Raw genomic sequence first — 140,258 nt, 5'->3', positions numbered from 1 at the left:
GGCTCAGATGGAAAACCCCGGCCACAGCAGGAAAAATAAAACACAAACAATAAATAAATCCAGCAGCGACAACAGCCAAGGACAGGGCAAAGAAGGAAACGGAGCAGGCCAGACCCGAAGGTGGACTTTGTGGGTGTCTCTGAGGCTGCACCCATACGAGCGGAGGGGGCGGTGGGCAGCTGGGGCAGGACCTTCTCCTCCATGCCAGATACCCTGGGGCAATGCCCAAGCCCTGCTCCTCCTGCTGACACCTCCCATCACCTTATTACTGGCAACAACAGCCTGCTGATGAGAAGGGATTTCAGCTGAAGCACACTGATACAAGAGGGAATTTCCGCCTGCATTCCTCCGAGCTGAGTTTTGGCCCTAGGACTCATCAGTAAACACATCTAAAGTGTCTCTGCCGGCTCGCTCGAGCGAGGGCTCGCCGCTATTGTTCTGCGGCCCTGGCCGCTGTGCCTGTAAGCCCAGGGTGTTCCCAGCTCCCCGAGGGGCGGTGAGTCAGCCGCCCACCCTCAGCAGCCCTGAGGATTTGCTTGAAAAGCAGCAGTTACGATTGCATGAGATGGGCAAGGAGTCATGTACTTCTGGGGCTGCATGTATTTGCCCTCGGTTTGCTAAATTGAGTTGCACTTCATGGTTTCACCACCATGAGGAAAACAGTTCTTTGAGGTTTTTTTGTTTTTTATAAATGCCAAGATCCTCTTGCAATAACATGATCTGAAGATCTGGGGCTCTTCAATCCCGCTTCCCCAAAAGAGATGGGATAGCTGTCAGCAGCAGATCCAGTGAGTAGCTGACTGTGGATGATTAGTTTGCAAGTACAGTTTGCACAGCTCACCTTTATTGCCTCTATTTAAGATCATTTGCGGTTTATGGCAAAGATTTGTCCGCTGCAAGCATTCAGCTGGTGCAAACCTCCAGCGCCAGAAGGAAGCCGCAGGGCAGCAGTATCTGCTGAGGCCGAGGACACCCTCATGACGCAGGCCAGCGCTGCTTTCCACGGGCGTCCAGGTGGTCAGCCTGTGCTCCACGTCCTCTGTGAGGGATCCCGGCACACGGGCTAGCAGATGGCATGGGGTGGGCTATTGCACGGGCCAAGGCCTGATGCTCTCACCGACGGCAGCTGGCAGGGAGCTTTCCACCTTCCCTTCCGCCCTGCTCCGTCTACCTGTGCTGGGCTGTGGCTGGTAGGTTTGATTTATGTGCAAGGATTATATTTTTGATTGACAGAAACAAGAGAAACCTCACCTGAACAAAGTGATAATCAAATCCTAAAGGGATGTGTCTACACATTCTTAACTTCTCTTAAGTTCTCTTTTCAACACTTAAGGATGGGTGTGAGTATGTTTGAATGCGACAGCCTGACAGCCCCTGAGAAGTGTTTAACCAGCAGTTCAAACCCGTGAGAAGTGTTTAACCAGCAGTTCAAGCAAAGGACTGGGGACCAACATTTTCCTCTTCTCTTGGTGCTGGCCCTGAGTTTCTTCTGCATCCTGGAGTACATCTCTCAACCCTCCTGCACGTCTGCAAGTGTTCATGTGACTAGATCACTGCTTGGGCATGGTCACAGAAAAGCAAAACTCTCTTTTCCAGATGTTCTTGTAAACAGACTTACTGAACCAAGCTGGGCAGGTGATTGTATACTAGCAGTGTCAGTGTGTGATAAGGTCCTGTCTGGTCAGGGTTTTGCTTCCTCCTGGTCCTTCTCTAGAAAGCTTCATGTCCCAACCAACAAGTTAGGTAAAGGCAGCATTGTCCCATGTGAGGGACTGTGGTCAGTGAGGGTCCAAAGGACAACGCACTGGTTTCACCAGCAAGGTTGTCTTGCAGTTCTCTGCCCCTCACCCCTGGCCATCTCATGGCTAAAAAAAAAAAAAAACCCTATACAGTGTCATTATTTCAGGGTCCTTATTTGATCAGGCAAATGTATTTGGAAAATAACCAAGAACATTCTGTGGTACTTTGGGATCCAGAGTGAACAGTTGGTTGAAACCTCTCTTCCTCCTTTCCCCCACCACTTTAGACAAATACTATCACATTTTATCAGGTCCATAGCTTCATCCATTAGTAATTCTGGTATTTTTCCTGTTTAACACACAGAGGCTTTCTGTCCTCCTTTGCATTTATTTCCAGGTGTTTAAGAACTGTCCTTTAGATTTTCTCCTGGCTACACACAGCAGTGTTTGTGCTCAGTCTCACATTATAAAGATAATCAAGGTTTGCCATGCTGTTCATTGGAGCCCACGCTGAAATGTCTGTGATCTTTGGAAATCTTCCCCCTCAGCCTCTGATTTCTTCTGTTCCTCCTGCCTGTCTGGGGGTTTCCCTCAGTTTCCCCCAGCCAGTGCTGCTGCCAGTGCAGCCCTGTCGCTTAAGGGCTGAACTGGTTTAACGGCAACATGCTCTGCTTGGCTTTTCAGGACTGAACTCTTGGCTGGACGAGACTGAAGCTGGTATGAGGAAGCTAAGCCAAACTGGTGAAGTGCAAGGATGTATTTCTAATATGTGTTATCCTTTCCTTCTGCAGCCAAGCGTAGCCTCCAGCAGTGGTTACAAGGTGTCATCGCAGTTGTTGTGTTTCTAGTCCTGGTGGCCATCGCTTTCGTGGTCCATAGGTTCTGGTGTAAGGAGAAAGAGTAAGTACTGGGAGTCCCAGGCACCCAGGGGTTACTTTGGGTTTGGCTTAGCTCTTGCTGCCCCAACATCTCTGCACAGGTCACTTCTAATCGCCCCTTAGATCTGTGCCAGTGCTGGGAACACAGCGATCGTTGCACAAAGTGAGCCAAAAACAGAGAGAAAAGACTCCCCGTCCTGTTCTCCGATTGCAGTTACTTCTTGCCCTGGCAGTGCTCTGGCACCGTGCAGCCCCTTGCAGGGACATTGCACACGCTGGTATTTAAGAGAGGGCTGCATGGGGAGGTGCAGGCTGGTATTTAAGAGAGGGCTGCATGGGGAGGTGCAGGCTGGTATTTAAGAGAGGGCTGCATGGGGAGGTGCAGGCTGGTATTTAAGAGAGGGCTGCATGGGGAGGTGCAGATGGGGTGGCGCTGGCCATGCCTAGGCTGTGCCCATGCTGGGCGCAAGGGGCTGCGCAGCACTGAGCTGTACCAGAAGGACAAGGTTAGCTCAGGTGCAGCTCATCTGTCCCACAAGGACGTGGCTTCAGGACAGAAGATGCTGCTGAGCAGACCTGTGCCACAAGGATGAATGCGGAGGGAAGCCCCGGAGGTGCTCGGGTCTCGGAGGAGAGCAGAGGCACCCTGGGACAGGGTTCACCTTATTACTGGTGACATGCAGGCCCTCCAGGCCATGGAATCCAGCTGTGTTAACCCCACTTCAGAAGAGCCCAGTTGTTTTCTTGACCAAGTTTCAAGTCTGAACTTGAAAGGCTGCAAGTTTGACTTGTACTCAAGACCCTTCTGGGCTCTAATGCGGGGAAAAGGGAACTGAGGGATGATTAGCAGAAAGAAGTGTTTGCCTGAGCCTGGTTTCCTAAATATTTGGGGCTGGTGGTCTGAGTCTTGGACAGAATTATGGTATGGCTGCAGCATGAGCTGATTCCCTACAAGACATCAGAGGAGAGTAAAACCCTTCCTGAGAAGTGGGTATTCTCATGGCTTATTGATGACAGCTCCCTTGGACTTGTTCCCTGTGCCCTATGCATCTGCCGTGGGTTTCTTGGTGTCTAAGCTGAATTCATGCAGTGAACCAAAGGGGGAATCTATCAGGGTGTGGTTCCTAGGTGCCTCATGTTCATAGGAAAACAAGCCAAAAATAGCAGGAATTGCAAAGCAGACAAAGTCTGCAGAAGTGCATGAAAGGAAGTGGGAGAAGAGCATGGCAGCAGAGCTGGGGCAGCTCTCTGTGTGAAGCCTGGGGCGCAGGCAAGCTAAGCAGACTGAGCTGAGCCCGCAGGAGGAGGCTGGGCAAGGCCAGTTACCCTTCGTTCTCTGCAGGCTAAATGAGCACACAGACCGCTACTCCTCTCAGCTGACCCATGGTAACTTGCTAAGCTGCAGTAACTTGATCTTGAATCTAAGCCCAAAGTCAAGGGAGAGACACAAGATGGACTATAGCCTTGTTCCCTGTCACTCTGTTCCAGCACTGGCACTTTGGGCTTTGCACCAGCTAGAGGTTTCTTATATCTGTGCAGCTCTGTGACCTCTCCAGACATAAGGAGAGGGGTCTAGTGGGAACTAGGTGTATCTCTGTGCTCACCAGGTCAGCTTTCAGCCCAGACACATTTAAAGGGAGGCATTCAGCTCCAGTGAAAACAAATATATATGTATGTGTGTGTGTGTGTGTGTATATGTGTGTGTGTGTATATATATATATATATATATATATATATGTGTGTGTGTGTGTGTGTGTGTGTGTATATGTATATATCTATTTGTGTGTATGCATATATATGTGTGTGTCATGGTTTGCAACTGTTTTTAGTGTCCGTGAAGGCATTCTGCAAAGTCTGGACTGAGCTAAAATGCAGTCTTTGCTTGCCAAAGAGGGACCATTGTCCTTAAACCGAGTTAAAGGAGACCTTGACCCATGGAGCAGGAATTAGAGATGGTGTCTCCCACCTCTGCCCTTGCTTGCCCACACTGGGCTGCCTCTTCCCAGGAGCGCAGAGGTGTCCCTGGCTCCAGCATCAGGACTGGGCTCTGCCAAGGAGGCCAGTGAGGAGGCCTGGCGGGGATGGCAGCTTGTTTTAATTAATCTGGCCTCTCTTCAGAAGAGGCGCCTGCAAAGCTCAGCAGCCTGGCACACTGCCAGCTCTGCACTGTCACTTTGACAGCAGTTATCAGCTTAAGTCACTGCCTGTTTATGCCATTCTGTTCCTTGAAAAAGTCTCAGAAATTGCCCTTTAGCGAGCACTAAAGGAGGCAGTGATGTGCGCACACGATGGACCTGCCTCCACCCACCACAGCTAAACTCCTCTGCACCTCTGGGGCCATTTGGTTCATGGGCTCCTTCCAGTCTGAGCTTCTCGGCTCCAGCTGAGGTTGAGTATCCAGTTCCTGTCTTGTAGTTCCTTCTAAAAGGGATTCGGCCTTAGGTCCCAATGGAAACTCTTCAGTTTTGCCTGCATGGATATACACACGCACACAGACACACCCCTTCCGTACCTGCCAGGGTAGAGTCTCTGCGTTGCTGTGTGTGTCAGTTTGGACTGTAGGTGACTGTTTTGTAACAGACCACATAGAAGAAAGCTGGAAAAACCAGTTAGCAGCAGAAAACAATCCCAAGTATTGACAAATGAGTCTTACTGAGTGCCGCAATACTGTCCTCAGTCCAGGCTGGTGCTGGGAGTGCCAGCTGCAGTCACACAACTGGGTTACGATGGAACCGGGGCACATGGTTGAGCTCCCTGGGGAGTCCTCCTTTCATCCTGTGGCAAAAGCATCCCCAGGACTTTCTGCCTGGACGAGCAGCAGCTCTTGGCACTCAGAGTATGGGAGCAGCGGCTGCAAAACTCACTGTGTAACTCAGCAGCGAGGGGGTCTTTCCTCTCCCACGTCCTGGTGGGAAGGCGTTGGAGACTGTTGCTGCCCCAGGCAGTGAGTCCAGGATCGCAAGTTTGGCTGAAGATCCCTATGAGCCCTGGTGTCTAAGAAGCCCTCCCTCCCCAGTGTCTCCAGGAGCACCAGCCACTCTTTCCTTGCCCATGTCGGCAAGGCTCTCTTTCCCGTTGCTCTGTCTGAATTCCTACCAAAGGGCTCTTTTTTCTCCCCCTCCAGGGAAAGTGTTGAGGCGGCGGTGAGCATTGGAGGCAAGCAGGAAGCTGTCCTGTCCAACGGCCACGAAGGGAGATACCTAACAGCGGCAGCTGACTTCAGGTGAAAGCCTTGCTCAAGACTTTCTCCCTGAGGCTCCTGGCTCTGCTCTGGCCCTCTGGCAGGCAGAGCCATGGCTTCCCTCCCACTCTGGGTCTCAGAGACCCAAGGTTGTTGTGGCCTGGGGGCCACAGGGACAAATGAAAATGTGGTGAGGAAGCATCCAGTCCTCCCTTGTCTCTCCCCTTCCCTACAGCACAGCCCCATGGTCCACCCACCACCTTGTAACCTGCTACACCATGTTTTTTTATGCTGCATCACACCTTTGAACAGGGGAGATCAGAGCCACCAAATCATGGCCCTAGGTTGCCATCCAGATGCTGAGTGTCAAAACAGTCCTCTCTATAAATTAATCTCCACTATGTGCTCCTGAACTTAGCTGTGCCCATTAGAGAGGGATCTCTACCTCTGTTCCAGCCTTCTCCCTTTACATATTTAATAGCTTGGGAAGGAGAAGCCTTTAAGATCCTGTGGTGCTCTCCACGCTTGCCTAACTTCTTACACTAGGACTGCTGCAAGCACAAGGTCAATCGGTATGCGGCCAGCACGTGCAAGGTCAGGGCCCCAGCAATGGCTTTGAAGAAGCTGTTCTTGTTGCCAGAGTCCAGCTTAACCCTTGAATGAGTTAACTGCCTGTACTTTTCTCTCCCGATTCAGGTCCAAAGAGAGCCAGCATGCCTATGACAACACCTGGGAGCCCGAGGAGAAGGTGGTCATCACCGCAATGTAGCATGTGCCCTGGCGATCAGCCCCTCATTCTCCCTCTCCACCCCTCACTTTGCTTCCCTCTGTCATAATGGGCATTTTCACAGGGACCCTCTGCACTGAGTTCCCCCATACATGACTGCTGCCTCGACCTCTCCACGTCACTGTCATTTTCCGAACTTCTCCCTTTCCATGTCCCATATGCAGGATGGCTTATGTTGTTCTGCCTCTTAGCAAGGCTCCTCAGAGGCTGCTATCCATGTGGGGATCTGTCTTCGGGAGAGTGAGACCTCTCCGGCCGTGGGATCACCAGACCCCATAGCTCAGGCCAATCTTTCCTGATCCCTGGGGATCCACGGGGATGCTGACCTGCTCCAAACATGACCGTGGGCCCGGAGCCGATCATGGCAGTCTCATGTTGGTTGTGTGGGACTGTGCTGGTCCTGGAGGCATTTCGGGGTTCCCATCCTTGCTTAGCCTGGGAGAGGGAAGGGGAGTGGATGTCCAAGAGAGCAGCCAAAGCCCTGGGACCGACACAGAGGGCAGGAGAAACCCACCCTCCTCTCCACCCCTCCAGGCACAGGAGAGCCTGGTCCTGAGTCGCAGCCGCCCCTACCCGATTGCATCCCCAGCAGCCCCAGGGCTGGTTGTCCCTTCACTGACACGTTGCCGCTGTCACCTCTCATTACTAGCTCTGCCAGGGACCTGGCCGCTCTGGATACAAGGCCAAACAGGGCAGGGGGCTCCCTCTGCCCCCGCCTGCCCCCAGCCACCCTCCCGGGAGCTGCCGATTGAAATCTGCTCTCTTCTCTGTGTTTCACTCTCCTTTGCAAAACCAAAGCTGCTGAACCAAGCATCTTAATTTCAGGACAAATTTATTCCTCTGTATATATCGTCCCTGTGAGCAATAAAGAGAATTGTCCTTCAATACAACAGCAGTGTGACCACAAAGAGGATCATTTTATTAATCACCCAAAAGACTCGTAGCATTCAGCAGTGCTCCCAGCCAGCAGGCATCTCTGGGCAGGGTGGGCTGGTGGGGCCGTGCCTGGAGGAGGGCAGCATTGGGATGGGAAGGGTGCTCAGAGGACAGGAGCGGCCCAGCCCTGTGGTCCACGGGTCCGAGCACTGCTCCTCTCCTGTCCCCATGGTCCCTGCTTGCTGAGATCCATCTCTTTATTTCCTAGCCCAGACTAGCCCAGAGTGCTTTCATGCATGTCTGTGTGCTGGCAGGGGAGAGGAAGAGGAGAAAGGTTTTTTTTGCTTTGGACCTTGTTGCTTTGCTACGGTAAGGGGTCAGCTCCTCCTTCCCTGGGGGTGGATGGGTAGACCAAATGCCTCCTCCAGCCCATTTTCCATAGTTTTAACCCAAAGGAGAAAGAGAAAATAGGCACTATGCAATGTCCCGTTGGTCACCTGCAAGGAAGATGACGGGGAAGCACTGGAAGGGGCAGCGCCCCAGGCTACCTCACAGCCCGCAGGCTCTGGTCTTGACTGAGGGGGCAAAGCTCACTGCACATCACGCCTCGCTGCCAAGACCAGCAGTTCAGCTGGGCCGGGTGGCACAGGGGAGGTCAGAGGCAGGGGGGACGAGCAGTGCCTGATCCCACCAGCAGCCTGCCCCGGCTTTGCTCATAGCCTGGAAGGGCCTTCGGGTGGAGGTGAACCTCAGCCCTCTTCATTCGCCAGCTGGGGAAACTGAGGCACAGCACTAATCCAGTGCTTCTCTAAGGCGGTTCTGCTAGCAGTGCCCTGCATCATGCGGGCTACCGAGCACAGGTCCAGAGCAAACTGGGCATCATTTCCAGGGCTGGAGGCCACTTAAAAGGCAACTGCTTCCCCGATGTTGCTAGGAAGTGGTGCTGGCTCCGCTCCAGGCGGTGCCTCCGGCTCCCGGGCGGCCAGCTGCCAGCGTAAGCCGTTCCTGCTGGGCTGTTCATTAACCAGCAGCCCTCCTGCAGGAGCGTCTTGTTTCGCTGAAGCAGGGATCGCGTTTGGGAACGGATCAGGGCACCTTGCAGCAGCCACGGTGGTGGCACGGCGTCACAGGAGCTCCTGCCGCCTGTCGCGCCTGTCTGTGCCCCCAGGACAGCTTCCCTGGGAGCAGCGAGTGCTTCCAAGCCGTGGCATTTAGGGACTGAAACTACAGAGCTGTAAAACCTGGCCCTTCATGAAGCCAGCCCAGCTCTTCCCACACACTGCAGGACTGCATTCCCTCAGAAATGAGTTGCTCAAGCAACATATTGGATCCTTGCATGGCTCAGTGGGGAAAGGGTTAACTGTCTTTGCACTCACAGGCTGGCCACCAGGCCTGAGAGGGGACGCAGGTGGAGCTGAGCTGGGAGCAGTGAGATGAGGTGGGCTAGAAGAGCGGCATTTTTAACCCCAGCTTTGGGAGGAGTGGAGTGGACTTGGGGTGCTGGCTCCCACCCAGGGCTCTGCTGGGCAAATGCAAGATGCAGACAGGGCCCAGAGGGAGGTGGCAGGGAGGATGCTGAGTCCCTGAGGCATCTCCCTTTCTGTCTTCCCTGTCCACTGCTGAGCATCGTCTTGAAGGCAAGGGGAGGTGTTTGACCTGCTGTGAAATGCCAGCTTGGGTGGGCTGGGATCTGCAGGGTCTGAAGGTGTGGGGAACCCTGGCCTTGCTTCAGAAAGTGCTTTGAAGGCCAGTTTTGTAGACACATACACCAGAAACAAGCAGCCGAGGTGCTGGGGGAACAGAGGGGGATATTGGAGATACTGCTTTGCTTCTCACTAGCACAGCTCCTGCTCTGAGACATCTCTGCTCTGCACATTTCAACCCTGAATGGGCTTTTCTGCTCTTAGGGCTTTCCCCCTACATTTGCTGGTAACCTTAAAAGCCCTGACCATCTCCTAGAGAAGGTGTTTCCGCAGCACAGGCAGATGCAGCAGGCCTCCTCCCAGATGAACGCTTGCAAAACACCCTGGAGTCTTCTGATACTGAAACGTGCCGGGCATTCCCCCAAGGCTCCAGCTAAGCTGTGACAGTCCTGATGGGGAGCCCAGCCAAAAAGGGCCACTCTCCGCTGCTGAGAGCCCTCTGGCAACAGAGCGGGAGAGGGGAGCAGGAGCTGGCTGAAAGGTGCTGTGCGAGCTGGGAATGGCAGCCGTGGGCTGGACTCTGGTGCCCCGAAACGCTGTGAGCCGCTGTCTCCTTGCCCTCGATAGCCCTATGGCTAGTGGGTGGGGATGAGAAAATTCAGGTATGCAGGACATAAGTATTTTGGCAATAGGCCCTCCCTGAAAGGTATTTCTCTGAAGAACCTAATGCGGGCAAATGTTTAAAATGTGCACTTGAGCCTCAACATTGAGAAATTGCCATTCCAGCTGAGAAATCCCCTGGGGCAAATGGTCAAGAGGTTTGGAGGGGTCAAACCCTCCTGTGTGGAGGCTCGAGTCAGCGTCTGACTGTTGGGGCTCGGGAGGGAACATGTCCTCAGCACCGCTCTGTGGCAGAGCTGTTTCCTTTTGCCATTATTCCTTTGGCAGCTAGGGGCTGATCCAGCCTGAGACTATATCCTGTGATTTTGGGGTCTGCCAGCTTCTCTGCTTTCATTTCCCCAGTGCTAGTGAAGGCTCTTGGCATTGCTGTGAGCCAAATGAGTGTTGCCTTTCTCCGACAGATAAATCCGTCACTACCCCGAGATCAGGTGACTTGCCTGAGGGTACAGAAACAAGTCTGTGGCGGAGGTGGGAAGAGAGACCTTCCCACTCATCCTCCCTAATGGATGCCTCTCCCCTGATTTGCTCTTTTGGGTGCCAAACAGCATGTGAATTTGGAAAACAAGATCCCCAGAGTTCATTGGTAATGATTTGCTCAGCAGAATTTAACGAGGATTAGCCATTTAGCATTCCCACTATGTCAGCACTCCAGCTCCTGGCTGGGGGGTGTGGTGAGAGGATGGGAACCTATTAATTTTTACCTCTTGGTTGCAAAATAAGTTATAAACAACACCCTTCTAATGAGTAACAGTGTCAGTTTATTCCCTGTCATGTGCACAGCCTGAACATGAGGCAAACGTGCAGCTTTTTTGTGGGAGCAGGAGGGGAGCCGAGCTGTTGCTCTGGAGGGGTTTGGGCACCGGGGCTGAAATGGGTGTCACACCTGGGTGTTCAGCTGATTTCATAGCTGTTCGGCTGGGAGCAAATCTGAAGTGCAAAAGGTCCCTTTCCCTGGCAGAAGGTGGGGAGCAAAGGGGCCCTGCTGCGCTGGGGAAATCGGGCTGCGACAAGCCCTCCCGTAGCTGTGAGTCCAGGGAGGCAGAGGGAAGGGACTTGCTTGCTGCGTGTTCTGGAATAACCACAGAAACATTGGTGCTTGGTCTTGGTCAGGGTCCAGCCACTGCTCGAGTCTCTTTAGAGTTCACTTTCTCAGGAAAATGTCTTTTGCAAGAGCCATTTCGTGTGGTTCGTATCATCTCCCAGTGCGGCGGCTGCAGTCTCTCCTCCACGCTGTCCCTCACTCCGTCCTGCCTCAGTTTCCCCTGCCTGTCGAGCAAGACCAGGAGGCTTCCTGCACGGAAGCAGGCTGCTTGCACTCACGCTGTGAGCTGCGCAGCCCGCGTGGGCCGCGATCTCAGCTGAGGAGCGCAGGGAAGCACGCGAATAGCTGAGCAGCCGGCTCACGGATGTTTCTTGGTGTGATCCTAAAAAGAACAAAAGAGAGCAAGTATAAATGAAATTTATTGTTGGAAAATCTTAATTAGATTTTAAGCCCCAAAGGGAGAAAAGTGAAGTATTATCTGACACAGCTAATGAGTGTTAAGGGTCCATTGTTATATTTCTTGTTTACCTTTCTGTGCTGGCTGATACGGCCTGGATTCTCGCCTGTATTGCCATAATTAGGATATCTCATCTCTCGCTGATAGGGTCGGGGATGCTGTTTAAAGCACAATGCTGTTTCATCCCTCCCTGACAAGAAGAGCGTGATTGGGAAGACAACTTCTCCTGGCTTCCCAGCACTCATGCCAGCCGCGTTGACCTTGCGAGCTGGGGACACCTTTGAGAGATGCTAGCTGGTACCTGATAACATCCAGGTGATGGACATCTCTGACAGTCTGAATGACCTCTCTGATGGGCCCTCATCCATTACAAGGTAATTAAATGGTAGTTAGTGGGGTAAGCACAGGGTCAGGGGTATTTCTTTGGACATCATAGGGCAAAGTTGGCCATTTTGGAAAGACTAATGCTGAGCAGCCACACCAAGAGGAACTGTCTGCAGACTCAGCCAGACCATTGACCTTGAGATGCTCTTGAAGGAAATGTCCTGTCCAGTAAAACATGACTCGACAGTTTCAGCAAGCAGATCTTTCTTCCCCTCGCCTCCCTCTCTAAGGAGTGGTCCAGTTCAGGCAGTGAATATTTCCTGAACTGCCAGGACTACTCCAGCTCTGCTTTCCCAGAGCGGGCACAAAAGTGTGTGTTGGCCACATGCACCAACTGTCTCTCCTGCCCCCAGCCAAGAGATGAATATAAAGTGCCATGGAGCCATAAGCCCGTTGCTGCTTCCCAAGGGCTGAATCCTTCCCAGGGTGAAGAGTGCATGTCCTCCAAGCGGCATCCTATGCACACTTTTAGGGAGGCAAAGCATCCCTGGGTACCCCAATCCTACATCATGCTCCATAATGTTGTCCTCTGCTCCCTGCTTGGGTTTCAGCAAGACATTCAGAGTTGGGACCTATGGGCTGGATACTCTCCTTTTTGAGCAGAAGGTACTCAGGGCACATGCTCTTTCTGTATTACCATAACACTGTATTACAAGGTGCCTGGCACCTCAGTGCCATTAGCTTTTATCTGTTTGGGTCATTCTTTATGGGGACAACATCTTTCTGTTGTGTTGCAGGAGGATACAACTTGGCCCTTAGGCCCCTGGACAGCAGGGCACCTTGTTGAAAGATGCCGTCACCTTGGCACTTCTCTGATCTCCTGATTTTTCAGTGCCAGATCACACATGCAATGAGGTGTGAGAGCCCCTTGTGATCAAGTACAACTCAGTCTAGCATCCAGTCGCATCTTTTGCATGGGCAGAAGGAGATGTTCAGAATGGGTTCCCAAGCAGTGGTTTTAGGCTAGCATGTGATCGTTTCCAAGGGGCTGGCGAAAGGCATAGAGGAAACAGTTAAGGACTCTTTCCCTCTGAGCATTGGGTGCCTTCATGCGTGCTGTGCACTGGAGACCATGCACCTCTGCATGACCATCACATCCCCCCACTCCACCAGTGGAGATCATCTCCTCCTTCAGTCCCATTCAGAAGCCATCTGTTGCAGTGTTGCACCCAGACATGACCCACATGAAAACTGCGCGCGAAGATCTGAGGTGGAGCAAGCAGGGAAGATGTTAACAAGGCTCTTCAGCTGCGGAGACTTAAGATGTTTCTGCTCCAGCTGTGGCCACAACCCTGGAGCACTTGGGCAAAGCCTACCCCTTTCCTTGGATGCCCAGGCACACTCCGATGCTGACAGCTGCATTAAGGCACAAGCAAAGGTGGTTAGCACTGCCTAGCCCTGAGGAGATGTGAATTATTCCGAAGTAGTTTCATTAAAGACTTGCTGTAAGCAACTACTCCAGCCTTGGAGCAGCCAAAGCTCCAAGCCAAAGCTTTCCTTGTGGTAGGCTGCAGGAAGCACCTGCAGGGACAGCATGTGGACCCTAGGAAGCAAGAAGGGAGCCAGGCACAGTGCACTGGGGCCAGGGCTCCTCTCTGCTTCCCCACGGGCAGGTAGGGAATTGCAGAGGGGGAAGAGCAGGCAGGAGGTGAGGGCTGTGCAGGGTCAAAGCCCATGGTGGGGGTGATGCCGGTGGCAGGCCATGAGCGCCTGGAGGGACCGCTGGCTCTCCTCCAGGAAGGGGGAAGGAGCCTGGCCGCAGCAGAGCAGCCAGCCCAGGTGGGAGCGCGTGTGGGTAGATGTGTGCGGGCAAGGTGGCTGGGAAGTTTTTGGTCTTGATTCAAGCCACTTAAAGCCAGGAGTAAAATACCATCCATTGTTGGTTTATACACCCGTAGTAGCCAAACAAACATCCCCGGAGCCTGTCCTTATCACTTTATTACACCTGCTAGAATGAATAGATTAAAGAGGACAAGGGAGGGGGGAGAAAGCAGAAGAATCCAGCAGAAAAACTGGGTTTTGGGATTGTTAATTATTCTCTGGGGTCTCTAATCTTTAACTGGCAAGCAGCATCACTAACTGTCTTAAAGCCCCTCCTGGAACATCCTGATAATAAGCCATCTGCATGAAGGCACCCCGTTATCTGCCCTCCTCCAGCCGCCTGTGACATGGCTGGAGTGGGAGATAATGAATGTGTGGCGTGTAATAACGACACGTCATTCATGATTATCGGGCTGATACCTAACCTTTTAGCTTCATTGTTTGTGCTTCAAAAAAAAAAAGAGAGAGAAAAAAAGAAAAAAAAAGGAAAAAGGAGGAGGAGGGAAAGAAAGAAAAAAAGAAAGAAAAAGAAAGAAAGAGAAAGAGAGAGAGAAAAAGAAAGAGAAAGAGAGAGAGAAAGAAAGAAAGGGAAAGAGAGAGAGAGGGAGAGAAAGAAAGAAAGAAAGAGGAATTTTTGGTGCTACAAGCCCAGCCTGGTGTCCCTGAAGTGTCTCCCTGCCAAAGGGCTGGCTCTCGTGACATCTCTGAGGTGGTTTGGTGGTACCCTGTAAGAAATTGCCTGTTGATTGGCAGCTGCTGTAGCCATGGTGATGAAGGGAGAGAGCTGAGAAAGTGCCAAAATGTCATCGCGTGGCAGGGGCACATTTGGGGCAAACGTTTGGGCGATTAGATCTCTGTTGTCATGCCCTGCCCAGCTCCTCATGCTGTTTTTGCTTCTCTTGAAGCCGTTTAATGTTGGCTTCACAGAGGAGGGTTATCTCATGTCACTTTAACACACTGCCATCCAGAAACTCCCAGCATTTAAAGGCAGGAGGGATGTTTAGGTTGCCTGGTTTCACCTGGATAAGCTGAAATGGGGAAGAATTTTCTTCCTGTTGCTACTGTGCTGGGCCCACTTTTACGCCTGAAGGTTAGTGACACTTTGGCAGTGGCAGATCTTTCACCAAAATCCTTGGATCTCATGCAGAGAGATTTCAAACCTGGGTTATGCGTAATTCTGCCCAGGTGGGAATGGACTTTTTAAAGTGTTTGGTTCAGGTTGCTTCAATTATTGTCAGAACTGCCTGAAAATATGATCTATTTTTTGATCAAAAATGGAACTAGGTTTACTTGTATTTCCTGAGCAGATTTCCCTCAGTGATTTCTCCAGAAAAGGCCTCAGATCAAAATCATCAGTGTCCAGTCACTCACAAAAATCAGAAAGACTGCTGAAAACCAAACGAGCAGCCTTGTTCGCAGTAATTAATGGAGCGATCCTAATAAGCCGCTCCTTGCAGCTGAAGATCTCAAAGCACTTTGCAAGGCTGGACTGGGAGGGAGAGCAGGGCACGAGATAACCCGGAGGTGAGAGGCAGAGATCAGAGATCCTGTCTCCCTCTGCCCCCTCTGCCGGACGGCAGAGCCCTTCCACCTTGACTGCTTCCTTCTGGCCTGTGCCTGGGCTCAAAGATCTGGGGTGATCAGTTTTTAGCCTCATTTCTCTCTCCTCTGTGTTCTTGGCCCTCTCTCAGCCAGGTTTCCCCTTTCCCTGCTGAGAGCCTGTTCGGGTCAGCTGCCAACAGCCGAGCAGAGGGTGGCATGAGCCCTCAGTGCAGGCACCGCCTGGGTTTGCAAGTTGGGCTGGGCCAGGTCTTTCCAGCCAAATGTTCCCCAGGCTCGCTGACTGGCCTACAAGCTGGATGGTCAGTCATCAGAGTTGCAAGATATCTTTTTTGTTCCTTGACTGGTGACTGAAACATCTGATACGTGGCGAAGACTGAAGAGCAGAAATAAATCTCATCATTCCCATGAAAACAACACATGCCCTGCAAATAACACACCAGCTCCAACAATCAGACCCGCAAGGGTAGTGGATTTCTCCTTTCAAAGCAGCTACATGGTAATACATCTTATAAGGGCTACCCTAATGACCTGGGATGATTTAACCCTTCAAAAACCTCTCTTTTCTCTTCCAGTCAATCCCATGCCCTGCCAGTGCAAGCTGAGCTTCCTGCTACCTTGTGGTCAGTGGGACAGGTATGACCATGCTGGAGGAGAGCTCAGCACAGCTGACTCGCATGGCAACCTGCTCTCCAGTCATGTTGGCAGCTGTGTCTTGAACAAAATGGAGCCAGTAATGAAAAGCTGCATAAAAATGCTGCCTTCCAAAGCTTTGCCATGATGAAGCTGGGGATGGGAAGAGAGAGTCTGGCACCGGTTTGAGTTTGTGGATGGTGGAAGGAATGCTGCACTGACACCTACACAGCCTATGCCCAGTTTCTTTCCTGGGATGAAAAAGGGAGGGAGTTGGAAGGAGACGAGGAGTTCTGTCTCCAGCTGCTTTGCAAAATTAATTGCAACCCAAACGTTACGTATTTATTTACAGCATCCCTATCCCTTTAGATACTGAGATAGTCTGAATCAAGAGAGGCCAACCACAGGTCCAGACGAGACCCTTGAGGCAGTTCTGTTTCTTAAACTGAGGATGCAGCAGGTGGGGTGGGCAGAGAGAAAGGGCAGACCCCTGGGGGCTGGCAAGGTCTAATCAGATGTGGTGCCACTCAGACTTGGCTGTCCTGGTCTGGCCACAAGCAGAGAGGAGTTGCCCAGCCTCCTCTGAGAGAGACAGACATGGCGTGGAGTCAGGACCTTCTGCTTGGTCATATCCAACATCAGGCATTCAAATGTCAAGTGAGAATCAGCTGTGCTTGTGCAAGGTGGCTTTGAGCAAGCTGTGTCTCCTCCCTGTGCCTCAGTTTCTCCTTCTTGCTGTGAAGATACATCAACCTTCCTATTGAAGTTAATGAAGACAAGGCAGTGCCTGGCAGGGCTTTGCCTGTGTGAGTCTCTCTAGTAATGCTGAGAGAAGTTATTGCCAGAGGTGGGGGCTAGGCAAATAGCCTCCTATCCTTATTCTCCCACTGTGGCATTATACGTATGTGTGCAGACCTCAGTGCCTCGATTTCCTCAGATTTATGCTGAATACCCTGGTACCTGCAGTGGCAAGTGCTCCCTAGACTGATGCTTCAGCCTTTGCGGTGGGTAGTGGACACCATAATGTTGGGGACTGACAGCAGCTGAGTCTGCTCTGCTTCCCCACACGACTGAGGATGGAGATGGGCCAGGAGGGCCCGGGCAGCCCCGCTGGGACACAGCTCATAGCTGCCCTGCTCCTCTGCCAAGCAATGCTACAGCACACAAGCAGGTGGAAATGAGGCATGGGGAGAGCGAATGTGCCCTCCAACAGAACTGGGATGGGAGCGGGACGTGTGCTCGGAGCCAGGAAGTCAGAACAGCTCCAGCGCCCCAAACACAGGCACAGCTTGAGCCTCTGCAGTGCGTAAAAGGCAGTCCAGGAGGGTACAAACCCTTCTGTGTCATGGTACCCTCTGGCCAGCCTGGGCCACCATGCGCAGAGAGAGCATTGATCATCGACAGAGATGCAAGCTTGTGTTGAAAGGTGCCTGTCACTGGGGAGTGCCGAGTCCTGACTGGAGCTCACATAGGACCAGATAACATATAATTTGCTATTTACAAGAATTTCCTCTTTTTCCTTTATAAAATCAAGCCCACCTTTGCTGGAGCGGTGTCCTGCCGTGTTTCTAGCCCTGGCGTTTGGTTTCTTTCTTCCCTTGGTGTAGCAGTAGTGATAATGGGCTTCTCCGAACACAGCTCAGGGAGGATGGAAGAGCTCTGGGTTTTTCTGAATCTCTCACTGCCACCTAGTGATCTGTTTTCGATCGATCTCTGGGAGACTTTTGGCACACCTTACCCTCCAGCCTTTCCGCACTGCGTGGCCGCAGGGCTGGGGGGCCTGGCAGGGGGTGCTTGTACCAGGACCAGCCCTCCCCAGGCCCAACATCCCCCCACGCAGGCGGAGCTCCCACCTTTGCTTCTCTGGCGACTTCAGCTGTGAAACCCCTTGCCCGCCTTCCTGCCTCTGGGTTTTGTTGACAAATCTAGAAGGAACATAAATAACCTTTATCTCTCTGTAATTGTAGTCTCTTCATGTACAGCAGCGCCTTTCTCTGACACAAGACCTGCTTTTTGCCTTTCACTCCTGTACTGAGCAGTCAGTTCTCAGCCTATGCAGAAAAGGGTTTGAGAAGAACCCTTGCTCCCACTTGGGGTGCTTTTTGTGAGCTGATTTTGTTGTTGCCACTGCCATTTGGGAGTGATTTTTGTTTTGCTTTGTTTTAACCCAGAGTGTCTCAGTAATGTGCGTTATCACACAAACTCACAGAGGGAGCAGAACTGCAGGCTTAGCAAGCCATGACACAGGAGGGGTGGAATCGGGCTCATCGGGGTAAAGGAGAGCAGGAACATCTTAAACAGTATTTGCAGCTTGAGAAAATACTCACAGAACTGCACCCTCACAATCCTGACTGCTTTGTTTCTTTCCCACCTCCTTTGCTAGGCTTTGGACCAGCAACAGAGCAAAGAGGACACGGCCTTATCTTGGGGCTGCCAGGCCTCATCCTGTACAACCTGCCCCACAAATGCAAAGGAAACCATGCTCCGAGAACACTACATTTATTCTCATTTCAGGCAGAAGAGGAGGATAAGACTGATTACACTCACTGTTGAAAATGGTAAGGGCTTTGTTTTTCCAGGCTTTCTAGCAACATGTCTCTGAGCTGGTCCCTGAGCACCCTCAACTCAAGGAAGTTCAGCATTGTGTCAGAAACAGCCACTGGCTTTCATTCCCGTAACGCCAGGTACAAAACCAGTCCAGAACTGTTTAATGGGGAAAATTTCTCCCAGCATTTAATTTGGTGGATATCTGTGGATGTGATGTGATTTCAGGGAGAAGTTCTCCATGCAAAGCAGATCCAGACCTAGATCGGAGACATGCCAGGCAGGTCTGTTGGCTGTCCCCCTCCCAGGACTGGGAGATCAAGAAGGCTACAGGCTGTCACCATCAGAGTGCAGGGCAGTGTGGCTGAGCTAGGAGAGGGAGATGCTTTAACATCTAGATGAAGGATGGTCCCTGGGAAACCACTAGCCCCCATGCTACCCCAGGTCAGCGAATCTTCTTTAAATGCAGGTAGATTCCATTAGTAGACTTGAGGACAAGCAGTGCTACCGGTATGGGAGGCCTGGATGGGTCAGGTGAGAGTTTGAAGCGAAGCAGGGTCAAGGCAAGAGCCACTTTCAGCTCATTCATGGCAAACTGCTGCCCAATACAGTTCCTGGGGAGAGGATGGCCACAACTCAGACTGCAGCCTTTATCCCTGACCCCCCCCAAGCTCAACACAGCCCCTGCACTAGCCAACACCAGCTTCTTGAGGCAAGGCCTTTGTACTGCTGCGGGATCTCCAGCTGCTGCTAGAAAGCAGGTAACAGTGACACAGTTTATCTAGGAATCTCTTTACGCCACATCGAATGTCACCTGGCTCTGCGGTGCTGTACTGCTGTTGCTTGTTAGAAAGCACCAAAAAAAGATATGAAGTTTAGAGAACTGTGCTTTCTTCACCAGAAAGTGCTGTAGGGGTCCAGCCCAAAATACAGTCACCTCAAAAAAGTCATTTTTGGCTCTGTTGGCTCTGTGCAAGTTACTGAGACACCAGTATCCTGCATCTATCAGATGAGACAGCATGGGAACCAAAGAGTCTCAGAGACCTGGGTTTTCTCTGAGGTGCACTGGGTATTTACCTCTAAACAAGGGAGCGTATGTTCCCAATACCAGCCGCAGACAATGTATCTGTCTTCACAGATCATGCAAGTGAAAGTGTGCCAAGCCCTACAATGACCCCAGAGCCTCAGGTGTGCGAAAATCTCCTGTGGAGAATGGTGGAGACCCCCTGTCGTGGAAACTCTGCTTGAATTGGTCAAGCCAGCTTGACTCATTGGTGCTGAGGGGGATTAGCCTCAGAAGCACGGCTCTGAGTTAACTCTCCCATGTGAGGCAACCTGTGATGGGGGAGACAGCGAATGAAAGATCTCCCACCTGGATCCAGCAGAGAAAGGCAGGAAAGCGTGCGAGTGCCTCCGTGCGGAGTTCTCCGGAGAAAACCTCATTGGGTCAAATATCTGTGGGAAGAGCAAAGGCTGTTTGTTCAGTGATGGCTCCAACACGAGCAGCACCAAGTTCTCCTGTGGTCCCAGAGCAGGGCTGGACATGACCTCTGCTGCTCATGGGGAGCTGCAGCTGACATTCATCACTCTGCAAAGCCACCAGTTGAATGAGAAGAGGGAACTGGTGGCTGCTGTTGGGGGATTTATCTCTGGATGAGGTCAGGGATGCGGCAGGTGGTTGTGGACCATCCCCATTAATCTGTTCACTCTCTCTTGTGCCCTCTGCACCATCATTATCCAGGGCTGCTGGAGGCAGTCTGAATGCTTCTACATCATCATGCACAAAGATAGACTATTAAACACCCTTTTCCAGCACTTTGTCATATTCAAATCCTTTGGGGTGTTTGGTAGCTCTATTGAACTTTGCATTTAGACATGGACTGTTGGAATAAGAGGCAAAAAACCCCAAATCCACTGCAGAGAGGCCAAGACTGTCTTGCTCAAAGGGAGTAGATATCTGGGCTAAGAGTTCATCTCCCCCTTCTTTTGTAAAGGTAAAATACCTCAGGGTCTTCCCACACATCCCGGCCCCTGTGAACAGCAAATATGTTCACTATAACTTGGCAGCCTGGAAAAGAAGAGTAAGAAAAGAGCTCATGACATTTCAGAGTAAAGACACAGGAGAAACATTTGTGAGATGCTCGCTGTCCCTGGGCTCTGCAAGGGATTTCAGAGGAGAACTGACAGGGGCATTTCCCAGCTTGTCTAGGCAGGTCACCTCCTCATGTGGAAGAAACAATGGCCTCAAAGTGAGGACCCATTTTGGTACCGGTGGGTGAACTTTTACATTTGGCCAGGATCAGTACTCTGCAAGTGCTCTTTGAGCTCTGCGAATGGCAAATAGATTGGGCCGAGTAGTAAAGCATGAACAACTGAGGGAAAAAGAAAGAAGCAACTAGAGAATTTGATCAAGTTAGTACATTGACATGCACAGCAGCACAGAAGAAGGAAGAGGGAGGCCTGGCACAGTAACGCAGGCTGTTCATGCATGTCATCCTGGTCTTGCTTCCGGGGATCTCTGTTCTCTCTCTGTCTCATAGGACATAGGAGTATTTCTGCTGGGTTCACAGGAGTTTGAGTAGGCTCTGTCTGGCTCTCCCCATCACATTTGCTGTGGCTATAGAGACAGCAGGACCAAGACTTGGTTCCCGTTGTCCTGCAGTACCCAATACACTGTAGTGCTCTGGAGAGGGTCCTTGGACCCTCTCTGGCCACACTTCCAGGCTTGCTTTGAACCATGAGCTGTGATGGCCCTATACAGCCCTTCAGAGACAGAAGAGAGGCTGCAAGCACCACCAGCCCTTCAACACAGTAACTCTAGTGAGGGTGCCCCGTTTGTGACAGACAGCAGCATAATAGATGAACAAACTGAACAGACCTGCTGGTAAGCTGCGCCCATCAGAAAATGTGATGGGTTTGGCGAGCTGTCGGGACACACCAGGAACTGGTGGGAACAGGCGCAGGCTCTCTTTGATGCACGTCGTGGTGTATGTCATCTTCCCAAGGTCCTCCCTGAAAGCAAGCCAGAGGCTAAGGCTGTGTTTGAGTGGCAGCAATGGGGACAGCTGCAGGCACAGCCTGTGCTGCACGCTGGGTGGGCTGGACCCCACTGAAGCCATGGGTGGCTGCTGCTTCTTGGAGGGCAACTGCACTGCAGGGTGGGCAAGGCAGAGGCTTGCTCCTAAGGCATGTATCCCATTTCTCCTTGTCCTACTCCTCCCTTTGCTGTCCAGAATTGCTATGTGAAAAGCAGAATGCCCTAGTGCAGATACAGTGTGAAGTGAATGCATTTTCCTTCTCAAAATGAATAAGAAGAGTTCAAAGTAAAGGACGAAAAAGTTGTAGCTCACCACTCAATGGTATCTCGGTCTCCCAAGATCTCCTAGATCTCTTCCCGGCACTGTGCCTGGTGGTCTGGGTGTAATGACATACAGTAAAAGAGCCAGGAGATCCCACTGGCCGTGGTATCGTGGCCCTCAAACATGAATGTGTCCACCTCAGCACGGAGACCCTCATCGGACAGTCCAACCTCGTTCTCATCCTAATAAAGAGGAGAATATATCATCTGCAATTGTACGTGAATTGGACTTGCTCCTTCATGTATAAAAATCACCCTGGATGCTGGTGAAAAGGAGCCTGATTTGACCTCTCTTGTATCTCCACATAAATGAGGAACTAAGCCAGTAGAAGACATATCCAACGTAAGTGAAATCAGTCAGGCCCACTGACTGCTGACTCTGCAGTCAACAGAGCTACAGAGTTGGGCTTTGGCGGCAGATCAGATCCCAGCCCTTCAGAGGGACACCCTGTTTATTCTCCTACCAAAGGTTCCTGTTATGTTTTCCACTATTTTGGCTTGGATGACTTTTGTTTCAGACTGAGACAAGAAAGAAGGCAGTAGCTCTGGGAAAGCTCACGTGAGCACAGAGTGTATCTCTCTCTTGAACACCAAATGACTACTGCCTCCGGAGTACCTGAAGATGTCTTGGAAGGTAAAGCTACAGAAGGCAAGAAATAAATCTCTTGAGATCACTACAGCAAAGACGGCCTCTTTGTAATCTTTCCAAAGATTTCATTCTCCTCTGGTTTCTAACAGCTCACTGCTTTTAATCTATTTTTGTACACAATGAAAATGAACAAGATGAAATTCCATTTATGTTCAATCTCACATCTCACATCTCACATCTCACATGTTTGTATTTCAACCCACCTTTCCCCAACCTAGGAAACGTGAAGTAGGGAAGCTGTTGTCATTAATGCTGGCCAGGGATTGTGAGCTCCCTGCTGACACATCCTCAGTGGCACACAGGTATGTTCCTTGGCATTTGATCTGATTATTTCAAACACTCACCTTAGCACAAAGTAGAATGTCCAGAAAATCCAGGTGTCTCTTTTTCTGGATCTTCTCACGTTCCTTCTCATTGCAGAGCAACGACTTTCTTTCTTTTATTACTTAATCTGCGTAGAAGAATGACCAGTCTGTTAGATGCACCTAGCCCTTGCAGAGAGGTCGTGTTCTTGACCACTTGGTCAGCAGCGCAATCTCTGTTTAGTGTGTAATCCTTTGGTGAGTGCATGCTGCAGACCCCCGCAGAGCTTCTCCAGATGTGAGTGGGTGAGAGGTTCAGCTAATAAACACGGCGAGGGAGAGAAAGGGAGAGAAAGAGAGAGAAATACCTGTGTGGATATGCACCAGCTTGCAGGCCTCCTGAAACTGGCGGCCTTTGCGAGTCATGCCATAGAAGACATCACTAAACGAGAGTGTCCGGACTCTCTGAACCACAAGATAGTTCAGGTCATAAACAGCTTTGATATAAAAGTCTGAGTTGCTGAAAGGAAATCAAGGTGGAAATCAGTGTTAGCAATGTGAGTGGGGGAACAGGAGCACTTGTTTTCGCAGAATTTAAAAGTTTAGCTACTGACCTCTCAGTCTGACAGTTGGTATCATAACTGAAGGCACATTTCATGATGGTGTCTAGTGTCATTAAGCTGATGTCTTGAAAGAGCTCCACCGTCTTGCTCTGTGTGTTCCTCTTTTCCCATTTATCCTAGTGGTGGAGACAAGAGTAAGGAGGGACAGACTGCCAGAATGGACTTAGCCACAGTATAATCAGGTCACACTTTAGTGTACCTGCCCCCTCCCAGATCCACACTCCTAATTACTTTCTCTTCTGTAAGTGAAGGCTCTAGCTCACTATATATTCTGTGAATCTAATCAAAGAAGTCTATGCATTTCTTTTTCCATGTTTACCACTGCTGAGCTAGGAGAAGATACTCTAGCAGTGATTGATTTTACTGGAAAGCAGATGAAAAAGAGAATGAATGGAATGGCCAAAGGAAGTTGGAGGGAACAATATCAGAACTTTGAAAGGATCTGAGAAGTTCAGAATCGGGAGAGAAATTCTAGGAACCATCTAATTTCACTCTCTTTCCATCATTCAGTCCCAGGCCTAATTATTTTGACTGGTGCATGACTAAAAGTTAAAAGTAGCAGGGATGATTCTTACCAACATCACTTTGACTGAGTTTGACATCAGGGTCACGTAAGGTTTCAGCACATCATAGTGAAATGCTGGTGTGAGCAGCTTCCGATGTTGAAACCATTTTGTTCCATTCAAGATCAACAGCCCCTCTCCTAGAGACAGGAATAGCAAAGACATGATCAGCTATTTCAGAGTCTGATCAATCACCTTGGCTCTGACAAAGTTACTGCTGCTTTTGGCCAAGCGGCTATCTCCTAGCTAATACACAGGACCCAGGGGGACGAGGAGCTGGTGGTGGAGCGATACATCGTAGATTCAAAACTGTTTATTCAAAATATTGCACAACAGTGTGGCTTTCTCAAGCACAAAGGGAATGAAACAGTCAGAGCTGGTTCGGCTCACTGCCCCTGTCCTCCTGTAGACAACACCTGCCCCAGAAGCCTTTACTTCAGCCTCTCTGCTGAAGAGACACAGCAGTGCCCTTCAGATGGAGGAGAGGCAGGTCCAGTGATCCTCCACTGCAGCTGGCTGTGCGCTTCCAATTTACCCATAAACCAGCTCACTGACAGAGCCACGATGACAGAAGCACAGAACTTACCCTCTCAAATGGCTTTTTCTGCCCTAACCGAAATCCTTGGATGCAGTTTGCAGCACAAGCTGAGCTATGAGACAGTTGTTAGCAGGACCACGGAGGGCTACCGCAAAGTTGTGTGCAAGCCGCGAACCTGACTGTCCTCTGATGCCTCGGTATCTCCCACCCCAGTTGTAGGTATCTGCATTCAGTCCCTGAGCAGACTTGCCCCATTGCTTTGCAAAGGCCAGGGTATGTGATTCAAGGCAAAGCCAGTTGATGTGCTCCACAATTATGTGGGCAACTGTAGTATTAATGCTTACACCTAAATGAACCTTCCCATAGCAAAGGCAACTTTCCCCTCTGGTTTTAGAATGGATGAAAGCAAAATAAATGAAGACATTGGGAAGCAGATGAAATGTGTAGCATAGCCAAAAGGGATAATGAAAGAAAATTATTTACCTGTCCAGGGAATTAAGAACTTGTAGGTTACTGGGGATTTGGGATCTGGGAAAAAAAAAAAAAAAAAAAAAAAAAGATACCATAAGAGTACAAATGCATAATGAACATCAACATAACTGAAAAAAAAAATCAGGATAAACTGATATTAGAAACCCTCCTCTTAATCACAATGTAGAATTAGTCATCTCAATATGTAAACTACTCTGTAACATTAGAGGTAGAGTTTAAATGTGATCTTCTACAGCTGTGCCCTCAGTGGACTTGAGAAAACCAGAGAAAGCTGTGATGAAAGATATGTATGTAGAAAAGGAATGGCCATCGCACATCTCAAAGCTGAGGATTATGGATGAGAATTACTGGAGATACCCATGTATGCATCAATCACAGACATTGTGCTTCACACACTGGAGCAGAGGGGAAGACTTGCAGTGTCTTCTTAGGGCCATTACTGTGCTAGCTCACCCAGCTTACTGGATTTTCGTGGGAAACACAGTTATTGAAGTGGCAGATGCTCCAGAATACAGTAAACCCAACAATAATAGAGACAGTGGACTGGGAGGGTCACTGGCTCCTATCTTGCATGAGAATGTAAGCTGCTCCATGAAACCTGTCTGGGAGTTTGAGAAGGGGACCAAAGGAGGGACTGTGAAAGAAGCAGGCAAAATCTTCGCATTCACTTCTAGGTTTAGATTCTGTGGTCGGCAGCCAGTACATTTCCACATAAGATGGGACAAGAATGCTGACATTCGGACACCTGCTTCCACGGGCATAAAAGCCATTGGGCATGTCATGGTGGCTAAAAGTCTGCTCTTATCATGCTTGTCTGGGGGCCTGCTAAAGTTTCAGCTGGAGAGTGGGTCTGTTCATTGCTACTGCATACTGCTAGTAGAAGACTGCTCCAGAAACACACTTTTATGGTAAAAGGCATCCCTTTTTATTGTCTATTCTCAGTCTGTTCCAGAGCTGCAAATACCCTTTTGCTATTCTTCCAGAATTGTCTACAACACCAAGTTTCTTTGGCATTTCCCTAGAAATAGTGAATGCAAAGACCCTCAGCTGGAGTAAGGCGACCCAGCACAAAGGAAATGGTTGGATGTGCAACCTTTAAATGTGAAGAGTCCTTGAAAATTCCCTCTCACCTGCAGGTCTGGACTTACTTGGAGTCATGTCCTTGCTGAACTGGTGGGCTTTTCACCCAGCTGTCATTTTGCTTGTAAACAAAATGGCAGCCATAAAAGTGAATTCTTGAGACAAATGTATTGCATTTGTGTTGAAGTTCAAGGGCAATAAGAATTGCTCTAAAAGTGCAGGCTGACAATAAATAACAAGGAACACAGACACAGAGAAGCCAGATTTTCTGTCAGGCCTGTTTGGAATGGACAAGACAGACAACAGAGGTTTGGGGTGAGCTGCTGTGGGGCAGGAAATCTTGAGATGATCAGTAACCAGCACGTGCTGTATGAGGAAAATTAGACATATGTCAGGATAGGTGCTAGGGGCAAACGTTCCAGCATCTAACCCCTTAACCTGAGACCAGGGATCAGCAGTGTCCCCATGCTGTAAGTCAGCTCAAGCCATATGATGAGGGACTTTGCTTGCATCAGGTGGAATGATGTGGACAGCCAATGTCCCATGTCCTGCTTCTACAATAAGTGTTGGCTGGTCACTACAAGTGCCATCCACATGACACTTGACTGTCTACACAACAACTGTTTGTATGGCACTGTGCTCTTGTTAGCATGGCAAAGCATTGTATTCGAAAGAGACATGAGAACAGCTGCAAATCTCTTACACCTCCCCATACTCGGATGCTGTGGCTCCTTGAGTGTTGTCCTAGCACATTTCTTCAGCTCCCGTTTGATTGTCCCCTGAGCTGGACCCCTGTAGCAAGGTTCAAGATGGTGCCTCTGGTTCTTTAGTCTGAGAGGAAGAGGAAGGAGGAGTGATACCCTCTGACTGGCATCTGTCATCTCCACAGCGTCATTCTGCTTTCTCCACCACATCACTGTTGACACACTACATCGTTTGGCTCACAGCCTGATAAGTTGTTAGAACCACACCAGTCAACAATGAATTTTGAAGAGTGCACCAATGCTCCTAGGAAAGCAAAGCCAGGGTTTAAGATGTTGCCTAGGAGAACTCCCCTGGCAGGCACTGAACGGAGTTAGCTTTTTCACCCACTTGGCCGGTTTCATGACACTAAGTGTACATTGTTATGCCAAACCTGCTGGACCTATGCTAAAGCTCAGGACAGATTTAAAACTTGTTCTTCTGGAGTCAGAAGACTGCAGTCTGTCAGCTTAGTCATTTATTAGGGAAGGATTTAGCTTCAGTCAGAACAAGAGTGATCCAATCTCTGTCATGACAAGCTGGCATTCCTGAGCAGGAGCACCCACCTCCAGGGACCACATGGCCCTGGAAGAGCTATTAGCTACATCTCCTTTCCTCTCTTGCACACTACTTCTAGCTCTGCCTAAGCAGCACTGTGATTACCTGGCTTCCCATTAGGAGAGGAGGCAGTACAGGCTGTTTGCCTGGCTGGCCACTTGGCCAACTGGCCGGTTGGCAAGCTAGCTGGGAGGTGTGTGGGTTGTGTTTGCTCACGTGGCTCCTGCCAATGCTTCATGGCTGCCCTGAGGATGTGGAGAAGGAGGAACAAGCATCACAAGGGGCATTTTTTGGGCTGCCTGTACCAAATCAATGGCTCTGCGGGCTGCCTTCAGGATATGGGGCTGGCCTAGATGGACCAGGAAGGCAAAGGGTGTGAGGAGAGCAATGCTATTGTAGTATCCTGGGGACTTCTGCAAAGAGGACAGAGCACACACCCTTGATGTCCAGCATCCCTTTGGTCAGCACTGATGGAGCTGTTTTAGGCTGTCCCATGGTGCCTATCCAATTACCAGGCTGTCCAATCCAGACCCAGCTGGCATCTTTCAGCAATCAGCTGCAAAACGACTCAGAAATCCCCCCGAGATGGATGGAGAGGCTGGGCCAGTGGAGCTGCTGGAACTACATCAGATTAAACCTTTATAATGAGATGAAAATTCTCACTGCTGACAAAGTCCCTGCATGATGAGTTTGACCATGTGTTACTGAGTGGGGTGGATTTTTGCCCATCTGGCTCCCTGCTGGTTATTTAATAACGAGCAATAACTACAGAACATGGAGTTAAGGATGTATGAGTTGTATTGAAGGTCAAGGGAGATATAGGTTGGTGCTGAAAGGGAGGAAAGGTAGAGCCTGGGCAACATTTCAGGTGATTTCTCTCACCTCTGTACAGGAGGACAGGGAGGAAAGAGAGAAATTAGGATCCTTGTGTCTGTCCTGGCATGACCTGACGTCTGAGGTCTCCTTTGAGGGAAGCCCGGGGAGCTGTGCCAGGGGACACTGATGGGTCAGGACTGGTTGTCATCCAGGTCCACACAGCACTGGCATTGTAGCTCTCTCTTCTTTTAAAGTAAAAAGTTATTGGCGCTGTCAAATCCACTTCTATGGGTGTTTGGAACAACAGGCAACACTGCATAAATCTGGCACCAGTCTAGGCTCTGGCCTGTATGTTTTCTGTTTCACCCATGGAGAAAAGTGAAATGCCTTTCTTGCATACTTCAGAGGTTTCATGGCAAGAGGGCCTGCTTTGAACATTTGGTCTGACATTTTAAAAACAGCCCATGGATGAAAACTCAGAGATTTTTGCAGGGGAAGGAACTGTGGAAGTTCAAAGGGGAAAGTGAAGTGGCTATAGACCTGCAAGTGAAAACAAATGAAGGGGAACAGCACTGATTTGATCATCACAGGAAGGGACTGAAGCGAGGCCAGAAACAGTCTATTTAATACCAGAAGAATCTACAGCCCTGTTGCTCCCACACATCCTGACTAAAGTAAAAAGCTGCAGAAAGAAAACATCAGCCTGAAAAAGCAATTTAAAAATTCTCCTGACAGCTACAGAAGTCTTAGGAAGTTGGAATGGTGGAGATGCTTGGCTTGAGCTCCTGGACATCAGAGGCTGGTGAAACTACAATTGGACATTAAAGGACACTTGGAAGGTTGTCAAATGTTTGCAAAGAACCTCTATACTGTTGGCTTGATGCTACGTATGCCCACATGATAGCAGTGTATGTCATGATAGGTCATGCTATAAACTTCAAAACAGAAGAAGACCGCTGAACTAAAGAATTACCATCCTGTACCACAGCCACCAAAACACTGGGCTGCGAAAGTTGCTCCATCATTGCTTTCAAAGCCCTGGGAGTCTCTCCACTCAATTAGAGACATAAGCTGAAGAAGGAGAGGATCTTTCTCACTGACCTAATGCATATTGTTGGCATTTGTTGCAGAAGCACTGGTTCACTGAGCACATGTAATTTAGGTGGTGAATCGGCACTTTGCCCTGGAGTATGACCTTGCAGCAGCTGCTTTCCTGGGTATGTGTGTGTTTATTTGGATAGGAAGAGAGCCTGGGCCCATCTGTCCCTGTGTGTTCCTGCACTGCTTAGTGTTGAGAGATGAAATATGGCTGTAATGCCAACAAAAATAATAATGTTTCAGACTTCCAAACACATTACATACGAGGAAATCACAGAAAGGGCCCAGCAAGTGTTGCAGAGTAATGTGAGCTGCCTGGATCCCATCTGACTGCACATGTCTTGAGGATGAATTTATATCTGGAAGCATTTAATACAGCTGTCTTACAAATATGTTACAACAGTTATTCAATTTACAGGCTGCTTCCGGGCCTGTAAAATCCCAATGGAGTTTGGATGGAAATTGTTGGTAGCATCTGATAATGAGTCGACATGTCAACCTGGCCCTGACCGCAGCGCGGTCCTGTGCAGTGGCTGCATCCCCCAGCAGCGCCAACAAGCTGCTGTCACCACTGGTGCTGCATCCTCCGCAGTACTGGCAGTGTGCAGGGAGGTGCCACCACGTGTGGTGCTCCCTCGTGTGACCAGGATGTGGCTGTATGGCTACTATAGTGATCTCTGCGGGTAAAGGAATAACTATGTGAGTAGACAGCATTTTTGCTCTGTTGTCATTGAAAGGCCAGGACTTTTGCTATTTAGCTGTAACAGTAAAAGCAAGATCTTTTTAATTGAAATGAATGCTTATCCTGTTATATCCAGCATAGGCCCTCTCATGAACAGTTGTTAAATTAGTTAAAAGGGCCAAACCAGGCAGTCCAAGGTCAGCCCATCATCTCTGCAATGATTTCAGCAGAAAGTAGGGAACAATTAAAGAATGAGGTAACCTCTCTGCACGTAGTCCTTGACTGTCTTTATTGCTCCAGGTTATACATCCCATGTGAACAGGTCTTTTTATTACTGCTATGCCTTTAATATCTGGTGGGGCGAGGGGGCAGAGAAGCTATCTATCTGGGAGGGAGAAGTTCTTGAAATTATATTCTGGAAAGATCTGGCTTGCTGTGGCTCTGAGAAAAGACTTGCCCCAGAAACCCTGTTGCAGCCTCAGCACAGCTGTCTGGTGGACAGAGCTGCTGCAGAGCAACTGTGGGAGGTGCAGGACATGGGACATGCGATGCAGGATGCAGGACGTGGGACGCATCCTGCATCCTGCAACCTGCACCCCATGTCTCGCATCCTGTGTCCTGCATCCTGCATCCCTGCCTTCCTTTTCTGTCTGAAGTACAGAGGGACAGATTTTACTGAGTCCTAAAAATCCTCAGTGGGCCGGTGGCTGAGCAGGGTGAGGGCAGGTCCGGCCTGGCTGTTCAGTGCCACTATCACGAGCACGCACGTGTTGGTATATGCGACCTGGGCTCAGCAGCAGAGGAGCAGTGACTGGCTGACCTTGGGGACAGCCCTGCAGAGAGCTGGGAGGCCACTCAGAGCACCGGGGCCTTCTGCCTGAAGACTGCAGTCGGAGGAGCAAAAGCAGATCTTCATGAGCGACCTCGAACCCACTGAAGTCAGTTACATTCCCACCTTCCCAGCCTGGAGCACCGTGCTCATGTGGCAGGCAAAGCAGAAGCGATTTACCCCTTTGCTGCCATCTCCTGTTGGCACTTGGCTTGCAGTCTGTGGAGCAAACAATGCAAAATTAGGACTGCACAATGTCTGGCAAACTCATGTTGTCTGTGCTTCTGCCACAAGGCAGCATCAAATTACCCCAAATCTCTGAAAACGGGAATTCCCCAGGCAATCTATTCTGGTGCCTAACTAATTTTGGCAAGCACTTTGTGATATGTAATCTAAATCTGCCTAACTGCAATTTAAGCCATTGTCTTATTCACAATAAATATGGGCACAGAGAACAGGTTTCCCTTTGTCTTTGCAGCAGCCACTCACATGAGGGCTGTTACAGCAACTCCCCCAGTCTGATCCCCTTTTACTTACCCCCGTTCAGTTGGCAGACTGCGATTTCTGTGTTGTGCCCTAGCTAATCAGGTCTTCTTGCTTCAATCTTTCATGTTTGCCTGCTAAGGTTTATCTGCTCCATGAATTTTTAGGCAGTATTTTTTCAAATCTTATTTTAAAAGAAAATTGAACGCAATGTAGAGACATATGTCATATGTTTCTAATGACTTCAGCTATTTTGATTAAATTTTTTCCCATTTTACAATTTAGAATATGTAGGCAAGCTATATTTTAGAGTAAATGTAATTGCTTTTATACTTCACATCTCAAAACAGGGTTGAAGGACACTATCTCATTTTATCTAGTGGAAGGAAATGCAAGTGAAAATTTTTGAGAAATATTTGTGTTTATATATCCTGCTATGATGTTTGCTTTTACTACAACAGCAGGATATTATTGATTCACATTACATTTGTGATCCTCTATATCTACAAAATATCTTTTCTGGAAGATTATTGCCTAGTTGGTCATTTCCCTTCGTGGTTTTGTGCAATGATTATGTCTGCTCTTGTGCTTTGTATGTGTCCTTACAGAGTTGCATCCTATTCACTTGAGCATTTCTGCAATTTATCAAGGTAGTTTTGAATTCTAATATTGCCCTCCAAAGTGCTTTCAGCTTCTTATGGTTATACAGCATGTCAAATTTTAATAAGTGTACTCGCTATTCCATCATCCCAGTCATTAAAGAACACAGTGGATCAAGGACCTTCACTGAACCCCAAGGGATACGTCTTCTCCATTTGAAAGTGAACCATTAATGAACTCACTGAGCTGGAAAATGAACTCTATACATCTACCTAATAGAAGATAGATCTAAGCCAAGTATTTGTGCCTTGTTCATGACCACAGGCCTAACACCTTACCTGAGCACAGGTCTCAACACGAATCTTGGGTCTACTGACCTCAGAGAGAAAAAACACAGGCTTTTGTTGATGAGTTTCTTCTGAAAGCACTTCTGGACACACTCCCATCACTCAACATGCTGCTCCTCATCTGCTGCTCACACTTAGCAACAAGTGGGTCTCTTCACTTTGCATAAAAAACAAAAAATAATAGAATTCAGAGCTTGTTTGCATTGCAGAGATATTTCAGATTATAACTTGAGAATTGCACCTTGCATCTGAAGAGAAGACTTATAGCTTGAACGTGGAGTTTCAGGCTTTTGCATTCAGACCGGGCTGCACTGGAGCTGCAGCTATGGCAGAAGTGAACACTGCGTGTTGGCAGCTGGCACAAGCGGCCTGTGTAAATGGAGCTTCGCGTCATGGGGTGGACATTGCTGCTTCTCTGAGAGGAGCAGACTCGCACATGAATGAATTGGATTAACTCTGAAGTGAATCTCCGTTATCTGTGATTCATTTTTCCTGGCAGAGGCAGGAAGCCAACATTTCCGTAGTGCAAGAAATAGAGACAGAAATGCTCGTAAAAAGTCACATTTACCAAGAGATCTTACTTGGATATTACATTCCAAATTTTGATCTTTACATATAAAAATGGGTGCAATGGCTAAGACTACCTGCTGATTGCCCTTCAATTGAGAATGATTGCTTCCTACAAAGAAGCTTAAAAAATTTTTTTTTAAATATCTTTTTTCACTGTAAGTTCAGATATCTTCTTTTTGTGGAATTCATTATAAAGGAAAGGTGAAGTATAATCATTCAGATCATAATGTGAGGTCTAGCAAGCTTCTTATGTTTTCTTGAAAAAATCATTGTCTTCCTGGGAGACATTACCTCTGAGAAGTCCTGTTTTTCAAATGGAATAAGAGAAGTTCGTGAACAGAAGTGACATTTTGAATTTCTTTTGGTTTTGGGACTGAACAAGAATAACTGGGATTAAGCTGAAGTCTGGCCTGACACTTGTTTTTTTCTATATATATTTTTTTGCCAGATAGTATGGTAAATAAAATAATCTATCATATTCCAAGATCCCTGATTACACATCTACCAAGGAAAGCATTGTAGACCCGATGGCTCAGGTTGGCCCTGAACTGCCCGTTTTTCTGAGCTCTGTTCATATTCTTCTGGTTGCTATATTTGGTCTTTTTAAAGTATCCACTAAAAGCCGCAAGTTTACAATTCCTTGGGATAGGAAATAGCAGGTCTTCCCGTAACTCATTCTCTAGCACACTTAGTACCCTCAATAAGCAGAAAAGGCTCATACAGGTCTGTGCCACCATGCAAGAGGGACAAGGCTGAGGGATGCTTTTAGCACTGCTGATGGGCCCCAGCACTGAGGTGCATGAGCCCCGGTGGGACGAAGCCTGTGACGGTCTTGGGCACAGAGCTAATTTCTGCTCGCACGGACGTGCAGGGCCAGGGGTAATGGCACCTGCTGCTGGCTCTGCCGTGGCACGCGGGTGCTTTAGGCGTGCCTGGCTGGCAGTGATTCACCCCGTCTTCAGGGAAACTTCCCATGGATGCTCTTCCTGCTGCTCGTGCAAGGCGATAACAGCGTAACATTGTCCTCTCACCTGGTCGGCATGTGCTCTTCATGGTCCCAGACATCATTTTCTCCATAGCTCAACCTCTGGGTGTTGCCACTGCCTAGGCATGGAGATGCTAAAGGCCAGCTGGACCACGGCCAGGGTAGGCCACCTTCTGTCCAGTCCCCAAAAGGTGTGGGTTTGACATCTTCGTATCACACAGTCTGTGGCAACCTCAGGAGCTGACTCCAGATATCTGGTGCCACTAAGCCCTTCTTTAGCTTTAAATCTTTAGTCCTTTACAAATTCTTGCTGTGAATTTCAGATTGCACTTGTGACTTTCCCCTGTTCCTACTGGCAGGATGTCTGTGTATTTCCAGTGTCCTGCAAAACAGTTCCCGAGGCTACATTTTTCACAGGCAAGTGCCCAGGGTCAGCTCCATCCGTAGCCGCCATCATTCGTTCAGCCTCTCAGCTGGGTTGGGCTGCTCACACCGACTGGTTCAGGCTTAGGCAGGAGAGGAGGGAGGAAAGGGGTTTGGTTGCCCCTTCATCTTTCCTGCAGGGTCTGTGCTGTCTCAGCTCACTGGGTAGCAATTTACAGCTCAGATGTCACTTGAAATGATAAACCAGAGTTACAATCCGTTGAAGGGGCCACAGAAACTCCAGGCTATAGTCTTTGCCTTGTAATAACATCTCTTGGAAAAATGAAAGCAGCCTATGGAGTCTATCAGGCTACCAGATCCCCTCTGACTAACGTCCTTCCTTCTTCCTCTCCTTCCTCTTGTCTGCCTTCCCTCTTCACTTACAGACCCCAGGGGTAGTTCTGGATCTGAGCTGGGATATCTAGGATGTCCTTGCTATACAGACAACTGATATTTCTGGATTTCAGGCCATGGACAGATAAGGAGGATAAGAGGACCAGGTAAGGGCTTAGTGGCAGGGAAGGACTTCGGACTGGAAAACCTCAAAGGTTTTTCCATGGCAATGTAGCAAAACCCCACAGACAGACGTCCAATGAAAAAGGATCACTTGCCAGTGTCCTATGCCATATATGCTATGACGCTGCCATTTCTCTGTCCACAGCGAAGGACCAGCTTACCTCTCCTACTTTCTCTCCTTTTGTGCTGTCTCTACAAAAGCAACCTCTTGACTGGTGATGAAAGACTGGTTTGAAGGCAGATCTTTGACACCATTTACGAGTCAGCAATTATTATGGCATTATCCCTTTGCCCCAGAATCAAACTTACTTCACTCTCCACGAACCATGGCTCAGTTTGCAGTCCATTGTTTTGGTTCCCTAGATGTGGATGTTGTTGGGGCTCTTGCCCAGTTTCCTGCCGAGGCAGCAGGGAGAGGGATGGTACATGCCATGTGATGCAACCTTGCTCCCTCCTCCTGCCATGAGAGCAGGGGTCTGCTGGTGAGCCATCTGCACAGGGCCTTACTGGCATGCAGGCCTTCTGCCTTGGTGGAAACAACACTTCCCTCAGCACTCACATTTTATTGCTGTCACTCATGTTCTTTATTGTCAGTATACTCCATTTTTACCACCTCCGTTCTATATTATTCCTTCTAGTGTTTTCCTACGCAGCAATCTCCATTCACGCTCCATGCACAGCAGTCCTGGTCTTTCTGTGACAGATCTCTGCTTGGCTCTACTGTGCTGGGCTCTATCACATGGGGGATGTTCAACATACAAGAGTGGCTATGTTTTTGCATAGGAATATTTGCATCGCCCCAGATATATGGTCATCAGCTGCTGTAGATGGGACAACCACAGTGGAATGACTGAATTGGGTTTTCAGCTTTTACCCAGTGATACAGAAATCTCATTCAGTGTTTCTGAAGAAACTGGCTGTTTATCAGCTTGTTGCTTCCCTTCTCACTAAAGACTGTAACTGAGAAACTTTGAGCCAGGTACCTTTACGATATGACTTGCAGTTCCAGTTTCCTCCTAAAAAGCACAGGGAACAACACAGGAGAGAGAAGCCTGTGCTAGCAGCTATTGGAAAAAGCCTTTTGCTGAGTCTGCAAGCACTGCTCATGACTGGGAGCTCCAGCCCCTGCAAGTTTCAATCTTCTGCCTTTTATTAACACATCTCATCAACTGCACCCCAGCCTGTGCCCTGCTCTTCTCCAAGCCTGGAGCTGCAAGGAGTGAGAGGGTCCTGCTGTCATTAATTCTGTACTGCCTTAGCAAGAAAAGAAACCAATGAAGAAAACTTGGAAGTGCGAGAGGAACAAGGATAAAATCAGGTGGTGAAAAGTTTGGAAGGACTGGTTTGACAGAAGGATGTATTTCCACATCCCTCAGTTCTTCATAGAATTTGGAAAGGTGTGGGAAAGGCACCTTCTGTATTAACTACATCACGGGAGTGATGGCCCCATCTGGGTACCCATGTGAGCCCTGTTTTGCGGCTGGCATCTCGTCACTGAAATCTGCCTGAGTCAGCAGGGGTAACTGCAGCTCCTGCTCCCCCGGGGGAGACAGGGGAAGGCAGAGTGAAGACTGTGCCACGATGCAAGCTAAGCCTCGCATTTATTTCTAACTTCTGAGCTCAGCACTTCCAGTACATTTCATTTCCATCCCTTGGTTGTGATCCTACCTCTGCTGGGAGGCAGAGATTGAATTGCATCCTGTAGTGTTTCTGCAGGTCCTTCCTTCAAGACTCACACAGCCAATGTGTTACACGAATTGAATGGCAGTGAGACACATACTGATCCATGGAATTAGGAAGTCATTAACGACATGAGACTTGGGATCTGTGGAGTTGAATGTAGGAGAGAAATATATGATTAAAGTGATCTGGAAATATGACTATGGTGCTAGTCAGGTTGGACAAGACTACCAGACTAGGCTATAGATTAATTATGTCATGATTAAAGATGTGCCTGGGACTTAGTAAGGCAAAGACTGACTTTCTACGTTTTTTATAGCAAAACTTACTTTGACACAGACAGCCTCTGGAAAGGAATAATTATAACTGTATGTTTGGTTCGAATTTGTGAGTGGTGTATAAAGGCTCATAAATGATTAAAAGATGTAAAATTTGTTACCACATTACTACTATCTGGCAGCCAGGGGCTATAGAGATTTAGAAAAGCTGCTCGGTGCAGTCAGAAGTGCTCAGCTGGTTTGCTGGAGAGCAGTATGATGGTGTCACCATCTGTTTCTTTCTAACGGGAGCCTGAGTACGAAGCACAGCTGGAACGCCTGCCAGAAACGTGGTCTCTTAACACTTCCGCCAGTGTCTTCACGTGGTCTAGATCCTGTTCTTCCCACACATACAATTTCTCCCTGCTTTTTTCATATTGCAGCTGCATGTGGTCTTGATAGAAAGGACAGATTATCATCCTTCACTTGCAAGCTGCAACATGCTTACCTCCTCCACTTTAGACAGTCTTGGCATATTCAGGGTGGTTGATGCACAGGAATACCAAGACATTTCCCATCCACCCAGGATGACAACATGGATATTTCTCTGCCTAAGGCGTGATAGTGTTGAGTTCTTCTTCTTGTTGAAGCTGTGTGGGTAATAAAGGCAGATATATCCAAAATCAATATTTATTACTGCTACAAGTGGTTTGATGGAAATAGGTCAAAGCCCTACTCGAGCTCTTTTCTTCATGGTATATATATATATATATATATATATGTATATATATATATGCAATTGTAGTTTGATTTAGATGATGCTTTGGATGGATGGATGGATGGATGCTCTGAGATATCCCACTGGGTGCCTAGCTACATCTCTGGATACCTAAATATCTTTGCAAAACAGGCTTTAAGTCAGTTTAAGTCAAAAGTTTAAATAAGATGCTCTGGTTTTGGTTTATTTGTTTCCAAATCATGTGCCTTGCAGGAGTTGGAACTGGCTTAAACGACACCAGGTTTGCTATGCAGCCTTTAAAATCTGACCATTAATTCAAGTACTTCAATATGGATAGAGTGAGAATTTGTAGAAAGCACAGATGACCCACAGTGCATAGCTTCCCTACGAGGGCAGCAGTAGTCAAGCTGCTGGTTACACATTTGAACATTTCCTTTAAGCACTGAGGTTTCATATTAATACTGTGGGGGAGATTTAAATATACAAGTTAGAAGCTCCACAAAGCGCACAGTGGGATGGGGAAATGCGGAGGCTGTTTTCAGCAGTCCATGATCTCTGGGCATCATTTTGGCTGTCTCCTAAAATATTTCCTGTTTCTGTGTTCTCTACAGAAAACCTGCAGCCTCTCCAGGAGCGCAGGCCAGGCATGCTCACTGCCATGACCTCACGGCAGAGGCCTGCACATTTATCACCTCTCCATTTCGACAGGGCTGTAGAGCGAGTCCTGGGAAAGCCCCGTGGCGCTAAGTAATGCCTGTCTGTGCCGGTACAGCTGGATTGCTATGAGGACCACGAAGACAAGAAGCAGAACTGCCACCGGCTGAGAAACATGGGAGATGTCACCAGCTGGCCAGACTGTAGCCAAATCCATTGCATTTGCCAGCCTCAGCACGATGTTCTCGCAACGCTGTTAGGCAGCGAGTGCCTGGGAGAGCTTCTGCAATACTCTGTGCTCCTCTCTGGATACAAGGTCAATAAATCCTGTTGTGCTCATTGCAGGGTTGCGTGAGTCAGGCTGTGTTGCAGGTGGTTTCCCAGCACTCCCCTATTTCAACAGCGAAGAACCAGCTCTCAGAGCCAACAACAGCCCATGGCTGACTCTGCTCTCAAAACAAGGCTCGTTGTTAGAGGAAACTCTGCATTGTAACACAGAGGAAAAGAAGGGCAACTGGATCCCTGTCACAAAACAGAAGTGAACTATTTACAACTGGAAGAAAAATGGCAGCCCACATCCATGCACACCCACCTTCTCAGAGCTTGCTACATGCTCAGCACGTCAGTGATGCTGTAGTGACTCCAGTTATTTCCTCACAAGCTGCAGACAGAAATCCATGTCAGAGTGGGAATCCTATGATGTTTTTTGTTAGCTCGGGATTAAGAAAATTCTAACCGAATTCAAGACGAAGATGAATGGCACATTGTTATTCATGCACATAGTGACTTTATTTCTTTTAGCATTTCTGCTGTTTAAATTAGCTGTAATGGGGTATTACTGAATCATAGCAGTCACTGTAGGGCAAACTGGAGGTTTTGCTGACAGAAGGGATTAATTCATGGTTTCGGTGCCTAGAGCACCATGACATATAGAGTTGCTCTGAGGCCACCTTCATTGTGACATTTGTCGTGGGCTAGTAATATGTTCAGAGTGAGAGAAGAATGACACAGCTTACCTGTATTATGCTTACGTACATTACGGGAATCCTTCATGCATTTAAAATTAAAATTGCACAAAATCTGATGTTTGATATAACCCTCTGTGGTCCCTTAGGAACAGATATTAAACATATTATTGCAGCAGAAAGAAGGAAGAGAAAGAGGGTTTCCGGAGCTTCTCCTAAGAAATATCACAGTGACCTACTCGTTGGATTAACCTCCTCTCCTACAGCTGGCTTGTGCATCTCCCCTTGGACCATTCGGCACAAATTTCCTTTTCTCACTAGATGAATTCTGCCATGCAGCCAATGCTTAGACCTATGCCTGAGATAAGCTGGCCTGGTGAATTAATTTTTGCTGGTCTGCCCACCAGCATGGCAGTTCCTACCGCACTACAGACTGAGTGAAACCCTGCACTGGTGGATTGCGGGTGCTTGGGAGAGCCTGGCCGTTCCCCATGCTGACCCACGACGCAGCTTTGAAGGTGTACCTTCCTGCTCTCCATGACCAAAACGTTGTGTGCTCAAAACAGCAGCCATTAACAGTGCGCGTGGTGACATGGTTGGTGTGAGGACAAGTGGTGAGAGCTGTGGTTGTGAGAGCTGGGTTGTTCCTATCCCTTGCTCTTAGCTCCTGCAAGCGAGTTGTGTGGCTTCATGGTTAAAGCACTTGCGGGGGGGTCAAACAGTGATCAGTCCCAGATCTGCTACTAAGATGCTCTATATCCTACAGAAAGGAACTTCTACCCCCCCCCCCCCGCCCCGCCCCAGCCCTGTATCTGCTCTATCTCTATAAATTCTAGTTTTATGAAGACAGGCACTGACTTAGCACATGTTTTATAGCAGCCTGCACAAGAAGCTTGAATTGAGGCCCTGTCAGTGCCACCGTAATGCTAATAGCAACAGTAGCATTTGGGGTTTAGCAGTTTTACACTTTCTACCCCAGTAATGCTTTCTGCAAAGGCAGAGGATAGCTCACTGGTGTACCTGAGTGCATCTCCAGGGTACAACTCGTATAACTTCATCATCTTAAAAAAAAAAAAAAGAGGAGGAAAAAAACAGGTTCTAGCCATCATCATTCTTCCTGTGCAGCTCCTAAATGAAGGTTGCACATTGGACTCTTGTTCATTCAGCTAACTAAAATGTGGGGCAGGCAGGGCAAAGCAGACAAACACAGGGGCAGGTCCCTGTGCCCTTTGGCTGCAAAAGAGGGGGCAATTAAAGAGAAGATTAAGCAGAGGCAGCTGAGCATAAACCCTGTCCTTGCACGTCCCACATGTGAGCAGGTCTTTCTAATGCTGCATCAGCCTGAACAGCGGCTTTTTCAACACCAGGAAACATCCTCTTCTTGCCACTTTGAAGGCCAGTGCTGGTTTATTCTTTGATGGTCCCCATCAAAGCAGATGCTCGGGGGGCCTAGTCGGCCAATGCAGGGGATCTGGGGGGACCCAAGGGATTGGTTGTAGGGTCTGAGAAGAGATGGCGTGGTGCTGGTGCTGGGGGCCTTCCCAGCAAGGAGGGCTGCGGGGCTAGGCCTTGGGGGGGGGGGGGGGGGTCCACGTGCAGATGCTGGAGCAAGCGTGGCCTTTGCAGTAATTTCTCTTATACAATCAGCCAGGTTCTGGGCTACACTAAATCAGCGCAGGCTGAAATTAGCAATGCAGTATGATTCACACTGCTGGGAAACATGGTCTTGTCTCTTCAAGTTCGTGTGTTTTCTTCTTGTCTCTCATTTCTAAAGGATATTTGTGATCAAGCTGGTAGGCATCAACAGTATAAACCAATGCAGCTGCTGTTACAGGCATAATTATTGGTTTATTAAAACAAAATGACAAAAATGACACAATATTTTGTAATCTGATCAGAAGTTAAGAGCCCAAACTATAATCAGTGCTTTTAACAAAACAGAGATACATTGGATACAAGAAAGAGGTCTGACATGAACTGTTCTTGTAAGGCCTCATAGAAGCACGATGCAAGTAGAAGAAGGCTCAAGCCTAGGCACTGAGGGAAACGTAGAGATCAGAGGACAGCTGGGAAAGGGTAATGGGGAAGGACTCAGAGAAGACACGAGAGTGAAAACAGAATTTAGTGAGGAAAAGACTGGCAGAACCTGCAGTTAATCCCATGCCTGTCTATCAAACTGAAAGTGTGTGACACGCTGCCGGGCCAGAAAGGACTCTTCAGCCGGTGGAAGAAGCACAGAAATCAGGAATCCTGATCCCTGAATCCTGCCTTGCATCTTTGCCCTGATGAAATATTGTCTCGTTATCTGGATGGTCCCTCCCCCCGGTGAAGTCAGCCCTTTCTCCAGCATCAGCGGATTTTCTTTAAATACAGGTGAATCCCATTCTTGGAGCGAAGAATGATCTGAGGTGTTTTATAGGGAGGATTGGAGAGATCAGGTGAGAGTTCGAAGCGGAGCAGGGTCAGTGCAAGAGCCACCTTCATCTCATTCATGGCAAACTGCTGCCCAATGCAGTTCCTGGGAGGAGAGAGAAATTCAGGGAATTCAGGAAACTGGGTTTGCACCAACCAAAGGCATGACAAAGGGCCCGACTTCCCTACAGCTCAGCCTCTCTCCAAGCTCAGCAATCCACGGGGAAATCTATTATTTATGCTTTTTGCCAAATATGATTGCTTATCAAGTTATCAAGTGGGCTGATGAGGGAGACTTCAGCGGTAGGCATTATGGTGGCATCTCCAGGAGATAGCAAGCCTTTTGTCAGGATGACTCAAACACTCCTCTACACTAGCACATCAGGGCCCAAAGTTTGCTTTCTGCTGGGTCTCGGAGTGCTTCCCAATAGAAATTAAAACAGCAGCACATGCTCTATCAGACTAAATAGTTTTCAGGGAAGGCTCAATTCCTCTGCCCATAACTCTTCTGAAGTTTGATGTATTTTACCTGAATCCAGCAGAAAAAGGCAAAAAGGCATGAGAATGTCTGCCAGATGCATTCTCGGGAGAAAACCGCAAAGGATCAAACACCTGGAAATGAAGTATGCACAGGAAGAAAAAGCAATTATTTAAGGGGGAAAGGAATTGACTGGTATCTTCAGAACTGCTGGATCCCACCCCATAATTTCTGAGCAATCCCATTGGAGAGAGGGGAAAATTTGCAGGGCTGTAAACCAAAGCTGGACAAATACAGACTAGAAATAATATTTATTTTGTGCTAAGTGGAATGAGCCATGGTAACAACTGACCGGGGGAACACGACCAGCTCTTCATCACTTGAAATATTTTAAATCAAGAGAGGAGATTTTTTAAAAAGTGCTCTATATAGAGTTAGAAAAGCTACAAGCTTGCACTTGGAAGGTCTATCTAGATAAGTCTAATGGTCCTTTCTAGTCTTTAAAGCTTCCAAGGTAGATTTGGGGAAGGTAGGAAGACGGGTATCTCAGAGAGGGCACTCAAAGGCACCACAGAAAGTCCAGCATATTTTTTGGACTGACACCCACCTTTGAGCCTCCACACCCATGACAACTTCCAAGCACATGGGGCTGCAGCCCTGGTATGCTGTCTACCAGGAATGGTTGTGGAGTTTACCTCAGAGGGACAAAAATATGCTTACACCCCAAATTTGGGCCTTTTTCTGGAGTGCTGTTTTCATTGGTCTCATTAAGGATCTTTTCTCTAAATGAATGCAGAATAGCAAGGAGCAGCTGTGATTTCCGTGTATAATAAGATGCTTTTGGATGACTGCAGTGCACACAGTGATGCCCTCAGAGCCTGCCTGGGTAAAGCACACTCTGGCACCTCGTCCGAGGCACAGACATACAACACAGACATACAGGGACCTAGCCCACTCCCAGGAGCACAGGCCAAGGAGAGGGGTCTCCAGTTCCATGCAACATGGGCATCACTTGTAGTATTTATTGCTCCCAGATAAGAGGCTATGGATATACAGATACAGATTTCTTTGCTATCTAGGAGGCAACATGTGGATTTCTGACCCCTTTGTTGCTCTCTCCTAGCTGACTTTTACAACACTAGGAAGGGACTTCAGTTCAAGATGGACTGGAACTCATAAAACAAACTCCCTTGGTTTCCACTGAGCCTTGCAATGGTGTTGCCAAGACAACTCAGACATAGCTAGGACTAAAACAAAGGAACTGGGATGCATCCGTATGATCCAATTCTCCACCCGTAAGCTGAGCAGAATAATCTTTTTGTCTGTTAGAGAGAAAGTTTTTTGGAGCCCTCTATCTTACCAGGTACCTAACAGAAAGGCCATGCTGCAGTCCTAATGCTGCTGTCTGAACATACTTTTCAACAAACCTCAGAGACTAAAACAAGGCAATCATTTGTCAGTATGCATAAAATTCTTGGGGGCTGTGATTCCTGTGGGCAAAGATGCTCAGTACCGAAAGGGCTCTGCTACCCTAATAACATATGCAGAAGAAATTTTAGAGGAGACAGCATAAAGCAGAAAAACTATTAGAAGGGTAAAAGAAAACTTACCAAAGGATCTTTCCATACACGGGGGTTTCTGTGAATGAGATAAATGCTTATTGCAACGACTGTGCCTGTAAAGCAACCAGAGAGTAGAAAAGAGCTCAGTGACAAAGACACTAAAGTGAAATTCTGCAGCTTGCTTACACAAAGGTCTGTCTAAATCATCACTGTCTTCTTGATCCACTTGAAGCCAATGAGAGTTTTGTCACTGACTTCAATGGAGTGGGTATTTCATCCTACAAATTTTCCTTTTGTTTACTTGTCGGATTCTGTAGGCAGCCAGAAGGTGGAAATTAGCAAGGTACTTGCATCGTAGGTACATCGTCTCCCCCACCGAGATTGCCTTCTTCTATGCCTATTAAAACAAGGAAAACCGCAGCACAGGCTAATTCTCACTCTGCAAGCCAGAACAGGATTATTTCCTGGCAACTTGCTGCAGTTCACCTGCAGCTTTGCCAGACTTGGTGAACAGCTGCCTCTTTCTTGGCCAGGATAACAAGGGGCTTTTGACAAAGGCGTAGCTGGTGGCAGGACAGATGAAATGGAGATGCCACAGCACAGCACAACTATGGTGGGATGCTGCACAACGCAGACCGCAGGCTATTGATGGTATATGAAGGTACCCAGTCTCCTCTCTAAATGTTTGTGCCTGTGATAAACAGGTCACTTAGGGCTATTGCCTTTGCTCTGTTGCAGGCATAAGAATATGCCTGATGTCTCAGAGGAGAATTTATCACTGAGATGTAAAGAGGAACTGGGATTTGCAGACCTTCTGGCAACGTGCGTCCATCATGGAAGGTGATGGGTTTGCTGAGCTGCCGGGACACACCGGGTACTGGAGGGTAAAGGCGAAGGCTCTCCTTGATGCACATGGTGGTGTAAGTCATCTTCCCCAGGTCCTCCCTGAGGGGACGCAAAGGCGGAGGCAGGAGGTGAGTCACATGCTCCCTCTCTGCAAGTACAAATCTTGCACCCACGGCCACATTGGACTTGGGACCATGCAGGCCACAGAAGCCAGCCCCTTGCTTTTGTGGACCACCTTGCAATAGATGGTTAGTACAGAGAGGCCAACAGCACACCTCTGAACAACCTCAAGAAAACTTACCACCGAAGTGTCTCCCGGTCTCCCAGAATCCCCTGGATCTCCTCCCTGCACCGTGCCTGGTGCTCTGGGTGTGATGCCATGCAGTACAAGATCCAGGAGATCCCGCTGGCTGTGGTGTCATGACCCCCAAACATGAACGTGTCCACCTCGGCACGCAGGTCCTCATCGGACAGTCCAGCTCCATTCTCATCCTAACAGCCCAGAGACACCTTCAGTGGCCTGGATTAACCCAGGAGGGGACATTATATCCTTTCAGCTATTGCAAAGCAGGATCATGATTCCCCTGGGATACATATTAACCAAAATAAATTTCTGCTTAGACTGACTCAGGGCCCCTTTTCCTTTGCTTTTAAACACCTTTGTCACCCTTTTCCCTGCATATTTAAACCAGCAAGACTCTAAAATCCCTCTCCTTGTTATATTCCCCAACAGACACTACCAACATTTCAGAGACATGGAGGGGAAAATTGGACCATCTTGCCTCCTTCTCAGCTGAGTATGGCTGGGGACTCTGTTTTAGGCTGACTAAAAGTGGATCTGTTTTAATGGCTCTTGTAGTCCCTAAGGACTCTGGTGTTTTGTGCCAGACCCTGCAAAGACTGGATCTTGCATCCTAGTGCCCTGCCTGGTAGATCATGTCTTCTCATGGCCATGCTGAACTGTACACCCACTCCCCACCACTCACTTTAGCACAGAGAAGAAGGTCCAGGAAGTCCAAATGTCTTTTCTTCTGGATCTTTTCAAATTCCTGCTTATCCTTAAGAGACTCCTTTCTCTCTTGGATCACCTTCTCTGAGTAAGAAAGAGTTAAAGGTTCAGTAGCAGCAGGAGTTGCAGAGCCCATGCCTCAAAGGCAGAGCTCACCCAAGGCGAGGAGGGAATCACCATTCAGTTTAGATGCAGTTCCTCACATCTCACACTTGTTTTTCTGCACCCTAGGCAGTTTTGTGTTTTCAGTGGCATGGCAACAAATCCTGTGCACATTGTGACCAGTTGCAATAGTGGATCCTTTTCTGTAAACTTCTTCTTGGTCTACCACAGAGTCCTTGGCCTATTTTACCCACCCTACCTGCATTTAAATCATGCATGGCCTGGAAAGGAAATCATTCCTTCCACTGGTATTGTCTGCAGCACTGATGCCTCCATCTCACCACTCACTGGTGTTTTAGAAGGAGTATTCCCAGAGGGGAATTCCTCTGCCTCCTCCATTAGTCCCGTTTAATAAATCCCAGGAATTGTAAGACCCCTGTAAAGCTTCATGCCCATCATGAGTCATTGCTGGAAGTTGATTCTCTAAGACTATATCAGCACTACAGGGTGAACAACAGGTCTGAGACTCAGTATAAGGACTTGGAATCCCCTGAGCCTGCTATGCACATACTGGATTTACTGGTACCATATCCAGGCAACCCAGGTCACACAGACTCCCCTTGAGAAGCTGGTTTCTCCCGGTTGCTGCCATCCAGCAAGCTGTGCTCAAGCTGGCATCCAGCACCGCTGGGAGGGTGCAGAAGGCCAGTGAGTAATTCTGTTGAGGAAAGCAGGCATCCACCTGAGCTGAACCAGCATCCAAATGTGCCCTTCAGGCAACGCAGTGCCAGATCTGTGGATCACAGCAAGCTGTTCCCTGCTTCAGCACACCGCAGCACTGCATGGAGACTCCAGATCCTTGCTCTGAGCCTCTGGGCAGTATAATTGCATTGGCAAGGAGGTGAATAGATAAACTGCTTCTAGTTGCCACACAGGCTCTCATAAAGTTTAAATACTTCCCAGCTCTTAATGTATTTCTTTAGGATGGATGCAGGAGCAGTGTCAGGAGATGCAATAGATGCAGTGCTTGGACCGTGCTTGCTCTTTAGAAGGCTCTTTCAGCCTTCACCTGCCTTGCAGGAAAGCTTTGGGAAAGGATAAAGAAAAAGGAATACCTGTGTGCTGGTGAGCGAGCTGGCAGGCCTTCCTGAACCGGTAGCCCTGGGGGCTGAGCCAGTAAATGAGATCGTTGTGATAGGGGAAGATGCGAAGTCGCTGGTGCACCAGGTAACAGAGTTCGTACACAGCCTGGATGTAGCTGTTTTGCCTGGGAAGGGAGCAACAGGATTTACACTGCTGCATGTGATGGGATGTGCAATATATACCAGCCTGCAGTCCCTGGTCCTCATCCCCTCAGGGTCCATGAGAGGTGACAATCAAAGCAAGCTATCCACACCATACTGAAGCCCCCCCCAGAGAACCCCCCAGGGAAAAGCTGTTAAGGACCTGTTCATGCAAAAGAGTTGTTTGTTATCTGCCTCTATCCTTCTACACACTGGACACCATTGCTGGTCCACCACAACCAAGTATAGAGCAGAACTGCTGTTTCGAAAGCAACAGCCATCTCTGACATACAGTGAGTGACAGTCCCATCCTCTGACATGGGGAGCGGAGGAATGGTCATTTAACAGCCAAGAGAGGAGGGACAGGCCTGCATGTACTCAATACTTGCATCTGAGGAAGGGCTGAGATAGTATTGCTACTGTTAGAATTTGAGGTAAAATGACATCAGGAGGACTTCCTCAAGACTAGAAGGCTTCTGCGCATCTATTTAGCAAGTACTTGCCCTAGGGAGCCTGGAGCCTGAATGCACAAAGTTTGTAAAATTATCCACCTCTTACATAGGGGAAACTGAGGCACAATGCATTAACTGACTTGCTAAGGTTGCTCAGAAGGCTGTGGCAAAGCTGGAAAACTCTTAAATCCAAGTTTGGTGAGTTTCCCCCAAACTAGCCCAGTCTTTGCTCTTAAGATTGGAAGGAATTGGACACATTTAAAGGTAATAGTGTCCTCAGTGCTGCCTGGACACATGGGAGCAGTGCTTGAGACACAGCCACATCTGCAGATGTGTGTGTGCACGGGCTGTTGAAAGTGAATACAGAGATACACACACACACACACACACACACATACACGTGCTTCTACATTAATATGGGATAGGGAAGAAGCACTTTCAGGCTGCCAGGAAAAGGGGATTTCTGTACTCTCTTGTCACTGAACTGTCCTGCTATTATGAGCTAGAGAATCCTTTAAATGAAGATGAGATTATCACGACAAGCAATTTGCACACTGCCCTCATGAGCTGCAAACTTTCCACCGGGACTTGGAGCATCCAGCACTGACCTGTTGGTCTGGCAGTTGCTATGACAACTGAAGGCACATTTCATGATGCTATCAAGAGTCATCAAGCTGACGTGCTCAAAGAGCTCCACGGGTCTCCCATCTGTGATCAGCTTTTCCCACTTATCCTAGTGCCCAAAGGAGATGGAGATGAGAAAGCAAAAAATTGCTCTGCAAGATCTGCCTTTACCCTCCAGCTAAATGAGCGCTCAGCTAGTGATACATCCCAGACAAATGGAAAAAAGGAAGAGGGTCTCTTAGTTGCTGCTGAAATCCCAGAGAGGGGAAGCCAGAACCCAGTCTGAGCCTCTGACTTGCTTGGGATCAGTCACTTTGGTGACTAGTCAAAACATGGTTGGGTACAAATAGCCTTTTCTTAGCTAGTCACGGAGGCTGGTGGGCTGCTCTTCGCAAAGGAGTGAATTTCCCCCCTGTTCCCTGCGGATGGGGTGTCCAGGTAACGACACAAGTGAGGCATTACTGCTCTGTGAGGCTTCATTGCTGGGGAGGTCTGGGGTCTGTGCGCAGCTTTCCAGTGTCAGCCAGGTAAGACTGAAAAGACGATGCCTGGCCTCCCAGAAGGCCCAGGTAGTCTGCTCTGGACCAGCTCTGGCTTACCTGCAAGCTCTTGGTGACTGACAGGGGCCAAGAGTGAGGTGCTTGATATCAGATTTGTCTCAGACACTCTTGAATACTGGTTAGGCAGTGGTGGTGAACCCCAGCACACCCTGCCCTGGGTCAAAGGCACCCCGGGAGATGCATACAGTTTATGCGGGCATGGGGTTCATCGAGCCTGCTTTTTATGGATCTGTCTCTCAAGCATGTATGACTTTGGTGCGTAAGATGCAAGCTTCTGATTAAGACTTCTCCGGCATCCTACTGTCTCTCCCCACAGTACTTCTCCAGCATATAATATATGAGCTCCAGCATTTAATATACAAGCTCTTTTCATGGAAGATCCCTAGAAAAACTATCAATGGTGTCTCTCTCTGTTGTACGAGAGAAAGGAAACTATTCTGACTCCTCTGTCCCTTGGTTGCTGTAAGGAACTGGTGGATTCAAAAGCTGAGAAAGGGCAAATACAAAAAGGAGCACAGATGCACCTGAGCTCACACTGCACAAAACCAGGCTGAAAAACAGGGGTGTGTATGCACAGACTTATGTCTTTAGCATATATAATGGTTGCCACCTGGTGGCATGTGCTAACCCAATAGGCACTTTTTGCACTGTCTGCAAGCAATTATAAATTGCCAGGCACGGTAATGCATTGCAGAAGCTTTCCCGGCTCTCTTCCTAGCCCCCCAACCCATGTCTGCCACCTTGGACTGCGCAGTTACTGGTCACTGGGGACAAACATCATGGGAGTTTGGTATTTTTAAATGATTCAGGGTGGAAATACAGCTCAGGGCCCCCCTTATCACTGCTCTCTGTCCTAGTGGTTTGAACCCCAGAGGCATCCCACCAAGACCACCGGTGACAGCAGGAGCACAGCTCCTGAACTCTGCCAGACCGGTGTGTGGGGGCCATGCTGCAGGGACAGGGTTTGCCACGAAAGAGGCACCCACAGCAGGCAGCCGGGGCAGGAGGTGCAGTGCAGGGCAGCACAAGGGCATGGCACGGGGTTTTGGGGAGCAGAGGACTGAGGGAGGCAAAGGAGAGGGAATGGATCTTGCACCCGGATTCCTGCTGGTCCAGAGACAGGTATGCACAAAGCCTCGTGCCCCAGACTTTGTGATTGAATGGGCTTCCAGCCTGCCCAGCATCGATGGATGACCGGCGGTGCAGTTCCACTGTGTATTAGGCAAGACAGGGATTGCAATGCAGACTTGGGTACAATGACATCAAATGGCATCTTCTAATCTTAGATCACAGTGCAGCTATCCTCTAACCTTTATGTTTTAGGGATTTATTATTAACCTTTAATTACTTTGGCTTTTCATTCATATAAATGCCTTATAAGGAGTTGCGGTTGGGGCTGGGATTACACACAGTTTGGAGATGATGCTAATATTAATCCTGAAATCTTAGATATACTGCCCAAAGCAATAACAGAGACACAGTCACTCTCAGAGAAGCTCAACCTGCTAATTCCTTTCAGCTCACAGCTAGTGACTTGCAGCAATTCAGAAGGCTAAATCACCAAGCCAAAGCTTGTCCTTACAATTATCAGCCATTGCAAGAAAACTGATCCAGCAATTTACTACTAACCAGCCAGGATCAAGGAAAAGAAAATAGGACAGAAGAGAGGCGCAGGGATCATTCCTACCAGCATCACGTTAGTAGACTCTACCATCAGGGCCACATAAGGTTTCAAGACGTCATAATGAAAGCCCGGAGTCAGAAGTTTTCGATGCTGGTGCCATTTCGGCCCATGTAAGACCAGTAATCCATTCCCTGGGGAAACACAGGCAATGGAGTTTGCATCACTTCAGGTTTTGATAGCCTCAAGCAGACAGCTTCCATGTGCCTACAGACATAGCATTAGTCTGTAAGAAGCAGAACTAAATCTCCTGTCTGAGCTGCTATGAGAGACTATTTCCAAATGTTGTTTCCATCTCTAAGTTTCACCATGGCTGATCAGAGCCGTGCTCCACGTAGTGACAGACAAGCTGGCGGGTGACCCAGAGCAAAGTGAAACAAGAACCTCATTGAACCTTAACCACAACTTGAAAGGGCATTTTCTGGAAACCAAGAAAAGTTTTCTGTTTTGGCTATCTACCATTTCCTGCACCTCTCAAGCAAAACCAGATGTGACTGCTTAGAAGCACTAGTCAAACGTTGTGCTCCCGTGGCTCTCAGCAGGACCAAAGCTACACAGGGCTACCACCAAAAAGGAAACAGCAATGTTCCTAGAGCCAAGAAGTTCAGGTAAACAGATTAATTTGGCATTGCTCTTCTAAATGGTGCTGCTGAATCTGAGTTTCTCCCATGGACTAAGGGCATATAAGTGGTTAAGTGGTTCTCATTTGTACATATGTCTGGTGTCTGAACTTTCTTTCCAAGAAGCATAGAAAAATAGCATTATTTAGCATCTTTTTCAATAAACATGATAATTTCAGGAAGCTTTTAGCTATAACTGTATCAAGGAACAAGCGCAATGCTGTTTATTTATAGTATGTTCTCGACTAACTTCAGAATCATTCCTGGTAGCCGAAACCCTGGGAATACATACCAATCCATGGAATAAGGTGTTTGTAACTCATGTTATCCTTAGGATCTGTAAAAAAATCCATCAAGAAAGAAAAAAGAAAACAGTAAATATTTCACTAGTATCAATCCACTCATTTGCTCCTTAAAGCTTACTCTGGGATACAGCTTTTGGTAGGGTATGAAACAGAATTGGCAGCATCCCTAAAGAATTAGTCAGTGTTTCACAACAAACGCTGTTTGGCCCACACGGGATACCTGTGTATAAGAGCAGATACAAGGACTGGAATAACAACAACATTGGTAGTTTGAGGTCAAATGAATATGCTGTATAATAAATGATTAACCCTCCCAAACTGCACTGTTTATCACCTTTCTCTTAGGTTGCACTAAACATACTGCTCCATAGTATGAGGCAAGGCCATGAGCCAACTTTCACTGTAGCTGACAAAAAAGCTCCCAGCGGTTCTCTCTTTCTTGGGATCGGGCACCAAGAAGATACACTTTTTATGGAGCTTGAGGAATTCTGATTTGCTAGCAAGAGTGAATGCTGTTTGAGCAAACAGGCTTGGTCAAAACCTGGCAGTCCCTGCTAGCGAAACAGCAGGGCAGAGCTGCAGAAGGGACTGTCTCTAGATGCCGCAGCCCACAGAGGGTCACACGGCTGTGTGCATGAAGCACCCAAGGTTCAGGCACAAAGGACTGGGACCCAGATGAATAAATGATAAAGTTGGATGCCTTTAGATGATTTCTGCAAGACATCCTATCTGTGAATCCCCCTTTGCTGTGAACTGCTCTCTTGGCATAGGTAATTTGCAGCTCTGCTACTGTTGCTCCACAGTTGAACACATCATCTCTTACCTGCTCTGGCAAACAGAGCCCTGGCATAGTCGGGATCGGTGACAACCAGGAATGCCGTGAAACTCCCAAACCAGAAAGGGTGAGCGTGTGAGTACTTTTGTGCCCAGATCTCTGCCTTCTCCAGAATCTCTTCTTCTTTCAAAAACTGTAATTGTGGAAAAGTAAAAAGAGAAAGAATACTGAGACTGAGCAAAAAAAGAAAACAGAAACGAAAACAACACATTGTCTTAAAAAGCTGAAGGACTTCCTGCATCACAAGAACAGGTAATCGCAAACAACGTGTGATCCCTCTGGATCTGCATAACACAAGAAGTAGAGATGCTTGTTATTTTTAAACATCATATAAAATAATTCTTCCATCTGATTCCAACCATGGGGAATACCTCTATGGACAATGGCATACCTTGCCTATCAATGCATGTATATTATGTGCTCTTTTTGCACAGACCCTCCAGAGAGGAATCAGATTTACCCCAGACAACATCTGAATTTGTGACACAAAAGTATGTTCTCACTCACATATTGCTGAGCAATTAGCACCCTCCACTCATGATAAAATACAGCAGCACTTTATGGCAGCCAATTGCATTGCTGTTTTGCCTGCTGTGGTACAACCATGCCTTCTGACCAGGAAACCTGCTCCACAGTTTCCTCTAGCCATTTACATGGAGAAGGCCAGATAAAATTCAATAGAATGAGTCTAAAGTCACCATTGGAGTGTACAGAGCAAGGGATATTGGTTAATAACCTCAGATTAATATTTCTTGGATTTCCAGAAATTGAATTTAATATGCAGCGGAGAGCCATCCTGCTCCCAGAAAGATTCATCTCTGGTCCCTGAAGGTTTCATTTTGAGAAATATGATCTCATCAGAATTGTTCAAATCAGCAGCACTGGCTGGTTCGTCCTTGGAAAGTAATCCTTGTTTCATAGCTTTTATAGCCAGTGTTGTTGTATACTAAAGAGGCGGTAGCCAAAGAATTAGTCAGAAGTCTCGGTGGAAAGGTCCAAAGTCACAGGCAGAGAAAAGAAGATCAACCTTTTCCCTGAACAAAAACTTAGTCTGCCAAAGTTGGCAATCTGTCCAGAGATCTAATCTAGCTGTGACAAAGCACAGAGGGAAGGATTTTGGAAAGCTAGTGCTGAAACGGCTGCTGCTGCTTTGATTTTAAGCTTGAAGTTTAATTACATTCACCATGTGATGAATTTGATAATTAATGCTGGTGTAGAAATTAGCTAGAACAACCCCTACTTACAGAGTTCAGTGAATGCTTGCTCAATTACTTTATTGATGAGTTATCTCAGTTCAACCTTTAGTTTGGCTAGGTTTGTACTCAGATAATCAGTGATGTCAGGCTTCTCTCAGATAGGAAGATCAGGAGGCGACTGACCCAGGGGAGAGGCGGCAGGCTGTCTTCCAGGGGACTAAGCAAAATACACAGACGGCACATCTATGCTCACTCTCCAGTCCAAGCCCACCAACCATCTACCCTGCAGGGACATGTGGCCTTGCTCAGGCGCTGAGCTCTCTTGACCGTAGCCAGCAAAACCCATACACCAGCCATCCTTGAAAAACTGTCCATACGGCCTGAGGGACTGCCTGGCCTGAGCTCCCTTCCTACCGCAGACTCACCGTGGATGCCTACGGCACAGCCAGTGCCTGTCCTGCATCTGGCAGAGTGCCTTTGCAGAGACAGCCCCATGTCCGATGGGCTACATGAAGTTTTCATTTATTCAACTTCTTTTGTCCAAGTTCAAGACTTTGGACTCGCTAAGGAGAAACATAAATTTCTCTGGTTACAGCTTCCAAACTGACCAAATTTTCCTTGAAAAGAAGGCACCTCTCCTTAGTACCCATCTGCTAGCTTATACCCTTGGCCATGTCAGCAGAAAGTGGACTTGGCATTGTGCTTTTAGTGTAGTGACACTACAAAAGCACTAAAATTCCCTTTGAGATGGCTGCTTGTATTTCCGCTTTTCATGAAATAATAGGAAGCGTAAACATGGTGGAAGCAATTGGGAGATGCTGAATGAACCTCATTGTGCCTGGATTTCTAGGGGTGGCAGAAGTCCGAGGAAGAGAAATCCTTGCAAGCTGCCTTGTTCTTGGGGCACCAGCATCCAATTTGATCTGTGCTAGAGGTAATCATCCTCTTGCTGGCACAGAGTGGAATGGCTTCATCTGAAAGGAGAGACGACGTCAGGGTGAATAACTTCTACCTGTTGTGCAGAGCACGTGCAGGGAGCAGAGGGTTTAAAGTCCTGCAGGTTGAGGATGAAACTGAATTGAATGCTCCTACTTTTCAAACCAATGCTCCAGATATGAGGATGTGGATAAAAAGCGATCACTTTTACTTTTTCTTCCCTTGGGTGATTTAAAAGATAAGTATAACCCTTGCTTGGTTCTAAGGAAGAAAGTTAATAGCCTGATCTCATGCTGAAATGAAAGTCTTGGAATGGATCCCACATTAAAAGGATCCAGAAAGAAGCCCCTAAAGGTATTTTTTAATGACTACGCACTCCAAGCAAATGAAACTGAGAAAACAGAGGAGCTGAAATCTGACCACTGTGCTTAGTCAAAAATAGGCTTGCTTTCCTCTACCAGGTGCTAAAACAGGATAGGTACACACCAGAGGCTGCCAGCCTTCCTGGACCCATGGGCATCTTGCCTTCTCTCTTATGATTCCCAGGAATTGTTACCACAGGGAAACCTGGTTGGCCAACTCAGGATTCTGGGTTTTAACTAAGTCGCATTATCCGCTTCTTCTCCAAACAGACCTGAAGGAGATAGAATAGCTTTACATAACCTCTCCTGATATTTGAAACTAGTTTCTTTCATACTGGGTGACTTGGGTAAGTACAGACTCATACTTAATAGTGCCTTAAAACAAGCAATAATGTATTCCCAGGAGAAATAGCTGAAGCATGTTACATATATTTGAGGTACAAAATTGATCTGATAAAAACAGGGTTTGAGCTGAATTAAAACTGGTAATGAATTATTCTAAAACAATGGACTAGAATAGGAAATATCAATGTTCTCCCTAAATATACCTGTTAGGCCCTTCCATGAGATCTTCCTAACTGTTATAAAGGTGTATGTAAATTTTGTATTAGCATGTCACTAGAACATTTACAACTTCTACATGGGATTAATGAACTGTTGGTCCCAAGTGAGTTTAGCAGCATTTAATCAGTAAGACTAACAGGAATTCTCCTTCAGCAAATACTGTCCAATGTAAAAGTTGAACTGTGAACAACTTAGCAATGATGTGAGTGAGTGAGTGATCAGCAAAAAGGTTAAATCCCATTCCTGTATTAATTGTCACAACTGACAAAATGGCAAATGTACTCTGTTCAACTGCAGTTGGCAATAACTGGCATCTTCTTCTTATAAAATACCTGTAAATCTGATATGTGATTTTACGTAGCCTTTAGCATGTACTAAAAAGACTTTCACTTCAGCCAATAAATAAAAGCAGCTCATTTACATCCTATGGAGCTGCAATAAGTTGTGCAAATATGTTTGCAAAGGCAGCAATGCTGATTTGTGCAGGCCAGTGCACATCTCAGTGAAAAGTCATCCATGCCATGAATGCCAAAACAAGTCTTTCTTCTTTATATAGGCTTAGTTAGTCATGGGTTTAATTCAACCTTAAATGAATGTGATCCGTGTCTCCCATGCTGGACTCTATTTCTGGGTTGTGTCTCGCAGCTTAAATGAGACTCAAAATGATCAATAGTCTGTCTGTCTCGTTTGGCTGCGGAAGCGATGCAAACCTGAAACAGGGACAAGGCGTCTGGGAACGCTGGCACGGATGGGAACGCTGTGTGTCTGCACGGGAATCACAAGGAGAATCGCAATGGCCGTGCTCGGATTTCCACAGCAACAGAGATGTGAAACCAGAGCCTGCCCTGAGGTGGGGTAACCCGGCTCCACTGGCTCCAGCGGAGCGATGCTGGTTTACACCCCTGGACGACCTTGTCAACGCCGCGTTATATCATTGTCTTCTTTACTTGCTAGCTGGTTATTACCTCTTTACACCTCTCATTTTTCAGTAACCTGTGTATGCTGCTTTTCCATCACCCTTGCATACAGAGAAAGCAGTTTATCTGGCATAGCAGAAAAAGGATACCCAGCTTTCCATTAGCCCTGGGATTAGGAGAAGGAATTCTCCCAGGTGACAGGGACAATTCCCATCAATTATATTTCCCCCCACTTGGGGCAACTATTTTACTGGCTTTGGTGCACCTAGGTCATTTCCACAGCTCCCTCCATCCCACATTGGAAATGCAAATCCAGCTCTTTTCCTACCTCATGAATGTGTCCAAAGAGCCAGTGGGTCGGGTGGCCTGGGAACTCGACAAACGCTTTGAGCAGCTCCTTTCTCCTGTGGTACAGCTGGATGGCTTTCAGGAGCACACATGTCAGGCAGAAGACGGCGGCCAAGTGCAAAACCCGGGAGACATCCACACCGAGCCAGGATGGCTTCATCATTCTCTCGAACTCAGCGATCATCTCCGCGCTGCTGCGGGTGCCTCAGGCGGACACTGAATTCGTTGTTCTGGCAGCCTGCTCTGACTCTGCCTGTGCGCTGCACGTTCAGCCAATGTTATGCAAAGGGGCAGGTTCAGAGTCCAAGCAGCTACCGAATCACGACAGCCCTTGTTGGGAGGAAAGCATCCAAGCGGAGCATCAGAAATCGCACCATCCACCGGCAAAAGCGCTCAAAGCTGCCGCTTGCAGCAAGCACAGATTTTACACCTTGTCTGGTTCGAGACCACAGGGCAGGATGTCCGCAGGCACTATGAGGGGTCTGAGCTGAAGAGCAAGAAAGAAGACATCGCCACGTGCTGCTGGGGAGCTGAGGGTGCTGCGACCCGCAGAGCGAGGGCACCGAGCTGCTGGACATCGCAGGCGGAGCAGGGTGGTGCAACCTGCCACGTGCTTCCCTGCAGCCCAGCCCGCTCCTCACGCACGGTCTGGGGCACCTCTCTGGCCCACTGCCCTGAACATCGGGTAGACTTGCTCTGCTGACACCATGCCCTATCAGCCGGCTGCTTCTTCTGCGTGGGAAGGCAGTGCAGGAGGCAAGGCACCGCACCGCGCTGCGCCTGGGGGACACCGTGTCCCAAGGGACCTCACCAGCCAGCGAGCTTCCCTGCCACAGCCTTAACAGTCTGCCTGCAGTCAGCTTAAACTCCCACTTTGGGCTCTCTGCAGCATCTGAAATCATTTGGGCATGTGATTCACCGGGCTCATTTGTCACGCTAAGGGGATAGTGCTGAGGAACAGCATCGTCCTGCTCTACCACGTAGCCCAGCCCCGGCCCACTTACACTGTCCCTTCTCCCTCGGCATGGGCTTACGGTTGTGCTCAAGCACTGAGCTGAACGGGGCTTTGACCTGGTATGGCTCTGGGCTTATCCTCACCCTACTGATCACCCGTGCTGTTCCCTTGTGCACTGACGCATGGAAAACTTGCAAGGATTGAGTGTGATCGGGGCCTTCTGGGGGAATAAGGGAGCCCTGCTGAGGGACAGCACCTAACAGATGGTCTCACAATGCTAACAGGTATGGAAAGCCATCCTTGGGGAATATTGTTCCTTTATACGCCGTTCTTGAGGCTCTTAGTACAGTAAACCTGAAGGAGAAAATAGACATACCTTGGCCTTCCTCCACCCAAAGTCTTCATCACAAGTTCCCTGCCCCCCAGGGCTTCCCCTCGTCTCCAAGCTCTTCTCCTCTCTCCCCTGTCTTTCAGTCACGAGCTCTGTGCTTTGCCTCCCACCAGCAGCAGGAGCACCGAGAGCACAGGACAGATGCTCCAGATGTGGCCCAGGCTCGAGGCTGTTACAGAGAAGGAAATTGAATATGTTCCTAATTGTCCAAACACAGTCAATTTTCCACTGGGGAAACCCAGGCTACATGTCTGGCAAAGATACCAGCTCTGTGTGGAGCTCCAAGGTCTCACTCCACCGTTTCTTAAACTTCTTGAAAGAGGCCCTTTTCGGTCCACACAGCTGTGTGCAACGTTGCAGCCATCAGCAGTTTCTTTCTTCCAGTGGAGGAGTGAGAACTGGATGTCCCCACTGGCTGCCCGAGGAAGAACTGAGCTTTGGAGGACAGAAGTGGTGGCTGTGATCCCAGGCTGTGAGCAGATCCCTGGTCTGCAAACTCCTGCAGTGAGTAACTCTACCTTGCTGTTGCTCGTATATGAAGTGAGCTATCATTTTAAGCTGTACCTTAAAAATGGCTGGGGCAAATTTCGAAGACACATCCACCTCAGTGAGTGTGGTGAATCACATGCCAGACTGGTTTTCTGATGCTGCGGAAAGCAGAGAGCCCAAAGATACAACAAGGCAGTCTGAGCACAGCTTTGCTGTAGGCAGGACAGAAAGTGGCACCGACAATGCAGGCTGCCAGAAACCATTGTTTCGCTACGATGATTTTTTCTTAAATGCTTATAACGTTCCCAACCTGTAATCCGTGGGTTGAGTTTGTCTTTGGTGGGTGTCTGGAAAAATGCCAGGATCTGTAAGTGAACCATTTCCAGAATGAATTTAAATGGCAAACAGGCTGTTTTCCCTAGATTTACATGGGAAATTAGGGTTTAGGGCAGAGAGAGCACCGACCGGGCTGCTGCAGCACACGGCGGCCTCCCCGCGGGTCTGGGACCCCGCGCGGCTCCTTTGCTCTCGGCCTGCGGACATGCGGAGCGGCCGCACCTGTGCTTGCGACCGACTTTTCGGGTGTGTGCCGAGAGAGAGGGGATTCCGCTGGTAATCGAGATAAAATAACGCGGGAAAACCGACGGGCGGCAGCGCTCCGGCAGCGCTTGTGCCCGCTCCCCGCACCGCTCCGTCCGTCCGCCCTGCCGGAGGCGGGACGCGAACCCGCGGCTCTCGGCTCTCGGCTCTCCCCTCTCCCCCTCCGCCCGCCGAGCGCTTCCCGCCCCGCCCCGCGCCGCGCCCACTCCGGGGGGCGCCTGGCCCTTTAAAGCGCCGGCGGGGCGGGGCGGCCGCCGGCCAATGGGAGCGCCGCTTGCTGGCAGGCGGGAGGCGGGGCGGGCGGCGGTGGGAGCAGCCATGGCGCGGGCGGGGCGGCGGCGGCGGCGCCGGGCGTGTCGCCGCCGGGGAGGCAGCGGCGGCGGCGGCCGCGCTGAGCGCCCGTAGCCGCGGCGGGGCCCGCGCAGCCGGCGAGCGGCGGCCGCACGCTGGCGAGCCGGGGCGCGGCGGCGGCGGCAGCGGCGGCGGGGGGGGGAGCCGGGAGCCAGCCGCCGGCCGCGCCGCCGCCCACGCCGCACAAGAGGATGAAGAAGCGCAAGGAGCTGAACGCCCTCATCGGCCTCGCCGCCGACGGCCGCAGGAAGAAGCCCGCCAAAAAGGGCTCGGGCCACCGGCTGCTGCGCACCGAGCCGCCCGCCTCCGACTCCGAGTCGAGCTCCGAGGAGGACGAGTTCGCGGCGCCCGGCGCGCGCGGCCGCTTCGCCCGGTGAGCGCCGCCGCCGGCTCGGAGGGGCTGCGCGGCGCCGGCGGCCGGGCGCGCCGAGCGGGGCCGCCTCGGGGCCGCGCGACTGCTGCTGCCCGCGGTGAACTCCCCGGTTAGGTAGCAGCGGCGGTAACCGGCCTCCGGGAGGGACTGGAGGGGGGCGCGGTGCGGAGAAAGTTAGGGTTTCGCAGTTTGGGGTGATCTGAGGGGGCTTGTCATAACGTTGTGATGGTATCCTGCCTTCCAGCCTGCCTTCCGAGCTGTCAGGCAGAAGTTCCCAGCATGGATTTCTGACAGCAGAGCAGGGAATCTTAGTAGGAGAAACCTGACAGCTGCTCTTAAATATGCTAGGCGTGCCTCCTGCGGACAGGCTGTGCAGAGAGCGATAGTCCTGTTTTCACGGTATAGACTTGTTTATTCTTGGCAAAACTCTTCATTAGACTTTGTTAGCCAGACTCTGTTTGCTCTTCCATTGCTATTCCTTAATTAGGCTGACCAGCATGTAGAACAAAACTTTTGCAGGTACTATCGAATAGTCACAACCTGTTTTTTTTGTTTTACCCAGGGGAGAATATCTACGATGCTGCAAGTTGTGCTACCCATTATGTGCTTTTGTCATTCTTGCTGCTTGTGTGGTCGCTTGTGTTGGCTTAGTTTGGATGCAGGTAGCTCTCAAGGAAGATCTGGATGCAATAAAGGAAAAGTTTCGAACTAGTAAGTATGAATGTAACTATAGCATTTCTGATTTGCCTTGAGTGTTGTGAAGTGCTTTAGTTGTCTATGTGCTTATTCAGATCCTGAAAATACTAAGCAGGCAAAGTACCCTTGACTTGAGGAGTTCCCTGAGACAAAATTACTTGGAGGCTGGGAGAATCTAAGGCAAGTATCATATATGCTTGCCTGCCTGTACTTCCTGAGGAGGGGTAAAAACACTGGGCTAGGTGGACCAGTGATTGCTTGTATATACTCTTCTAAAATTCCTGACTCTGGGCTTCGGAGTGGTCTCTTCCCGAGGAAGCCACTACTTGAAAAAGTACTGGTCATTCATGTAAAAGCAGTCTACAGAATTTTGCTGCTTTACTGTAAAGTTAATGGAAAATATGCTCCTGTCTTGAGCTGTTTGGAAAACTTCTAATGCTTGCCTGCAGATAGCTGTAACTTAAATGCTGCTTCAGTATTACATTTTTTTCTATTTGTCTTTCTAATGTGTCTAATCTTACTTGCATTGACCCGTTGTTATTTAACTGGTCTAATGTGTTGCGTATGATATGAAGTGTAGAATTTACATGAAGCGTTCTGCTTGTTGGTCTCAGGTTTTCTCTGTGCATGTTAGATTTCGATACTGTAACTGCCACTGTAGTGCTGAAGTATAACAAACTAAAATTTGCATGCAACGTGCACTTGGTTCTCTATGCTTCACCTCTGGAAAGATGGTATGTTTTGGTGTGCCTTATTTTAGTAGTATTTAAAATCCTATATATTGAAAAATGCAAGGGTAAGCTGAAGAGGTGTGTGAATGGAGCAAAAAGTAGTGAGGCTTAGGCATTCACTCTCTAGCTGCTTCAAGAAAGTTAACTGGTTATGTTTTTCTCAAGGAGCATCATTGTTGACTGCAGCTTTTGTGTCCTGTAAATTCATCTTAAAATTTTTGTGCTCTGGACTTGGGGGAAAAAAAAAATTAAAAACAAGACCAGAGCCCTTGAAATTGATTTTAAGAACATGAGGCAGCTAGGGCTGAAGCTGAGGAGAAGACTTGATTTGCTTGTGATAGAATGTGATGTCGAGGAAGTACATTTGATGTTCTTTGCTATTGGTGTCTAGGGCATCCTGTTAAGGTACATGGTGTTGCTGAGAGGCGATGAGTAACTGATCTGTCTGCCAAGGTAGAATCTTCTGGCTGGTTAGAAGTGAGAGAAAGCATTGCTGGTAGATGTGCTTTTACATTCAGTGATACAAAACTCCTGAAGAGGTAGTCCTGTCTGGAGTCCCAGTTCTGGAAGATACTTCCAGTTACAGGCACTGCATTGTGTGTCTGACCACACTGAACAGCTCTGCTCTACAGTAGCAGTTTCTGCCCTGTTCTGGATAAGCTAGCTGTTGGTCTTCACGGACCAGTCTCCTTAAAGCAATAGTATGTACTGGCAGTAAGAGTTTTGCATGATGACCACATTACTTGGCTTTGGTGTAGTTAAATTGCATCATTCCTGTTGTACGTAGACCTCTTTGTTAAAGCAATTGTTCACTTTGAGCTTACTGTCCCACAGTTACAAATGTGCGTGTCTTCTCCTTAAGAGCACTGATAGAAAAACAGTGCATTTAATCCTTCAGATAGTGATGAAATAGTCCCATATTTCCTTGTCACTGTAATAGCAGTGCCTGGAAGCCAAGTTGGAACCATGTTGAGACATACCATTAAACAAAACAAGAAAAAAACAAACCAACCCATACAGCAAGAATAACCTTATTCCAAAATGCACCCTCCTACTTCAGGGGAGTGGATGGGTGGAGGGAGAAATTAAGGCACCCAGATCAGTCTGTCCTAGGGCAGGTATGGAAAAAATCTTCCTCTTAACCTTCATCTGAAGTCTTTCTTCATAAGAGCAGTTTACCTTGGCAGTATTTCTTTGTGTTCTGCTATGCTTAGAACAAATCGAGTATGGTGTGAGAGCTTTTCTAAGTAAGACTTCTTTGCATCTCTAGTACAATTAGAGGGGGGAAATTATTGTAGTGTTTCCATTCAGTTTTTAGTAGTGTTGCTTAGAAAGTCTCATAATGAACCTTCCAAGTACGGTAGGAAACTCTTAAGTAGGTTACTGAAACACACAATGCTGAACACAGTGAGAGTGGCCTAATGGGAGATGTTTTGTGTGCAAGGCTCTGAAATCTGAGGAGAAGCCATCAGATTCAGGTGAACTGCTTGTGTAGAAGGTACACAGATACAAAATTAGCTCTCAGTCTGTTTCGGCTAAAATGCACCTTGTTAATAGTCTTTTCAAGGTTGTCTTTGTTGACGTGTTATTTGGATTTTGAGCTATCAATACCTAGAAATGCCTTGCAGAACTTGCTTAATTAAAGAAAAAGTGAAATGTGGTTTTGAAGATACACATGCCTAGTTATGTGTTCATGGGCATCCACTCCACAGGCCTAAAGCACTCCTAAAGGCATTCCCTTTTGACCCTATGGGTTGCACATAAAAGCTTGTTCAGGGAGCTGCCAGATGTGTATCACGTAGGTCCTGCTGCTTCTGGTGGTCTGGGGTCTGAAGACTGGCAGTGTGTTCTGGAGCATTCCAGGGCTGTGCTGTAGGGTGGAGCTGCAGGTTTTGGAGCACCCTTTCATCTCCATCTCGGAACCTTTGCTGACTGGTTTCCTCCCAGACCCTGGGGTTTAGGATTGCCTAATAGCATTTGCAACTAAACAGCTTTGCTGCTGACCTGGAAGAGCTGCATTGCTGAGGCTTGCTTGAATTGTTTTGAGCTACATATTTACCACTTCCGTAGTATTAACTGATTTTATTGCCAAGGAGCTTGTTTATTGATTTGTTTTACCAACAGGCGTTAGTGTGTAAGCTTATGCAGTGCTTTCTGAGAGTAATTCAGTGGTCTTTGTCACATGGAAGAACTGTAATCACCCTAATCTGTTTGGAATTCACGTCGTGGTCAGCAACCCCTTTGTAGGCTTGAAAGGGCATAAAGGTTCACTTCACATGCTGCCTTTGCCCTCGTACTGTTGGCAGTTCTTATTTATAATTCTGTTACTATTTCATGTCCATCTGTGGAATTAATACAGAATAACTGCACTAAATAGCTGTTGAGGGTTACCAGAATGACAGTCCTATCATGCATAACTTGCAAAGTGTTAAATTTAGTACAGTCTCTACAAATATTAATGCTTCTTAGACCCCAGAAGAGCTGCTGTTCCAAACAAACACCTTCAGAATGGGCAGTAAACTGCTGTAGGCTGTTGTTGTCATCTTTGTTGTAGATATGTAATGTTGCTGCTTGTAAAGTTTATTGCCTTTTCAGCATTGTTTAGCTGGACTTCTCATTTCTTATTTTTTTAGTGGAATCTAATCAAAAGACATCATTCCAGGAAATTCCTAAACTGAATGAAGATTTGCTGCAGAAGCAAAAGCAGCTAGAACAAATTGAGACCGGAGAGCTGGGACTGAATAAAGTTTGGATAAATATTACAGAGATCAATAAACAGGTGAGGAGAATCTGTCTGATTTTGAAAAACTCAAAATATTCCCTTAAATTTACTTGTTTATATAAATATAAACCTGCTAACACAAAAAAATTGTGTACTTTTTTCATTAAGTGTAGTGCTGAGCTGTTCTCTAAGGACTCCTACAAACATGTGCTAAACTTTTCTTTGAATTTAAAACGGGGTTTTAGTCTCACTATTAACAAAACAAAAAAGTAGAACATCTGGTTGCACCGGAGCCTGATTGCAAAGAGGAGAAATTAAGCAACTGGTGAGAAGGCTTAAGGCAGAATTTAAAGGAACCTCACAGCTTTACAGTTCTGTACTTTCCTGATGAGATAGGTGAAATTTCAACTCTGAGGATACTATCTGCAAACACTTCATGAGTGTGGGAAGAAGTTGCAAGAATCAGACAATGAAATTTCATGATGCCACAAATGAAATATTCATGTCTTGTGTATATCAATTCTGCTAACACATTCTGAGAATCTGAGCTATTGAAGGAAGAGTGTTGCCAGCAGGTTGAGGGAGGTGATCCTTGCCTCCTGCTTGGCCCTGCTGAGGCCACACCTGGAATGCTGGGTCCAGTGCTGGGCTCCACTGTACAAGAGAGAGAGGAGGCTACTGGAGCGAGGCCAGCAAGGGCCAAGAAGATGGTTAAGGGATCGGAGCATCTGTCATATGAGAAAAGGATGAGAGAGCTGGGATTGTTTTGCCTAGAGAAGAGAAGACTTGTGCGTGTGTGTGTGGGGGGGGAAATCTTATCAATGCATATAAGTATCTGAAAGGAGGGCATAAAGAAGACAGAGCCAGACTCTTTACAGGGGTGCCCAGTGACAGGATGAGGGGCAATGGGTGCAAACTGAAACACAGGAAGTTCTGTTGGGATATAAGAAAAGACTTTTTTACTGTGAGGGTGGTTGAACACTGGAGCAGGTTGCCCAGGGAGACTTTGGAGTCTCTATCTGGCACAGCCTGCTGCAGGTGACCCTACTTGACCAGAGGGTTGCACCAAATGATCTCCAAAGGTCCCTTCCAACTTCAGCCATTCTGTGAGCTGGTGTCAGTCTTAGCTGTATTTACTGTGATGGAGCTAAGCCACCTAACAAAGCTGTTTCCTCAAATGGTGTATTTGTTCATTCTTCAAACAGAACATCCAGCAAGACTCTTCCTGAAGTCCTTGCCTTGAAGGATAGAAGTTTAGAGCTGGTGGCTGTCAGTGTCAGAAGCGGGGGAGGAATGGGGACAAAAACAACAAAACTAACAACCAACTAAAAAAAAAAAACCCTTCCCCCCCCCCCCCGCCCGGCCTGGTGCTGGTGTTTTGTCTTACATTTTTAGGGCATTTAGGTACAAGAGTATAGAAGAGTATTTTAGGTATTTTTAGTACAGGGGTGATTAGGTGCTTAATGGAGCACATAAGTATATTTGAAAATTTGACTGCAAACAATTGTTTTCTTTTGCATGTGACAGTATACACTATCCACAGATATTTATGTGCTTAGTAGGACTTTTAAAATGCTATTGTCTGCACCTGGCTGTTAAAGACACTGGCACATGGTTCTTGCAGGCCCTCGGTTACTTCAGGGTCTGGTTATAGTCTGAGCCAGCTTTTTTTGAGGAACAAAAATTAGTTACTATTTTCTGTGAGTTGTTGAGATGCACTGTTGGGAATTGAGTTCAGCCAATATTCACAGCTGTGGAATTAGAGACTCTACAAGTCAGCTAGTCTGTGTTGGCCTATTGTAAAATGATCATGCCTTTCCTCAGCTTGGGAAAGAACTACCCCTTCCCCAAAGAAAGTGAGTCTTATCTGTTCTGCTTCAGGGTTGTCAAACGTGAGCAGAAATGACTCTCCCTCACTTGTTTCAATTACTGATGGCTGCAAACCGGTCTTAGTGATAGCTTTAGCAATTAATGACCAACTTGTAGCTGCTTATAATTTAGTTGACAGCCTCTTGATTGGGATGAATGAATTACCTTGAAGACCCTTTGAATAACCTGCCATCTGTGTAGAACAGTTGACAGAAATTGAGCTAATCCATAATACTGAGATTCTTGCTGTTCCACTTCTGTAGCAAAGAGTTTGAGTGATTCATGCACTTTGTTTGCCCTTCATTCAGCTAGAGAAGTTGCATGGCTTTACTGGCTTTTTGCTGAGCAGGTGTGATTGCCAAATACGGAGTTAGATGACTGTTTTTTTCATGTAAAGACTCTTGCACTTTTTAAATCTTTCTTGGATCATGGCTGTACAAGGGCATGAATATAAAATGGGTACCTTATTGAAAACGAAGGGCTTCTGTACCTATTGTTTTTTATTCAGTTTTGGAGAGGGCAAAAATAAACTTGCTTCAGTTGCAAGAGGCAGAATTGATTTCTAATGTCATAGCCTGAGTAGGACTTCTAACTTACAGAGACAGAGGTGCTTAGTGTATATATATTTTTTCTTGTATCTTATGTTTTTATGTTACCAATTAAGCCATTAGTATTGGGGAAGGTCAGAATCAGAACTGCTGACTAATTCTAAGTATTCCTCTTTCATTTTAGGTATCGCTGTTGACCTCAACAGTAAATCATCTCAAAACCAACATCAAGTCTGCTTCTGATTTAATTACTCTTCCTGTTACAGTAGAGAAACTCCAGAAGGCAAGTAATGTAAATGTGGCTATTCTTAAATGCATTCTGTAATGCTAAGCTGCAGCTGGGCTTTGGGGACAGCAATAACAGAAGTTACCTGAAGTTCCTGTGTGAAATATTTGCTTGTCTTGTTTTTTGTTTGTTTTTTTCTTTAATTGTGGTTCATGTATTTTGTATTGATCCTAAGATAACTTACGGCAGATAGAAAACAAAAGGCTTTGGTTCTCCCTTTTTGGAGATGTATGTGCTTCTGATTGTATTATGTGGTTGCATCTTCACCTTGGAGGTGATCTTTCTAGTTGCTTTCCTGCAGATTGCTCATCTTCCTAGTAATATATGAGACCCTTGCAGAAAATCTGTCTGCAATTTAATAATTCTGAATGTGAATAAGTATTATGTTTAGGTTTTGATTTTTTGTTTTTGTTTGTTTTAACAGAAATGGAAACAGATTGGTTTTTGGAAAACGTTTTGAACTTGAGCAGTGTAGTCCCATGTCTGGTTCTGTGTTTCTTGTCTTGAAGAATGTAGAAGTCTAAATCGGGAGTAGCGTGTCTGGAACAGTAATGTGCAAACTTGCTTGGTTTTCTAGCGTTGTGTGTGCACAGTAAAGATAATTATAATGTGTGTACGGTATACAATAGTAATCAGAATATCAGTTATGTGTGTGGTTTTTATATTAAGAGTTGTCAGTGTGATAATGTTCCTCAAAACTAGAATAGTCTGTGTTTTACCATTCCAGAATATCTCAGCTGTTCTTCTGTTTTAAGGCTAGTCTGTTTTGAACTTTTTCTAAAAACAATTAAAAGCTTTTTGGTCTCTGCTTGCAGAGCATATTTCAACATAAATTGTAGTAGGATGGTTTTTGATAATCTCTTGAAAGACAGGCCAAATGGGTGACACAGGCTCACTTAGAAAGTGACTTCTGTTGATGGTATCTTACTGTGTGCCTTACCTGAATTTTCTTTATCGAAGAACTGGCCTGTTTATCTCAGTAAAAAGAAGGGCTTGTTAAAACATTCCCGGGTCTACAATGGCAGTTCTATTATTTAGCAAAAGGATTTATGTTGTGCTAATAACTAATAGCAGTCCAGTCCTGTTTGTAGCTTTTATGAGTTTCCACTTATCCTCATTTCCTATTGCTACAAAATTCATGCATATCAACAGACTAGTTGGTATGTATGTAATATGCTAAGTAATTAGTGTGGTTTGGCCAATCAGACTACTAGGATTTCTATTTTGGAAGGGAATGTGAAGCTCCTTCCTAGATTTATAATTTACTGTTATGAGCATACTGGATTTTTACAGTGTCATTTCAGAAGTAAGTCTTAAGGTGGTACTTGGAGTCCAGGACCTTCACCTACTTTTTATATATATGCAGAAGAGTGACATCTTGGTGTCATTTTTCTTGCTGCTTTTAATATAGTGTTGTCAATACAATGCAGTCTTAGGACCAGTAAGTTTCCGCTTGCAGTGATCTGCTAAGCAGGCTGTATTTCATGTTGAAATAAGTCCCATCTTTGGTCACATTTCATAAAAATGAAAGACCTTGAGTACAGTGTTACAAAATTTGAGTTCATTTCAGTCTCTACTGTTGAGCCTGAGTAGGGTGTTTCCACTCCTTTCTTGATGCTGCCTCGCTTGTACATTGGAAGGTTGATGTAATAAAAACTGAGCTGGAATCCTTTCAGGAAGTATATGATTAGGTACTGAGTATAGAAAAACTGTTCCAGGGCTTAAATACAACAATTCTAATGGTTTTTAAGTTTCACGTTAACCAAAGCAATGGGTTTCAAAGACTCAAGCTTCTTTTTGACCTCTGGCTGTGTGTGTCCCACAATACCTTGTATCACAGGAGAACGTCAGAGGATGTAGGTGGTAGCCTGGCTTTTGACAACCCTGGTGAAAGTGTCCTGCTCAACTGTCTATTGCACCTAGCTGTCTTTGCAGTTACCTGCTGTTTTTGACGAAAAGGCTCCTACTGTTGGAATTGGATTGGGGTTTTCATAAGCCTCCTTCCCTGCAGATAATATTCTTGAAAGTGCAGAGCTGCCTGCTGGTATTAGTCCTGAAATATTGCTAAGAGCTGCTCTTGCACAGAGGCTTGGGTTCAAAATAATGAAAGGTGCTGAAGCTGTCCTGAGGTCCCTCAGGGCGGAGAGATCATGTCGAATATGTGTTCAGACTTGCAGAAGAGGAAGCTGGAGCAAGGTGTGTGGGGGTATCATTTGAATATGCTCTGGGCAGTTAGAGAATCACTGATAGTGTCCTGAGAGCCTATGGCAGAGGGTCATAGGAAGATTGGATTTTACATGGGTTACTTGTTGAAATGATAGAACACAGCATAAAAAAAATGAAGTGAGAAGCACAGAGGTGTGCTCTATGTCTCATTACATTGATTTATATTACTGTGTTCGTGGATGTCCTAGCTGACAGAATATGACTCTGATGGGTGCCATGCCATCATCTAATAAAACACCACTGCAGCATTTCAGAATAGTGTATAAAGTAAAAGGCAGAAGGGGGGATTCAAATGGGTGAAGACAAGAGTGCAGTAGTTGGAAGGAAAGGTAGCAATCACAGCACATTATGGCTGTAGCTGCCAATTTCATGGGGGATAGAGGTGGCTTTCTTGATACTTCACAGTAGTTCTTTCATTTAAAAATAAAAAGTCAATAGTTGCTTGAAAATCTGATCAACAGCCTCTGCGAGAATAGCAGTGAGTGTTATTTTTAGGGAATATTAAGGCAGGATAAATAGATGTCAACGTCATATTTAATATAAACACTGCATGCAGAGAGGGGATAAACTGTCTTCATGTCAGGATTTTTAATTAATGAAAGAATGTTTACATTGCTTCGGGAAGAACAAACATAATTTTGGTTATCTAGTAAAAAGAAGATATGTATTTATATTTACACACATGCACTCACCCTGAAGGTGTAAAGAGTGTGTGTTCATTTATTGGCCCTAGGTTGTGGTGGGTATAACTTGCAGTATTTTCTGCAAAGGAAGTTCTAAATATTCCAACTCAGTTGCACATTTCTGTGGCAGTCTGCATACAGCTTCTTTAACAAAGCATTATGTTTAGCAGATTGAAACTTAAACAGTGCAGTGGAGGAATGCTGAAATGTTATGTCTACTTCTTTCTTCCAGACTGTAGCAAACATAGGTAGCACACTAACCAGTGTTTCTCATGATGTTGAAAATATGCAGACAGCAATTGAAGAATACAAGAAATCCATAGAAACACTCCAAAATGATGTGGTAAGAAAATGTGCTAATTTAAGACTGCATCTTTAAAGTTTATCTGCTTAATTGGAAACAAATTTTCAAATTGCATGAGGTTCTGCCTTGTGCCGAGAATACTTCAGAAGTCTGGGTAGGGGCTGGTTGGTACATTAATCATGGCTAATCTCGTAATCCCTGGCATCTGCTATAAGGTACTAAGTACATATTTTTCTTGGAGCCAGAAATCATTAGTCCCTGTTACACTTTTCACGATCTGTTGCTTCCCACTATGGGGATGCAGAGCTCTTTTATGCGGGGTACTGCTTACGGTAACTGTCCACACTCCCTTAAGGATAGGGGATGGTGAAAGTGTTGAGGTACAGTTTGTGGAGCTTCTGGTAGAGTTAAGGGTCTGAATGAGGAGGAAATTATTGGTGATCTTTACCAGAAAATACTTCCTATATTTATACTGACCTCTATCACTTGGGAAGGAATTACCTAATGGGAATAGAATCAGCAAAATGAGGTTTTCAGTTAAACTACACTACAGGATTACTTTAAATATGATTTTTATCCACAAATATTCTTGTTATAAAGCTTGACTGAGTCAGTATGTCCTCAGTGAATGCTACAAAATGTTGCGGATATGACAGTATGCATATTAACAAAGAAATGTGCGTCATAGTGCTTTGTTGAAGGAGAGTAGCTAATTTTGGGATTGTTTTTTATTTAAAAACGCTTTAGATCCTAAGTACTTGAAAGAGAAAAATAGTTCTTCACTATATTCTTAGTTAAAATATTGCATGCCTGACAAACATGAGCTCAATAGTTGCAGCAAAACACCCTTAGCTATGATCTGCCTGGTCTTAAAAGCTTAGTATTTTGTTCCAGATATTTGGTACGTAACTTTCTGCTTCTTTCATTAGAAGGAATTAAAGCAGATGCCTTCACTTCCCTCCATTGTTACACCAAGGACTCAAAGAAATCAGACAGAAGATTGCAAACAGGTATTTTTCCTCCTTGCATAAGGAATATTGGTGCGAGTACCACTCATACTTAAGTTTTGTGTTTTGATACATTGTAGTGTACAAAAAAGTGTTTTTGTCAAGACCAAATACCAGTAGTGTCCTTCAAAACCAAATGCAATTTTGCTGTAGTTTGTTCCTCTTTATGTGTAAGTATGAAAGTATCCTAGGGTGGAAGTATGTTTCGTGCACTTTAACTGGATGAGGAGTAGAAAGACTGAAGTGACTATCAAACAACTATAGGTGTACTTTGCTCATGTAAATGACAATGTTAAAAGCTTTATATTGAATGGGGTTTATGGTAGGTATTTGCTGAGCTGAACAAATCTGGGAGTGGCATGTGTTGAGTCACCCTCAATGTAATAAGGCATGGAAAGCAGGACTTCAAGAAAAAAATGAATGTGTGAGTGGTTAGCTGGAATGGCTTGGAATGGAATTGGTGCATTTATTTATATTTCATACAATCAATATTTTCCTGGAAAGTGAATCTCTTACATAAACATTGCCTAGTACATGCTTCTTTGGGAAACAAAGTAATTCGTATAGTTACTAACTAAGCTTGACCTGGAAAACTAGATGAATGGGCTTTGTGTGTTGTTTGCTGGCACAGTTGAATGGACTACAATAGCAGCAAAGAGGTTAGCCCTGAGGAAAACCTCGGTTTCAAACTTTGAAAGCTGGAATAACTTTCTGTAAACTTCCATTTGGGTGGTTTCAACAGTTTCTGTGGGAAGCCAGTCTGAAGTCTGCCTGGTTAAACTGGGTCAAGCACTATCTTGTTAACAGCAAGAATGCTGCAGCGGTTGAGTAAACTCACGTGTTCTGGTTTTATATTTCAGGAAAGCCAGTCCCTGCATGCAGCTTTGGAGGAGCTAAATAATACTGTAGTGATGTACCAAAAGTTGAATGACATAAAGCTTCTAAATGTGGATTCAGCCATTGGTAATCTAAGCCAGAGGGTTACGCTGTTGGAAAGCTCTCTGCTTGCTGTGAATAAGCTGGACAAACTAGAGAACTTGTCTACCAATGTGGTAAGCAGTGTCTACGGGTGTCTACTCAAGCAAGTAATTGGAATACTTTCCATGTGGTACATATGTAGTTTTTCAAAGCCTAACCGAAGAAAATGTCAAAAATGAAACTTGAAAGGATTAGTATTTCATTTTAAAAGGCTGGAAGTTGCATTATCTGTTCAAAAATAAGTAACAACATTAAGAACATCTCTGAAAGTCAGTTCATCCCTGCAGAAGCTGCAGAAAAATGTGCAAAACACTGCAACATTTAAGACTTAGGCAGCTGCTTAATGGAACAGGATTCACAGACCTCTTGAACTACGTTTGGAGAAGACACTTTGACATGTAAGGAGCCTGTTAAGCCCAGTGAGGAGTTAGGTGGGCCTCTGGATAGCTGAACAGTGTTTAAATGCTCAAAAAGCATTTATATATGCTTTTGGATCCTTCCAGTGCTTTCTGTATGCCATACTGGGATCAGTGTCTGAACATGCATTCTGTATGTCTAGCAATAAGAAATGTGCTGATGTTGCTATGGTAATCTACATAACCAGTGCTTTCACAATATTTTTTCAAGTGTTTGCTCTGTTTTTTTTCTACATCATGCCTGCCAAGTTTGAAGGAAAAAACTTTATTGTATAAAATAGTAAGCAAATGAATAAACTCTGCTCTCCATTTTTCCTGTAGGGGAATGATGCAACTACCTCTCTAAATGTGGAAAATGAAGATCAACTTGATAATGAAACTCATTCAGATAAAGAACTGAAGGTAAATTAAGGGGGGGGGGGAGAATTACACTGGGTTAGTAGGCCTTATCATTGTCTTTATAATCATTTTAAATGGGAATTAATTGGAGAGCAAACTGTAAGCAGGCTAATGCAGTTTTTAAAGTACAGTGTAGAAGAGCAGCTTGTCCACTCCATTTTGTGGGCAGGAGATGACTTAGAGTGGAAGAAAAGCTGTGATAGGTTAAAGTCTTGTTATTCTGAGTCTGTGGAATATTGATCCCAGACTTGCTTATACAGGATAACATAGCAGAACTGCTGTAGTATCCTTTCAAGCAGCTGAAGGAATCTTAGGCAGTGCAGACCATGGCCCGATGAAATGGGGGACTCTGGCAGCCCACTCGGTTTGAGTTCCCGTTGCTGTGCTCTTGGGCTAGCCCAACTGTTATGAAGTCACGCTGCAAATGGTGTTTGGGTGTTTATTCAGGTTTAAAAAAACATCACTTTTTGTGGGGTTTATATTTATCCTTGATATGTCATGCAGTACAGGGGAAAGCATGAAAGGGTGAGGGGAAGGGACTGAATGAGACAGTGCTGCCCAAGTGTGCACAGCTCCTCTTTGTCCTCTAGACCTGTAGCCAGGAGCTAACAGCCAGAATTTGACTCAGAGAAACTTTGTACTAGTGGAGCCTAGGAACTGATGAAAACCTTCTCTCAGTAATGATATAAGGATTGTCAGTGAACAAGTTTAATACACTAACTGAATGGCCAAATCTTGGGCTGGAGATAAGGGATGGTGGTGGTGAAGCTGGCTTCTGTATTCTGGAAAGAAGGCAGGTGAGTGTACTGGCTGCAGTATCAATTCTAGGCTTGGATTGATGTGACCACATAAATATGTCAAGTTCAGAGGGCTGTAGGAGTTCTTGGCTCAAACTGTAATCTGGAACCTCCTCAGAAAATCAGCAAAAGAGGTCCAGATACAGAATATGGTAGGTTTACTTTGGCGGGGATACAGTAAGTAGCTCCTGCATCAATGTATTCAGTGCTTCAGGCAAACATTTGTAACAACTATGTAATTCCATTAATGTATTAAATGCTCATTCTATGTACATTAATATTGGTGATTTTATTATGATTTTTCAGAATCTTGCTCATTTATATAAGAAATACAATAATTCTTTAGAATTTGCTCAACCTTTTCAGGTTGAGGTTCTGATTCTGTTGTCTTCTTACAGACCATGTGAATTTATTCCTTGCATCTTTCCATAGTTTTGTTAGCCATTTAAAACTTGATCAGCCTGGAAAGCAGAAAGCCATTGAAAAGTACAAACATTCCTAAAATGAATTCTTTCTGATTTACATGAAGGGTGCTTCTTAAGAAAAATATTCTCTACATATGCAGGAAACGGGAACTAGAGATTCTCAGGTATCAAAACTAAAAGAGAAGCTTCAGCTGATCAGTGCTTTCTCAAGCAAGCCAGAAAATGACAGATCCGTTGAGGCATCAAAGAATGGTAAGAGTCATGTCTAATAGTAATCCGTAAAGCTGAAGGTTCACTGTGTAATTCAAAGAATATGTAATGAAGGTGAATAATTCAGAATGCTTTCTTAAGAGTTTGGTGAAGATTAATTCATTTAAGGTGGTAGGAAGGTAGTGGCTCTAAAACAGAAAACTGTAAGTAGTTTGAAGATGGCTTTTCATGTGCATAGTGTAGATTCATGTGTGTCATTACCTGTATTTAACTAAATGTGTTTGAAGGCATACAGTGATTAAATGCTGAACTGTCAAACTCATGGAATTAGTTGGCACAGATACATTTGTGAAACTTTGTACTCTGTAACTATCTATTTTAGTTTTCAAAAAGCTTAGCATAACAGAGGAAAAGTCTGGCTCTCCATCAGCTTGCCTCAATTCTGCACTTCTGCTGTAGGTATTTGGGCGGTGTTGAGGATGAGATGACTTGAAACACTTCACTACATTAGAACTGTGCTTGTTCTTTTGTTAATCAGAAAAATTAGAAGTTTTCACCTCACTGGAAGGGTAGATAGATAATTGACACCTATGTTAGAATTCCCTTTGACAGTTTACTCTCATGGTTTGTCTATACCAGTTGCTTATTTGGGGAGTAGATGGTTATTTTTCCTTATAGAAGGGGGAGAAGATGAAAACCCCAGGTGGACAGATGTACATTCAATTAGTAAAGCTTGTTCAGCATTTTCTGACTGGAAGGTAGTGTTTTCCAAGCAGTCAGTCTGTGTATGAGGTATACAAGCATATGTCTCCTAGTAGAGCATGAAATATTAAAAGTGTGTAACTGTCAAAAAAAGGCTTCTTTCCTTCTGTTCTTCATGCTGTTGGTAAGACTGGGTAACATGCTGCTGTATTCTGATACAATTTCACACCATTCTTAGCCCATACAGTATTGTATCTGCAGTGCAAAGTCTCTTAGTTTTACTGGCTTTTTGTCTTTGACTCTAATTCTGTGGAACTAGTAAGACTAATAGAAATTGTTTTACAACAGTTGGAAGTAGTCCGAGTGCTACAGCAAAGCCCACAGACCTTTCAAGGCTGACTTCAAGGTCAGCTGATGACAGCACAGAGAAGAACGGACAGCTGAGACATCTGTCCTTACCAGGAATATCAAGCATAGAAGGTTTGTCCCTTCTAGGCTGACCTTTTCTTTCCAAAATAGTTTATGTAAATGTTTAGGAGGAGGTAAGTGTACGGGGAATTATGGCAGTATCTGGAAGTACTGGTAAAAGTTGAAAAGCTCAAGAACCATGGACTTGAGAAGGGGGAGGGGAGGAAATGGATACTAGCCTGTAAAAGAGAAGAAACTAGAATTTAAAAAGGAGTGTGCACTAAGGTGAATTTTAAGTGTTTTGAGTATGGAAGTATTGTGCCAAGTGTTAAAGCAGAGATTGGGGGAGTAATTAAGGGCAGAATTAGAGTGCTGAAGGAAAATGAAGTAGGTGTGGGGGTTTGGTGGCTGCTTTTTTGAGAGAGAACTGCCTGGAATGAATGGTTTCTGGATCTTGCTGTTCAGTCTTTTCAGCTACTAAAAGGGCAATGCTTTGCATCAGGAAATGAATAGACACTTTTCCCTTTATATGATCTGCTCTGTTGGTATAGCAACAGTCATTCAGAGCTTGCTTTTGTGGAAGACAACTGCATCTTTATGCAGTTAGTGGTTATAGAGTGGGCTATTAGTTGTGGGCTTGAAATAGGGATTATTTTTTCAGAATTACTGTAATTTAATACAAAAATCTTTGTTTATGCTTTTTCTCCTAAACTGTTACTTGCAGCTTGAGACAATGTAGAAGGAAAGCTACATACTTGGGGATGCTTTATTTAACTATTAGCTATTAACACATAATGCGGTAAAACTGGAAGAGCAACATACAGGATATTCTTGTGTATTTCAAAAAATTACTTTTAAGTCACTATTCTCTTTGCAGATCTTCAGAATATGTTTGAAAAAGCTACTAAAGATGCTGATGGAAAACTATCCTATGAAGATCTTCAAAAGCTACTTGGTTCTACAGTCCAGGACTTGCAGAGCTTTAAGAAATTTGATACAGATGGAGATGAAAAATACTCATTACAAGAACTGCAATTAGCTTTAGGTGTATAGAGTATATATTTAGAAACGTGATATTGATGGATGCTACTGTAGCTAAAGGAAACTACAGGACAAGAAAAAATTGTCTGCACTTTCCCAGGTTTTTGGAGCTAAATTACTGTACACATTGCCACTCTTTCATTTGTTTGTTAAAAAGAAATATACTAATTTAATGTAGATAAACATGATATTGGGACTGTGTTAAAATCCAGAAAAATCCCAAACTTACTAGAAATATTTGCGTATCATTTTTTTCATTTCCAAAGGAGGTCTTGTTTTTAATTTAAAATGTGTACATACAGAAATAAACCCATGGTTTTATATTTCACTGAAATTTGCCTTAAATTAGAGAGCTGCACTTTATGTAGAGCAGAAAGAAACCTGTCTTGTAAAGATGGGCTTTTTCTGCTTGTAAATATTTGAAATAGAGTAAATTATGCATATTTAAGGAAAAGTTTGTATCAGGCTGTCTTGGTAGTAAACAAGTTTGTTAGAGACTGAACCTAAACTGGGTCATTGAGAGCTTCAGCCAAAATTCTAATTTTGACTAAGTATATCCATGAATGAGTTTGGACTCAGGCAGAGGAAGGTGGGGGTGGTAAATTATGCCCATCTATAGTAGAACTTATTTTTAGAGGGAAAGGGTGAAAGTTCTTATATCATGACTCTACAGGAGCAATTACCTACCCAGCACTTGGGTTTTCACTTCAGCTTTTCTTTTAGCTTTGCTGTATTGCATTCAGATTGCCTTTTTTTTTTTTTTTTTTGAGATGGAGATATCAACTTAAAAAAAATAAAAAAAACTACTGGAGAACTCCGACAGACGCCTAAGAGGCAAAAGTCTGCAGTGCAGCTCGCTGAATGGCACCCAAATATTTCCCATCTCTGCTGTGCAGGGGTAGGATTGGAGGAGTGCTCTTGGTCTTGCTGACTGGTCACTGGAGATCTTTTTAACAGGATGCTGATGCTGCTGGTTTCTTCCACTTGTTCTTGGTGTCACTCTGTGCCCAGAGTAAAGCTCCTTGTCATTTTTGTGACCAGGTGGGGAAGGCCTGCATTAGAACTTCATGTCGTTTCCTGGGCTAATGTGAACATGATTGCTTGATACCTAAACCAGTGTGTTCAAGGATATAAAAGTCAGGATAGGAGAGTGCAGTCATGTCAGCATTCTGTACTGATAAATGCTTTGTGAGTGAGGTTTCATTAGTATAGTTACTTTCATGACCTGTTAACCATATCTGCGGAGGAGCTTGAGTGTGTTTATACTAGTGGATCTAAATGCAGAGCATGTTATAACCCAGGGATTCCTTCTGAAACATAGAAAGTGACTTTTGCAGAAGAGATTCGCTGGCAGGACAGATCAAGGACAAATTGGATGACTTTGCCCACAAGTATCACTGATCTTATTGTGAGTCTTTTGCATAATTAGTGAATTGAAAGTGCCCACCTCACTTAATCATCAGTATGTATGTAAGTCTGTTCATAATTGTTGAATTTTATGTAACTTTGGACTGGATGTTTATAGTTTTATGAATAATTGTATACTGGAAATATAATCAGTGAAAGATTTTGCAAAATGAAACTTTTATCCATTGCCTAGGCTTCTTTCACTGTTGCTCTTCTATCCTATTTGGGTAATGCAGACATGACCTAGTAAGGAGATGCTTTTGTTGCTGTGACATTTTAAAACACAGTATTTAAAACAAAAAAATGAAAAAAACAAGCAACCTTGGCTTTAAAAGGGCAAGAAGCCAACATGTGCTTCTTGCCACTTTCCACACACTTTTATACACTTCTGTATGATTCTTTAACCAAATAATAAAACTAGCAATAAAATGTAACCATTATATTATTTGTACATACTGTATCATAGCCATATTCCAGAGTTTGCAAAGTATTTTTGAAAGTTTGATTTGTATGAAATTTAACATATCTTAAAATTTAAAGAATTTGTGTATTGCCATGTAAATCTACTAGTGTGTTTTGTTTTGTTGCAGTCTGCTTTACTTTGACAAGGCTCTTTAATGGCAATAGTGAAATTGTCAGCTGAGCTCCTGAGACTAGTGTGCTGTTCCCAACTCTGGTGTTCTCTGTATGTGGCCAAGGAACTGAGCTGGTTTGTAATTGGGCACTAGGACACAACTGTCCAGTACTGCTTAATTTGCATGGCAAGTGTGTAGTGGTGTTTCAATTCAACTGCTAATTGCCCTAGTCACTGCAAATGTAGGATGGACTTGTGCTACGAATTTAACAAAATCAGATCATCTAAGAGTACAGCAGTAGCTTTTGTTTGACCTAGACCAGCCGGTAGCACTTTGCTGCAACCTTGAAGTGTTGCTCCCCAACCAGCTCCTTTGATTTGTACAAGTTCTGCCATGTCTCTGGCTGCCATCTCCCGTGCTTTCCAAAGTCTTGGCACTGGGTGTTAGGCTTCTGCCACTTCTCTTATCCAGTGCTGCAGAGGTGTAAAAGTTGCAGGCATAGAAAACAGGCCTGTCTGGATCTGCTGTCTGTGGCTGTGAGGTGCTGGCGCTCACCCTTGGAGCTCTGAGCTGGGTGCCGAGGCGGTGGGAGCCCAAGGGCTGTCTCATGGGAGGTGCAGCAGGAGGAGGTCTCCTGCTTTCCTCTCTGCTTCCCCCACCTGCAGACTGGTTCTTGAGTCCCAAACTGGCTGGGCCCCAAGGGTTTCTGAGCCCCACTTAATCACCCTTGGCCCCTCTGCTGTGGGAGGGCAAGCTGTGAGCTCACCTGTCCTCTCCTGCGGGTGGAAGTGTGGGAAAAGCTGGGAAGTCTGAAAGGGGAGAAAGTGGGGGTGGTGAAAGGAACAGTGGGGGATGACAGCAGCAAACACTGAAAAAGGACAAGTTGTGACTTTGGGAGGGGAAAGGGAAATGTGGCACCCTATCAGATGGTCTTAGAGGCTTGCAGCTTTCCCATGAATGCTGTGTCTGTCCCTGGGCCACTTCTCTTCCCCTGTCCCGTTCATACACTGGAGAAATTTTTGGACTAGTGGGGTGGCAGTGAGGGGTGACCTCTGAAAGCCGTGTTGTAATGGGAATAGGAAATGGCACGCTGAGACATGCTGTTATGCTGTGATTCTTGGCTTCGTTTTTCATCTTATACTCTTGCTCCTTTCTTTTGAAATGTTGATTTATCAATCTGGGATCTTTTTTTCAGTGACTCCTGTATATGGACCATTTTGTATGTTTAGTTTATACCTTCCTGTACAATGAAACACCTTCTTTAACTGAAGCTGTACCTATTTTGGAAACGCATAGCGGCTTCATTGATCGATATGAGCATAACAAAAGCTGGCTTTTTTTAAGCTACTGAACTCCACATGTTTTATCATGTAATGCGACTTTAATTTATCTAAATAAAATTTCATTTTTAGTGTGCGGTTTGAATTTTTTTCGGGGGGGGGGGCCGCTCCCCAGGGGGGCCAAAGGTCCCCTGCGGACGCAGGCCGCGACCGGTGCAGCCGCTGAGGGCGCGGGGCGGGATCCTGCCGTGCGCGGAGGAGCCGCCGCCGCAGGACGGGGAGGGGGAGAGCGAAAAGGGGGCGGAAGGCGGCGGCTGCGCCCGCCCCGGGGCCGGCGCGGGGGTGGGGGAGCCGAGCCGCCATGGCGGCGGCGCTGCAGCAGGCCTGGGGCCTGTGTTGGGGCCCGGCGCTGCGGAGCCGCGCCGCCCTGAGGCCGCTGGGGCTGCTGGCGCCGCCGTGCCGGGAGCTGACGGGGCCGGGGCCCGGGCCCGGGCCGGGGGAGGCGGCGCTGGAGGACAACCCTTTCTACGGGAAGTACCGCCACAAGATCCAGGAGCTGCGCAGGTGCGGGGGGCGGCAGCGGCCATGTGGGGCGGCCTGGAAGGGGCGCTGGCGGGGTTGGGGGGCTGGTTTGGGGGAGAAGGGTCCGGGTGGGGAGCGGGGCCTTGCGGGCCCGGGGCGTTGGGGTGGTTTGGGGGCAGAGAAGGCGCTGCGCGGCGGGGGAGCAATTTTTGGGGGAAGGGGGTGGTTTGGGGGAGGAGGGAGGCCGTAGGGTCTGGGTGGGGGGCTGGTCTTTGGGGGGGGATGTAGGTTGGGGGGCTGGTTTTGGGAAGAGGGCGGTGGTTTGGGGGAGCAAGGAGGGAGCAGGGCTGGCACTGGCGGGGGAGGCTGCTGGGGGCGGCAGGGCCCTGGGAGGGGGCGCCCAGGGGTGCCGCGAGGGCAGAAGGAGGGGACATCGGGGCTCGACGGCCGGGGGGGTTATAGTTAGCTCTGCCATCGCGATTATTTATATTTTGCCTGACCACGCTGTCATTTGGGCCTGGAGACTGCTGTTTGTGTGGCTTGTAGCAGCAGCAGGGATGCAGCTTCGTGTCTGTAAGCCTGCTTGCACGGGTTAGTCTGAGTGTGACTTAATTAGCTTCGTGCCTTTATTAGAAAAATAATCACAGCTCAAGCCAAATGCTGCCTTGAAGTTCGTTTGGTAGTGACTGTAGCAATATCTGTTCTGTATGTAAAAGGAGTAGAGGATGTGAGTCAATACCACAGGAAACATTTTAAAAGGCCAAACGATATTAATCAGTATTATTAAGTCTCTTTTCTGATTCAGATCCAGTCCAGATGTGTTTGAATCCCGTATGGAGAAAAGAAATGAAGTGAAAAAGCAGCCAGTGGGATATTCCAAGCAAACAGAATTTATCAAATGCATGGATGAAAAGGCAAGGCCATTATTCTATGTATTTCACATATGATGAAGCTATAGTTTTGTCATTTATGTTGTATCTGCATCACGCTATAAATACACAGCATTACTCCTGGTAATGAGCCACATTTCACTCTTTGGTGCCTAAAAACATAATTTTGTATTCCAGCATACTATTTTGCTAATTTTTAGATTGGAGATGCTGTGCTTGAGTCTTGTTTAAGAGTTTAATCTGTTCCAGATTGGTTTGGCTAGATGGAGTGATGTGATCTTGCTTGTATCATCCTGTAGCAAATGAAAAAACTGTTCAATAACACTAGGTCCAAAACGTGCAATGACCTTGTAATTCATAATTCACGTTAAGTTACTCATCTTCTTATTTACGTTACTTTAATAAAATACATGTCAAGTATCTTGATCTCAAAGGTGAGCTCATACTTGAAAAACTTTATCAGCACGTATGCTATGCATGGCTGGAAAGGCAATTAAAATTTGGTGTTAAAGCTTTAGTTATAAAAATTTTTTAAAAATGTTTTCTTCTAGGCAGAAGCCTTGGGCACAAAGTCATCAAAGGCTCGATTCATAAAAGATAAGGTAAGGCAAATGAATGTGAGTGTTAAGAAAGGATGTACTACCAAATCAAGCATATATGTTAACTCCAATTGCTACCATCAGTGCTTTAACCAAGAATTTCTTGAGACAGAAGAATGAATGTTCCTTATGCTGCACTTCATTGTAAGTTTTTATTTAGTATTGGGATCATGTTCAGGTCTGAAAACTTCTGGCACTCTGGGCTTTTCTTATCCGGTCCTTTCTCTCTGAAATTCTGAAAGCTCCTGCTAGTTAGGGAGTTTGTACTGAAAGTACACAGTAATAAATTAAAAAAAGGTTAAGCTGCTTTTACTGCATATAGACGTGTTTCCGAAGTTCAGCCAGCACGGGGAAAGGAGGATGGTTTTATTCTCGGTAACGTTTTTGTATTTCGGCAAACTTTCTGTGTAAAGTTGCCAACAGAGCATGTGTCTGAAATGGGTGAAGGGGAAAGGCTGCAGCTCATCTTGCAGCCGCCATTAGAGATCTGCAGTACTGGAACAAAGTGTATTATGTGTCCTGACAGAATCTCTTGTATCCTGCTTCAGTGCATGAATCCACTCCTCAGTGTGCTACTATTTAAGATTTACCAGTTTCTTTGGCAATTAGGCATGTTAAGGTATAGTGTAAATTGAACTTAGCTCCCACGTTTTTGTTTTGCTCCCTGTGATTGCACCCATTCATTTTGTATTCTCACATGAACTGGAAAACATGTCGTTATGCTGGATTCCTTACACTCTGTCTTGCAGACGCTTGATTCAATTCTTCATGTTGAGATGGTGAAAGAAAAATCAGCAGAGGAAATAAAACAGGTGATGAATTTGAATGGAATGAAGCTCGTTCCGCATCTATGCTTAATAGTAATCCGTATGTAATGATGGAAATTTTACTTAGCAGTATGACTGAAAAATGAAACATGGGTATGGATATATATTATAAAAAAACACATTCATATGCATGCCAATTGTAGCAAATAGTTTTGTACATACTTAAGTAAGTCTACCTGCAATATCCCCCCTTTATAATAATCAATTCACATCTGGACTCAATTGTTCAAGAATTGTCTCTACTGTAAATCTTGTTGTTTTGGTCATTTAATATGTAGCAGTTGAATCGCTATCAGCAAGTTCCTGTCAGTTTTGAAGGCAAATAAGGGGAGATCCTGGCAGTGGCAGGGATCACAGGGATCAGTGTGCACACAGGAGCCTCCTGTCAGGACCTGTGGAGCAGAAACCTAACTGCTTTCCTGATAATGTTATCGAATAGATTATGTGCTCTGCAGAGGATAGTGTCGGACCAGTTACAGCAGGGAGTGAATATGATAACTCGTAAGTTTTCTTCCAGCTCCTTTATTTCTGTTCCCTTATTTAAACATTTTCTCGATATTTCTCATTAGTCACATAGGGCTGAGGAGCAGCAACTAAAAAAGTCTTGGACTCTGGGATTTTACTTGTCCTTGTCCATTTATTAAGGACTTTGTGGAAGCTTTATGTAAATATCAACAACTGATATGGTGAGGAAAAAGATTACATGAACACAGACTTGTTGCACAAATGCCAGTCTTCTGTTGAAAAAGTTCTGTATGTTCTTTATATTAAAAAACAAAAACTCTCCAAAAGTCATTAGCATGATGTGAAAAATGTCAGAGTACTTCTCATAGTAAATCTTGAGCTACCTCTGAGCCAACAGCTTGTTTCTGTTGCCTGGTTGAAGTCTGGCATTTGGTGCTAGTACTAGGGAACATTAGTGAGAGTGTATTGCATTAGCAGGAAGGTCAGTCAGGCTTAATTAAAAATAGATGAAAAACGAGCTGTTAAAGTGCTTACAGTCAAAGATTAGTTGACAAGTGGAATTCTTTTTAAAACATTTAACGTTACTTCGGGATTTTAATTGTAGCTGATTTCCTTTGTTTCCTACAGATTTGGAATCAGTATTTTTCTGCGAAAGACACAGTTTATGCTGTTATTCCTGTAAGTAATTCTGTTGTACTTATGCACTCTAGAGGTCAGTGTGAAAAGCTCTCCTTTTTAGCTGTGATTCTGTTGCTTTTAAAAGTAGTCATTGAAGGAAAATGAGGTTCCAAGAACTTACTTTCTTTTCAGGATGAGTGATGTACTGACCCAAATAAAGGTTTTTGTTTCCAAAAACATTGATTTTTTTTTCTCATTTACATCAGTTGGTCTAAATAAAGCTAGTACTTCTTTCTGCACACCTGGCCTGAATTTCAGGCATTTTTTTCTTTTGAACATCCAAGGCTCTTCGCAGGGCCCTGCTGTCTTCTGAGGTAGCATTTGTATTTCCACATCATTTCTTCTCAAAGTTGCTCATTTTTTTGACCTCTTCCCCACAGCACAGGCAGCTAAAGGCATGCCTTTAATATAGCAGTGTTAGAGCACTTGGTTAATAAGCCGCACTTGGTTAATAGCTTATGACTTAATTTCATTTATTTAAAGTTATTGATAGCACTATCTTTCATTGAGATTGTGTGGTGCTTCCTATGATAAGATCATATTTCTTATTCCTGATAACTTAACAAAATGTTAATTGTTGTTATTCTGTGTTAGGCTGAAGGGCTTTTTTTCTTTTTTTCTTTTTTACTTCAGAGTCTCCACGTCATCCTGTTCTCTTAAATCTGTCTTTTCATAATGGGTACAAACTGTGTTCCTTGTTTTCTTGAAACCACTTTGATCTGGGATTTGATTTGCAATTGTGCTCAGCCCTTAGGGCTAAAACTGAAGCCAGCGGGAGGCTGTGTTCTAAACATGATGCTTTGTCCTATGTGTTATGATGCTGTGTGCTCTGAAAATTGCATCATGGGGTTTGAAATCAAGCAGCTTTGTGCCTTAGTTTTCCCATTGCAAAATGAAGATCTTAGCACTTTCTATGTGGATGTGGTAAAAATATTTTGAATAGCTCATTGAGTTTAGTAAAGGGCCAGTGAAAAGCTGAGGTCTTCCGAACAGGGTTTGAACACTGTACAATAAAAAGGTGGGACAGAGGGAGCAAAAGACCTCAACCCAGTTAACGTGAAGCAAAGTACTGCTCTACTGCTTACCCAGTAAGTTCTTCCTATTATGTGAACTAAATTAATACTTTATTTTTGCAGGGAATGTGTGTGGTGGGGGGGATTGTTCGTTTAAAGCTGTCATGATGTGTGGACCCTGCCGAGTCAGCTTAATCTGCACAGTTAGTTTTAGGATTGATAGGTCCTAATTTTTTAAGAATATCATTTTTTATTGTTGACAACGTTCTTAATATTGCAAAGTATGACATACAGAGTGATACAGAATTCAATTGTTATTTGAACATTAGACTCCAGTTAAGATGGTGTAGATCTTACATAGTGGGGTTGGTGCCGTTTTTTGCTGCACTGTTTTTCAGAGATGCTTTGGAAGCTTCTAAGATTTTAATGCAAACCAGATCCTGAGTAAGTTGGGAAGTAGTTCATGGTGTCATCAAGCGAAGAAGCTATATGTCTTCTGCCAGACATTTTTTATTGGCTGGAAGAATGGGCTAGTATAGTTCTCTAGTGCTCAAAAGCGCACAGGGAGGAATTCTGTGTTGATGAATAGCATCTGTTTTCTTCCCTGAATGCCTGACACTAGGAATGAATGTATGGTGCTGGGAAGAGAAGAGCAGGCAAGAGATTTGGGGCAGCACAGAGGACACGTGAATGAGATTGCCAGGTTTCATCAGCGTTACCAAATATGTTTGTGGTTTTAATATAAACCTAAGCAATAAGTATGTGGTTCGATTAAGTGTCGGGGCTGCATTGTAATACTGAAGAACAGATGACTTTCTGATGTAAAATCCATAATTTGGGGCCAGGGATATGTCATCTTGCTCAACTATAGACACCACATGATGCAGTGGAGCTATTACAAAAAGATAATGTAAGCCTAAAATGTGGGCCTCCCACCCTCCAAGGAATAAAATCTTTGGATTCCCGGAGTTTGCTGCTGCCTCTCAGAGACAGCACTGTAAAATGGGATAACAGTGACATCTGGGTAATGAAGAGCTAAGTGTATTTTTCTGTGTACTCATTGTTAACTGTTCCCACAGTGAGACCTTTAGATAGATACAAGTTGTACCCTATAAAGGTTAATGAGAGGATTCTGAATGATAACTGTGTGTGCACTTTTATGTTATAGAAAGTTAATTTCTCTTTTTCCTTCCTCAAAGTCAGAGACATTTGATTTATTATGGAAGCGAGCCCAGAAATGTCCATCAGTAAGTATGGTGGAAACTTACAATGTATCTACATATAACTGCAATGAATTTCTCATGTCTAAAGCCTAATTCATAAACTTTTGACCCTGCACTATTCAGACTCATGCGTTGGCTTGATTAATAAAAGCCAGGTGTTCATGTATTTGTCTTAGTGTTCAGATAAAAGCAATGACTGTTCATAGCTATCAAGTGGTTCGATCTAGATATAAGATGCATAGAGTTCAGAAACTAGAGAACACATTCTCCCAGGGAATGGATTTAGCTACATGCCTCCAGTTTCTATAATTAATGTCTTGTGATTAAAGCTCTTCCATGCAGTGTTGTGAAGAGCCAAGTCTTGAAGGCCAACTTCACTGATGCTCTTGCATATTTTTCCTTATTGCCTAAAACATCCTTGCTGTGATCAGCTGGGGATCAAGATACACCTAACTTGATTGCAACCAGTATACTTTGGTTTTGGTTTTTTTTCTGACTGAATGTGGATGATGTTTTATTCTACAGCAGGCCTTACCTGTCCCATGCACAGAGCCTGTGTCCATGGCAGACCTTTGTCAGGGCTACTTGAGGGGAACCCAGAGGAACTGTTGCTTAGCTATAGTTGAAGTGTCACCATTGCCTGCTTCCCTCTCTGCACCTGACGAGAGCCTGGGGGCTGGAATAAGCACAGATTTAAAAGATACCCTGGGCTGCACCCAGATCACAGCTCCGTCACAGTGGATGCATAGAAAGGAACTTACCGTCGCACCTCCCATCCCTCTAAGACTGCACATGAGCAAAGCATTGGTATGAGTACATTGAGAAAGTGTGTTCCCTCGTTTGATGGTTGATATGAGTTGCTCCTGTTTCTTTTCACATTTGTTTACTGCCAGTGAAGAAAGGCAGAAGTATCTAAAGAGGAAAAAGCTAAGAAATTGATACGTTGGTGTTCTGTCCACAGAACAGGCTGAAGCTTGTGGTCTTTTAAGCTCCCTTTCCTGATTGTAAGTGAGCATCACTATGCTTTCCTCACCAGAGTGGCGATCTGAGATTAGTAAATATTGATAAACTAATAGGAGATCTTTGGATGGAAGTCAAGCCGGGCAAGGACTCTGCAGTGTAAATAATGCAACTTGGTCTCTAAGCGATTATGAGTTACGGAAAAAGATTATGTGGCATACCCCGCAAAATTCAGTAGTGCAAGTTCTGTTAAGGAGCACTGTAATTCAGCAGTTGTGATGGGAGGAAGCAGAGAATTGAGCGTAGCTGAACCCTGTATTACACATATAGAGTAAATACTCTGTGGGTTGTCTTATGCTTTTTTGTGCTGTCATACATATAAAATGGTGAGAGTGCTTAACATATCATTTCAGAAATGAGTGGATTCCCAAGATGTAGGATCATTGTTTCTCACGTGGGTTGGTGGGTATCTCGTAGGCTGCAATTAGAAGATTCCTGTGCACATAAGCATGCTGTTGCTTTGAAGAAAATAAACTGCAAAGGAGCAGAACAGAACAGCTGACAAGATAAAGAATATCTTTCTGCAGTTTCCTACCACATGCTGCTGGTTTAGTATTGTTTTCTGTTGAAAAGAAAGTGTCTTTACAGTAACGTGTGCATTGAAGCATGGGCTTAGTGCAAACTGCACTGTGTTAAGCCAGAAATGAAATGCTTCACTGCTTTATAAAAACAAAGTGTAGCTAGACTTAGCTGCATTGAAGAGGAATGCTTTTGTACCTCTGAATGAGAAACTTCACCAGACTGATGATTTGATCCTGTATATTTCACTTGCCAAGAGCAAGATCCAATATATCTGGCTTCTTAAACTACTTGAAGCTTGGGAAATTGTTTATAGTTTTAAGTGCATTGCTGTACAGTGCACTGCCATTCAGTTTGGTATCTTGCCTGTTTTTCTGCTCCCATATTGTTCTTTCTCTTGGTGTGGGAAAGTGGTGCATGAGCAAGTCCCTAGCATAGGGAGCAAAATAAACTATAAATCTCTAGAGAGAAAATGCTTACTGCCTGTTCTGAAACAGTGAAGTACCTGGACAAGCTTGAAAGCTTCGAGTACTCCTTATCCTACATTTGACAATTTTTGCTGTTAATTTTGGTAAAAATGAACTGATAGGTCAGAGTCTGAATGTTCTCTGCAGTCCTTTCCTTTGTCTTTTTCCCTATCTTTTTATTTTTTTATATATAAAAAAGTCCCAATATCAATGATTTACTAGTGAAAAAATACTGATAAGGTAATGCCATTTTGTTGTCCCCCGTGAAGATTAATGTCCTCTGCTCATTCACAAAACAGTGGGGCAAACTTTTCTATGTTGCCCTGCCAGTAAAGCTTAATTCAAGCCTTGGGGCTGTGGGTTATCAGGCTGGAATCAGTTTCTTGGGTCATAAAGTCTGGTTCTTGCTGTCATATCACTCTTAATTGGGCAGAGAACCCCTTTTTCTGTTATAGTTCTCTCACTAAAGAGTTTATTTTGGAGGCCAGTAGAGATGGGGATTCTTGTTTATTTTGTTCTGTGAAAGGCAGAATTATTTTTTTATTACTTCTCTGCAGTTTCTGTATGCTTTGCCAAGAAAGGAAGGCTATGAATTCTTCGTGGGGCAGTGGTCAGGAACAGAATTGCACTTCACTTCACTTATAAACATTCAGGTGAGTGGTTAAAATAAAAAGTCCAAAACTAGTTTCCGATCCAGAAATATATAATATCAGTATGGTATATTTGCTGAATGAACAGTTTGTCTAGCTTAACTTGAAAAGAATGATCAGTGGAAAATTTGCCATTAATTACGGGTACTTAATAACTTCACATGTACTAGGTTGCTCTTTAAAGGAGAATGATATAAAGCCAAACAGACTGGAAGATAGAAGCAAGGGCCAAACTTCCTGGAACTGTTTGCACAAACTACCTAGAAAAGCAGTAGATGCTGTGAGATCGTGTGCCTTTCTGGAAATTGCAAGTTATTTACATGCAAATTGGTCTTCAGTCAATAAAAAGCCTGACCTAACTCTACCAATCAGTCCTTACTATAAATACTCAGGGTAATGGACTGTTAATTAGAATTGACCTTTGGCCTGTGAAAAATGGCTATCTGCATAGCAGTTAGGACTCAAAAGCTTTGTAATCAAGTCTTAAAATATGCAAGAAAGCTAAATTTCTCTGTGGGACACCAACAGGTTTCTTTATCTCCTTCAGACCCAAGGTGAAACTGCTCCTAGCCACTTGGTCTTGTACCATTATCCTGAGCTGCAAAAGGAAAAAGGAATAGTACTAATGACAGCAGAAATGGACTCCAAGTTCTTGGTAAGAGAAGTCTACTTGTTGGCTTCCTTCATTTTACGCTGCAGCTGCTCCTATCGTTTTGAATTAAGAACAAATAAAAGTAAAGTCTTTAAAAGACCCTTTCTCAATATTGAGCTTACTAGATTTCTTTAACCCAATCCATTTAATAATCTAGGGAAAGGTAGAAAGAAATCAACAGTCTTTGACTGTTTGGTGAGTGCAGCTTATGCACTTTTTTATTTCTTACACTGGATATTATGGTTTATTGTTCTGAAAAATTTAGAAATGGCTCTTTTTCTTGTTAATGGAAGCAAGTTTAAATGAAGAAGTTGTTGCTACCTGCCAACAAGTTAAAACAATGTTCTGAAGCTTAATACTGCTGGCTGCCAATCGAATCAAGAGATCTCCAGATCTTGAATTCTGTGTTAGGTTTCCTTGTGCCTTTGCCCTTTTCCCTATGTGTGTTTTTAATGCTATTTGCATATCTGTAATAGTATAGTGCTGGGACTAATCGCAGTAGGGATTATGCTGGTGGAAGAAGAGAACTAAAGCATCCCAACTGTAATTGACCTACTTACACTAGTTCTGAAACTGTGTGCAGAGGAGATGACTGATAATGTGTTTGCCTTGTTTTAACTCAGAGTAGACAGTCAATTCTTGCAACATAACGTAGGTCAAGATGAGACTTTGGTGCATCTCCAGTGCCTTAAAGTGTGTAGGGACCATGAAAGACATTGTGAGTCTTTGACCTCAGATATATGCTCACCAGGAGACTAATTTGTAGACACAGCACTAAGGTGTGTAAGGAGGTTAGCAACAATCTCTTCATTTGTGAAGAGATTTGCAGAACTAGAACAACTGGGAATTAAGTCATTTGATGAGCAGCAGGACTGGCTTGCAGCCTTTCAGCCACTGAGCAGTCCTTTTCAAAGGGACTTTAGCACAACAAAGAACCATTGGTAACAGATTCTTTGTTTTAACTTACAGGTCGTCCATGAAGCACAGTGCTTGGCGAATCAGGTGCAGCTTTTCTATGCAACGGATCGTTCTGAGACCTATGAATTAGTGGAGATCTTCAACCACAGACCTAATGAATTTAAATACATGTCAGTTATAGCAGAGCTTGAGCAGAGCGGACTTGGAAGAGGACTGAGTCCTAGTCAGGATTCTGACAAGTCATAGAACCTGATCTGTGAGTGAAGCGAGCCAGAAGCAGTTGGAGGGCTTCCTAGCTGGGGCAGTTCCCATCTCTTTTTTTCTATGAAGTTGGTCTGACTGCAGAAAGGATGACGAGACGTCCCAGGAGTGTGGCAGTCAAGCCTGTCTGGCACTGATGCAAGATGATGACTTGGGTCATTTAAGCAACGTAACTAATTGCCAAAATGGAGCATTGTACTTCAGTGCAAACTCATCAGAATGAGCTATTTTCCCTTCCCATAACTGACAGCTGCATGTTTTATTTTTGAAATCTGAAATAAAATGACAAAAGGGGAGCTATTTAAAGGAGCGTATTGACATCTGGAGAGATAACAATCAATGTTTCTTCTCAGTAAATGCATTTTAAATGCCCTCCACCATTATAATTGCATGCCTCAGTGCTTTTTAATTTGTGCGGAATTCACGCAAACTGTTTTCCGTCAAGGAAAGAGAATAGGACTGGTGATCTAAAACAGACTCCTCTTTGTTGCTTTGTTTGTGAGGTTCCCTATATACATGTATACTCTGTCATGTGTTTTTTCAGGACCGAGGACCTCAATGACTTAGATTTGCTCTGGGAACGTTGTACTTCTTAATTGGTATATTAATTTCATCCTCTTGCTTCATCTCTTAGAGATGTTTATCTTGAGGAATAGGATATTATAAACATGGTTTTATTTTTGTATACTTTGGAGTGCTGTAGAGGAATTACTGCGTGCATTATAGAATTAGATCGGCATCTAGCCAGCCAGGCCTACAAATGGTATTTGAAGGGACAAAAAATAGCTCTCATTCCCGTTTCAGGAGAACTACTATCTATAATAAAAGCTTTATGAAATGGTGTAGTAACCCCGATGGTATAAACCAACCAGTTTCTCAATTGCTAAGCAACAACTCATATGAAAAAATGCATTGGTGTGAATGTGCACAGCTGGTTTAACATGGCAATATTCATAAGAATCTGGCTTAACAGAATGTAGTAATTTTTTTTTAATCTGTCTTTCACAAAGGGATCCCGAAGAATTCTTGCTTTTCTTGCCTCTCTTGTTTTAATTCCTAGCAGAGGCAATCTGTATGTCTGTGGACTATGGCATGCTGCAGCAGTGCTAAGTGATATGCAGTCTGTGCGTAGACCATCAACATACCGCTGTTGCACAGGTAGACAAGTAAACAAAAAGGCAGCCAGGAGCAACACTGAAATATTTCCCATACTCACATCAAGAGGAGTAACAGTCCTTAGCACTGACTGATTATCAGTCATGTCCAGACTACCTTACAAGTGTTAATCATTTTGTCAGCCTGATGGAGCTGGTGAGCCTTCCCTCCTTTGCCAAAGCAAGAAATGGAGGCAGGAAGGCTAAGCAACTCATCCTTTCAGAAGATGACGAAGTTTTGGGGGCAGGGATTGTAACAGATGTTTGATGCTACTCTTAACCATGACCTGATACAGAGGTTTGAATAGTGATGGTGAGTTTACGCAGTCTGTTCACTAGTGTAACTGCAGGAGCCAGTTGCTGTAATATTTATTGTCAAGCCATACTTTTCAGCCCATTCTTTGGATGTGGTGAGTGTTCAGCTAAGCACTAACGGTAGATAATAAAGTTTTATTTTGGGCGTTTGCTTCGGCAGCAACTTGTACATGTTGGGTGTGAACTCTCCTCATTAAGGGAATTACGTTTCTAGAAGAGGCTTATCTGTTCCTGGGGCTCTGCTGCAAGGAGGTGGTCTTGCTCCCTGATAATGCCGCCTTTTTGGTTTTGATTGGGTTGTGTCTATGCGTGTGTGCACAGTACCCTGCGTAGCAGAGGAGAAATCCAAAGAGATGTGGAAAGGACTGTCATGATCTGAACAGCAGAGTGCCCTTAGTAAAGAGCCTTTCTACCCCTATTTTATAGTATTCATGCTCCATTTGCCATTTCCCTTTAGTGAGCTGAAATAAGGGCAGTTTAGATTCATTATTCACTTCTTGCTTTGAAGATGTCAAAGTTACTGTATTCATTTTTAAATACAGATATAACATTCCCTGGATGAATAATTGGCAACAGGAAACAAATTCAGGGCTTCCAGATCTACACCTGAGCCTCTTTCTGAGCTTAGAAGACCGACATCGCCAGCACAACGCTGTAGCAATCACTTCCTGTAATTTTGACAGGCATTTTTTCAACCTGTCATGTAATTAGTGACAGGAACTAGTCCAAGGGCCTAAGAAAGGCAGAAATGGCAAAGTAAGGATAAAGGAAACTTCTCTTGCATTGTATGCATCAGAACTGTTTTAAAATAAGAGCCTAACTAAAAAGCCAAACTTCATCATGCTACTTGAAGTCTTTTTGCCAAGCAAATGGGGGACTGCATTTTCTGGCCCTGGGAGATGGTGAATTGACTACCAGAGCAAGGACTTTTTTCCTTCAGGTGTTTTCATGTGCCTTGAAATGAGGAAGTATACACCATAACGCATTCCTTCCTTGTATCAGGATGAGACCCATTGGCACAAAGGTCTGACACTTGGAAGTGGGGTGATTTCACATGTTTTTGTCAGAACTGACTTCTTTTTGGTACATAAGTTAGATAACATTGGTATTCCTGTAACACCTTGGAGTGTCAGCATGGCCAGAGGACTGCCGTTACTTCCAACTTTGCTGCTTCAGACTGCATAAAAGCAGGCTAGAGGGTCAGTTCTCAAACCAGTGAGTTATAAACAAAATATGACAAAATGATAGAAAAGTAGTGGGGGTAAACGCTGAGACAGTGTCAAGACAGAATGTGGTCTTAGTGGACAAGGAAATTGTCCTGGTCAAGCTTTCTGGTGACATCCCCCTTAAAGCAGTGTTTCTGTGAGGGATTTAAATGTGGACAGTAAAGCAGTTTTTAATTTTTTTCCACTTCTGGGTATTAAAATGTGAAATGTTATACCAGAGCATTTGCCAGTGGCACCTCTTCCTTCGGTGGTGGTTCACATGGATCAGAGGTGTTGCATTCTGACCTTCTGTTTTCACTCAGGCCTTGAAATGCTGCTATTTCCTTCCAAGGGGGACTTTTTTTTTTTTTTTTTTGACTAGCTCAGACCATAAATACAACATATATTGAAGGTAAGCAATCTTCTTTATCTGACAAGCTCCCCTATAGCTCCCCATGGTGGATCTCTGCAGCAGCCCATCAGTAGTGAAAGCAACACTTCTTTCCACTCTTACATGGTATAATCCAGGTGGGTCTCTCAAGACACCTCCCCATTCATCATGATTGTACATAGGAGAAAATAAAGGTACAGGGAGATGAGAGAGAACACAAGGGAAGAAAACTTCCTTTTTACTATGACTGAGCTGAGAATCAGACAAAATCTTGTGCTCCTGCTGCTTGGTCTATGTTCTCATGGCTTTGCTCCTTGTAACCCCATGGCCCTAGACTGAGAAATGTTGCATTTGATTATCACTCTTTCCTCTTAAAATGAGCAATGTTTGTTGTTCCATCTGGCTTTGAAGAAAAGAGGTGTTTGTTTGCCATGTTATTAGAGATGTAATGACAGCAGAATCATAGGCATTCTATCTAATGGGATCAGGAGTGGAGATGGATCCTGCAGAGAAGAGCAGGGCTTCAAGTACTTGTAATTCTGAAACATCCAGTCCTGGGGTGTTCTTTAAATGGAAAATCCTGTCCTTTCAGACAAGAATTTGTGCTGCAGTAGAATTTACAGTAGATTTACATGCTTGGTTGACAGTAGATTTAAATGCTTGGTTAAAATTCTTCTGTATTTAGAGCTATATTTAAAAATGAATATAGCTAGCACCTTCAGAAGACTCCTAGAAATCACTGACTTTGTGTTGACGATCTTACTGGAAACTTTCCATAGTTGTCATCCCTGTGCAATCCAGGTCACCTCTGTCTGGCTGTTGCTTCATTATGGGATACCACGTCTTCGTTGGAAAGTCACAGCTGCTTCTGCCTCAGCTGTTCTCTGGGACTGTGCTAGAGCTGGCTGTTGATGGGGTATAGTGTCTCCCCAGACAGCAGAAGAGCAGAGAGGCTACTTAATTTTGTCTGTGCTTCTGTGTACAATGGTAAGAGGGTAGCTGAAGACTTACAAAACTGGAAATTGCACAACTTCCTGGGGGGTATTTCCAGATCTTCTATTGAGGACTGAGTTAGATGCAGCCCATGAAAATGTTATCCTCTGTGTTTTCTCCAGGCAGTTAGTCCAGGGGCTCCCTGACAAGTGCTGAGGTTGAACTGCACCACTGAAATGCTGTTGTGAGCAGGGATGTTTCTGATGCTATTTCCAACTCTGAGGCAGGTGGACTAGTAGTCTGGAGATGCTGTGCCATCAAACCAGAACATTTTGGTTACAGAGAACAAAGTTGGTTTAGTATTCAGTGGCCTGGTTATAGAATGCAAGTTTGACATGGTGTGATTGAGCTCCCTAATTTGTAACTGGAAAAGTGAAAACTCTTAGTCCTTTTGGAAATATAGGTGCTAATGATTGTGCTTACTCTACAGTTAGGACTCAAATGGCACAGTCACAAATCTGTGCTGACTGCTGCTACAGTGGAGACAAGATTGTAACTGGGGCGAAGACCCTTAGAGAGGATCAGGCCTAGAGTTTATCTCACTAAATGTTTGGTGTAAGGGCTGCAAAAATGGGCCAAGTATGTCTTTGGCTGTCTGACTTTTCGAGTGCGCAAGACACACTGTGCCATGCTGCTAATTGCCTGCCATGGCCCAGGCACTCATGGTGGGCTGGCCATGGGCATGGGCTCGTACAAGCCGTACCATAGACACAGACATGTGGGTCTGTCTGGAGCTCTGCAAATAAGCAGCTCCAGTTTTAAGCTACTAAATATTCATGTAGGGTTTGTAAGCCACTTGTCAATACATTTATGGTCCATACTGAGCCTGAAAAGCTGGTGAAAATAAAGCTTTTAGTCTTCAAATGGGGTGAGAAAGTACCTGCAACACTTACTGTACTGTATAACCACTAGAGGGAAGATTTGTCCCCCCATTCTGAGCTATGGGCAGGGCAGTCAGTTTACATGAGCTTATCTACTCAGGTTTGTTAATTTAGTGGGGCGGAGTGAGTTTCTTGCTAAAAGAATATGTTTTCATAGCCTGGTCCACACCAGTGTGATTATGTGCAGGGGTCTGGGCCCCTGTTGAATGACATATAATTATGATCCCTGATAATACAAAAGTAAAAGACAAAAATTGGTAAATCTGGGTCAGTTCATGAGAAAAATTTATAGAGAGAAAGGGCAGGAGACTTACAATCCAGTTCAAAGTAATGCTGAGCAAAACAGAGTAATTTGAGCATCAGCCTGAGCAGAAACGTTAAGTGACCAGAAAAATGTTCTGCTGTCAGAACTGCTAACATACAGGAGTCATCCATGGAGAGTCACAGCATCATTTGGTTTATATGAGTTAGGGTGCCTCCACCTTAAAGTGTGCTTGATTTCAGGGCCTTGTTCTGTCCAGGTATTGGGGGTTTTGGTTTGATTGCAGGACAGAAAAATAAGAGTAGAGATGGCTACTTTGAAATTTTATTTTTTGTTTTTTATTTTTTAATCCCCCTAAAATATTTATCTAGTGCATGAGCACAGATCCTCAGAATACACCTAAAGAGACTCTCCTGGACACTGTTACATCCTCCTTTAAGGTAGGAGATGGCAAGCTAAGCTCCACTGATGGCTGGCAGCATTCATACCAGCCCAAGCCACCTGTTCAGGGCCAAGTCTGTGTGTCCAAAGGCAACACCTGAAGGCCAAATTGCTCCTATAAGGCCAAGCAGGAAGAACATGGTGGGCTGTACTGGCTTAGACCAAAGGTTTGCCTAGCCTAGCTTGTAGACTAGCTGCCTCAGGAAACATGTAAGACCAGGACAAGCATCCAGTGATAGTTTCTCAGATTGCTTTGCCAAATTCCAGCCATTTGTGGGCTAGGTCTTTCTGAGCTGGATGGATGACTTTGTCTCTTTAGTAGCCCTCAAGTGGGCATATTCATGGAAGAGAAAGCCAGTCTCCTCATGGCCCTTTCAGCATCAGCAGCATCCTGCAGCAAGAAGCTCACAGTTTAATTAGGTGCTTTACAAACCACCTCCTTTTCTTGGTGCCACCTACGACCTGTCTCTGGCTGGAAGAGAGCCTGTGCTCAATGATGTGATAGCAGTTCCTGTTGGAGCGGTAGAGCAAGTTTTGTAGCCAGAGGCTTTTCATTATCAACTTCTCAAAACCAAGGCTTGTCCACCCACCCCTGTCACCCCAGGGAGATTTACTGAAATGTCATCAGAAAACCCAGGATACCTGTCCTGTTCCTTGTGGAAACACCCTGACTCATGAAAGGTGGCTGTCAAAAAAAAAAAAAAAAAAAAAAAAAAAAAAAAAAAGGAAGCACATATTGAATGATGATATTCTTACCCTTGCTTAAAATGCTGAATCTTGGTTTTTTCCTCAGTACCTATTTTATTCCTGTGCATGGCAAATGAAGATTAGAGTCTTAGAAAATGGCAAGACTTCAATCCCCTCTAATCCATGGCTAAGAAAGTTCCCACTCTGTATCTCTGATGTTTTGAAAGACTCCTTGGAGCAAGGAGGAGTAACTTGCTCTCCCTGACACTGCATCTGAGGCAAACTTCTCTGAAGCAGTCCTTTGCATTTCTGGAAATAAATAGAGCAAACCTACTGTTCCCTCCTGTTTTCACAGAGGTTTGCTTCACTTTGAATGAAAACACTGGTCCGTTTCTGCATGGATTGTTGCATGGACATCGCAGCCTTGATACACAGCAACTTCTGAAACTGCACCCTGAAAAACATTCTGTGCCAGCTTCTGCTGCCTGACCATGGGATGGCTGAAGAAACATTTGGCTGGGCTCCAGCATCATCTCCCTCTGCCCTGCGTGGCGTAAGAAGGTGCAGGGTGGGTCGCTGGAGCTGGAATCTGCAGGCCCCAGCGTTGCTTATGCTCGGAGGGAGGCTGCTCTGAGCCATTCCTGCGTGGCCGCCCGCAGGGACAGGTCACGCACCGGCACCAGCTGCTTTCTCGGAGCTGGCTGGGTTCCCTCCCGGGGTCAGCACCGACTCTGGTTGGTGCCTTGGCCGGCGGTGACAGTCGCACACGCCACCCCGCGCGTCTGTGGTGAGGCCGAGCAGCCACGCGGGGGCAGCAGAACCGCGTCCGCCCCCCGCACTGCAGCGCCGTGGGAGCCCCGCGCTGCGCCCCGGCCCCGACCGCGGTGCGGGGCTGCGGCGTCTGCGTCGCTCCCTGCTCGCGGCTGGTGCCTCCCTGCTCGCCGGGTAACACGCATCCCCCTTACTGCAGCAGTGCGGGGAGGGAATTTATCCCTTGGTGGAGAAACGTTTCCGGATGCTGTGATGCCGCTCCTAGGAGGGGAGGCTAGGCAGACCTTGGTGTCCCTGCTTTGCAGACCCTGTGGTCCATGCCAACCTGCTGGGCTCCAAATTCTGGCCTGCTTTGAAGGCCTCCCTGGCTTGGCTCAGCCTCCCGCCATGCGGGCCAGAACCTCTGGAGCCTGAAGTGCCGGTGGGGCGTCTCTTCTGCCAACGGCCTGTACGCCAGCTCTGTGCTATGCCAGCAGGGTGAAGGTGAAGCATGGCACTGCGTGGCAGGAGAGTACCTGGCCCAGTGCTGCAGCTGGTAGCATGCTTGTTGGAGGCATCCTGCACTCGTAGCCTCGAAAACCCCTTCCTGAGCGCAGTTGTGCCCTGTTAACCTCTGTGAAGCAGCGTTTTTGTGTTGGGGCTCTTTCCCTCACCGGCTGTGAGGCCTGATGTAGTAGTCCAGCAATCCTGGATCACTTCCTTCCCCACTTCCTTCCCCTCTGACAAATTCAGCAATGCACCTGCTCTCAAGAGCTGGGCCAAACCTCCCTCTTCCTTCCTCCAGGGCAGACCAATGCCCTCTTCTTAGTAACACATCCCACTCCTGCCCCCAAATCACCCTTTCAGGCATTTTTCTCTCTCCCAAACAACTCCTGCCCTACCTTCCTGATGCTGGGACCCCCGACTGATGCTACTGCCCAGCTGGGACCACTTGCTCCATGCTGTAACAGCATCCTAGCCTTGAGGTTTCTGCAATCTGAGGCCTCCTGGAAAGAGATAACTCTGACAGAGAGGTGTTGTTCACCCTGGTTTTATTATACCTGCAGACATTCCGGGTTACATCTGATTTAACTTCAGCCCATTCAGAAGACTTGCCCTTTTTTTCCAGCCCATCTCCTTTGGCTCCAAACTCCTTCTGCAGAGTGGGAGGACCTCATCTTGCCTGTAAGTATTTTGGCTTCATCTGCCTGAATGTAAATCCTGGCCATGAGTTCCCTCCTGGGTCCCTAGCCCTTTTTAAAATACTTCTTTGCTCTACATCCAAGCCTCCTCAGATGACTTTTTATGTTTTGGATACGTTTGTATTTTTGCTAGGGTTTCATTTGAAGGTTTCCTCCTGGCTTGGCATTAGCTCTTGTAAGTTACATCTGCTAAACAGAGGTCTGCCTCCGCCTCCTGGTCACGAGGACCAAGGATGTTTTGTGGTTTCCTGCGTTGTTCAGAGGCGAGCACGGACGCGAGTGCCCAAACGGCTCCCGGAGCTGAGGACAGCAGGGTTGCTCCAGTGCTCACCAGGACTCAGGCCTGCTCTTGACATGTGAGTGAGGAACCTGCAGCGTTGGAGAGACTTCCCCCAACTGCTGGTTCTTTGTTCCTTATTGCGTAGCACAGTCCTGCATTCCTCCCCTCAGTAACACATGGCAGACGTTTGCACATGCCGCTGCCACATTGCAACACATCTTCCTGGAAAAGCTCAAGGTCTGAAGTAGGACCTGGGCTTTCTTCCCTCTGTTTCTCCAGGGTTTAATTGCTGAGCTGAGGTGCTGTTAGGCATCACTGCTGCCTTTGGTGCAGAGGTCCCAGCCTCATGCATCATTGTCTCTGCACTATTTGAAGTGAACAAAGCGTACAGACGTGCTCAGCAACGATGGAGGAAAAAACTCTGGATGAATGCTGGTCTCTGCTCTCCCAAGCGTAGCATTCCCATTGTTTATGGTGCAAATCTTGTGCCTCTCTCATTGCTGCTGCTGTGGCACTCGGCCAGGTTAAAGCCCCCCCAGCAGCCATTCACTCCTTGCTTGATACTATGTCTTCTTGTGGCACCTCTGGGCTGTTTTCCTGGGAGGGCATTCCCCTCCGGGCTTTTAGCTCTGCTGATCTGATATCTTGTGCTGGCCTTTGAAATGTTCCTCTTGCAGTTGCTAGCTCCCGAAAGTCGAAGCAGTTGTGACCTCCTGTGGTGCAGGGGAAGGTGGACCTGCCCTCAGCTATCATCTTGCAAGAAACTATTTGTCTCTGCATTGGACAGAGGCTGGGGTTGTGCAGGGAAGGAACGCCTGCTTATGGGGCTAAAGAGACTGCTGGTGCCTCCGTCCTGTGACAGCAGGCACCCACTCCCCCTGTTACAACCACCTGAAGTCCTTTAGGATCTTGTAGCTTTAGCCCTGCTGATCCAAACCTCCTCTGCAAAAAGCACTTGAAGTGGGAAACACTTGTCCCTCCCAGGGTACGTGGAATGGGCTGTGCTTACAGCTCTGCAGGGCTCCTGTCGCAAGTATGTGATGACGGACGGCGTCTCCTGTACTGTCACAGGACTTAGAGGTGAGGAATGGAGGCAGATAACTCCAGGGACAGAGAGGGAATTGGGTCCAAATTCCCCGGGTGTAATAGGCTATAGCCATAAAGACGATCCTGCCTTTTCTCCTACAGACGTCGTGGTTTTGTGTGCCACCAGCCACCCCGGCCGCAGCAGAGCCCGGCCCTGGGAGGCAGTGAGACAAGGGGTTTTGGACTTTCACCACAGAGCATTGTAGGATGCCCTAAATTTGGGCAACTGGTTAAAAAAGGAAACAAAGATGTAGCTGTGGTGATCACAGTTGTTTAAGGTCTGAACTAGAGGAGATAAGAGCAGCCCAAGGTGAGAGGAGAATTAATCTCAGCCAACTCAGAAAACCGTATCTGTGAAAATTGTATCTGGTGACACTGAGAAAAAGAAAAACCGCTGCAGAGCTGCCGCCATTGCCTGAACCTGCTGAAGCAAGACGTAGTTAGCTAGCTACCATAAGAAGGCTGCTGGGCTTCTTCAGCCAGATCCTCATTTTAGTGGTGTTATTTTTACCTGAAACCATCTGCAGTGACCTCAAAAGAATCACTCAGGAGTGTGGCCAGGCTGGTGTGGGTAGGAGCAGATTTAGCTCTGTGGGTGGTGACCAGGACCAGGTGGTGATGCGGGACAAGAGCTACTCTGGCAAAGGTTCTGCCTCTAAAATAAACTGTCAGTACTGAGTGGGGGGAATATCCATACATACACAGACCAGAGCTTTGGGGTTATGTCTGTTACACTGAATTAGCTGATGATTGCAATGGTAAGCAACCTAACAGATGAACTTGGCAGCTCTGCTCTTTCGAGTTCAATCATTTAGAGCTACATTTTCTTCTTGGAAAGATGCTGTACCCCATGGTTCCCTCTTACCCTGGGAGTTGAATGTGCAGGGTGTTGTGCCTTCAGATTTTATCTTTTCTGCAGAAATGTGCTGCAGCTGTGAGACACCTCTCAGCTATCTTGTATTGCCTGTGCAATGGGTGCCAGCTCCTTTGTCTCTGGCCAGGGCTGGATCCCAAGTGCTCATGAATCCTGCACGTCCTTGGTGCGTCCTTCCCCCATCACCTGACCTGCGACCTGCCCTTTGGCCACGTCCCGAGCAGGGAGGGGTAAGAAACCAGAGGGCTCCTGGGGTGTGCCAAAACCCTCTTAGCAGATATTCAAGCCCACCAGGACCCCAGTTCCCCCAACCCCGACTAAAGCTGGCCGAAAGTCCCTGTTGACCGATGCTACAGGGCCCCCTACGTCTTCTTTCTTCTCTCGGTGGCTGTTTGCTTCAGGAGACTGGAGCTGGAGCCAAGCGGGGCTGTTTGACAATCAAGGATGGTTTGCCATCACTGAGTAGGTAACATTATTTTTAAGGATTGTCTCTAATCCTTGTGACTCAAGGACAAACCCTGACGTCATCCATAACTGAGAAGCCATTTTACAGGGGACAGAGGCCTGATCCCGCAGACTCATGTCATGCTGGTGCACAATCCACATGGGATCAGAAGGCAAAATTCATGGCCAAAAAAAAAGAAAAAGAGGAAAAAGAAAAAGGAGGAAGGACTTTGAACAGGGGGCATCTTTTGTGCCTGCAGTCAGAAGCAGCTCTGCCGATTTGTATGTGAGGGGACACTCATTCACACCAGAGTAGTTTCTGACTTGGAGACAGCACTTCTGGAAAGAGGGATGTGTTGGCACGAGCAGGCTCTCCTTGCTAGCTTGCTTGCTGCTCAGCTCAGACAGCAAGCGAGGACAGGTGCCTGATGTTGCAGGCTTCATAGGTTTGTGGTTTCCTTTCTCACACTCTCACTTGCTTAGCTGGTAAAGCTCACTAGCTGGTAAAGAGTTAGTGTGGGCGTCTGTCCCCTTGCTGCTCCTTGTTCCCCCCTTCCAGGGCTCTGCTCCCCCTTTGCCTGGACCCAGGGGTGGGATGGACATGGAGGAAGAGGTTGCAGCCTCCTGTTCCGGTCCTGAGCCTTGGTCCATCCCCTCTCCTCTCAGGTGGATGTGCTTGGTCAGACCTATATTTAACACACATTTAAGCAAAGCCCAGAAATATTTCCCTAAATATCACTGTCCTGATGCAGACTGCTTTTTCAAGCATTTCCAGCAAAGTTTTTGTCTTCAAAGGGACCCAGTGTCACGGCCATCCTTAGGGAGATGGGTACTTCTTTGGGAAAGCACGTTTGCAAGGCGTTGTGCTGAGAAGGGGAGCCCTGCTCCCAGTGCCAGCATGGCTTGCTGTGCTCTTGCTCCCACCCCGTTAAAATACCTGCAAGCTTCACGCTCACTCGGGGCATGTGCCAGCAGTTTTAAACCCCCTTTTGGGAGCTTGAACCCAAAGCGGCTCTGTGCCTTACTCCTGCAAACCTGTCTCATGCCAAGTAATCCTGCGCTGTCTGTCTTTTTTTTTTTTTTTTTTTTTTCCTTCTCTTGACTCTACACTCGCTGGCTCAGGCTTTCTTTTGCTGAGTGGTATTTAAATATTGCAATGCACTTCATAACTCACCCCCCCTCTTAGACCAACAACAGTGCATCTGTTAGAATTGTTTTCTGTAAAATGAATTTTTTTTTTCCTCTCTCTCTTTTCTTTTTTTGGAAGGTGTCCCGCTTGTACTGGAACTAAATCCTTCAGCTGATTCTGTGTGTTTTAAGGTGTGTGTAGGGGAGGGAGGAAGGGGGGGAGACTGTGCCAGAGAAGAAAAAAAAAAAACCCCGCTGGATTTCATCTCCTTTCCCCCAGTGAACCATTGCCCTGCCCCGCGAAAGCGGCCGGGAGGCAGCGTTGGGAGCCAGCGAGCGGCAGCCAGCGGAGCGGCATCGCTGTCCAGGACGGACCTCGGTGTCCCGGAGCGGTGCGTGCGCGGCGGGCGTCTTCCAAGGCAGCGCTGGGCGATGCGGGAGGGAGGGAAGGGAAGGGAAGGGAAGGGAAGGGAAGGGAGCGAGCGGGGCCGCGCAGGGGCAGGAGGCTCGGCGCAGAGCGGGTTTTTGCAGGGACAGCTGGGGCCCGCGACGCGGTCAGGATGTGACATCACCGACGGGGAAAAAACCTCTCGGCCCGAGTTTCTTTAATGAAACGCCGGCGAGGGCCGGTGCGCGCCTCCCCTCCCGGCACGGCGCTGGTGCCAGCCAGATAGAGACGCGATGGGGCGTCCGGAGAGGGTCTGACTGCCCCGCTTGGGTTTTTTTTGTTTTGTTTTTTGGTTTTTCTTCAGTAAGAGAGCAGAAACGGCAGCGGAAGGATTTCGTGCTGGCGCTTGGATCTGCTGCGGGATGAGGTGAGTGCCTGGGGGTGGAAGAAGCCTTCTCCTGTCGGGGTGCGTGCTCGGCTCGGGCAGCTCGGGGTCTCGCACGCGTCTTGCTTGCCAAAACCTGCCCCGCAGCCGTTCGGACCTGGGGCGGAGGGGCTGGTTTCCCGGCTGTCTGACCTCATCGCTGAGACTGGGACAGCGTCGGGGGCTCTGCGAGCCGGTTGCTTTGACCACCGAGGATTGTGTGCAAGGTGACTGCCATGGGGAAGGGCAAATCCTTCACGCGAGTTGGGCTCGGGACAGCTCAGGGGACCGAGCAGCGCAACCTCTCCAGCAGTGCCCTGCTCCGTGTCCTGGCACGTGCTCGCGGACTGGTTTTAAGCACAGGCTGGACAAAACCTGGCCAGGGATAACCTGGGAAGAAGCACTCCTTCACCTGGACGGAGGATGGACGTGTGCCAGAAGCTGCTTCCCGTTGTGTCTGGTCAGCTGGTGAGCACGTAAATACGGAGGGGTCCTACCTCTGGGACCCGTGAGGTGTGGGAGCACCAGCCGCAGGGCGGGGAGGAGCGCGGAGGGCACGCTGTGCACGGGGAAGGGGGAACGCAGCCCCGGAGGGCGGCGAGGAGCCCAGCCGGGAGCCAGCGGTTTGGACGGTGACCAGCCGGCCCGTTCGCGACTGCCCGCAGGAAATGCCGGTGAAGGCTGCTGCCCTCGTAACGCGCCTGCCTCAGTGGGTGCTGGAAGCGGCTTTGCCGGTGCCCGAGGGAGGGCAGAAAGTTCAGGGCAGGTGGGAACTGGGTCAGAGCGAGCCGCGAAGCTGTGCTTCCAGCAGCCGGCTTGTCTCTTCTGGTCTTTGTCCCGGAGCTAACAGGCCTGGAGCTCTCCGCGTTTGGGATTATGGCTTTGATTACCGAGTAATTGCCCTTGGGACTGAACTGGAGTATGCCGGCTCCATGGAGGCTGTCGGACACCTATTTGCAGGGCTCCAAGCAAGTTGGCTGGCAGCAGCAGCAAGATCCTAGTCCCCAAGAATGAGGTACCCCAAAAATCCCCTGGCCCCGCAGGACATCACCCCCAAAATGAATTGGATGTGCTTCGCCCTGCCTGGAGAGAGGAGGTTTAGTTTTTCTGCTTGGAGGCTTCTTGCGTGGCATGGGAAACACTTTTTGGTGCCTTTTGGCCTGGCAATGAGACCAATCCTGGGTTCTCTGGCGAGGGATGCAGGGTGAAACGCATCCCCAGGCCCTGTCTGGCCACGGTGGTTCCAGGGGAGCTGCTGATGTGGCAAGGAGGTAGGACAAGGAGGGTGTGCAAAGGGAGGGGACAGCAGGGCAGGAGGGGGGGTGAGTGAAGGTACAAGCAGTCCCATTCCTGGAAATCATTCGGTGTCAGTTTTGCACGAGACAGGGATTTCCGAGCGTCAGGAGAGCCGGGGGAAGCACCAGCGCAGCTCCGCTGGCAGCTGCCCAGAGCTCGGGCGTGGGTGGGGGCTGAGGCTCCGCTGGGTTTCGGAGCTGGGTCGCTGCGAAGGCGGATGCTCGGGGAGCACCCTAAGGATGCTCGCGCTTCTCACCATGCTTGAGGTGGGCAGGTTTCCTCAGGACTGAGCTGATCTGTGGTGTGTTTGGGGTGGTGAGGCATGGCTGGAGGGGGAGTCCCACAGATGTGCTCTGCATTCGCGCGGGCTGCCCCAGTGGGAGCCCAGGGCCTTCTCCGCAGCCTGCCGCTCTGTGTGCTAGCCCTCGATCCCCCTCCCAGCATCTTGTCTTGGCTCCTTTCCTGGAATTTTCCATCGTTTGGGTTATACTTGGGACCGGCAGCCAATAACCCCGTTTCTCACGGACAGCCCAGCTGGGGCTTGGCTTCAGCAGGATGCAAAGACGGACGGGCCCTGCTCCAGAGGGCCAGTGCCTTCTGAGCCCGGGCTCTCCAGTGTCCTAATTGCACAACTCCCCCTTCCTGGGGTGATTAAAACCAGACCTAGATGTAGTGAAGGCTGGAGAAGAGGGGATACCTTACCTTCCCCAGGAGCACCATGTGCCCACAGCCTGCAGCTAGGCTGGGGCTGGGTTGCTTACAATGAAAAGGATGTTTGAAAGTGGCAGGCTTGGTCCTCGGGGCACTTCTGTTGCACTTTTACGTGGACCAGCTAAAAGCCCCAGTTGCATGGATTCTCCAGGACAGGTTGAAGATGAAGTAACCAACACTGCTTTGCAACAGGACTTCTCAGGTGTTTAACGTGAAGCTTAGAGACAGAGCTGTAGAATCAGGATCTGGGCAATAACACTTTACCTAGAGTAGTAAGAAGATAGCGGAGCCCCAGGGCCAGCAGGTTTCTGGTCAGACTGTCCATCTGGAGACTGTCTGGCAGTTTTAGGGCTCTGGCAGGCAGTGTCTGAGCATTGCAAAGGGATATGACAAGAGGGACTTTTGTACTGACTGTGGAGAAGAGAAGGGATTCCCCTAAAGCATGAAACTGGAAGTAAACATCTGGTCAGCTGAACCTTAGATCCGCCCTGGGAAGTATGAAGGGGAATGTGCAAACATCTTGGTTTTTAACCAAATTGTATGGAGCCTCCTTGTGCTCAGCAGCCTGGAAGCACTTGGATCTGCAGCAGGGGCATGGAGGCAGATGGATGTAGCAGGCTGGTTTTGCCTTCATTGCTTTGAGCCATTCCTGGTTTCTGCTGATTAATTTTTCCCCTGCCCGGTGTCCGTTTTCCTTCCTTGGAAATGAAAGGGGCTGCGATCTCTCACTGTCTCTCCAAGGTCTCTTCCCAGCAACGGGATTCAGGAGTCTCTTTTCGCAGTTTGCTTATGGTGTCGGACTCCTCGCTGCACTCCCCGCCGCGCGCGCCAGCTGTTCGCGCTGCCTGTAAAGTTTGGACTGTGCTGCTAAACGGCTGCCTGTGGTTTCAAGTCAGATGCCTGTGCGAGTGTGTAACTGTCTGGGGGCAAATCCAGCGCCTCAGACTGCCCCCGAGCCGCGCGCCGTGTCGGGTGTCAGGCACGCTGCCCGCGCGGAGACGCCGGCGGTGGAGTCCGGCCTTCGGACTACCTTCCGCCTCTGGGATTTTCTCCCCTTCGGTAATGATCATTAATGCTTCCTGGGAGCACTCACACAGCGCTTTCCCCCTGCAAGCCAAGCCCTTGCTTTTGCAGCTCTATATTAAGAGCTTATATTGAAATGAAGGAAGCGGAGGCACTGCGCAGGAGCTTCCCGGGGCATCGAGGACGGAGAGGGAGTCCTTGTCGGTCACCCTGGACATCAACAGTGTCTCTGACTGACCCTTCCAGCTGTTTTCTTGACTAAAGCATATCTGGCACCAAAAATGCAGATTTTTTAGTTGTTGACCTTGTTTCAAACCTGCTGAATTGTTTGTGGTGGTGAGAGGAAATTGCCCTCCCTTTTGTTTTGCTTTTTTTCCTTTTGTTTTGCCAGTTTCCAAACAGACCTTTCAACATTGTTTTTAATTTAAAACAAAGCCTTTGTTTTGCCGTATTCTTCTGTTGTTTTCAAAGGATAATGCCTATATGGAAAAAAACCCTCAAATCTGAAATTAAAGGCTTGTTTTGACCCTGAGGTTGCATCTCCCCCAATTCTTTTTCTTTCTGTTCTGGAGTTGCCATCAGTCTAGGAAATCAATTTTTCACATGTTTCTGCCTGTTAGATCCCTGGTAGTTGCTCTGTCTCACCCTTGCCATGTTTAACCTTGTACTGATTTGGCTCTCGCTAAACCCGACGAGTTTCACTTCTGCTGCTGCCGGTAAAAAGAAGGCGAGGACTGAAAGCAGCAGACAAACCGGCGTGAGGGGTTTTCCTTCCATTTAGCTGGGTTTTAAACCAGTTCTGAGCAAAGCTGAGGCTATTTAGTAGGCGCAGATGGGGGCATGCCCCGAGCACGCTGCAGCACGCTGGTCCCGTGGGAAGCGGCGGCTGATTCAGCTCAGGAGCTGCCGCTTGGCCGCAGGAACCGGCCTCTTTCCGTCCTGCCGCTCCATTCATCCTCCCTGACAATCCTCCTTCGCTGGGCTCGGCGGGGCCGGGAGCAGCGGGAAGCGGAGGCGGGCCGGAGGGAAGCGCCTGCTCTCGGCTTTCCTGTTTCACTCGCCAGGGCGAGATACAGCTGCGGGGGCAGCTCCCCCGGGACTGCGGTGGCTTACTGGGGAGGCAACAGCGGGGCAGGACAAGTTTCTGGCTCCGCAGCCACCTGCTTTACTCCACATCTGCCTCCCTCCACCCTTGAGCAGGAGCTGCCCCGTCACGGCTAGCGTGAGATTTGCTTTATAGGTTTGCAGGTGTTTTAGAAGGGGTCTGTGCCCGCCCCGGATGCCAGCACCACCCGGTCACGGGAACTGCTGCACGACGGAGTGGGTTTGCAGCCATTGCCAAGGCTCCTCTTGGGGAAGCTTTGATTTCGCATGTGGGAATTCAGGGCAGAGACCTGCAAACTGCAGCCAGGGCATCGGTCCAGGCCTTGTCAGCACAGCACGGCAGTGGGATGTGTATGATCATGTTGTAGGAAGCTGCTGTCTAAGCTTTCCGCACTGCAGCTCTCCCTTCATCTCTCGCAAGCTGAGCAGCGTCTACTCCTTTCCCGCCCCCAAATCCCTGTGGACAACGGCCTGATTTCCAGGAATGCACATAGCCACAAAACCCAGGCTCAGCCAGACACTGCTGAACTCTGCACCTCAGCTAAAACTTGGAAGATCTCCCATTTTCCTACTCTTTACATGGACCTGTCCCAAATAATCAGCCAGTGATGGAATAGCACCAGCCCATCAGGGTACTGGTTTGCTCTCTGCTGTTTCACGATGGATGCATTCAGGTGGACACTGGGGAAACCTGGTCTTGCATTCTTCACTGCTGGTGTGCTTTTCTGCAATTCAGACTTGAGATGTGTCTGGGTCCATTTCAATGGACTTTTTTTTCCACCCTTCAAAGCACAGCCACAGATCAGGGCACGAAACCTGCTAGGAGTCATTACTGGTTGGCTGTGAAGCACCTGCTGTTGAAATTGTCCTTGAACACCCTTCCCCTGTTTTTCTCCCCAGGGAGTAGGGACTCACTACTGAGCCACAGCCAGTGGGGAAGCTGAGGCAGTGATGATCGTTCGCAGAGACTGTTGTGCTCCAAGCTGGTAAGTCCCATTTTAGTGCCCCAGTTGCATGGGTCACGTCTGGTATTTAAAACCAAGGTCATGGCCTTCACGCAGCTCCCTTCCTATGCCTTTCACTTCTTCTCCTACACATCAGCCTCTTCACGCAGTGAAAGCTTTGGAGCATGGTTGAGAAAGAATCTGGTTCTTTGACCTCATGCCTCTCTGTTTTTTTCAGTTGTAAATCCCAGGATATGTTTTTGGTTTTGTGTTAAATTTAACTTCCAAAGTTCCCTCATTCCAGTAAGGATTCACAAGGCCTTTTAATGGCTTAGTGATTTGGTAGTGATGCTGGCAAGGATCCCAACAGCAAAACTGCTCCCGTTATCCCGATGCACGCTACTGCCCTGGGAGCAGGGAGGCCGCAGTGCCATGCCACGGTCCTGCGTATCCAGCACCACTCGGGTGTGAGCATTAGGGCAGCAGTGGGTTTTGCTTCTCCATTTCTGGGCATCTTTAACAGATGCACAGCAGGAAAACACCTGACAGATGTTTAGAGGTTTCTTGTTTTTTTTAAAATGCTGTTTTATTAAGACAGTGGCACTGAAGCATGAAATACATTCCCACCTGCCTGACAACTGAGAGCAGCTTGTAGCGTTGCACAAAGAGATCCAGAGGAAGGCATTTGTGGGATGAGTTATGGGGCTATAAGAAGGCTTTGGGAGATGAGATACAGCATTTATTTCCCAGGGAGCACAAAGAGCAGTTCAGTATTCACAGACGACTTGCAGTGTGAGGCATGTTATATTTATACCCTGTGTATTTGTTGGATTTTCACTGCTGATCACACATAAAAGTGATATGTTTTATGGGATATTTTCTGTCACACTGGCTTCTCATCACTCCTGTGCAAGCAGAAATAGCTCATGGAGAAGAGTGAATGGAGCAAAGAGGTCAGCAGAAATAGTGACCCACAGGAATATCTATTGGCACAACTCACATCACTAAAATCCCTTGTGGAATCCTCTTGGGTTAGGTCCCAGTCCCTGTTTATACTGATGTTAATTCAGAGGGATGTGTGACCTAGTCGGGTCAGTCCAGCCTCACACTGCTATAAGCAAGTTCATCTTCCTCCGGCTACCCAGCAAAGAGATTGGGGGCTGTGCTCTGGGGCACAGGTTTTGTGTGGTGCAGCGCAATGACATTGTCCAGCTCTGCTGGGTGAAAACCAGGGCACTAGGCCAGGGAAAAGGGGCTCTTCAGCTTCGATGGGGGATGTGGGCCGGCTGCGAGCAGAGATGGAGGGCGCTGCAGAATGGATTAGAGGGAGACGTTCCTGTGCCGCATCATCCCTGCCTGGGAGGCTGCTAAGTGTCAGATGGAGAAATCCTGACTTCTTGTTTAGGCAAAATTGTTTATTTTTGCTCGTTCTAATGGCTTTTAAGTTTCAGTTGAAGCCCTCTGCACTTGCCTAGTCATAGGGAGAGAGTGAGAGGAAAAGTGCAGGGACAGTGGCAGGTCAGAGAAAGCCCCTTCTTTTGCTTTAGCAGTGCAAGTTCAAGTCCTGGCTTGTGTGGTGGCAGAGCCAGTTAGTGACAAGTGCTTTGGGAGATGGCAAAAGCACCAGAGATGTTGCTGGCCATGTCTCTCCCATGCTGGCTGTTGGCTGCAGAACAAGGTCTGTCTCAATCACATCACACCTAGCTATGTATGGGCAGACCTGCACCCTATGCTACCTGAGATGTACCCAGTGTCCACGCTGCTGTGATGGCCTGAGTTGGGGTCAGGTACCCAAGCCAGCCAGGTTTCCAGAGGAGCAATCCCCTCTGAAGGCTTTACCATGCTGGAAAGATTTTGCTGATTTTTGGCCATGAATTCAGATATATCTGCATCTGCCTCAACTCAGTGCTCATTTTATAACCTAAGCCTGGGTCAGTGCAAGATCAAATAGTGTGATGGATTTGAAGCATAGTCAAGCCAGGAATTAGAGCCATGTCTTTGATTCTGAGGGCAGCCAATTCTTCCATCAGATTACTAATATGCTGTGCATCCTCCTTCCCATGGCGGCTTTCCACCAAGCCTGAGGGATGTCTACCTAGACAAGATGTGGTATATCAGTGAGAGGTGTGGCCTCAGTGGGAAGTCCTCAGTGGGAAGATTTTGGCCTCAGTGAAGCAGGAGGCTGAATGGGGCCCCCACAGCGGTCACACCCAACCTTAACATCTAGGCTACAGCCCTGCTCTGGGAGAGAGCATGGGATCTGGGGCAAAGTAAACAACAAACCGTTCAGGACTCACAATATCACCCGGATCCCATGCCCTGGCTGGGTGGAGGTGGGAGCCCAGGTGTTGCTCTGGTCTGCGGCAGACAAGAGATAAACCAGCTACTTAAACATCAAGGGGGTAGGTTTGCACAGATGCTTACTCCTTCGACTGTGCAACAGGCAAAAACCATGCACACCACTGTTACTGTGGCTCAGTCGGGCACAGTAAATTGGCTGGAGGATGTCCAATCCCTAAATGTAGTCAAGCACTTCCTATGCTACTGGATTAGGATCTCCACTGCAGCAGATATATGTATACATACATATATATATATATACACACAACAGAAATTGGTATATATTAGAATACTCCCTGGGAGGCTTTTCCTAGAGGTGTTATCAACAGGATGTGTCTTGATTATGTGACAGCTGGGTAGGAAATCCCCAGATAAGGCCTGTTCTTTACAGTATCATTGTGCCAAGCTCAGTCTGTGCTGGGTCCCCAGGGCTCTGTTCACTCCTTCGAGACTGCTGTCCTGGAGACCTCCTTCCCATCAGGAGAGACAGGAGTCATGATGTGAAGCCAACGGTCAGTATCCTCTCCTGCTCCCTCCATAGGTTGGCATCTCGGAGAGCTCGTGCTCCCTTTTCTAGGTGGGGAATAAACTCTTTGACTTGGTTAGAGCCAGCTGCTTGGGACAGGGGAAGAAAAGGCAAGATGTTTAGCTTGTCTTTGCTGGGCAATGTAGAATGTGCCCATGGCTCTGGATTGAGTTTACAAAGCAGAGTTTATACAGCAAGTTTTTGGCTAGAAGATGTCTTTTTAATGATGAATGTGTATCCAGGCTTCACTTGAATACCATTCCCTTCTGCTCGTGACTTTGGGTAAGTCACTTCCCCTTTCCGTGAGTCTTTTTCTTCCTTTTTTTTTTTAACTCTTTCTTCATCTCCTTCCTTCAGGGGCAGGCTGCTCGGGGACTCTCTCTTCCCCAGGCCTCAGAAAAGCATTTAGCACAATGGGGCCTTGATCTCACATTGGTAACACCAGTGATGAGTGCAGGTAACTGGGCTGCACAAGTGTTATTTCAGCCTGTCCATAAAAGCCTGGAATGGATCAGCTTTCCACTTTCTTCAGGAGGAGAAAAAAAAAAAGGGAAATAATGCAGACCTCATTTGTGCTGGTAAATTCTGATAGGCAGGAGGGGATGAGCTCAGCAGTTTGCCGAGTGGTGACTTCCAGATGGAGTCACTCATCCCTTGGCTGTCAAGAGGCCGGGGCCATGGCCAGCAGCGATGCCAGTGGCCAAGAGCCTGGTCCCTCTCCGAAAGCGCGAGGCAGGTGAGGCGGCTGCTCGGTGGCTGCTGCTGCTCCTGCCTGCTCCTTTGTACATTGTGCTGTGCCTAGAGGGACGCCAGCATCCTGGCACGTCACACTGTGACCCTCAGCTGTTGCTTCCCTTCTTCAGAGATGGGTTTTGTTCTTTTGAACAAACACACAGGGCAGAACAAAGAATCCCCCCGTTCCCACTGATCTCGGCATTGGAGCTATGTGAACCAGCAGCCAGCTGTGGTCGCAGCGCAGTCTCCAGGGTAGCGCTCACCAGCCACTAGGGCAGGATCAGGGGATTATTTTTATGAGCTGAGAAATCCCTGGGAAAGAAAAACTTTCCTTTTGCAGAAGAGGAAAAAGCTGCCAGGTTGGGACTGGCTGGACCAGTAAGCTCCCTTGATCTCACGGCTCTCACTTTATTGCAGCAATTACTGAATAAATGCCCCAGAGATAACGGGATGACCAGAGCCCAATGCTGCCTGGAAGCTACATATGTAGTTTGGGAGGGAGGAAATGCTTCTGTTTCCCATTGAGCTTTCCAAGGGATGTATGCAGCAGAGCTAGCATCTACTCTGACAAGTGCCTGGCAGGGAGCTGCTGTGCGAGGTGTGAGTACCTTCACCATGTCACCTAGGCAGGCTGTGGAGGAGCCAGGAATTCACCCCAAATCTTCTCAGTCCTTGTATGTTGCCTCAGCAGCAGGGTCAGCCAACATCCTGGCACTAATTCACCCCTGTGAGAGAGAGACACAAGTGTAATTGGCTTCATATATGACCAAAATTTGTTTCTTTCTCCTTCCAGAAATCTCCATCCCTGAAGATCCTAGCCTTGGAGTTTACTTTGTGCTGAGTCTCTGCCATAATCCTGGCCAGCCCACCCCATGATGGCTTTGTGCCTCAAACAAGTCTTCAACAAAGACAAAACATTTCGTCCCCGGAAGAAATTTGAACCCGGCACTCAACGTTTTGAACTGTACAAGAAAGCTCAGGCGTCCCTGAAGTCTGGGCTGGACCTGAAAGCCGTGGTGCAGTTGCCTCCCGGGGAGAGCATCAACGACTGGATCGCGGTGCATGTAGTGGACTTCTTCAACCGTATCAACCTCATCTATGGGACCATGTCGGAGTACTGTACGGAGAAGAGCTGCCCGATCATGTCAGGTGGGCTCAAGTATGAGTACAGGTGGCAGGATGACAACAAGTACAAGAAGCCGACTAAGCTGTCAGCCCCGCAGTATATGTGTATGCTGATGGACTGGATTGAGATGCTCATTAACAACGAGGACATCTTCCCCACCAGGATAGGTGAGTGTGCTCTGGTTACTCACAGGAAGGCTGTGGTTATAACTGCTGCAGGTTCCCAAGCTGGTGGTAGGCCTCAGAGCTAGTTAATGGCTTCTTGGCAGGGTTGGTATTCTTGGACTTTGCGATCCCAAGGATTGTGGCCTTTCCCATTACAGATTTTCCTCAGTCTCTGTCCCACATCTCCTTTGCTGCAATTTGAGCCTGGGATTTCTCATCCTGTTCCCAGGGGACATGGAAAACAATGTTCTATTTCTCTGTGCTTCGAGTTTTTCCATATCTTTTGTGATTTTGAGAAATCACGGCTGATAGGTCATCTACTCCCTTGCCCTTCCTCAAAGAGAGCTGAACTGCAAGGCTGTTTGGAGGTGATTATCACATCTCTCCACAGCACTCTTCTTCTGACTAACCAACTGCATTTGTTTCTGGTTTTCCAGGTAGGTTCGTGTTCCCAGGGTTTAACATTTTTTCATCCTTGCTGCTTCACTTCTCAGCTCCTCTCCATCTCTGCTAATTCATCTGAGTCCTGATTTTACATCACATTTTGTTATTAAGCTGGGACATCTCCAAAGCAGAGGTGCCTGACCAAGGTACCTGACCTTTGCAGCTACCAACCCCCGGGGTATATGATGCAACCCTTCAAAAGGTTTTGCCTTAAGAATTTGTACCAACTGCCAAGGGCAAAAGCAGCCTGCAAACTAACCCTCCTACTGCTGATTTGCAGAGTTTGGCAGCTGCATGGCTACTTATTATTAGCCCTGCTACTTATCTGCTTTTTTGTACTTTGGGAAGGTGAGTTCAAGGATAGGAGCTGAGTGTGTTGGCTGGTGGGTACTGGGGAATTGTTCTGCTTGAAGGATAACTATTACAACTCCCATTTCCTGAGGGACTGATCTGGTGGTTTTCTGGCATCTTCATGAAGCAAAAAGGTTCTATAAATAAACTTTCCCCCTCTATAGGATCTGTCCTTTCAGTGGGTCATTTGCATTGAACCCAGCTGCCAAAGCTTTGGGTCATGCATAGAAATGGTTTCTTTTCAGATGAAATGCAAAGCCACTTGAATGTAAAAGAAGCTTTAAGGAGCTTACAGTGGAAATGCATGGCTTTGCAAGTCTGCCGCCCTATTTCTGTTTTCCCAGGCAGCAGAGTTGAAAGATCTACATGAAATCAGTGCAGTTTAGGCTTGGGATTTTCATTAACATGCTGGGAAAGTCCTAGAAACCTGTGAAGAAAACAGCATACGTGGGATTATTGGGTATCACTAATTGTCATAGCCCAATTTGGCTATGCTGTAATGTCTAGCTGTGTGCCACTGCTTCTGCTGGGAAAGCCTCTGGCTCTCTGGGCTACATCTTCACTGTGTCATGGCTCTGTGCAAGCAAGAGGCAGTGTGTGCAGGCTTGGTGTGTCAAACTCAATTTCAGCTTTCTGGGATGCGGTGTCTGGTCTGATCTGGCTGCACAGGCTCCATCTGTGGTTAGGGTGGTAAAATCCCCTTCTGGAGGTTTCTTTCCTCTCTCTCTGTCACCTAAAGGATGAGTTGAGACCTGCAGGCAATAGTTACCTTTTCCCCTTGTCACTGTAGCCTCTGGCACTGGTTAGACCTCAGCACAGCTGCAGCCTGGGGCAGGCTGCTGCAGCATGTTGGGGCAATGGCACAGCATGGTGCCAGGATCCTTGCGCTGGCAGATGTGCAGCTAGGCTGCCTTGGGGGTGTGTGTGGGAGCTGTGGGATAGCCCTGGAGGACTGGCCAACACCGCCTGTAGTTCCCCAAATCCCTCAGAGCCAACGCGATGGGGCACTGCAGGGTTCAGCTGGCCCTAGGGTTCACTCGGAGACATTCACCACTCGATGGCGAGACCTCTGCATTCCAGGCATCTCACCCTCAGGGGCTGTGTGGTCTCAGCACATCCTGGGAGATGGATGAGGCTGGAAGTGCTCCTTGGTGGCTGGCTGAGAGCACCAGTGTGGGATGCTCAGCTCTGGCAGCCTCAGCTCTGCCGAGAGGCAACAAAGTCCCTGTTGATTCTGGCTGCAGCTGGGGACCTCCGGGGTCTGTGCTCACAGCTGGACGGGGTCATTGTTGCCAAGGGGATGAACGACAGCCGCAGGGTTAGAGACTGGATCTTCCTGTTCCCGAGGCTGCCTGTTCCCAAGGAGAAGCTCTCTGTGCTTTTAAAAGTGGGGACGCAGACATAGTTTTACACTCTTTTCTTTCTAGCCAGAAAGGAGGGTGCTCTGGTACATTTAACGCCTTTTGGGTGGGATTCAGGATGTGATCCTGCCTGAAAGCTGCTCTGGGGAGTCAGGGCTAGAATCTTAATATTGCAAAAAGCAGGCATGCTGCGGTGGGACGGCAGCATCGCAGTGCTCCCCACTCTCCCCTGCTCCCTGTGCCGCATGAGGGCAGGCTGCGCTCTCTGAGCACCGAGGTGGGTGCTGCCACGTGGAAACCTGCAGCAGAAGGTGGGTCAGGAGATGTCTTTCCTGCAAAGGGAAAGAAAAGCAAAGCCACAACTGATGCTGGTCCTCACTTTGGCCTTCCCAATGAAATCAATCTCCCAGCTGCATCACAGGGGAATACAGCCTCTGTGAGGTGCAAAAGCCAAAGGGATGTGCACAAATGTTATTCTGGGCTTGGAGAGGTTGCCCTGGACCCCAGCGCAAGGCCTGAGGCACATCCCCCATGGTCCATCTGGATGTGGCTCCTGGGATCTCTGTTTGAGGCACCTTGCCCTTGTGGGCTCTGTCATTTCAGCACATTCCAGGAGATGGGTGAGGCTGGAAGTGTTCCTTGGCATTGGCTCCCAGCATGGGGCTGACAAAAGCCACTCTGTGCCACGGTGGGAGAGAGAGGCTGGGCACCTGCTGGTACCCTTGGCTGGTCCATGCCCATTCTACCATGCTGTCCGCACATTGCCTGCTTTGAAATATTACTCACATTGGTGGTTTTTCACCTCATTTCTGGTACTTCTCCTTTCAGGGTGTAAAACATCCGAATGTGAGGAGGTTTCGTTTCAGAGGTGGGGGCACTTCTGGATGAGATCACGGCTGGGTGCAGGCGGGCTTGAGACAAATCTGGTTTTGCTCTAGTGACACCATTGCTGGGCCCATCTTTCAAGCCTCTTTGTGAGGGGAGTGTGTTGTGTCACCGAGTGACTTCAGTCCTGGTGCTGGCATGTCTCAGTGCTTCTGGCATCACGTATATACATGTATAAAAGGGAGCTTAGCCTGAGAGCTCACTTTAAAGAGCATGAAAGTCTGTTGTGGGAGGAGAGAGCCAGTCACATTTTGTCGTCAATATGTCCCCAGTTAATTGTCACATTTTGTCATCAGTATGTCCCCAATTAACTGGTTTTGACTGGCTTGCCGTGTGCTCAGGTTAATTGCTCGGCAGCTCTGGCATTTCAGAAGATGGAGGTGTTTGGCCAAAGGAAAATGTCACATCTGCGTATTTCTGACGGGGGCTGCTCCTTTTTTCTGTGCCAAAGAACGAGATGAGGCTAAGGGAGTGTTTGGTATGGAAAGACACGGGGGTCCAGGAGAGGAGCCAGGTCAAACGGAGATGCTCAACTTCTTTCCTAAAGAACCAGACTCTTGGAAAAGGACCCAGGAGACGGGTACAATGCACCAAGGGGGCATGGGGCAGATGAGAGCTGTTTAAAGGAGGGGGACAAGTCTGAAATGTTCATGGCTGATGAGGGGGACCGCTGCCCCGGGGTAGTGAGACAAGCGCAGGGTGCTGCGTGGAGGCAGCACTGCCAGCCGCCGCATCCCCCTTGGGCACCTTCAGACCATGCTGAAGCCATGGGTGAACCTGCCCTCAGCAGATCAAGAGATTGTGCATTGCCTCCAGCCAAAAGCCTGTTTCCCACAACCCAGATCCCTCCGCAGTTTTTTCTTGCACTCTGGCCAAATTTTTAATAGCTGTTTTTTGGAGCAAGGCTACCAGTGTGCCCTAGGAATGCTGCACACAGAGCTGAGAGCTCCCTTTTCCACTCGCTATGCCCAGACATGTATCTCCAAGGAGCCCATTTATCTTTTTAGCTACAGCATTTCACAGGGATGAAATGTTACACTGGTTCTTCCCATTTGCGCCAAGTCCCTCATGTGTAGCCAGAGCCTAAGACTGCTGAAGTTTTTAGACCAGCTCAGCCTCTTGTATTTTTTTAAGTATTTTTTTTCTTAATGACACATTTCCGTGTTTCTGCCTCCCTCCCTTTGACCACGCAAGAGCAGGAGACCAGCAAGGGAAAGTGAAAGTCTGCAAACTCCAAGGTGATGAAAGGAAGCCATTTCTGCTGTGCAAGGCATGGATGGAAAGCAGAGCCCTCCTCCCCGCCCGTGGCTGGAGACAGCTCCCGGGGCAGAGGGCCTCTCCAGAGCTAATGGCACATCCAGCACTGTCTTAATGGATAACTTTTTCTTTTTTTTTTTTTTTTTAAGAAATGGTAAATTTCAAATAAGCCTCTTAAATATTAGCAGTAAAGATGGGATTTAGCATCAAGAAAGTTTATCCCACTTCTGCTTACAGCGGAGAACTTCACCCACGTGGCTGACCACTGTCTCAAGGGGAGTTTTGTGGTTGCTGCTCCACTTCTGCTGCTACAGGCAGGTCCTGTCACCTCTGTCTCTTCATTCCCCTCCTCTCTCCTCTTCAACCCCTCCTTTGCCACTGTTTTTGATCCAACCAAACATAACTCTTTCCTGTTGGTTTTTGGGATGGAGCGCAGCGATAACGTGCCCGCCCTGTTGCACACGCTGCCCCATGGCAAAGCTTCAGCTGTCCCAGGCACGGTCGTTTGGGCTGAGAACTGTATCTGCCACATGGTCAGGGTGCCTGGTAACATAAAACACACAGCGAAAATGGTGCAGTGATTACCGCACTCTCACTCCCAGCTCTTTTTCCCCCTGTCCCTGTTGGGCAGTCAGGGAGAGCTGATGAGGAGATCTGAGAGCTTGGAGCGGTTGCTTTACAGAAGGAAGGGCAACATCTCCCGTACAGCTCAGGGTAATTCCCTTTTGCAGGGCTGCAGTTGGGTTAAGAGCGATGCTCTGGCTTATAGGCTGCATGGTGACAGCTCTATAGGCTATTTGCATGATGGATTGGATGGATTCATCCCAGGGGATGGATCCAGCCCCCAGTTTGTATATTGAACCTCTCTACCAGAAGCCACTGATTTTTAACAAAACCCAGCTCTGAGAATTACTCCTGCAACTTTCTACAGCCATGGCGGTAAGAGTCCCAGAGCAAACTGCACCATTCCCACTGTGCTGTGACTGTCACAGGAGAAAATTCTTCCTTTTCTTTTTAAGTTCCCCAAAACCCAGCATGATTCAAGGAGGAGGTCCTTGCTTTCCAACTCTCTCCCTCATTTGTGTCCATCTCAGCTTTCTCTCATGGCGTGTCTTTGCCATATGTAACAAAACTGTCCCAGGACAGTTTCTTCTGCTCCCTGGCTAAGGCCGCCTCACCACAGACAAAACAGCCTTTTTTTGGAAACAGCAAGTGTTACCCAAACTTGCTAATGTTGTCTGAGGCTAACCTCAGTGTCCCTGTCCATCCAAAAACTACAAACCCTGAAACAGCACATGATTCAGGAGGGCTTGATTATGGTCGTCCTGACAGGCAGAGGGAGAGGTATTTCAGAGGTCAGGGATGGAAAATCATTCACCCTTGGGTAAGAGGCTCGGGTGGAAATGAGAAGAGATGGCTAGCTGGCTCGTAAGCTGGCTGGATCCTCTTGCTTTATGGAGCCCTTGGCTGGGGTAAATCGGCAGAGCTCCACTGTCGGCAGCAGAGCTCTGCTGACTTGCACCGCCAAAGCCTCTGGTCCCTTAGCATGTGTTAGCACTGTGGCAGAGGGAGGGAGCAGAGACCAGGCCAGTTCTGCCAGCAACGTGAATTTGGTCTGGATTGTACGGGGACATCCAAATACCTTCCCCTTCAGTTTACCCAAACTGTGTGATGCAGAGCTGTCAGCTTTGATGTCAGACAGGCAGACGACATCTGAAATGGCAGTAAGCGAGGACGACGTGAGCAGACAGTTTGTGATATGCTAGAGTTAGCCAGAAGTAATGCAGCTTCCACCAGGAGAACACCCCTCTGCAGGTTTAACGGGACGGGGTAGGAGGAGGCAGCCGAGCTCTCCACGTACAACGGACCTTGCCTACACCTACGGTGAGGATGAGGGGAGAGATACGTGTCATCCCTGTCCCTGGGGAGATCCACCCACTGGGCTCAGTCCCACTTAAAGGCTTTGCTATGTAATCCTTCTTCTGGAGCGGAAACCTGTCTGTTTGCCAGTTGAGATGAGACGGTTCCCTGAATGGAGTGCGCTATGCCAACCCAACTGCTGTAAATCCTCTACGGTAACAGCTTTCCCAGATGACCCATATCAGTTTACATGTGCTAGTGCTCTGTTTTCACTCTTCCAACCAGCATACCTATGCTGAAAAACCATTTAAATTAAATGGGGAATAAGCATTGTTCCCATGCAGGGATAAGAATTAATGATTCTGTGGGTAGATTTTTACCAGCTGGTAAAACTTTATCTGTAGTATCCTCAGTGAGTGGGCATGAGAACAAATTACCACCTGGAAAATATCAGCTGCTTGCTCCCTGGTAGCTGTTATGCCCTGCAGTGCCTGCTGCAAGATGAGTAAGTTAAGCGTTTCACTGGTAAGAGCCAGAGGAGGGCTTGGGGGACGGGGGTTGCAGGGCCCTCAGCCATCCCGTGGCTGCGGCTGCACTGGTCAGCCCAAGCATCAGTCACGTATGTATGCTAACACTTTGCTCTTATTATATCAGTGTGGACACAGGGTGTGGAGCAAATCCAGCACCGGAAGCAACTCGCACGCTCTGCCAGTGGCTCTAATGAGTGTTATTCATACTCAGGAGATTTTGGAACAGCTCTTGGCAAGCTTTTCAAAACTCCAGCTCTGCCTTTCAAGCATATTCCCAAAACAATTATAAAAAAAGAGAGAGAAAACTTGTTGCAAAATTATCGGATACTTTCTCTCCATAACAACAGGAGAAAAATGTTCAGAGTTCAGCTAATTATTGCAGTTTTCTCAGCTGGCTATTTTTTACATAATTTGTGCCCTTTTTTTTAGTTATTTTCCTCCTTCTTTCCTTCCAAAATTAACACCACACCAGTTTGCAGCTGCTATTAGTCTTAAATGGAGCTTTAAAGACTTGTTTTTAGGAAAAGACGATTCACTGAACAATATACTGCCCAAAATGGCATTTAGAAATAATTATAACAATAATAATTCATCGTGTAGTTCATTGAATTACTGCTTTTGTAGAGGGAAAAAATACAATTGCCAAGAAGCAAAATAGTTTCACAGTACTGATTCATCATGAAAAAATTAAATTGGCTGGTGCATGAGGTCTAGGGACTGGAAAGATGGCAGGAAAGATCCAAGACTCATTCGCATTCCCTTACCATAAGCACATGCACTTTGTTACCTCTCATTTTCATTTCCTTTTACACATAGTCCCACATGGTTTCCTTATGTTTTGAAGCAATCAGTGTGGAGTGTGGAAAACAGACTTCTCTGCGCATTAAATGACATCTTGGGGTTTCAGTCAAAATACCCAAGATAAACTGAAGGTGCTAATTCATTTCACAGCTGTGAGTCCAGTTCATGCCGCTCACCAGTGCCCTGGCTGTGTTGCAGTGAGTGAAATTGTACCTGCCCTATTTACAAGTTTTGCCCTGGCTTTCAATACATGTAATAATCTCCCTTCACCAGCATCATGGATTGCTGCTTTGCTCTGCTCTTCCTCAGATGTGACTGCATGTCTGTTGTGGGGCAAGTGATGCTTCCAGCTGCTGGAATCAGTTTACAGCATCTGGATATAATGTCTGGAGAAGAGCTGATATTGTGTATAAATGTTCTTCCTAACATCTGAGCAAGCTCACATTGTCCTACTGTGTGTGTGTCCCTTGGTCACCTCCTCATAACTTGTGAACGCACTAGTCTGTCCCACCCATGTTTGATCCCACCTGCCTCATCCCTTCATATGACTGGGCTGCTCACCCCTGGCAGGTCATGTCATCGTGCACCATCTCCGAGAGGGAGAAAGAAACTGCCAGTCCCCCAAAACCAAGGGCCATCGCTGCCCTATCAACGAGCACCATGTACCATGGTGATCCCTCTTAGCAGCTAGGATGGCTTTTAAGTGTATGTATTGGGGTCTGACTTCTGGATTTAAAGCTAAGTATCTGCAAAGGAAGGGCTGGTGCTTGGCCAGTGCTGAGATCCTTTTCATGGGTCTTTTGAGTTTGCCTGGGATGTGCTACCTGTAATATAACCACCCTGACCTGCATGAGGAGGCACATTAAATGTCAAGCAAGCATGACCTGCTCTCACTTTATCCTCCACTGTGTCATCTTGTGGGCTGGAAAGGCTGTCACATGAGTTGTCTGCTGGACAACCACTGTGCTAGCAGCCATGATCCAGGACAAATGGCATTTTTGACAGATATTTATGTTGCTCTGCCCAGGTTAGTCAACACACCTTTTTGCTGATAGCTCTTTATTGGAGAGCCTTTTAATTTCAGTTTGGGGTGAAGGGATGGGGATTTTCTCCAGCTCCTCCTCACTGATGTGACCAGTGCATGCTGGGACTGGTGTGTGTTGCTCTCTAACTTGTTGGAGGTCTGCAGCGAAACACGACAGCTGCTGGCTGGAGCAGCCAGGCAGGAGAAGCTTTGAGCTCGAGAGCAGCACAGGGCCAGAGAGTAGTTTGCTTATCAGATATCCGCCCCGCTTCCTTCCCGCAGGGAAGTGCTTTAATCAACTCACACAGGCTCCCATGCTGAGCAGATCCCCAGCTCTCAAATGGGATATGTCTCCCTGCTTTTAAAAGTGACAACAGGCTCTGGGTTGAGATCCACATGTGCATGGGGTAAGAGAGAGACCTCCTCCAGAAATCCACCCAATGGAGAGAACACCAGGCTCCAAGCTCCAGGTCACTGACCTGTCAGGGAAGGGACACGGGAAGGAGTTAGCTCCCATATACCATGTTGCATGTGTTTCAGCCGAAGGAAGATGCCTGTTTCAGATGGACGGATCTCCCATGTAGGGTGGCCAGCTCCTGTCTAGAGTCTCTGCGTATCTCTTGTGAGGTGTGGCTGGGGGCTATGTGCCCTGCTAGGTGGTGCAGATCCAGCTATGCCCTGACCTCTCTCCTGCTCCATGATCCTCTGTGCCAGTTGCGGGGTCCAGCCCATCAGCTGCAGCCTGTATTCAGGGTCATGCGGTGGGAGAGTGGCACAGGAGACCAAGACATGGCAGCAGCATGGGGAGTGGAAGGGGCACTTGATGACCCTGTGCTGCTGGGGGTGGCTCTGCCTCCCTGGGCGAGCAAGGGGGGTGATGAGGAGAGAAAGGGACAGATGTCCAAAGGACCATTGGGGGGGGGGTGACGTGGGGGTGACCTGTCAAAGTCCATTGGTGACAGCCAGACACCACTGCAGCCTGGCCATGTCTGGAAGGGACAGCCACACACTGACACCTTGTGATGGACACGAGGAAGAGCAGCTCAGCTTCATGTCCTAGGAGCTGATGATATTGTTGGATTCATGTGAAAGTACAGTGGTGGGGTGCCCCAGTAGGATACTTTTAGATTCTGGCATCTCCCATGAGATCTTTCTAGGCATGACTAGGTACACGGTAGCTCAGCATCTTCCCAGGCACAGCTGCACAGTTGCTGCTGGCCACAAGACATGTGCTAAGTGCCCTGTCCCCAGTGCAACAGATGTTTTTGGAGAACACAGATTGTAGTTGGATGTGCCCACCCCTCAAAGTCCCTCAGCTGCCAGTGTGTCTATGAAGACTCAGACTTACAGGTCAAGGTGGTTCCTGGCTAACCTTGGGACCGAAAGTACTGGAAAGCCACTCTTCACTGTCTGCCAGCTTGGGATATGACTTATCCAACAGCACTACCTGGACCACAGATGCTATCAGCCCTGGTTGTCTCAGATCCTTTCGATCTGCTGTTCACTGCCTAATTTTATTTCTCTCTTAACTCAGAACTGGGTGGAGGTTTCTTGTTTTCCTTCACCATCAGTCTTTGCAGTTTGAAGATAAACTCCCATTGGCTGGTCAGGTCTGATTTCTTCCTCATTGCTCGTTTTGACCGAACAAGCAAGTGACTAGGCAAGCGGCACAGGTGACCAACGGGAGACCACAAACACAACACTGTCTGCCCACCAGCACCTTGCTGCGTTCCAGGCAACTGCTTGTCTCCGAGTCCCAGGGAGACACACTGTTCAAAACAACGTGTATTTCCCTACCAGCACACTGGGAATGCATGCATGCTCATTAGCCATCATTTGCTATGATGGATTGTTTTTATTAAAAAAGAACTATTTCTTGGCTGGTTCTTCAAGCTGGTCTGTAGGGGCCACCCTAACAGCATTTCTCTCTCCCCAGTTTGGTGCTCTTGGCTTTTATTTGTTCAGCAAATTCTCGCCCAGTGCAAAAAGTTCAAATGAAGCCTTCAATAAATCATCCAGTCCTTCCTGTGTGCAAGGGTACCCAGTGGTCTGCTTTCTGATCCCTGTCCTTATCAGACAGGCAGGCAAGGAGAGCTCCACAGTCAAAGGGCAGAAATGGACCCCTGGTATCATCTATGAATTGCTGGCATGGGGAGGTCCTGGTTGTACTTTGCCAGATGCAAATACCTTTCCCAGAAAGTCCTAAGAGTATGTGTTAGAGCTGGCAATGGAGAGAGCAACAGTGAAATGGGCCATGCCAAGGGTCCTACTGGGTTTTGTGCTGCTGTAGGAGCAGCCCTGGGGTTGCGGTGTGCTAGCGGCTTCGCTGGGCAATGGCTGTGAATCATCTCAAAACTGCATCTCTGTGTTTCTGTCATGTTGAACTCAGATGTGTGTTCTCCTCCAAGGCCCAGCTGGGCCATGCATCTGTGGCATGAACACATGCTGGTTCTGCCCTGGCAGCCACACTGATTCAGTGCATGGAGCAAAAGGAGGCTTGGCTGTTATAAGTACTGTGAAACTAAACTCAGCACTCACTGAATTTTGGCCACTGAAAACACAGGCTCCACAAGTGATGGAACAGGACAGATCCTTTGCATTTTCCACTTCTGGAGGAGAGGGGTATGATACTGCTGCTGGGAAACAAATCTGCCAGGAACATTTGGGGAAAGAGTTTAATTGCTTAGCAAGGCTGATGAGGAAGATTCAAAGATAAAATTTCCTCTTTTTTTTTTAGCTAAGAGATTCACTGATGCTTCCCACAGCACAAAATACCTGAGCTGGCCGTGGTTGACCAGAGGTTATCTGGAAAGATTTTTAAGACATTAAGTGCTGCAGTAGTAAGAAGCTAAGGGAGGAGGCAGGTACAGCTGTGGGAAGGGAGGGTTTTATTTTATTATTTACAAATTTGAATTTGGTTGCTCTGAGGAGAGGAAGAACCTTCAGGAAAACAAATTTGGATCATTTCATTTTTCACCTTCTGAAAAATATGTTTGGGAGTTTCAAAGCCATGTTTCCTTTGGAGATTTACCCTAAGCTTCCAGGCACCGATTGTACTCACACCTGTGATAACAGCCAGAGGGTTGTATTTGGATGAGGATGGAAGTGTAGAGTACGAAATTGTGTCCTTGTGTGGAACAAGGCTGAAAGTACAGAGTCTGCAGCAGTCTCTGTGGTGGGTCCTGTTCTTGAACATCCTGGAAGGACATCTCAGGAGGTACCATCATACAGGTGCAATGAAATTATAACCTGAGCATCATTAAGCTAGTCAGTTTTCCTCCCACTCTGTTTTAATGAGATATTCATTTGAAAGAGGGACCTGGAAAAAAGGTAGAAACCTCATCTGTTTCTTTTGGTGCATCAGAAGTGATGTTTGAGGGTGTTTGGAGAAAGAACTGTATAAAACATGCTTTCAATTCAGAATATCCCCAGGGAAGGTTCATTCCCTGCTGGAAGGAAGTGTGCTTTTTTTCAAGGACCTGGGTAAATACATGTGCCTGCGTGAGGTGGACTGGTCTGGCTGGGAATGGGACCATGCATGGCTACGGCACATAGCACAGAGATTAGTGTTATGACTCACTGTGGGTTCAGCTGAAGGAAAAGACTTCTTATGGCAAACTGCCTCTGTCCTTGCAGCGATCTGCTCATGCCCATGGCCCCAGGTCAGCCCTTTGCTCCACTATGTGGTGTTGGGCAAGGTTAGAGAAATCCTCTGATATCTTGGATTTTGCTGTGTCTGCAAAGGCTTGCAGAGGAAAGGTGGGGAGACAGGGCAGATGACCTGGGGCAGGACAGATGTGCACAGATGTGGCTCCCTCCATTGGACGAGAACTGTTCCCTCCTGGGGAAACTCCCCAAATCCTCAGACCATGCCTGGTTAAAATTGCCAGCTAAGCAAAAAGGAAAGATCTGGGAGAGCTGGATGGTACATTTCCCTGGTGTAGCCGTCACCCTTGACATTAGCCAAGGGAATCCTTCCTCATCACCCATGGTTGCTTGTTAATCACGGCAGGGACATTTAAACTCTAGGTGTTTTTTTTTGTAAACGCTCAAACGGCTTCCAAATTGCTTCTGCTTTGCAGGTGTTCCCTTCCCCAAGCAGTTCCAGCAAGTTTGCACTAAGATCCTCACCCGCCTCTTCCGTGTCTTTGTCCATGTCTACATCCACCACTTTGACAGCATCATCAACATGGGTGCTGAAGCTCACGTCAACACCTGCTACAAGCACTTTTACTACTTCATCAGAGAATTCAGCCTTGTTGACCATCGGGAGCTGGAGCCTTTGGTAAGGACGTCCCAGGGATGGGGAGGCGGAGGGGTTGACAGCAGCATGGATTGACAACAGCACTGCAAAATTCACTTGGGGTTGGACCCCGGCCACCGCAGTCACCCCCTGTGGACTCCTTCACCCACCCTACCTCAAAAGCATGCCCAGGTTTTCTTTCGTGTGACTATCAGCCCTAGTCTTCTGAGGCAGAACTTCCCAACCCATCAGTCTGAAAAATCCTCCTTAAACTTTGCCTCTGTTGCAGTTGCCATGAATCACTCCTTGGCACTCTGAGGACCATCGTAACATAGCGTCCCTCTATGCTGTCTTGGTAGCTCCTATGAAATTTGAAGACCAAAGTGTCTCCAGCCAGTTGTGTCCGTGTGGCCTGCAGGGATAAGATTTGCGCACAAAAATCTCCTCTCCACAGACTTAAGTTTTCCCATTAGCAGACTGAAGTCCCAGTTTGAGATCCTAATGTCAAGTATAATGAGGCTGGAGGAAGGCAAACCCTGACAAGGTGCACAGCTTCAGACAACAGCTATAAAGATCTAATTGGAGAAGCCTCCCAGGAGCTCCAAGTTCCCCTGCATCCTCCCTTGGGAAGCAATTAGTCAAACAGAGAGCGAGAGTCCTTGAATACAGCAGGACAGGAGGAGAGCAGAGACCAGACAGCCCAGGCAAATAAACTAGAAAACAGGTGTACCTGGTTTTGTAAGAGAAGCAAGTGTGTAACAGGCAAGGTTGAGTGTGGTCTGACCTATGGAGGACATATAGCAATAGGGAAAAAATTGATTTGGGAACCTAGTAGTTAGTATGCTGTGATTAGGGGGATGGATTGCAGAAAAGGGCATGTGCAGTAGCACAGAGCCAGGGAAGACGAATAGCATCTAAGCCTAGAGAGAAAAAAGTAGGGGCCTGAGTGCTAAGTGCTTTAATTCCTTTTCTGCTTTCATTTGTCTCAGTCAATTTTCCGCCTGTCTGCTCTAATCCTGATTTGGGAAGGGGGATGATCATTTAACCAGGGGAACTTGAAGGTAACAGCGTCTGTATTAGTTACTTCATATGGACCTATATTATCACAATGGCCTCAGCCCTAGAAAATGGCAGCTCAGTGGCACAGTGTCCTCTGTTCCTCTTCCTCACCACCACTCTTCATGACGAACTTCTTTAGCATTGATTTACAGCCCATAATGGTGTCATCTCCTTTGACTGATGCTTGCTAGTGTGAATAATTAGCACCTAATAGCCAAAGCAGAGGCTGACATTGCTAAATAGGTTTTCAATGCCAGTGACTCACGTGGTATGATTTATGACTCTGGATGAATCTAAGATGAATAGGTTTTCCAGTGTGATGCAACCAGGGCTAAACTACAAGGAAATGAGGAACATTTGTCTCTGGTATATCTTTGTCTGATTTGTTGGTGTGCCCATTGCCTGGCATCTGAACCCTACAGCAGATCCGAACATCTGGAAGACCTCCATCCCCCAGGCAATGACTTGCTGTAGGTGTGTATGGGAGTGACCTTTTGCAACCAGAGAATGGCCGTGTCCTGGATGCACTGCTGGGTTTTGGAGGGAGGGACAATCTGTTGGAGCTTGTGAACAACTTTCAAAGATTGCCCCTGTTGATGCGTGAATGGCAGCAGGACTGTGTTAGTCTAGGTCTTTCTGCATAATTCTTATTGGAGGCAGTAAGCTAGCAGGGCTTGAGGGTAACCCTGCTGTGTCTTTCCAGAAACCCAGCCATGCACCAGAACCCTTGGAGACCTGCTTTCATGACCACCTACAAACTCTCTTTTCGACTGTTTGGCTCAATCTCTGTCAAAGTCTCAGTAGGTTGCTCATAGGGCCAGGACAGGTGGCCTCCTGCTCCCTAGAGTTTGTGGTTCAAATCCTGTCTGGAGAAAGTCTCTTGCAGTTTCTCTATCCCAAAATAAAACAAAGGATATGGACAAGGTTGGATCTAAGGTTAGAAACTGAGGGGACTTTCAGTCTATGTGGCAAGAGGAGTTTGCATGTTCCCATTTCCATGTCCCAGCCCCCCTCCAGCCCCTTATCCCTGCACATCAGTTGGAGACAGAGAGCAGAAGACAATATAGCCCTGCTCTAAGCTGGGAAGCAGGTGCTGCCACACCCATAACTGGCTCAGATTTGCCAGTGAGGAATCCAGAGCCTTCACCTAATTTCTCCTGGTTCACTGCCAGCTGACAGGCTGAAGCTTTCAGGACCTATATGCTGTCATACAATGCTTCTGCTGTGACCAGCCCTTCACCATAAGCCAGCTTTGCTGCACTGAAATTACATGGTTTAATGGCCAAGACTTTGCACATGATCAGCTGTGGCAGCTCTGCTAAGAGAGGCTATCTGCTGTGCCATGGGAGCTCCTTCACTTTCAATTACAGGCCCACGCTCTGAGTCCTGTGCAATTCAGTCCCCGGAAGAGCTGGAAAAAATCAGGATCTCTGCTGGATACAGAAAGATCTCAGGACCTTTTTCACAGGATGCAGGTTCCCTTCCTTCTGATCGCTCTGTTATCCCAAGGAGCCTGCAGCTTGGCACTGCCATTGGTGCCAAAGACTGCGTAGATTACTGTTGAGCCAGTAGCTTCAAACAGTGCTTCTTGCTGAAGGCAGGGAAAACGGCACTTAACTGCTGCAGATGAGACTTGGCCACAAAACTCTAGGGCTGGAAGCAGCTACTCGGCCAGCAGAGGACTGTGACAGCTTCTCAAGCTGAAACAGGGGAGATATGCAAAGCTTATGTAATAGGGGAATTTTTTTAACTTTTATTCCACCTACTACCTCAAATACTGTCAAAGACCAGAAAACCAAAAGGGACAAGGGATAAAGGTTACCTTTCTGTAACAATCTCTTCTTCTGCTCTTCTTCCCTCTAAGACACAGTAGAATGAGCCCCAGAAGCCTGGTTTGGTTCCGCTTTATTGTGTTGTGGAGCATGTGTGGGGATCTGGCGGGGTGGCGTTTGTGTTGTTTTGGCTGTGCTTCAGCAGAAGTTGTAAGGATGCACAAATAATAGGATCAAACCTCTGCAGCACTTTCCACTTGACCTCAGCCCATTTTCCTTTGGCAAATTACTCTCTCCAGTCCAGGGCAAAATGCCAGTAACCCCCTCTGCTCATTCCTCTTCTCACTGGGCTGCACCATTAGCTATCTCTCTGATTCTAGGTGTTTTTAAGTTCTGAAGGATTCCTCACCTCATCTGACACATAAGCAAGGACAGACAGTGGGTTGCATCTTCCTTCATTGTAGGTTGGCTAAGATGGCAGGATCCAGTCCTTGCTAGTTTTCAAGGTTTGTGGAAAGGTGATCCATCTTTTGGGTGAGATAAAATGAATTGTCCTTGAGAGTGTCAGTTGCCCTTGGTTGTCTCATAAGGAAGCCTGGATGACTGACCTAACCTAGCATTTAGATGGTCAGTTAGCCCACATGAATCCCATGAAAGAGGAGATTACTGCCTGCAGAGGTGCCTGTTCCCTGCACATGGCTATGGAGGGCTGCCAAGCATATAGGCATTTAGAGGGAGAAAATCAGAGTGAGACAGCAGGTCTGAGTGTCTTGTTATGGCTGGGGTCTCCCTGGCATAGGCTTTCTACTGGGAAGCCCCAGCTACAGGATTTAGGAGTAAGGAAAAAAATAAAACCCAGCATCTCCTCAGCCAGCAAATGTCTTCTGGGCCCAAATAACTTAGAAAAATTACAAGGATTGTGAGATGAAGGAATTCTTGGTTTCTAAGCCTGCCTTTCAGTAAATCTCCCTTTGCTGCCTCAGTTTCCCTTTTGTCAAACTTCTTTGGGAAGTGATTGCTTAGTGGCAAATCCCAGGAGCTGAGAATGAGATAGATCCTTTGTTTGGGCAGAACTAAGGGCAGGCATTGATTTACTCTCTTAACAAAGACCAAATCAAGAAATGAGGGCGTTGAGAGAAGCCATTCACTCATTTCCTTGAGGAAGGTGAAGGCAGGTCACAGCACTGGGCAGCAGCACTGTCAGAAGCCCAGCTGGTTACGTACAGAGGCAGAGCTGGGGGGATTTCCAGAGCATGACGAATGCAGTGGGCACTCAGGGCTGGCCTGAAGAGTTTGCAGGCGGCCTGGGAATCCGCTGGCCACCCCAACCCCTCCCACTCAAGGCTGCTTTTGTGCATGGTGCATCCCTGCTGCAGTAGTGGGCTGAGCTGAATGCTGTTGTGAGGGGACATTCACATTCTTCTCATCCCCTCTTCTTTTTCCTTCTGAGATGTTTGCAAGCACTTCCCATTTGCAAAACGATTCTGTGGCACAGCATTGCTTTTTCTTTTGATGGCAGCATTCTGCACTTGAGTGATTTTATGTCATCTACAGAGAAGCCCTGTCTTTGCCTCTCTCCCCTTTACAGATTTCAAAAACAAAGCTCTCAGCACTGAAGAGCAGAGATTGCAGCTCCTGGCCCCCTTCATTATAGCACTAAAGAGCCTTTCATGGGTTTACTCAAGGGTCATCCCACTTCTCTAGTCCTGCATTTTTTGGATTACATTCTTCCTTCTCCACAGAGCAGGAGGCCAACAGACTTCAGATCTGTTCTGGGAATACATTTTAAGATGTTCAAACATTTCTTGGGGTGGGGGGAAAGTTGTCTGTGTGCATGTGCAGATTAACAAGCTGTGAACCTGATGAGCCAGAGAGAACCAAAGATTTTCCTCACTGCAGCAATGTATCCAATTTGGAAGCTATTAGTTGAGCTCCTTAGGTGAGGACAAATACTATCTTCCACTAGCTTGGAGTTGGGCACCTTTCTAATGTAGCTGGCATTGTAACACCCTGTCCTGGCTAAAGAGAACAGTCTGTTAGCCTAAGCAGAACTTGATGTTGTCGTCTCGTTTCTCCCTGTGTCCAGCACCTAGCTCAGGGCTAGGGTTTGCAGATGAAGCATTTGGAGAAATGACAAGAGTGGTGACTGAGAGGAGGGGACTCTAGCTGTGAGTTTGTGGGCCTGAGCAGCTGATGGAGAGGTTGATCAGGCTGGAGGGCCCTGTTTCTTATATCTTAGGGGTACCAGAGGGTGGACGTAGTTGCCTTGAGGGGAACATCAAGTAAACAGCAGCAAAAGCTGGAGCTATCAGTTAGTAGGAGGCTTCCCATGGACTTCCGTTATTAGCACTCGTTTGTATTGCAGTGTGGCCGTGGGATCCCTTGCCAAAACCACAGGTCCTTTGGTTGAGTTGTTGTTGCCTCACAGAGCAAGAGCTGCTGCTCCTGGGAGGAGCTCTCAGTCTCCCGTCTCCCTGGGCAGCTGCAGACAGAGGCTCTGAGAGCTGTACTGTCTTGTGCAGCTGCTCCATGGCTGAGTCAGGAGCAGTGCAGTGCTCTTTCCTTGGACTGCTTTCAAAGCTAGGACACAGCCAAAATGACCTCATGCCATGGAGATCGAGGTGGATCCCAGGAAAAAGCAGCTGAGACAAGCAGAGGGGTTCTGGGAGGGCTAGCACGGGAAACAGTGAAACTCTCCTGAGACTTCCATGGTCACTTCCTTGGGCTGTTTTTGGATATTCACCAAACTGTCTTATATATCACTTTACTCAAATTCAGCTTTTGTATTTACTGCTTCTTTCTTTTCTTTCCCCCTTCAATGCAGAAAGAAATGACAGAACGAATTTGCCACTGAAGTGATTTCGGCAGGCAAACTCAGCTAGCTCGTTCAGAGTCCAGTGGGGCAAGACACCATGTCGTGGGAGACCTGTTCCGAAGGACTCGCTCTGGTCATTTCAGTCCACCAAATATGAACATTGCAGAAGAGCCTCTTCAGGCCAGGGCTGATTCCTAAGCATGTTCAACATCTCTGGACAGTTTTTTTAAATAGATCCCAGTCTCTGTCATGTGGCTACTGTCTTAGAAAGCTACCGACTACTGGAGAACAAGGCAAGTTTGGCTGACTTTACACACTCTGGTCTCTAAGACCTTAGCCCTATGTCTGGTGGTATCCTTTCAGCTACCCTTCCTCTTGTTTTGTCCTCAGCTATATCAATCCCTGAGTATTTTGTTAGTGATTTCTGCTCACAGGGTGCTGTGATCCTGGTAGCAAAGATCACCCGTGAGCAGGTGTGAACTAGGCTACTGAGTAATGCTTGTTATTATTCCCACATGGACTGGGTTTATCCCATCTGAGGTCAGCTCTGCAAAGTGGTAACATTTGATCCCAACTGCCTTCATGAGCAGCATTTCCTGACATGTATTGGTTCAAAACCAGAAGATGCTGTCTGTAGAAATTGTTGTCTTCCCATTATCCAACCATGCATCATAGTTAATTAGGCTGGGAGGGACTTCTAGAGACATCTGATCTACCTTGTTCTTCCAAAAAGGCAAGATCCACTCTACTTAAACTTTGTTGACTGGGATTTCTTTAACCTGAGAAAGAAACCATACCATCTCTACCTGATCTGTGCCCTTATTCCCTTGAAAGGCATTAGTATCACACCTTAAAATTTCTCCCCCTTATGCTTATAATGCCTCTTAACCATTGCTGTGTTCCCTGTGACATCCTCCTTTTGACAAGAACTGAAATCTTTTTTATTATTATTTTGGGGAGTTAAAACCAAATTGTCTGAGCCACAATGTTGTTATGTTTGTGCTTCCTGGCCTTTTTCTGGAAAGGTTTTGTATACTACACACAGCCAATATTTATAATGAGGGGTTTGCCCACTTTTCAGGAAGGGAGGGGGTTTGGCTAGAAAATGTAAATATTATGCCAGCATTAAACTGCACAAATGGATTTTTAGTGATCAAAGCACTTATTTTGTTGTGAAATTTATTTTTTTTAATTTTGTGTACCAGATGTATATTTTTACATGGAAATAAAAAGGAGCAAAATGGAGACAAAAACACCCAATACATCATTCCAATAATTTCTGTGTAAAATAATCTGTAAAGGTCCAAACATTTTGGTCTGTTACTAATTAAAGAAACATGAATGAGCCTGGTGTCCTTCATTCTTCCCTGATCCATCTGTAGCAAGTCAGACATCATGAAAAGGCATTTGGGATAATTTGAACAGTGGATCCTCCCCAAGAGTTGAAGCACTGATGAATCTCTGTGCCACATGGAGAGCTCAGCAATTCCCAGTTTTGCAAAAAGTGGAGCAGGATAAAGAAGACTATAAACAGCTGCTGAAAATTGGCTTGGGGCTCAGCCTCCACCAGCAGAGCCCTGGGACATGATGCGAGCACTACCCAGGGTCTGCTGAAAAAGGACTGATGGAAGTCCTTATCAAGGATGCAAATGCTTATATATCTGAACATATAGCCACAGCCGGCTGTGTTCCTTTCTTTCTGCTGGCTGTACAGAGAATTTCAGCTCTTGGTGTTTCTTCCCAGCTTGCATCTCAAAAAGGGGCTTGACAAAGGCTAATGTTGCTGGTCAGTGTTCCTCCTAACTAACTTTTCACTGGCATCCTATCTGAAGGTATTTTTGCAGTGATGCTTGGTGGTAACTTTTGCTCACTACTTTTGCCAAAGGTGTTTGTTTTCTGGGGTCTGGGATCTGTGTTGGAGCCTCCTCATATAAAGAAGAACCACAGACACAAATTGCTGCATGGTGCAGAGGCAGGAGATGACCACAGCTCTACTAGGAACCTGCTGCGTTTTTGGGGAACGAGGCCTAGTTGAACTCCAAGCATAGGAGCCCTACCAGCTTCTGGTAATCAGCAGGTTTGGGACTTGTGGAGAAACTGTCTCAACAGCAGGGCCTAAGGGGAGATCTGGTAGCAGCCTGAAGCTACTTGAAGGTGAGGTACAAAAACAGTCAGCCTCTTCTTGAGCGTGGCAGATGGTGAGACAGGGGCCAATGGCCACAGTTGTGACTTGGGATGTTCAATTGGACAATGGAAGAAAAGTACTCTTCAAGAGGATGGGGCACTCAGTGAACAGGTTCCCAGAGAGAAAGCACTAATCACCCTTAGAGGTTTCCAAACTCAGCTAGTGCAGCCACACTGGCCCTGATCTAGTGCTGGTGACAGTCCTGCTCTGAGTGAGAGTCTGGACTAGAGGCCACAGAGGTCCCTGCCAGCATTTCTTTTATTTTCTAAACTAGAAATGGCATCTGAACTTTTGGAGTTTAACAAGACTTGCTGTAAATAATGCTCATAAACAGGAGCTTGCTTGTATTTTTGCTCTCCACATTGTCCTCTGGCAATGAGTTCCACCGGGTAGTTATGCATTATGTATTAAAAAAGAGGAGTTTATTTTGTTTATTTTTAAACACATGCCTGAGGATTTCAGCCCTCCCACTTTTGGGAGAAGCAGTGAATAAGTGTTTCCTGTTTACCTTCTCTGCACCACAGAGCTCCCACAGATTCCCGTGGAGCTGAAAGCACTGATTGTTCCTGAAAGACCAAGCCATAGGCTTGTCTCAGGCAGCAATTTTTAAAAGAATTTAGAAGGTTGTTATTTTTTTTCTTTTCTTTTTAACTTGGTTTCCCTAAGGAAACAAAGCTCGTGTGATAGTGCTATGACAACTGCATTCTCATTAACTCTGGAAGTGGTATAGGAGGGGGAGGGAGGGAGGGAGAAAGACCTGAATGAATGTCTGCACTGCGTTCTGCAGATGAGTTCAACCAGCTTATTACACACCAGAGAGTCCACATGGGAGATCATCACAGCCAAGCAGGTTTGCAGGCTCCCCATTGGCTGGATTCCTTGTTAGCCATTAAATGCTGTGCAGCAAATTCTGTTACCTTAATTAAAACATCTTGTAGCATTTATCACCCACATTGCTCATGATTTGTGTCCAAATAAGGAGAAAAATAATATTTGCACGCACCGTCCACCCCAGAGGGTGGCTTCATGCAACAGCTGAGCATTTTTACCCTCTTTCCCTCAAATTCTCGCCATTGCAATACTAATGCAATGGGGAAGACAGATCTTTGGCACCTCTGTGTTCATGGTTCCCCCTTCCCTGGCATCAGCTGCTCTGTCTATGGGATTGCTTCTCTCAAGGTTTTCCCCACATTCAACCACTCACTTAAGGGCTTTTGTCCCCACAGAGTCCCAGCCTCATTGGTGAGGAGCAAAGGAACTGTACTTCTTACTCACATATCTGAGGCCTCTTGGCTGAATTACTACCACTTTTATAGGGTTAGTAATGAAGCAACAATGGATCCCTGTAGGATCATCCATTGCCAGAAAGGTCTTTCTGTCTCTCTCCAAGACACTAAGCTATTCCCCTGTTCCTCACCTGTCTCAGTGCCTCGCAGCCTGGACTGTTTTATGCCCGAGTACAGCACAGAGGTTTATGAAGCAGAAAGCACAGAGTGTATCTAAGTGAAACTTCTTCTTTCAGGGGGCTGAAGGGTGCCCATGAGGACCCAACATCCCCAGAGCTTCAACAAACATCCCTGCACAGTTTGAGAGCAGGCTGTACCCTGGGATAGGTTAAATATGTGTACAGCTCTTGTTAGCCCCAGCTCCCTGAATGACTCATTCGCTTGGCTGGCTGCGGGGTGCCTGGGACTCAGTTGTCTCTTTGCAAAGTAGCTGGATTCTCCTGGTGGACAGAAGATATGATATTGCTGGGATTTTATTTTCCCTTCTTGCAGCCACCACATGGTTCAGGACTGAGCTAATGGCTGAGGCACCAGTTGTCAGTTCAGACAGAGGCGATTCAGTGCTGACATGGGAGGGAGGCTGTGCTCTGCAGACCTCGGAAAATCTGGAAATGGCCTTGGAATAGCGGGGGGAAAGTGCTTTGTGGAGCATAACTGCCCCCCGTCTTAGAGTCATGGGGCAAGACACAGCAAGGGTTTGGGCTCAGCCAGCAAAATGGGCTGCCTTCACCCCATGGCTGGGCAGAGGTCAAGGCTGACCTACTCCCACAACAGGCCCGTAAGAAAGGAAGTGGTGGAATGGTCACTTCACCAATGATGTTGGGCCAAGGAAAGGGTGATGGGGGTGTTGCTGGTCTGTGTGGGGTCCCCCGGGATTAAACTTGTCCTTGCTAAGGCAAAAAGCTGGAAGGTCCTGGGTGGATGATCCTGTGATTCCTGGTCACAATAACCATGATGTGATCTGGTCTGAGACATCCCTCCCTTGGCGAGAGCTTGTTAGATGTAAGAAAATATGTGGGAAGGAAGAAAAGAAGCTAAAGCAGAGCTGTGGTTACCAAGGGATAAAATGCTGTCTGTGATGGGAGGTGAACATGAAGCCACTGGGAATTAGAAAGGGATGAAATGGGTTAATTACACTAGATGTCAAGGAGTCTCTGTTCTTGGAGTGCCTTTTTGGGGGGTGGGGGAATATGCTGATTCCAGGTGTGAGGTTCACAACTAGAGGCAGGAGTCTCTCCCGTGACTGTATGTGTTTTTTCCCTTCTGGAGGCTGACGACTTTGCTAGTCCAGCCTGATTGTCTGGATTCCCTCATGCAGGTCAGAGAAGGACAAATGACTCATGGGTGTCAAGAAAACCTCAAAGCAAGAGTGAGGCATTCAGCTCCCTGCTGAAAAGAGACCCTGAGTCAGAGCAGAAATGCCAGCGGTGCATGGGGGACTGCTGGCTGTCTGCACGGGCATAAAACTTATCAAGAGCAAATGAAGTACACTATCTTACTTGAGAGAGTGTCTCCCTCTAGCATTGGCTGGGAGGGAAATAAAAAAAGAGCATGGTGTGCCCACAAATTTCTTGCAGTTTAAAGTCTCAGTGGAGGACAATCCATTTGGGTCCAGTGAGGCACCTTACCCTGATGCTTTGAGGCACAGGGTGATGGCATGTGCTGCAGACATCCATAGGGCTGGACTCACTGCCTATGTTGTAGTCCCTCAATGCAGGCCACACACTGACTGTGTCTCTTGTCTCTTGTCTCTTGTCTCTTCCGAGTCTGAGCCCACACAACCTTCCCCACATCTAGGCCTGCTCACTGCTGGGGCCAGTCACAGGTTCCTCGGCAGCAATGAGGACAACTGGGATAGCTCCGTTCAGACGATGCCCAGTGGACCCCAAGAGCATCCAGCAGCTCCACAATTGTGTATGGCTGCTCCTTAGAAGTATCTGGCACTTGTTCTCCTGATCATGCGTTTTGGTGTAAAACTTGCAGGAAGGCCTTTCCCCTTCGCCCACAGGGTTTCCCTTGCTGTCTTCTAGAAGAGGGTCTGGATGCTGGCCACCCATGTATGGAGTTGCTCCACATTCAGCAAGTTTGGTGCACAATTAACATCCTCCTGCAGTGGACAATACTCATTGTGGGAGGAGGTGGATGGGGGGGAGGAGAAGACCCATTTTTTTCAGGATTCTTCAATTTGTATGACACCTCAGCCTGTGTTAGAAGGAGATGCTTCAGAGCCATGGGGGTAACCCTCCAGCAGCTATTTTATGATTAATTTTAATGAAGTTGTACCACCTGGGAGTTGCCATCCTGGAACAGACCCATCCTTTGTCTAATCTTTGTTTGATATCTTATATCCACTGGGCCAGTTGCCAACTGCTTTGGGCCATGTCATAATGACAGAGCGAGGTAAGTATTTTGCCATCCATTCACATGGCTGTCAGGTGAGCGTATGTAAGAACCGTCTGTCTCGGGGCAACTCTGTGCAGTCATCTTGGGCTGGAGGCCAGGACCAGCAGTGTAGTCATGGTCTCTCTCCCTTGGGTCTTACTCATGCAGTTTTCTAATAGTGCCAGGGTTCTTCATGCTTAATGTACACTGGAAGGAAGAGCTGAGACCTACACAATGTTTCAACCCCAGGCTAAACTATCAGGGTGGATGTGTTCGTTAAAGTGGCTACATATAGGTGGAGAGAATGTTATGGAGGGCCTCAATTTCTATATATTGTGGCAAACCGTTCTGCTGTTTTAGTGATTTTGTTTATTTCTGAACACTCATTTTCATGTACTTCTTGGATTCTTTCTGTGACCCATAACTGGCCTTGTAGAAGCTCAGCTAACGTCTCTTCTGTGTTGGAAGCAGCTGCCCCAGCACCTTGTTTAAGACTTTTTTTCGTCGACTTTGCAATCTGCTCAACATTACTGCACTCTGATGCAAAGGAAAGTACCTAAGTAGAACAGGAATGCAGTGTAATGAATGGGATTCCCCACTGAATGTGGGGAACCCACCTCTCTGACATCTCCTTTGCACATGAAAGCTGGGATGGACTGACTCTAGCAGGACAAACTTCTTGAATCTGGATTGGTAGGAATCACTTTGCTGCTGCTGAACAGCTGTTTGAGATAGACAGGGAAATTTAGGGGCAAGTAGTAATGATATCTAATGATCAGCTTGTACAGTAGAGCCAAACACTTTGCTGGTGGTTTCCAGCAGCTTAGATTAAGTTGCCTTTAGCAGACAGTATGTTGTCCGGTTCCTACGTTACTTTGGTCTCCCATTAAACAGAGTCAGTTCAAGATCTCTGTCCCAATGGGTAGTGGGCAGGCACTGTGGGAAGGTATGAGTACTTCTTATGGATCTGGCTGTAGGAAAAGCAGATTTCACTATGGCATTCACAAACTTCCATACCGGGACTTTTAACTTACATTTTGAAAATTTCCCCTCATCCACTGCTGTGAATAGCTTTGCCAGATGGGACAAAACTGATATAAGGCCTCTAGGAGTAGGTGTATCTCACGAGATCCATGATGTTACACAAGAATTTTGCAGGGTTTCCTGCAAGAAACAGCAAGGCTTTTTTTTTTTTTTTTTTTGGTGGGGAAGGGATATTCACAACAGAAAAATGACAAAGAAGCTTGAACTTGGCAAATGCAACTGGAAAAGAATGTGTCTGGGTTTAATCGCCTAAATAAGAAGTGTAATTTTCAGAGCAACTGAGCCTTTACAGCTTCCTTGAGCAGCAAAGGGAACGGTACATGCTCTGTGTCTTGAAAACCAGACTAGACTAGACTGCAGGTGCTTAAATATAGATTTAGGTGCTTGGCTGTGGGCAGATAATAGAGGGATAATTCCAGTCAAGACTTAAAATCACTTTAGTAATAAAACACAGGCCAAAGTACTGTGATCTAATTTTAACACTGCTAAATCAAAACTAGCTTTAATATTTTTTTATTTGTCTAAGAGCCAGCATAGATGGCTCCTTATTTTCTCTGCTATGTGCTGCATGGGTAAAAAACAGATATGTACTTGAAAAGCCATTAAAAAATAAAAGGAAAAGTCATGTGGAAGAACTACTTATTTTACTGTGTTTAATAGACCAGTTATACCATTTGAGAAGGCTTTTTCTTCTTCCCTTTTCACAGGACTTAGCCCTGAAATATTAGCATAAACATTTCCTAGAAATGCCATGCCTATTCTATTCAAAACAACAAAATGAAAACTAAGATCCTGTTTTTCCTGCTTTATAAAAGGCTAGATTAAAACTTAACACCTGATCTCTGGTTAAGTGTGTTGTGCAGCTGGGGTTATCTTGCAGGTAACAAAAAGGATGGAAAAATGAAGGATTTAAGTACATAGATCTTGCTTTGAGAATAGATGCCTACTTTCACGGAGAGTAAATGCTGTGTTGTAAAAGAGCCCTTTAACACAAGGTGTAACAAGAAGCAACACATGTGAATTAAAAGCCACAAGAATTCAATCTGAAAATAGACTACAAACATTTGAGATAGTCTCCTCTTAGCTGATACAGTTCTAGATGCTGAGGGTTTGAAGTGGCTTGCATGCATTTGAATGACTCTCCCAGACTGCTCTGCTCTTCTGTTCAAGGAGAGTTGTACATAAGAGATGTTCAGACATAACTCCTGAATCCTTCAGAGATAAAAAGCTTCTAAAAACATTGTGGAAATAGGTGGTCAGCTAGCAAAGACAGAAGACTATTAATGCCCTCACTGAAGAGAGAGGGAAGCAGGGGAGTCCTCAACCTGTATGGGCCACCATATGCAGATTCATCTGGGAGAAAAGCTGCCACAGATGACTTAGCTGTGGAGAAATATTCACCTGGCCTGCATCTTATTAGAAATCAGAGCACTACACACATTCAGAGGACTGCCTCCCTAGGAAATGAAGCCTCAGTGTTTCTGCTGTTTGTAGGACATGTTCTTCCACACCAGCTTGGTAGAAAGAACAAAATGCTCCTTCATTCTGGGAGAGGATATCATAAAAATGGGACCCTGATGTTCAGTACCTCCCATCCTGTCCAAGGACCTGCATGCTTCAGCTGTCTGAGGCACTGTTCTGCTTCTGAGCTGTTTCCTTCGAACCCTCATGAGGAACTGGCTGCTCTCTAAAACCGTGATGTGTTTTCTCGGCCCCTTGGCAGAGGAGGCAGCAACAGCAGGTAGAACATCCTCTAACTCGCCCTACATTTGCTGAGCTTTTGGTTTTCAGAGCTGTGGATACCAAGCTGCATGTCCAGACTGAAAAATACCTTTTGGATGCTCACAAGTTAAAACTCTAGTTCACTAATCTGGCTGAATTTGGTGTTCCTTTTGAGCAGCTTTAACAACAGCCAACACCAGCAGGATTGAACAGCTTTGTGTGAAAAATGCTGCTATCAGCAACAAGTTATTGGCCCAAAATGTGGCAGTACAGTCAAAAATCTTGGGCCAGTGCAAGAAAGGGAGGTTGCTTTCCCTGCATGCCAACTTAGTGATGATATTTGATGCTCCAGGAGCAGGAAGGGCTGCACCTCTTTGCCATCCAGTCACCCACCATTCTACAGGCTCTCGCTATGACGTTTGAAATCTTTTTGGAGAAGATATATTACAAATGAGGTTGGGAGTAGCATATTGCAGGAGTTCTTGTTGGACCTGATTTTAATCTACACTTTTTATACTGACTTTAAATTTTCCAAGTTTACATCTTTTATTTAGTTTACTACTATGAATGGTGGATTGAAATGTCACCCAAACTGAGTATGACCTTTTAAAATGTCAGTCTGAGTTGATATGAAAAAAGCTCCTTTGTGCCAGGATACTTGTCTGCAAATGAATCCACTGCTCAGTCTTATGGTGGGAAATATTTACCACAGATAACTGTCTCTGCTTGAGCCTTTCTAACACCTGAGAAGTGTATCAGAGCTTCTCTCTGTAAAACAGAAAGAAGGGGCTTTGTTTGTTTTCCCTCTGTGTGTCTCTCTGAGGCTGCTTTTGTACAGAGCTGGAGCTTCGTGTCTCTCCTGAGAAGACAACCTGGTTGTTTTCATAGTCAAATATTTTTACGGGCAATATAAATAACAAATCT

The 140,258-nt window shown here is 46.9% G+C and overlaps 6 protein-coding genes and 1 long non-coding RNA gene across 11 annotated transcripts in view; 5 read left to right on the top strand and 2 right to left on the bottom strand.

The window, feature by feature from the left end:
• PDZK1IP1 (PDZK1 interacting protein 1) overlaps positions 1 to 7,475 on the top strand; it is a 10,003-nt gene extending 2,528 nt beyond the window's left edge. The window contains exons 2-4 of the mRNA XM_026103644.2: positions 2,531 to 2,639; positions 5,742 to 5,840; positions 6,495 to 7,475. Of these exons, the coding sequence (XP_025959429.1) occupies positions 2,531 to 2,639; positions 5,742 to 5,840; positions 6,495 to 6,567 (281 nt within the window). The 3' untranslated portion in view covers positions 6,568 to 7,475. The remainder of the gene's footprint in view (positions 1 to 2,530; positions 2,640 to 5,741; positions 5,841 to 6,494) is intronic.
• A 2,095-nt stretch (positions 7,476 to 9,570) lies between these two features.
• LOC135329051 (uncharacterized) lies at positions 9,571 to 13,302 on the top strand. Its single transcript, XR_010390252.1, has 3 exons — positions 9,571 to 9,766; positions 11,432 to 11,658; positions 12,406 to 13,302. It is a non-coding gene; the product is annotated as an uncharacterized LOC135329051 (long non-coding RNA).
• Positions 13,303 to 18,260: 4,958 nt separating this feature from the next.
• LOC112985243 (cytochrome P450 4A14-like) lies at positions 18,261 to 23,886 on the bottom strand. The gene is given in 9 exon segments (XM_064516410.1): positions 18,261 to 18,840; positions 19,599 to 19,681; positions 20,230 to 20,285; positions 21,096 to 21,238; positions 21,577 to 21,767; positions 22,578 to 22,684; positions 22,904 to 23,055; positions 23,150 to 23,274; positions 23,734 to 23,886. Coding segments are annotated over 9 exon segments (1,179 nt in total). The 3' UTR covers positions 18,261 to 18,671.
• A 16,716-nt stretch (positions 23,887 to 40,602) lies between these two features.
• LOC112985730 (cytochrome P450 4B1-like) lies at positions 40,603 to 56,137 on the bottom strand. Its single transcript, XM_026104572.2, has 12 exons — positions 55,847 to 56,137; positions 51,532 to 51,676; positions 50,696 to 50,740; positions 49,790 to 49,917; positions 47,527 to 47,651; positions 46,299 to 46,450; positions 45,059 to 45,165; positions 44,374 to 44,564; positions 44,038 to 44,171; positions 43,275 to 43,339; positions 41,716 to 41,798; positions 40,603 to 41,292 (listed from the first exon to the last, which is right to left on the bottom strand). Exons 1-12 carry the CDS (start codon positions 56,048 to 56,050, stop codon positions 41,124 to 41,126), a joined length of 1,548 nt encoding a protein of 515 aa, XP_025960357.1. The 5' UTR covers positions 56,051 to 56,137; the 3' UTR covers positions 40,603 to 41,123.
• Positions 56,138 to 58,777: 2,640 nt separating this feature from the next.
• Positions 58,778 to 78,869, top strand: EFCAB14 (EF-hand calcium binding domain 14). 2 transcript variants are annotated; one of them, XM_064516178.1, is made up of 11 exons: positions 58,778 to 59,025; positions 59,588 to 59,736; positions 63,086 to 63,231; positions 65,776 to 65,874; positions 69,019 to 69,129; positions 70,023 to 70,100; positions 70,958 to 71,149; positions 71,813 to 71,893; positions 73,253 to 73,364; positions 74,373 to 74,504; positions 75,310 to 78,869. In XM_064516178.1, exons 1-11 carry the CDS (start codon positions 58,844 to 58,846, stop codon positions 75,483 to 75,485), a joined length of 1,458 nt encoding a protein of 485 aa, XP_064372248.1. In that variant the 5' UTR covers positions 58,778 to 58,843; the 3' UTR covers positions 75,486 to 78,869. The 2 variants fall into 2 exon arrangements, with proteins under 2 accessions (XP_064372248.1, XP_064372247.1); XM_064516177.1 differs by having other exon boundaries at positions 58,779 to 59,025; positions 70,020 to 70,100.
• A 162-nt stretch (positions 78,870 to 79,031) lies between these two features.
• On the top strand, positions 79,032 to 91,077 carry ATPAF1 (ATP synthase mitochondrial F1 complex assembly factor 1). Its single transcript, XM_064516176.1, has 9 exons — positions 79,032 to 79,299; positions 80,063 to 80,171; positions 80,699 to 80,749; positions 81,496 to 81,558; positions 82,666 to 82,716; positions 84,929 to 84,976; positions 87,516 to 87,611; positions 88,156 to 88,263; positions 89,230 to 91,077. The coding sequence occupies exons 1-9, from the start codon at positions 79,097 to 79,099 to the stop codon at positions 89,422 to 89,424; spliced, it is 924 nt and encodes a 307-aa protein (XP_064372246.1). The 5' UTR covers positions 79,032 to 79,096; the 3' UTR covers positions 89,425 to 91,077.
• Positions 91,078 to 101,813: 10,736 nt separating this feature from the next.
• On the top strand, positions 101,814 to 132,061 carry MOB3C (MOB kinase activator 3C). 4 transcript variants are annotated; one of them, XM_064516174.1, is made up of 6 exons: positions 101,814 to 101,924; positions 102,285 to 102,347; positions 107,379 to 107,464; positions 111,817 to 112,316; positions 124,909 to 125,111; positions 130,725 to 132,061. In XM_064516174.1, the coding sequence occupies exons 4-6, from the start codon at positions 111,896 to 111,898 to the stop codon at positions 130,752 to 130,754; spliced, it is 654 nt and encodes a 217-aa protein (XP_064372244.1). In that variant the 5' UTR covers positions 101,814 to 101,924; positions 102,285 to 102,347; positions 107,379 to 107,464; positions 111,817 to 111,895; the 3' UTR covers positions 130,755 to 132,061. The 4 variants fall into 4 exon arrangements, with proteins under 4 accessions (XP_064372244.1, XP_025960528.1, XP_064372245.1 ...); XM_026104743.2 differs by lacking the exon at positions 101,814 to 101,924 and having other exon boundaries at positions 101,973 to 102,347; XM_064516175.1 differs by lacking the exons at positions 101,814 to 101,924; positions 102,285 to 102,347 and adding an exon at positions 102,460 to 102,812.
• Positions 132,062 to 140,258: the final 8,197 nt, after the last annotated feature.

This window comes from Dromaius novaehollandiae, chromosome 8 (assembly GCF_036370855.1).
Source record: "Dromaius novaehollandiae isolate bDroNov1 chromosome 8, bDroNov1.hap1, whole genome shotgun sequence".
Classification (NCBI taxonomy): domain Eukaryota; kingdom Metazoa; phylum Chordata; class Aves; order Casuariiformes; family Dromaiidae; genus Dromaius; species Dromaius novaehollandiae.
The sequence above is the reverse complement of the archived record's forward strand: the minus strand, read 5'-3'. Positions and strand labels throughout refer to the sequence as shown.

Bases quoted from the DNA above. Each gene is read 5' to 3' on its own strand.
- EFCAB14 (XM_064516177.1), top strand. From the start codon at position 58,844: ATGAAGAAGCGCAAGGAGCTGAACGCCCTCATCGGCCTCGCCGCCGAC. The intron at 70,101-70,957 runs GTATTTTTCCTC...TTTATATTTCAG, and splicing joins AGACAGAAGATTGCAAACAG to GAAAGCCAGTCCCTGCATGC. The intron at 71,150-71,812 runs GTAAGCAGTGTC...TTTTTCCTGTAG, and splicing joins AGAACTTGTCTACCAATGTG to GGGAATGATGCAACTACCTC.
- ATPAF1 (XM_064516176.1), top strand. From the start codon at position 79,097: ATGGCGGCGGCGCTGCAGCAGGCCTGGGGCCTGTGTTGGGGCCCGGCG. The intron at 80,172-80,698 runs GCAAGGCCATTA...GTTTTCTTCTAG, and splicing joins TCAAATGCATGGATGAAAAG to GCAGAAGCCTTGGGCACAAA. The intron at 87,612-88,155 runs GTGAGTGGTTAA...TATCTCCTTCAG, and splicing joins CTTCACTTATAAACATTCAG to ACCCAAGGTGAAACTGCTCC.
- MOB3C (XM_064516174.1), top strand. From the start codon at position 111,896: ATGATGGCTTTGTGCCTCAAACAAGTCTTCAACAAAGACAAAACATTT. The intron at 112,317-124,908 runs GTGAGTGTGCTC...TCTGCTTTGCAG, and splicing joins CATCTTCCCCACCAGGATAG to GTGTTCCCTTCCCCAAGCAG. The intron at 125,112-130,724 runs GTAAGGACGTCC...CCTTCAATGCAG, and splicing joins ATCGGGAGCTGGAGCCTTTG to AAAGAAATGACAGAACGAAT.
- LOC112985730 (XM_026104572.2), bottom strand. From the start codon at position 56,050: ATGATCGCTGAGTTCGAGAGAATGATGAAGCCATCCTGGCTCGGTGTG. The intron at 44,172-44,373 runs GTAAGTTTTCTT...GCGTCCCCTCAG, and splicing joins GACCGGGAGACACTTCGGTG to GGAGGACCTGGGGAAGATGA. The intron at 41,799-43,274 runs GTAAGTTTTCTT...CTTCATTTCCAG, and splicing joins GTGTATGGAAAGATCCTTTG to GTGTTTGATCCTTTGCGGTT.